The sequence below is a fragment of the Notechis scutatus genome, chromosome 1 (assembly GCF_049901735.1).
Source record: "Notechis scutatus isolate UNSWTSFEM ecotype Mainland chromosome 1, rNotScu1.2, whole genome shotgun sequence".
Lineage (NCBI taxonomy): Eukaryota > Metazoa > Chordata > Lepidosauria > Squamata > Elapidae > Notechis > Notechis scutatus.
Genome location: NC_142009.1, coordinates 213,517,889 through 213,644,010, shown reverse-complemented (window position 1 = coordinate 213,644,010; position 126,122 = coordinate 213,517,889). Strand labels below are relative to the sequence as shown.

The following is a 126,122-nucleotide window of genomic DNA, read 5'->3' as shown; positions in this document are numbered from 1 at the left end:
ATAGAATAGAATAGAATAGAATGGAATGGAATGGAATGGAATGGAATGGAATGGAATGGAATGGAACGGAACAGAATAGAATTCTTTATTGGCCAAGTGTGATTGGACACACAAAGAATTTGTCTTGGTGCAAATACTCCCAGTATACATAAAAGAAAAGATACATTCATCAAGAGTCAAGTCATAAGATACAATGCTTAATGATAGTCATAGGGTACAATAAGCAATCAAATCATACTAGGAAACAATCAATATACATATAAAACTTGCAGTGGCAGTTTGTAGATTTGACCTCGGTGGATATGAAAATGTGTTCTCCAGATTTTGAGAGATCTTCTCTTTATCTTGATCATGATGACCTGAAAAATACTTTTTTTTTAGGCAGTGGTTTACATTTCAGAGGAAAATACCACTGATTTGGCATTATGCCTTTCTGATTATATGGAACTATATACTGTATGTGCATGCCTTGTTTTAAAGGCAAAGAAGGAGACGGGGGATGGGCAATTTGGGGCCAGTTGACCAAAATTAGTCCTAGGTAACCGACAATATATGATAGCCAAAATTGGATGAATGATGTTTGATTGAACACAGCTGTGCAGTGGTGCAGATTCAATAGAACAAAACTTGTTTACTGCATATTGATTTATAATATTTATATCCTATTATCTCCTAAAGATAGGGAAAATTGATGTGTTATAACAAATGTGGCGGCAGCACAAGGATATCACTGGGAAGTATAAGGGCATTATTTTAGGGGGTTCTTAATTTTTTTCTACTTAAGCCTATCCAGGATTCAGTAAACCCACTAGACTTTGGGTTTTTTTAAAATTTTTTGATGATTTCCCATTGAAACTTGGCAGAATATTCATTGCAACATCTGCTAATATTTTCAGTGTTACATACAGTCTCGGTCCTTTAGTTGTTCATTATTAGTTTAGGATTTCTTCTTCTAGGGCAGGGGTGTCAAACTCAAGGCCCATGGAGCTACCCCGGAAACAGCAAAGGACCGGCCCATGGTGCCTTGGCCCAGACCGGGCCGACTGGGTGCTAATTTACAACCTGGTGATCTACAACCTGGTGAGCTCTGTCTTTGCTGCTTAGAGTGTTGGAGGAGGCCATCACAGCCAAAAATGGAGCTCCTGATGGTCTCCCATCCTATCGCTGAGGATCATTGGTTACAAAGCCAGGTCTTCTTGCGTGGAGAGGAAGTGGGCCTCCCTCTGACTCACACACACACTTTGCCCTCCTGCACACACCATGAGCAACCTGGCCAAGGAAAGCAAGCACAGCAGCAGCAGCATTGAGGAAGAGGTAGGCACACCAGGCACCCCCTCAGGGAAGTGGGGCTGGGCCGGGCTGTGAGGTCCCAGTGCCCTGGGAGCTCAAGGTTGGGTGCTTGCACTCTGCTGCCTAGGGCTCTGGACAGCCTGCGCCATCTGGGGGTCATCCATGTGATCTGAGAGGGACGGCGAGGCTCCTCTGGAGGACAATGGATTCGCCTTCTTCTGCTGGAGTCAATGGATCCCCCCCAGCCCTGCATGTCGGCGCCCCTAACATGGATGACATCAAGCTGGCCACAGACACCCTGGCCACACACATACCTCCAAGGTCAAACACAACCCTGATGCAGCTCTCAGTGAATCAAGTTTGACACCCTTAATCTAGTGGATCATCAGCTTTGACCCTAGTGATGTTTTGAACCTTTTGAACCTTTCTCTTCTTCCTTGCACATTAGAATTCTTCCCACTATATCACCTGGTCTTTCTTTTCTTCCATACTTGAAGTAAGTGATATACTGCACTTTATTAGCTAAAGTCTGCTGTTGATTGCAAAAGTCTAATCTTAAACCAAAATTTAATTAACTTAATTGCACCCCTGATTTGGGATTGTAGCAGCTTCAGCTACTTGTTTGTCCCCAAGGTTTGTTTTGATAATCTGAAATAAAACAAATCCATAGCTTCACTCTAGACTGGCATTTAAACATTTAGGTTTTATAGATTTTGAGACCACTGGGCCATCATTGACTTCAAGAACCAGGCATTCATTCAATAGTGGTTCAAACATTTAAGCATCCAAAACATGTTTTGCCATCTGGAATAAAACACAAATTGTAAACTGAATTTATTGCTTAAGGAAGAAGGAAAGAAGAGTCACGTATATGAGATGGCTATATAAGAGCAAGTTTATAGCTGAATGATGTCACTGGTGAAATACATTGCATATTCTCCTGCACCTAACATTGATGAAATAAATTTATCTACAGGACTGAAAACCACACAAAGGTAGAAGAAACCTCTGTCCCTTTTATCCAAAGATCCATCAGATAGATCTTCAATCAAAAAAAGAAGAGTATGAGCTCAATGAAACAAAGGGAAGCTTTGATTCTGGGAAACCGGTCTGGCAGAAGCCATCCACCCAGTTTCTGACCTGTAGCATGACTCCTGACTCTAATATTTAGACAGGGATGGGATTCTACCTGGTCGGACTGGTTCTATAGAACCAGTTGTTATGATTCTGTGCAGTTTGGAGAACCGGCAAATTGTGCCACTGGCTGGCCCCGCCCCACCTCTCACCATCCACTCACTCCTTACCTGGCATGCATGCCATCCAACTTGCCTGCCTTGTGCCTTCGCCTAATTTTTGGTAAGTTCCTATTTTTCCTTTCCCCCCCCGACTATCAGCTGTTCCAACTATCAGCTGTGCCGGGAGATTTAGATTAGCTAGAAAGCAGCAAATCGTTGGATTTCTTGCTTTCTAGCTAATCTAAAAGCAGAGCTGAACCTTCCTTAGGACTGAAGCTTCTATTTTTCAGTGCAGACTCAGGTAGCAGATTGCAGAATAGTAGATCTCTGAATGAATCTGTGATTCTGGGAGCAACTCAATCTGCCTGCCTGCTTTGCCTGATTTTGGGTAAAAGGTGTTCTTTTTTTTAATAAAAAATTTAATATTTACATATATGGTATGTTGTGAGTTAATTTTATGAGTTTGCTTGAAAGCAAATTTTATGTGACAGATTCAGGCAATAGATTGCAGAAAGATAGATCTCTGAGTGAATCTGTGATTCTGCAGAGCAACTCAATCTGCCTGCCTGCTTTGCCTGATTTTGGGTAAAAGTTGCTCTTTTTTAAATAAAATATTCAGTATTTACATAAATATTTATAATATTTACATACAAGCCATGCCCAGCCAGTCACATGACCAAGCCATGCCCACCCAGCACGCCACACCCACCCAGTCATATGACCACCAAGCCACACCCACAAATTAGGCCACGCCCACAGAACCAGTTGTTAAGAAATTTGAATCCCACCCCTGTATTTAGACTATGAGAGAAACCCAGCAATCACCTAGAAACAGAAAAGGCATAAAGGCAGAGAACTGGTAGGTTATTTGTATGAGGACCCTGGGATTAGGAAATAGCAATTTATTTAGGAATTGGTTATTACACTCAAATACCTTAGTACTTGCAACTAGGTAAGATCAATAACATCTGCACTTGAATGGGGGAGGGGTCCCAAGAGTTTCTGCTTAAATACTAGAATTATCTCCAAGAAGATTGATTGTATCTTCTGTGTTTGACTCCAAGCTTTGCCTGATTATTTGGGAAGTCCGACTTTTAGCTGGATCTGACAGAACACTACTGCTCACCCTCTGGATTTTGATAGTTGGTATAAACTATCTTTTAATCTTGGCTCAGATTGACTGTAACTGTACCCAATGATGCCTCTTCTTATGCCTCCCCCCCTCTCTGATGCTTCATTCTAAAGAGCTTTTAAATAAGGGATTGAGGTCGCTAGGATCATGGTTCAATCTGACACTTGAAGTGACTTGTTTCCCCCTGTTTAGTATAAGCTCAAAACCCATGGTTTCTTTTTTAGGATAAGTTTATATATGATGCTCAAATTTTCTTTATGCAAAGATATAAACACTGCTATTAGAAGGAACACGGCCGGACAATATTCGTAGATATATCGAAATAGCAATACGCTTAGTTCTTGACTTGTGACCACAATTGAGACTAGAATTTTGGTTGTTCAGTGAGTTGCTTTTTTGCCCTGGTTGTGAAGCAAATCACTTGCTGTTGTTATGTTAATAAGCATGTTAATAAGTTATGTTAATATGTTATTAAGCGAATCTAGCTCTCCCATTGACTTTCTTGTCAAAAGCTGGGATCACAAATGGCGATGATCCCAGGATGCTATAACTGTCGTGAATACATACTTGTTGCCAACTGCCTGAATTCGAATTAAATGACCATGGTATGCTGCGAGAGTTGTAAGAAGGAATACTAGTTATAAGTCGCTTTTTCAGTGCTGCTGTTAACTTTGAACAGTCGCTAAATAAACAGAGGCAAACTGTACATTGATGTAATTACTTTTTGATGCCCAATCTGGACATTTTATGGATTTCCAAATGACAATAAAAAAGTACTCTTTTTAAACCCAGGAAAACTACCTTCTTAGCATAAATGATCTGCATGGTGCTTTCCATAATTATTAAAGCAAATAACATTGACCGCAAAGCATAAAGACATTTATATAAAGCACATCCTGAACTAAGTTTTGTTTAATGTGTATGTAATCTGCTTTATAGAACCATAGCTTTGGTAGACTAAGTAGTTAATTGTTATTGATTGGCTCTGCCCACTGTTCCAATATCCATCATTATTGAAATCATCTCCATTCCCCTCATTAAGCATGCATCTGTTTCCATGGGAATGGATTTCTAAATAAGAGGTGCCATTTAAGTTTTATTGGCTTCCCTAGTCGTACAGGCACTCTGCAGTGTGGTTGCCCAATCTGTCATTGTTAATCAACTCTCATCTCTTAACACTGGCTGGAGTTATCAATGAGGTGAGGATTAATATTCTGGGCGAAACAGATGATAAATCATTTGAACATAATTAGTGTACAGCAAGGTTACAGCTGACATGAATTTTTATCTTAATTATGATAGAAATTTGTTCCATTAATTTAATTTAGTTTGCATGAATGGTTCAACACCTAACAAAGTTAATCTTACACCTGTCATTACAACAGTTAGAAAAAGTCTCTTTCTCAGCCCGTGAGCAGAGATAATGCCAACATATAGATATAATCTTGATCTCTTGGATTTGAAAACAGGATATTTAGAAAAATATAGAACTTCCTTTTTACTACAAAAGTCTCATTGAATTTTGGCCAAGAAAAATAAACTAGTGTTCAAGTAAGTTTTATAAAGGGCCATTCCTTTTCTTTGCCCCTCAGAATAAGTAGATATTTTCTGGATAAACAAAACATGATCTGCTGAATTAATAGGGTTATAATATAGGGCGTACCATCTACTATAGCATTAATCAGTGCAATCTCTTTCATGCAAGAATAGTATTAAAGAACAGAGCAGGGAAATAGGCACATATAAGATCTGATCCATTCACTAGCATTGGATTGAAGAAGAAAAAAAGGCAGGTCATATTGGTTAGAGATAGTCAAAAGTATTTAGAGAGTTTTAGAGACTCATGGATCATTCAGGTTTAAGATTGGTTAACAAAGATGGCTTTACACTATGTGATAGCATAGCAGATGTGTAGCGCACAAATGTACACACACCATGGTTGCCTTCTTTTTGCTGAATTACCTTCATACCATTTCAAAAACATATCTGACAGCAAATAAGCAGCTCGTGGGCATGCATTTCTAAAATCTAAAGTATGTTCAGTGTGGAGCGGTACGTAAATTTCTATTTATATGAAGGACGATGGATGAAAAAAGACATCCTGCAACATTCCCAAGCCACCTTTCTGTATGGGGAAGAATAACTCATAACTTGATCATCTCCACAAATAGTAATTATTCAAAGATTCCCAAAGGGTTTGGCATACCAAATGAACCTAAATCCTGTACTAATTATCCAAGCAATTATGAAGCTGGATAAATCATATGTGATAGATGGATAAGGTGGAACTGTTTGGCTTGTAAGATGGAGGATTATTTATTGATTTAACTAATATTAACTAAGACTGCACAAGGACTATTCACGTCATTTGTTGATTGCAGTTATTTTGATTTGGTAAATATGGTTGTTATATGTGCCTCTTTGTGTGTTCTCTCTATCTCTCCCTCTCTCCCTCTCTCTCTCTCTCTCTCCGCACAAATACGCATTGGCACACATGGAAATTAATGTAAAATGTTGTTTAAATCTAAATATTAAAATCAAACATTGGAAGAGTTGAATGGGAAAAAATACATTCTTCTGAAGCAGAAATCCAAAACTGTATTTGTAATTCTTATCACATTTATTTCACATTTTGTGATACAGAAATAATCCCAGAGAAAACAAGCTTTAATTGAATGGTATCCCAGATTAATGTTTTGTGATATTAGTTTGCAATTATTGCTTCATGATAGGGTCAAGAAATATATAGTTGGTTATTCACAAAGAAATGACTGATTCAAAAACAAAGACCTCTAATGGAATTCAATAGTGCTTCTTTCAGTCATTCCATTTGGCATCTCTATTACCTGAAATGATTCACAGTCCATTATGGGAGCTTCCATGCTAATAGAATGTCTATCTTCTGTAATACAGACACATCAGGGCACTAACAGAAAACCTGTCACAATGAATTTCATCTCGATTTCACTTCATTTCTTCATGGACTGTAAAATTTGCTCTTGTACAATGCCTAAATATAGTGTGGGTAGAAATTGAGAGAGATCTATAAGATGCAGCTGCTCTTAGCATGGAGGGGAGAGTTCATTTTGTATGCTTTGTCTCTAAATATATCTATATATATGAATGAATATGTGTGTACGTGTATTTAGTAAGAAGAAAAGATTCATAAACCCCCTTTTTTGGTGCACTGATTATATTTTGAAAGAGCTTTTGTTCCATATCTTTTTGGCGGCAAGAAAGCAAAAGGAGTTTAGAACTCCTTGTTTTCTCTTTTATTTGCAGAGATTTGTTTACATAAGAGTCACTGAAGTCACTAAATTTGGTTCCATTTCTTAATAAAAGCCTTTATACAACATGTCATGATTTTTGTGTGTGTGTACGTACGTACATACGTACGTACGTATGGTATCTTGATCATTTTATTGTGAGATCAGGAAATGTGAAGTGTGTTAATAAAATGTATTGCAAATTCTTGACTGTGGCTAAAAATCTGCACCACTAACCCCAAACTTACTATCTAAACTAGTGAAAATAAACAGCTTCTGGCCTTCCAGTCTCCCTCTTACTGCAACACCTATAAAGGCTAAGTCTGCAATTTTGTGTGTGTGCCTTCAAGTCAGTCTTGACTCCTGATGACTGCCTGGACAGGTCCCTGCAGTTTTCTTGGCAAGGTTTTGGAAGTGATTTGCCATTGCTGGATTCCTAGGGTGTGAGAGAGTGACTGGCTCAAGGTCGCCCAGCTAGCTTTGTTTCTAGACTAAAATTCAGACTCCCAATTGTAGCCTGATGCTTTAATCACTATGCAAAATTGGTTCTCTAGATCTGATGTGTGTGTGTGTGTGTGTGTGTACGCACAACTGTCAGAGTCAGTGGAGATACATTGCTTGCTTTATTTCTTCCCAACAGAAACTGAACAGAATTATTAGCTGCCCTTAGCAATCCCAGTATCCATTGGCCAATTAGAATAGTGCTATATTCTATAGCTTTCCCCCTTAAGCCACAAACTGAATAATAGTATCATGCTCCACTAGCAGCGAAGTGATCTCAGCCTTTACATTAGGAGAAAATCAGAATGGTATGACTGCAGTTCATTACTGAAATAGGTAACTGATGAACTGAAAAGACAAAGGGCATTGTTAAATGAAATGTCATTATTAGAGCCATTCATGTTTAACAAATGTACTGTAAGTTAATTCAGTGGTGTTTTCTATAAAGTTCTCTGCTGAATGTTCACTTTTTCACTTTCTTCACAGGCACAATTTATCTTTTTTAAAAATCTCTTTTGGTAAGGGGAGGGGAGAAACCTGGCAATTGGTTCTAAAATCCTTTGCTTCAATCCTTTGCTCTAGAACTAAGATGTGGAACACAGCCCAGGTTGTAAACTATAACCTGAAATGTGTGTTCTCCAAAATCACTCTATGAGTTTGAGTAGCAAATAAGAGACCTAACAATTAGAGCAGAATTAAATCAATATAAGGGATAGTTTGGATTGAGGGAATATAAAAAACTCTATTAATGTGATTTATAGACCTAAATATAGGAAATTGTCATCAGTGGAAGAGAAAAGACAAGGAACATCTGAGGAGAATTTGCCCCTATTTGCAAGCACAGTCTCTTCTTTCTGACCTAAGAAATGATCCTGCACTATGGGTCCAATTCTTATAGATCTCTTAATTTGCAACATCTATAAAGTATTAGCACTAGATAAATCAGAGTTCTTATATTGCTACCACAACAAGAGGATAGCCAGAGTGTGATAATTGTGTGAACAGAGGCAATGGAAAACTAAGATGAAATATTATCCCAGAACTCAATTTTTAAGACAGATTCTGTTTTAATCAACTTAAACCACTGGGCTGATTGCTTATTTGCATTTTTAAAATCTATTTCAGCATCTAAAATACTGGAACCTTCCTGGGAGACTGAATGGGGCACAAATGATGAAAGATTTATATACTCCAGGTGCCCCAATGTAAGTCCCGCTTCTTGGATTTGGCCCTTTGATTAAATGTTGTATTTGTGTTTTGTTTTTTTCCATTTATTGTTTCATACATTGGTGCACCAGTGTTCTGCAACATGGACCTCATATGCCCTTAGCCTGCCTTCTAGGGCCAAAGCCTGCAAATATGCTAGCAAACTTGAATAACCAAAGCTGCTGGTGGTGGCATGGAATGACAATATGTTTGAAGATAGAGCTGTCCCTCTGTCCACAGGAGTAGTGATGTTCTCCACTGACAAAACTGATGAAAGATTCAGCTGTTGGAATAATCAATTGCTGCGAGGAGTGAAAGACATATCATCTTGGACTTTTCCGTAGACAAAATAATTCAAAAGAGGAAAAGCCACATCTCTAGGGAACAGCTTTATTTGCAATGGATTTTAGGTTCAATTTCCTAGCATTTCTGGGTAGACCTAGAGACTATGAAAACCTCCGAATATGCCCACCAGAACTACCATTCTTGTACGATCCATTGATAATACAATATCTGTTGAGCATTTGTATTTTGATAGCATTTTATTTATATTGTCCATAGGTTTTATATAATTTTATCTTTTTCATATTGAAAACCGGCCAATATCCAAAATGGATGGCCAATACATTTAATAAATAAATAAATACTTTCTAGATCAATGATCTGACTCGCTATAAGATTGTTACCTACATTCATTAGATGACTAGTTCTATGTTCTATAAAACCAGGTAAAGCAGGATTTTAGCAAATTTGTAAGCTTGGAGTTTTATTTAAAAAATCATTCATCATCACTATTATCAGGCCTGTTTAATATAATTTTTCATGGAAAGCAGGCTAAACATGGATATATATAAATAAGCAGAAGCAAAGAAGTCAGACTTTAGATTCTGTATTTTAAAAAATTTCCTGTCAGGAGACATGGTTGGTGAACAGACTTTTTGGACTATGATGTTCCACATGCAGAATATAAAAATAGTCTTAACAGTATCTTTGGTAGTCAGTGAAGCTTTTCATTGACATTTATGAATTGACATAAGCTACATATTCTTTGATCTGCCCTTCAAATTTATTGGCAGATTTATTGGTGAGTCCCCATAACTAATCTAAGAAGCAGTTTGTATCCATGCATTGTATAAAGCATAGACTGATCGGCAGATTAAGGCATAATGCTTTATTTTACATTTGATAAATAGAAGAGGGTATAAATATTTGTCAGCATTGTTTGTATCTCTCTGGTTCCATGCTAAGAGGATGCTACCCTTCAGACATTCATCTGAACTAGAAGGGCTCAAATTCAAGATGAATAGATCTCTAAGCAAAATCTATCTTCAGCATTTGATGCTAATGCATTTTTGCAAACGGTTGTGATGCAATGAGGCATTTGCTGCTAGAGCTTCTCAGAATGACCTCAATGATTTGCTCTCAGTACTAGATCTGGGATTTCATAAAATCACTATCTTCCATAGATAAAGAAAATCATGGTAGCAATATTTCAATGATCCATATTTTTGCCTTGAAAGAAAGAACATTCCAAAACAGATCATTTATTTTGGATGTCATTTTGCATATAATCTCTGGGTTCAGCTTGGCAGTGGGCCCATTCGATTTTTAAGGTTGGAACTGCTTTGGTTGCATTCCATGTGCATATTTACAGAAGAAAATGACCCACCCAACACAGGATTGTGTGCAAACAGCTTTTTAACATGAGCTCAGTGGGCATAACCAACACCCAGCTATAGAATCATCCACCTGAGTCCATCAAACCCGCAGTTTGCCCATTTCCAAACTCAGACTTATGTCCAAGCCCAGGACATTATTATTTTATATTCAGATAAATATGTGTGAAATTCCCCTTGACATTCAGTGTGACAAGGCTAGGGAACTGAGCAGTCAGGCTGGTCCCTATTGTAGTTCTGCTGCATTCAGAAAACAAGTGACGAGGGCTTTAGAGATGTCTCAGGGGTCCTGTTTCTTTCTCTTTGCATGTTGCTGATCGGAAACAATTCTACGGAGCTTCACTACTGAATTCCTTCTCCTTGAGAACTTGGATTACTGAGATCCTTGCTGTCTGGTTCATGGCACTAAGGGGGACAGTATAATGCAAGGCATGCATTAGAGGAAGGTGTCTGTATCATTTTGAATTCATTGGTTGCGTTTATACATTAGTAGCACAAGTGTGTTGTTGTGCCGGTCTGTATGTTATCGGTAGCAATATTTGCAGGGACGCTGGAGGCACTGGTGTTTCCATAACATTCTTGCATTATCTGGCTATGTTACTTTGTCAGTCCCTCTTCTACTAATCATATACAGGGAATCCTCAATTTACAACAGTTCACTTAGTGACCATTCAAAGTTACAATGGCACCGGAAAAAAGTGACTTATGACCATTTTTCACACTTATGACCATCGCAGCATCCCCATGGTCATGTGATTTACATTCAGATGCTTGGTAACTGGTTCATATTTATGAAGGTTGGAGGGTCATGTGATCACCTTTTGTGACCTTCTGACAAGCAAGGTCAATGGGGAAGCCAGATTACACTTAACAACCGTGTTACTAATTTAACAATTTGCAGTGATTCACTTAAAAAATGTGGCAAGAAAAGTCATAAAATGGGGCAAAACTCACTTAACAAATGTCTCACTTAGTAACCTAAATTTCGGACTCAATTGTGGCCATAGGTTGAGGACTACCTGTATTGAATTAGACTTCATTTGATTGAGCAATAGTAATTTTATCTTCCTTTCTAATGTAATATGCTCAAACTCAGCTGTGTCCCAAGTGTTTAAAAATGCTTCTTTTTTTTAAACATGCACATGCAAGTTTGGCTTCTGGAAATGGATATTTTGTCCTACCTCATGAGAGTGAATTATAATTTGGCATTTGGGGCTTAAATTCCAACTAAATCATGCACCCACTTTAGAATTAGAATTCTTTTATTAGTCAAGTGTGATTGGACACACCAGGAATTTGTCTCGGTGCAAATGCTCTCAGTGTACATAAAAGAAAAGATACATTCATCAAGAGTCAAGAATCATAAGGTACAACACTTCGTAACAGTCATAGGGTACAATAAGCAGTCAAATCATACTAGAAAACAGTCAATATAAATCGTAAGGATACAAGCGACAAAGTTACAGTCATACAGTCACAAGTGGGTGGGGATGGGTGATAAGGAGTGATGAGAAGATTAATAGTAATAGGAGTGCAGACTTTGTAAATAGTTGAACAGTGTTGAGGGAATTATTTGTTTAGCAGAGTGATGGCATTCGGGGGAAAACTGTTCTTGTGTCTAGTTGTTCTGGTGTGCAGTGCTCTATAGTGTCGTTTTGAGGGAAGGAGTTGAAACAGTTTATGTCCGGGATGTGAGGGGTCTGTAAATATTTTCATAGCCCTCTTTTTGACTCATACAGGTCCTCGGTTGAAGGCAGGTTGGTAGTAATTGTTTTTTCTGCAGTCCTAATTTTCCTCTGAAGTCTTTGTCTGTCATACTTTCTTGGCCAAATGGTTTATCTTTGAGTCTTATGATATCAGAAGAGACAACTGGAGTTTCAAAAGAAAGCTTTTATATTTGGGATGCCAGAACCATTATCTCTGTCCTGCGCTTCTCTTTTAGGGTAATTCTATTTGCCTTGTGGAACATGGTTGCTTTTGTTTCATGATGACCACAGCCATTCTGTGAACAAACAAGCTTTGCTGGGAGCCATTTTGTGATCATTTTGTGACAGTACCCAGGAGACTCTCAAAATTTAAATTATGTCCACTAGGCCCGAAACAGTATTTAAAAATATCCAGATAGATGGATAAAGAATCTGAAAAGAAAATATATAATTTGGCATATTTGTAAGAGAGTTAATGAAATCATGAACTAATGCTGGAGCTTTAATTCTACTTAGAGCAATGCACTACCCTAATGAATAGCTTCCATTCATGTCAGAAATGATTAGAAGTGCATAATGAAGAACAATTACTATAAAATATGCCATTCTTCCTGCTACATTCCTGAGAGCCCGATCAAAGCATGTTGGGCTCAGTTAGAAACCCCTATTCTAATTCTTTGGAAAATACATTTAGAATATCTGGTAAATATCTCTGGTATAAACTGTGCATCATTGATTAAATGCATTGCAGATAGGAAAGAGAAAGGATGTAATTTCTTTTTAAGGCTCATGTACCAGCCATATTGTAATTAGTAACACTGAGATTAGGTTCATACATTGCACTAAGCAATAATGTGATTTTTCTTTTTGGTTTTTTGGCTTAGCATATTAGATTGTAAAGAAGTATTTATGGCTTAACATACTGTGTAAATCCAGCCAATATATGGATGACAATTAACTTCATTTGAAATGATTCATATCATATTTCTAAGACATATTTTAAGACATGGACTAAAATCAAGCCAACTCCCAAATTAGCATTTAAAATTAAACTAAAATATGAGGGAGGGGACAATTGGCAACCCCATGGCTGATTTTGGTCCCTGAATTTTATCAGGGGTGTTGTAAACTCATGTAAAAAATCACACAGTACCTTTCTTTCAGCCTTTAACCAGCATATACTAACAGCACAGAATTTAGAAAATTAAGTACAGGTAGTTTTTGATTTATGACCAAAAAATTTATGAGCCCAAAATTTGTTGCTAAGCAATACTGTTGTTAAGTGAGTTTTGCCTCATTTTACCTTTCTTGCCACAGTTAAGTGAATCACTGTAATTGTTAAATCAGTAACACAGTTGTAAAGTAAACCTGGCCTCCCCATTGACTTTGCTTGTTAGACATTCACAAAAAGTGATCATATAACCCTGAGGTATTGTAATCATCACAAATATGAGGCAGTTACCAAATTTCCAAATTTTGATCACGTGACCATGGAGATGCTGTAACAGTTATGTAAGTATAAAAAAGGTCATAAGTCACTTTTTTCAGTGCCATTATAACTTCAAACAGTCACTAAACGAAAGGCTAGGATTATCTGTGTAACACAAAAAATGGGCGTTGGTTCTTACCTGATACGCCCCTTCTCGGCGAGCCGCGAGGAGCATCCAGAGACTGGGATGTGCTTCTGAGTCCTCTTCTTGCAGGCTGAGCTTTAGATGAGGAAACGCTCCGCCCCCTCACGTGGTATCGCGCAGCGCCTCCCCAGTTTTTTGCGATAACGAGAAGAGAGGTTATTAATTCTATCTAATCTACTATTGGCTCCTTGGCTGAAGCAAGATTCCCCACCAGACGGAGAAATTAGGGTGGGGCTGGATGCTCTCGCGGCTCGCCGAGAAGGGGCGATCAGGTAAGAACCAACGCCCATTCTCCTCGAGCCGCTCGGAGCATCCAGAGACTGGGACATACCAAAGCTGGGCTGTCCACGGGTGGGACTCCGTCTGGCCCGAAGGCCCCTCCGGATCACTGATGACCCTCTGTAAGACCCGTCGGCCAAAAGAGGCCTCCGCTGAGGCGTACGTATCTATTTTATAATGTCTGATAAACGGGACGGAGAGGACCAGGTGGCTGCCCGACAAATGTCAGCGATGGGGGCTTGTGTGGCCCAGGCCGCCGAGGTGGCTGCACTTCTGGTGGAATGGGCGGTTATTCCACCCGGAGCGGGCAGAGAATGGGAAAGGTAGCACTCGCAATAGTAGCCCTGATCCAGCGACTGATGGTGGAAGGAGAAACCTTAAGCCCCAGTGACCTGGGTTGAAAGGATAGGAAGAGGGATTCCGACCTTCGCATGGATTGAGTGCGCTTAATATATATACGCAAGGCCCTTCTAACATCTAGGGTGTGCCAGAGGACCTCCCTGCCCCTGGAGGGCCTAGGGCAAAAATTTGGTAGAACCAGTTCCTGTGACCTATGGAAGGGAGAGTTAACTTTGGGTAGGAATGTAGGGTCAGGACGAAGGACCACCCGATCAGCGTGGAATACACATAGATCGCTCCTAACTGACAAAGCTGCTATTTCCGAAACTCGACGAGCAGAAGTAATAGCTACTAGAAAAACTACCTTAAAGGTGAGAAACTGAAGGGATGAATCCCTCAAAGGTTCGAACGGGAACGTGTGAGAGAAACGAGGACCTTGTTGAGGTCCCATGTGGGGAACCTGTGAACAGTGGGAGGGCACAGGTTGGTGGCACCCCTAAGGAAAGATCTAATTCGGGGTGATGAGAAAGGGAACCGTAGTTATCACAGGAGACCACGGTTGAGAGGGCAGAAACTTGTCGCCTCAGGGTGTTAGGTGCGAGCCCCTTACGAAGGCCTTCCTGAAGAAAATCTAGGATCTGAGCCACAGAGGGAGAGAGGGGATCAACCTGAGACCCGCTACACCACTTGCAGAACCCCTTCCAAGTGGCATCATAAATTGCGTGTAGTGGGAAGGTCGCCTAGCGGCCAAAATAGTGTCGATGACTTGACTCGAGAGATTCTCACTAGTCAGACGGATCCGCTCAACCTCCAGACGGCTAACTGGAGCCATTGAGGCCCGGATGCAGAAGGGGCCCCTGAGAGAGGGAGACCCTGTCCGGGGATCCTCCATGGGGCGCTACGATAAATTGCGGAGATCCGCAAACCACGGTCGCCTGGGCCAATAGGGAGCCACCAGGAGAAGGTCTGCCCTCTCCTGAAGAAGTTTCTGTATTACTCTGGGAACTAACGGGAGCGGAGGGAAGGCATATAGGAGCCCTGGGGGCCATGGGCAGCGCAGAGCATTGTGATTCTCCGACCGGTGAGATGGATACCGGGAGAAGAACCGTGGAAGCTGAGTGTTGGACGGGGAGGCGAAGAGATCCACCACCGGAAGGCCGAATATTCTGGACGCTTCCTCGAATAGGGATGGATGGAGACGCCATTCTGCCTGGTCCACCGTGGCCCTGCTCAGCCAGTCCGCCTGAGTATTGTCTACTCCGGAGATGTGTTCGGCTTTTAGTGATAGGAGGTTGGATTCTGCCCAGCGGCAAAGGCGCTCGGCTTCCCTCATTAGCTGGATGGACTGGGTGCCGCCTTGCCTGTTGATATGGGCCTTGGCCGTGACGTTGTCCGTGAGAACGAGGACGTGATGTTTGCGGATCTGAGGAAAACTGCGCAGGGCCAGATGGACAGCGTGAAGCTCTAGCCAATTGATGCTGCACCTTTGCTCGGACGGCGACCATCTGCCCTGTGCCGAGAGCGAGTCGAGATGAGCGCCCCAACCGGACAGGCTTGCGTCCGTAGTGACGGTGAGTCGTTGAGGTTCCGCGAAGAGGTGGCCTCTGTTGATGGCGGGATTGGTCCACCATAGAAGAGACGTGAGGACCCTTGGAGGGACCCTGACTCTGGCCTTCGAGTTGCTTCTTCCGGATCGTTGGAACGGGAGCAGGAACCACTGGAGGGATCTGCTGTGTAGACGGGCCCAGGGAATAATAGAGATGCATGACACCATTTTGCCCAACAATTTAGAGAGGTCCAGTAAGGCCACCCTCCTTGAACGCCTGATCTGTTTGACCAGGGCTTGAATGCTAAGGAATCTCTCCTGGGAGAGGAAAACTCTTTGAGAAACCGAATCAATTATGGCACCCAAGTGGTTGATTCGGGTGGAAGGGGTAAGTTGGCTCTTTTGCCAATTGACTAGAAACCCGTGTGCCTGTAAGGTGGAGAGGGTGACCCTGGTATCCCTGACTGCCTGGGATTTGGACGGGGATAGAATAAGGATATCGTCCAAGTAACAGTGGAGGCGGACGGGAACGCTCCTGAGATGAGCCGCCAGGGCCGCCAGGACCTTGGTGAAGGTCCGGGGGGCCGAGGCCAGTCCAAAGGGAAGGGCCACGTATTGATAATGAAGGCTATTATGACAGAACCTGAGGAATTTGAAATGGGAAGGCCTGATTGGAATATGGAGGTATGCCTCCGAAAGATCTATGGAAGATAACCAGTCTCCCCGCCTGGTGCCTAAAAGAATTGATTGCAAAGTGTGCATTTTGAATCTACGCTGGATAAGGTGACGGTTGAGCCGTTTCAAGTCCAGGATGGCTCTCCAACCCCCAGAGTGTTTGGGCACCACAAAGAGATGGGAGTAAAACCCCTTTCCTCTCTGATCCGGAGGAACAGGTTGAATGGCCTGGATGTCAAGAAGATGATGGATGGCTGCATCCATTAGTGCACGTTGGAGGGATCCCTTGAGGAGGGGAGGGGAAGAAAAATCAGGGGAGCGGACCTGAACTCCAGGGCGAGGCCAAACCTGATTGTGTCCCTAACCCATGCATCGGATGTGGATATGTCCCATTGGGCGGCGAAGTGGCTGAGGCGGCCGCCAATGGGGGGGGAGGAAGAGGCTCTACCTTCTGCGGTAGGGCCTTCCTCCCGATCCCCGAAAGGGTCTCTTGTAGCCGCCACCGCGTCTGGATCTGTCGCCCGGGTCCGTGCGGTCCTGGGATCGGAAGGAAGGGGGTCTAGGGTATCTGGGCGGGAAGGGGGGTTGGTAGAAGGGGCGTGGAAAGCTCCTCCGAAAGGGCTGAGAGCCCCTGGCCTCCGATCTTCGAAAAAGGGAGGGCAGATACTTTCTCTTACTGCGGCCCTCGACCAGCAGTGGTTCCAAAGCTGGGCCAAACAGTTTATCTCCCGTAATGGGAGCAGTGGCCAGCTTGACCTTATTCTTTACGTCCGCCTGCCAGTGTTTGAGCCATAGCATGCGTCTAGCCGTGACGTGCGACGTGATGGCCCTGGAAGAAAATTTTACCGACTGGTAAGTGGCGTCAGCCGAGAACTCGGCTGCAGCCACTAACTTCGCTATATCCTGGTGAGCTCTGAGATTGGAAGCAGGGATGTGGTCCTTGAGCTGACGTAGCCAGCGGATAGAGGACCTCGTGAAAAATGAGGCGGCCGTAGCTGATTTAATGGCCCAGGCGTCAGATAGGTGAGCCCTGCGTAGCGCCTGCTCCGCCCGCCTGTCCTCAGGTTTCAAGGCCTCTAGGGCCTCACTAGGGGTAGAGGAGGAGGCTAGACCCACAATGGGGTCATCAACCTCCGGGATATTCAGAAGGTTAGACAGAGCCGAATCGAGATTAAAGAATCTCTTGTCTTGGCTAGAGGGAGTGGGAGGGGTCCCTGAGGAGGTAAGTTGCTTCGCTACCAGATCTACGAAGATGGGAGGGGATGGGATGACCTCAGCTTCCACCACTGGTTGGGTGAAAATGGAGTCTTCCGGGCCCTCTGGGACAGGGGGGGTTTCTGCAGTGGACTGGGAAAGAAGGCCAGAGACATTCTTGGCCTTAAGGAGGAGGGACTTGAACATATGCGGTTTGAACAGCCCCCCAAAGGAGGGTTGGTCGGGGGAAGGGTCCTCGTCCTCCGACATCTCCCCCTCCATGATGTCAGCCTCTAAGAGGGGTTCACTGTAGCGGGAGGATCCCATCCGGGAATCCTCTTCCTCTTCCCTGAAATGCCCAAAGTCCCCTTCCTCCTCCACCTGGGCCCCAATCGGAGGAGGGCTGTCCCTCTGAGAGAGTACCTGATCAACTGGGGGGACCGGTTGTGGAAGGGATCTGATTGATATCGAGTCGTGCTCGGAGGCTCGCGGAGAGAAGCCTGATCTTGTCATGTGTTGTAGTCCCTCTGCTATGCCCTGGCGGATGGCTGATTCCATCCAAGCCCTGATGTGAGGTGGAACCTCGGAGGTAGAGGGTTCGTGTCGCAGACCAGCGGCTGTGGGTGTAAAGGTGGCTTCGGGGGTCCGTCTGGTCGGAGGTCCGGGGGTCGGAAGACCCTGAAGCGAACTGCGCCTAGGTAGGGAAGAGGGGTCTGAGGGGAGAGATTGAGCAGAGGTAGAAGGGTTTGGAGGAGGAGGTATTGACGGCTCCGAGCGGGACTCCCTTGAACGCCGGTCAAACTCTTTTTCCAACGCTTTGTGGCGCCTTAAGGCGTCACGTTGGGCGGCCTTGGAAGGTTCCTTGTCCTGTCTAGAGCCCTTAGGTTCCTTGTCCTGCCTGCGCAAGTAGTGGGACTTTGCCTTAGCCTTCAAAGAAGGACGTTTAGAGGGATTGTCGTCTGCCATGTTAGATACAAATACTAGCAAAGGCGGTTGGCTCGCCCAGATCAGGCCTGGATGAGGCCGGGTGAAGGTGAAGCTGGCCCTCTCCCCCTTTTGGAATTTGTTGTGTACAGAGATAACAGTAAGGTATCTAAGAAATATAGTATGTACAGAAAAATAGATACTCTAATTGTAATTCTTCCTTTTCGTTTTGATTGATTTTTTATCTTTATTATGCTTTTGTACCAAATGTATATACAGGTTATCCGTATATATTTATATATCTACGAAAAAATATTATTGTACAAGACAAAAATTATTATTATTATTATTATTATTATTATTATTATTATTATTATTATTATTATTATTATTGTTTTTTAATATATTCCTTTTGTATTTGTATTAAGTATATATATAGATAGATTTTTTTTTTTTTTTTTTTTAAACAGTAACCGTAACAGTGAGAACTTCGTATATCTCAGTACAGGCCAATCAGTCAAATAAACACCTGAGGCCTATGGTAGAAGAAAGAGCCTCTGGCAGCAGGCCTCCAGACAAGAAAAATAAAACCGGAGGGGGGGGGGCTGCAACTTCGCCCCGAAAAACGGGCTGCGGGAGGCCAACAAGTAATAAAAGAGCCAGCCAGGTGGAAGAAATGAGCAGCTAAGCTTTGACCCAAGGCCTGGGGCTCCAATTCACCGCAGCTAAAGAAATTCAAAATGGCGCCCGACCACGATGCGGAGCCAAAATGGCGGCCGCAAGCTGAACCGTCGGGACGCCTTCGGGACGGAAAGGGAGGGCTTTGCTGGTCAGCTCAGCGCCTAGGGCCCTAGGGGCGATGACCCTCCCGATCGGTGTTTAAGGTGGGGGGGAATCCAGCAGTAAAAGAAAAACGCGTGCCACGAGGCAACGCGGAGGCAGCGAAGCGATCTGATAAGGGTGGGGGGGGGGGTCGCGCTATCGCGCTGCGAGCCCGCAGCTTTGCCCCAAGGACGGGGAAAATTTTCCCTTAAGTCCAGACCCTTTGCGCAGGAGGAGGAAGGAAAGGCAAACCTTATCAAGACGAGAGGGTTGTAATAGGAAAGAAATGTGCGATCAGCCAAGGAGCTCTCTGAAAACACAGCCTGACTCTTCGAGGCTGAGCAAAAGACTGGGGAGACGCTGCGCGATACCACGTGAGGGGGCGGAGCGTTTCCTCATCTAAAGCTCAGCCTGCAAGAAGAGGACTCAGAAGCACATCCCAGTCTCTGGATGCTCCGAGCGGCTCGAGGGAGAACATGTAGGTGTAAAAAACTATAATCATGTAATAACTGATAAATGAGGAAGAGGTTACAAACTATTAAATGAACTATAAAGCCCCAACTCTCTCTGTGCTATCCATAGACATCCATGAAATCATATTTGGAAGAATGTTCTTTGATTTGCAGAATTTCCTACATTATTTGCTTTGTTGGTATCAGCTGACGGTGTTCCTTTGTTGTTTGACACCTTGAGCCAATTGGGAAAATCATCGCACAACCTTACATTGGTTCTATTTTTACTGATGGAATGAATCCAGCAGCTTTCGCTACTGTTGAAGTTTTCACCTTCAACAAATGGTAAGAAAATCAGGCAACATTTAGCCAGCCATCCTTGTGCAAATTGTTTGCACCTCCCTAATTGTTACGTGTTTTAGCTAATTGCTGAGCCTAAGTGGGTTTTATTGACTTAACGGTAGTGCTCCTTTTATGATTGCTGTTCTAACTTATTTTGCGAATCATTCGGGGAATAGATTTTATGGCATAGAGATTTCCTAAAGAAACAGATACCTGGTTAAATATGCTTGGTGGGCCGTTCCCAACAAATGACTGAAAGTTTAACATGTTCTGATATTTGATATATTCCTCTTTTTTATGACATTGGCTTATACTAGTTAGTGCATTTGTCATAGGTACAGGAGAGTCCAAATGTTGACTGTGAAAATACTACTCTCTCACCGGGTTTGATTTTTGGACTAGTGGCTGTTGAAGTAGCATGATATCCCACTTTCTTTTTAAATTGTTCATGAACATGTAATCCTACTTTTTCCAGTCCAGTCACTCTTCTACTTATTACAAGTCTCTCTTCTTTGCTACAGATATTTTAAGATGGATTTTTTAAAAAAGTCTGTGCTGCAGAAGTTTTTCTCCCTTATGCAGGCGTTGGGAGAAAACCCTGTCTGTTTACATTTCTAGTATCACTTCATGAACCATATATATTACACAGTTCTAAAGGAAACTCCAATCTATAGTATTAAGAGGAGGTAGCATATCACTGTGTATGTAGAAGGCTGCTTCACTTCATGCTGGCATACCATACAATACTTGGGGGCCGTGGTGGGATTCAAATTTGTTTACTACTGGTTCTGTGGGCGTGTCTTGGTGGGCATGGCAGGGGAAGGATACTGTAAAATCTCCAGTCAGAGGTGGTATTTGCTGGTTTTCCGAACTCCTCAAAATTTCCACTACCAGTTCTTCAGAACTGGTCAGAACCTGCTGAATACCACCGCTTTGGGGGCATCGTATCTTTGTAGTAATATTTTGTTAAACAGTATTTATGGATTTGATCAGGGCTCTTTAAACAAATTAAAATAATGCAGGCTCCTAAATGCTTCTAAAGGAAAAATAAAATTAACTTTTTCACTGTGAAAACAGCAGCAGTACCAAAAGTAGGAAAAAAGTTTCAACGAATCCTGGGTGAACTGCATGGGAACTAATAACGCACATTGATCATCAAAGAAGAGAAGCACTAGCAGAAAGGGTAAAGAAAGGACAAAGAAGCAAGCTCTTGGTGTTGTACTCATCATCCCCGCACTGGGAAAATGCAGATGCTGACATGAGGAAGTATCAAAATTTGATATAGCCTTCCTCAACCTAATGATGTTCTAAACCTAAATTACCAATAAAGAAGAATATTTGTAGTTCAGGGTTGAAATGAGGGGCCCTTCCTGCTCTCTGAGCTTGGTTGTTTTCTTGCAGACGTTTCATTCACCAAACTAGGTAATATAATCAGTGCTGATGATGTTACCTAGTTTGGTTAATGAAACATCTGCAAGAAAATAACCAAGGACACCCTCAAAACTAAATTAGATCTGATCTCAGCCATACACACATCCCAACAGCTTCAGTTCCTGTTATCTTTGGTCAATTGGGAGGAGATTTCTGAGCAGCAAGTGCAGGAGTTTCCATATATGCTGGGGATAATAGCATAAAAAGGAATTTAAGTTAAGATGTAAAAGAGAAAATTTATGTGCCTTTGTGTTTTGAGGCATGGCAGAGGATCATTGCAATCTGATGTGGCAATTGCCTTTTGCTCTGATGGCTTTCAAATAGAATCAGATAAATTCAGGGAGAACATAATAATTAAAAGGGGAACTAAACACTTCAAAACATGGTGGATGTTAATGCTTTTTCCATTATGCTGTGTTTAGGAACACTTCAAAGAAATGAGATTGATGAAAGAGTAAAACTAGGGTGCACAGGTAGTCTGATCCAGTAAATCAGCTCCCAACAGCATAGGGATATCCAAGCCTATGTAAGAGATGGATAGAAAAGTCTCAAGGCATTCCGGAGCTAATATTTAATATACTTTTTCTATGTGTGTAATTGGAAAAGAGAACGTACTTGCCTGCAAATAGCCATTCTGTATTTAGGATCAGGAAGTAATAGTTACATCTCAAGCAATAGGTGTTAAAATAAACAATACAGAATTAAGCAAGGGGAAAAAAAACTTTCTTAATTCCAGCTGTGTGGTTAGTTTAGACACTGGAAAATTTGGCTTTCAAATGCAAGGACAAATGTTATTAATATGCACCCAGAAGAGATTTTCCTTCAGCAAGCAGGCTGATGCCAAAGAGGCTGGCATGTTAAAGGCTCACTCATCTGCTTAACTTCAGCGCCATCTGTTGTGACTTCAGAGAAAATCCCTGCATATTGTGGAACAAAAAAAAACAAGGTAAAAGGAGAGGATGAAAAATTAATTTTAACTTTCCATCGTGAAAATAAATGATCAGAAAAGGAAAAAAATAGTATTCTCAAAAAAGAGAATCTACATTAAAATGATTAAAGTTGTTACCTTATTATATTGGTTGTGCTGGGGTTTTTAACAGTATTCTGAACCATGATCATTTGATGGAAAAAGAACCTTTTTCACAACCATGGCAATAAAATAATGATTTTATCATTTAGACTATTATGACCTGCAAAAGTAAAGATTTATGAGCAAGCCAGTTAAAAAAAAGTGCCAATTTTAGTGACATGACCTTTTCCGCTTATTCTTCTGCTCTTGCCATAGGTCCTAGTAAAATTAAGGATATGTGAACCTATCTAATCAATATTTTCCTTCTCTCTCGGTAGAGACATGTATTTAAAGAATGCCACTGTAGTCAGTCTGTCATACAATGACTGCTTTTCTTCAACTTAGCCCAGCATATTTCTGCGATGGTAATTAGGTGACTGAAAGAAAATGGAGACTGGGTTTGTTTTAACCATTGACTGCTGAACAAACATTATGCAATCTATGCCATAAGCCAGCTATAGACCATAAAGCCAGAACAAAATGAACCATATTATGATTTTGTATGATGAGTGAATTCAGCTACTGTCACTCTAGCAGCCACAGTTCTTTATATGGTCCAACATGTGTTCTGTTTTCTTCCATTTAACTAGAACTTTTCTATTTTTGACTCTGTTCACTCATTTAATCCATAGGTAGGATTCTCCATGTTATACTTAACTAGAAGCAAGATCTTCCTTGTCCAACACCAACAATGTATTACATTTTTTAAAAAGTCTTTTGGGAGTCTTGGAGATTGTGAACAATTTAGACAATGCGTCAGCTCTAACATTTCGGTTTCCTGTACAGTGTTGAATTCCTCTAGTTTTGGAAAGAGAATGTTTTATAGATGTACCACAACAATGAATGTTTAACCAGATTATGCTAAATACATGTTCGTAAGTATAGGCCTTGGCACACACTCCTACACTTTCTGATCAGTATTCCTAAGCAGAAGAGACCCAATGTGATATAGTGGTTAAGGCAACAAGGTAAAAATCAGGAAGCCATAAATTCGAGTCCTGTTGTGGGCCCAAAGCCAGCTTGGTAATCTTGGGCCTGTCACACTCTCTCAACCCTAGGAAGAAGGCAATGGCAAACAACTTCCAAAATCTTGCTAAGAAAAATCTGCAAGGCAGTTCAGTCCAGGCAGTTCTCATAAGTCAACAATGACTTGAAAGTATAAAAAAAGAAAATCACCAAAAACCCAGAAGATAGATTTACCTTAAAATGATTAAGGCACTTTGCAGCTGGGAGTTCCCTCCAGCTGCAAAACTGTCCCAGTAGTTTGTCACTGACCTTTGAAGCTAAGTATGAAATAATCCAGAATACAGTAGGATTTGCTTGGTAAACATGTGAAATACCAAATACATTGTACAATTATAAGCAAATGAACATATTAGGTCTTTCTAGTTCGCCACTGTAATAAGTGGTACTTTCTATTGAGATCAAGATAAGCATTTCTTTAATGTAAATTATAATATAAATAATGATGCCCTATATTTTGATTAGGCTAGTCAGCAGTAGTGGAAACATACTCCTATCTGCATCTGCAAGTAGATGTTTCTGAATACAATTAAATTTAATTTTTAAAATCTAATTTTCATAGAAAGTGAAACATTTTTATCTTTTCTGTATAATCAGTTATTTCACATAAAATGTAATTGCAGAGCGATTTTTGACATTTAATGCTAAGCTAAACAATCATAATTGTGGAAAATATCAGGGATGCTAAACTGAAGAATTGTACAAATGCACAAAGTGCATACTGTTCAGCTGGAAATAAGGAATATTATTCTGAAAGACACTTAAGAAAAGTTCTTTTATGTCTGACAGAAATTTTGGAGTATGATGAATTCTTCTCTTAAATAAGAGCACCTTGTATGATTAGGTATGAAACAAACAATGTAGTTTCTTTTAACATCCCTTCAACAATATACAGACATCAAACTTCTTGCAATATTTCATTATAATTTATTATAGTTTCATTTGCAAGAAAGCCAAAACAAACCAAAATAAAAAAGACCCAATGAAGATTAGTTAAAGAACATTTGTAAATTACTACTTTATTCATGAAATAGTGAATCAAAGATCCATAGCTAAATATAAAATAATTTATGCATCCTGTGAACATTCATAATCTTATTCCAATTTATTTCTATTGAACACAGCCAATTGTAAATTCCCATGTGCGGCATACCATGAATGTTTTGTCTGTGTACTTATCTATTAAAAGAGAAAATAAGGAATAATATCACCAAAATAATTCTCTTATAGCTGACAGCAACCATATTTACAGCAAGATGAGTCGCCATGGGCGAATAGGCGGCAATATAAATCAAATAAATAAATAAATAAGATAGTTTGACAATAATTTCAACTTATATTAGGTCTTTTTGAATTAGGGCTACTTGCAGTGTGATAAGTACTGTAGTGCCAGAAGTCAGCATTTGCATTAATGTTAACAAATACTCATTCTGAGATCAAAATAGCTGATGTTGCTGTTATCTCATAATTTTAATAGCTGAAGTTCCAACCCTCAGAGGTAAAACCATGTATGAGCAAGTCCTACATTTATTATCTGCTTTGTTTGGTGAGTCTGTTTTGCATTGAAATGTCGAGTATCACCTACTGGCAGATAAAAGATACTCAGTGGGGCTGGCACAGCAGCTGCTGCAACCTGTTTGGCTTTCTAACAAATAATTATTATTACAGAAAGGCACATAATTCAGCAGCATTGTAGACTGATATATTTTATCACACTTTCCCCATGCAGCAATAAGGAAATTGCCATCCTCCAACAATTTTCAAATCAGAATTACAGGTGCTGCTAATAACAGGTGTTGAGCTGGGAAGCAGCAAAAACATGACTTGATTTTCAGATACTGAGCTGAATTCTGTTACTGATGTAGTTAGAAATAATCTCATAAAATGAGCATATGTGAATATAAATCTTAGCTGTGCTGAAATGGCATTCAACTGCTGCTCAAGGTAGGTTTCTAAAACAAGTTAGTTGGTAGAGTGGCACAGAATATCAAGGGGCATTCTGATTGGATTTTCTTTAGAATCGAGAAATACTATTTATTTATTTAACGTATTTCCATACGGCAGTCAAAAAAGGCACCCAGCAGCTTACATGGAAAGGATGCAATTTGAAACATCTGTGGTAAAAACATAAACTATTAAAACAATTTAGAGGCATGTACTGTTCAATGTAAGATTATTGGTTTTTTTTAAGTTTAAGATGTCAACGTTTGCATCAGGGGACAGCTCTTTGAAAACACTTCACTTTTCAAGAGCTTCTCAAAGGCCATCATCAGACTGATCTCTCTGGGGAGGCTCCTCCATAACATTGACTATGAGATATATGTGCTGACACCATACTAAATGTATATCTTGTATGTTTTTACAAAGGAACATGTTCCCATGTGATCAGTAGGATTTATGGCCAAATAAATATGCATAGAAGTACAGCCCAATTTACCAGATCAACAGAAAAACTGGAGTTACAGTACCTGACACAATAGGTTATGTTAGGGATAACATTGTTTTACCCTAACTGTTTTGGGTAAAGATAATAAAATGATGAATCATGGTTTGTCAGATAAAGTGTATGTGACTTTAAGCTAAAGGAATGTAATTAAGGGTGCAGCTGTAAAAGTACTATATAAGCAGCAAGGCACTCTCTGGCTCTTACTAGCTGGCTTATTGAAGACTGCATTCTTGCTGGATCGGGGAGGAGAAGAAGTGTTGGATTACTTTGAAGATATTTCTCAACGGAGAGAAGATAAGTTTTGGACAGATTTATTATATGTGTACTGACACTGGCTATTCGACACGGACTTTGCAATTAGAGTATCCTCAACAAGACTTGACTGAATTTGGTATATGACTAATGGACTGTTTATAATGACTATGCTATAATTCTTAAATGGAATAAATTATAATTTTGATAGCACAAGCGTATCTGTATTTTTACTGCATGTTAACAAGAAGGCTTATCTCACACATTACCTGTCTTCCTATCTGACTTCGCTGTACATTCTGTTTAGTTTGTTTTCCTTAACACCCGTTGGGGAATCCAGGCTTAACACTGGTTATGGGCCCAGAGAGACTGCAAAGTCAGTTTAACTAGGATAAAAACAGGTTTATGTAAAAAGTGAGATTTTGTGTTGTTACACGTTACAGTAAACAGACACCTGTGTTTTATCAATTATAGTTTTATATCCATATAGTGAAACATGGCACAAGTCAGTCTACAAAGTTTGTCCCTTATATCCAAGCTGGATGGAACAAACTATGTTTCATGGTCTATGAAATGTAGTCTACTTCTACGAAGAGAAGGTCTGTGGAACATAATTGAAAATCCACCAAACGTAGAAGAATGGGATCCTGAAGATGAGGAAGATAGTAAAAAGATAGAAGAATTTAAAGAGAAAAATGAGCAAGCACTTTGCATCATAGGACTATCATTAACTGATCAGCAGCTTGTTCATATACGCGGAGAGCAAACAGCTGTTGGGTGTTGGCAAAAACTGAGGACGATTTATGTTCGAGATAACGTTGGTGCTCACATAAATCTAACACGGAAGCTTTTCCGCACGTATCTCCAAAAGAATGGTGATATGCTGAGTCATTTGAATACTATGAAAAGCATTTTCCAAGAACTTCATGAGAAGGAGTTAATTTTCTCTGAACTACACCAGGTCTACATAATTCTATCTTCATTAGACGAAAGTTTTGATGACTACGTAACTTCCCTTGAAATATTGCCTAAAGAAAGCCTAACTTTAACTGATATCACTGGCAGATTGATTGAAGAGGCCAGAAGAAGGCTTGAAAGAGATCAGTTAAGGAGGGAGCAACCTCAAAAGGAAAATAATGAATCTCCTACTGCATTCGCAATTAAAAAGTGTTTTAATTGTGGAGGGAGAGGACATTTTGCAAGATTTTGTAAGAAGCCAAAGCGCCAGAGTGCAAGCCAGAATACTGGAAGCCATCAAAGAAGAAATAAGAATTTTGAGTTAGCCATGTATAGTAATGGAGTTGTAAAAAAATAATTTATGGGTGGTTGACAGTGGTGCGTCCTACTGTATTACAAATGATAACAAAAAATTTGTAAAAATGTCCATGAGTTCACAGCATATCTCATTGGCAAACGGATGGAAACTGAAGGCAAAAGGTGAAGGTATAGCTCATTGTTCTTATATAAATGAGAACATAAAAATGTTATATGTACCTCAACTTAAATTTAATTTGCTTTCTGTTAGAATGTTGGTTAGATTAGGATACATAGTTACCTTTAGGGGAGATACTTGTTTAATTGAAAAAGAAGGTAAGAAAATTACTGCGTCTTTAAGAGGTGATTTATATGTGTTAAATCAGGGGTCCCCAACCGCCGGTCCGCGGACCGATACCGGTCCGCGGAACAACTCTTACCGGGCCGCTGGTTGCTGGCGCCGCCATCTTTTTTTGATGAAAAAGTGCTTCCGGTGAGCTTTTCCGGGTAGAAAGCTCACCGGAAGCACTTTTTCATCAAAAAGATGAGTGGCGCTAGCGCTTCCAGTGAGCTTTTCTGGGTAGAAAGCCATTTCTACCCGAAAAGCTCACCGGAGCGCTAGCGCCGCCATCTTTTGACGAAAAGTGCTTCCGGTGAGGTCACGGAAGCACTTTTCGTCAAAAAAGATGGCGGCGCCCAGTTGATGCCGGTACCGGGCCGCGGCGCCCAGCTGATGCCGGTACCGGGGCGCGGCGTCAAAAAGGTTGGGGATCCCTGTGTTAAATGATAATGGTTTAGAGTTGGCTAACACGGTCTATGATAATAAGAAACCTCATAATGAATGTATTCACTTGCTACACCGACGGCTAGGTCATTTAAATTTTAAAATGATTAAGAGAACTGTTCAGCTATCTAAAGGAATAAGTTTAAAACCTTGTAATAAGTATTTGCAATGTTCTGCTTGTAATCAAAACAAAGTTATACCGGCAAATAGAGTTGATGGATTTACTACCAAAGAGCCTTTAGAGGTAGTATTTGCCGATATAATAGGTCCTAAAAAGCCAAGTGTAGGTGGTGCTAGATACATATTAAGCATAATGGACCACTATTCTAGGTATGGTTTCTGTTTTTTAATGAAGAGAAAAACTGAAACGTATATAAATTTCTTTAATTGGTTAAAATTTGCAGAGAGAAAAACTAAAAAGAAATTAGTAACTCTTATAACAGATAATGGTGCGGAATTTACAAATAATAAATTCCAGAGTAGACTTAGAATGGCAGGTATTCAACATAAAAAGTCTGCACCATATAGGCCTCAACATAATGCCTTTATAGAGAGACGAGGCCAAACACTGCAATCAATGGGAAGAACAATGTTATCTGATTCTGGATTATCTGACAATTTGTGGGGAGAAGCTATAATGTGTGGGAATCACATATTAAACAATGTTGTTAATTCAACAACAGGTGAATTACCATTCACTCTGTGGCATGGTAGAAAACCTGATTTGAGTTATATTCACACATTTGGTGCACCAGCATGGGTGCATATCCCTACACAACTCAGGCACAAAGGACAACATAGAGCTAAAAGATTAATTTTTGTTGGATATCAAGCAAACCATAGATCTTATAGATTCTGGGAACCAGGTACATCTAGAGTATACTGCAGTGCTAGTGCACAATTCCTAGAACATATAGGATGGAATAGATTAGAGCAGGATTCAGATAATGATGTTATTATAGAACCTTTCAAGAGGCAGAAAGAAAAGACTAGTTATAAGAAAAGTCCAATTAAGGAAGAAGTCCATGAAGAGCAAATAGAATCAGATCAAGAGGAAATAATTGATCAAGAAGAGATAGATAGTCAAGAACAGGAAATAAAGGAAAGTCCACTTGTAAGTCCTGTTATACCTAGACGCACAAAGCGTATAACTAAACCACCTGAAAGATATCAGGCAAGTATTGTTTGCCAAGTAAATAAAGTTCCTACTAGTATAGATGAACTTAAGATGTATCCTGCTAAGGATCAGGAGAATTGGAAAAAGGCAATGGAAAAAGAGTTAAATTCTTTAAAGGAAATGAAGGTTTATGAAGAAACCAAATTACCTCCAGGAGAAAAATCCATTGGGTGCAAATGGATATTTAAAGTAAAGACTGGAAATAATGGGAAAGTAACTTATAAGGCAAGGTTAGTAGCACAAGGATTTAACCAAAATGTATTTGATTATGATGAGGTATTTGCACAAAATCTTAAGGCTACAACTTTAAGAGCAGCTTTAGTATGGGCAGCTAAGAATAATTATATTGTTAATCATTTAGACGTAGAAACTGCCTATCTACATGCACCATTGCAGCATACAATATATTTGAAAAAACCAGTTGGTATAAAAGATAATAAAGTAAATAGCAATGATTGTTGGAAACTCAAGAAGAGTTTATATGGATTGAAACAATCTGGCTATGAATGGAACCAATATATTGTGAAAGAATTAAACAATATAGGGTTTAAATCTGGTTTAGCAGATTCATGTATGTTTAAAAGAGAATATAATGGAACGGTGTCATTATTGTTATTATTTACAGATGATATTGCTTTGATTACTAAGACCAATAATGAAGCTACTGAGATTATTTCATTATTAGTCAAAAGGATAAAATTAAAGCATTTAGGTGAAATCAAAAAGTATCTAGTATTGACAATTAACAAAACCACAAAAAGATTTAAGATATCTCAAGAGGATAAAATTTGCCAATTAATTAAATTGTATAAAATGGAACTTTGTAAGCCTGCAAAGACTCCAATGAGTCAGGAAATTTGCAAAATGGATGCTCAAAGTCCCAAATTTGATAAGACCATATATCAATCTTTGATTGGTAGCTTATCATATATAAGCAATTGGTCTAGGCCAGATATAGCTTATAGTATTAATCAGCTGGCACGATATAATAATGATCCACATCAATGTCATTGGCAAGCATTAAAGAGAATTTTAAGATATCTTAAAGGAACAATGCACCATGCATTGTATCTAGAGCCAAAAGGTGATTTGAATCTTAGTGCCTATGCAGATGCAAGTTTTGCAACTGACATAAATACTAGAAAATCAACATCTGGGATGGCTATATTATTTGGTAAGACACTAATAGGGTGGAGGTCAATCAGACAACAGCATATTAGCTTGTCAACTATGGAAGCAGAATTTTCATGTCTGTCATTACTATGCACTGACTTAATTCTGTACAAACAGTTATTATTAGACATGGGTATAACTGTTAAAGATTCTATTATTGTATACGAGGACAACCAGGCAGCTATACAATTAGCTACTAATATTGCTGTAAAGACTAGATCAAAGCATACTGATTTAAGATACTTAAATGTTAGAGAATCTGTTAAAAATGGTCTAATTAAACTTGAGTACTGCATGACGGAAGAAAATATTGCAGACCAGTTTACAAAAGCACAAGGTGTTGTAAAATTTAAAGAGAGTTGTGACAATTATGATTTGAAAGTGTAAATGGATATATTATTGTAATATTTATTATTATTACCCAAAAGGGGAGAATGTTAGGGATAACATTGTTTTACCCTAACTGTTTTGGGTAAAGATAATAAAATGATGAATCATGGTTTGTCAGATAAAGTGTATGTGACTTTAAGCTAAAGGAATGTAATTAAGGGTGCAGCTGTAAAAGTACTATATAAGCAGCAAGGCACTCTCTGGCTCTTACTGGCTGGCTTATTGAAGACTGCATTCTTGCTGGATCGGGGAGGAGAAGAAGTGTTGGATTACTTTGAAGATATTTCTCAACGGAGAGAAGATAAGTTTTGGACAGATTTATTATATGTGTACTGACACTGGCTATTCGACACGGACTTTGCAATTAGAGTATCCTCGACAAGACTTGACTGAATTTGGTATATGACTAATGGACTATGCTATAATTCTTAAATTATATATAATGACTATGCTATAATTCTTAAATGGAATAAATTATAATTTTGATAGCACAAGCGTATCTGTATTTTTACTGCGTGTTAACAAGGCTTATCTCACACATTACCTGTCTTCCTATCTGACTTCGCTGTACATTCTGTTTAGTTTGTTTTCCTTAACATCCGTTGGGGAATCCAGGCTTAACAGGTTATAATGTGCTTTGCTTAAGTTTCACTTAGTATACCATACATATCATATGCATTTATGATTCCAACTAACTTCTGGTCATTCAGTGCTATGGGTGATGAATTCTAGTGTGTGTCCCAGGGTGGTAGAGTGTTTAGCATGTTCAACAGTCCATGAGGATATTGACTCTGTTTTGGGTGGTCCCCTCTCTTCTGGAGAACTTAAGGCTTGACATCCACTTACTGGTGAAGAATACGCTCAACATCTTATGCATAAAGCCCCTCAGATTTGGAATCTGGCCTTAGTGCATGATCTCTGGAGTTGACTGAAGTGCCTTTTAGCTGCATTATCTGGGCTGAATTTAATACTGTTAGCCTTGAGAAAATAGATAGGGTTCTTGGACTGAAAGTTCAGCGACTTCGGTGTTAGATTTATGTCCTTTGTGGCTACAAAGACTGCCCAGGAGCCAATCTGTGATTGGGTCTGGACAATGACGAATGCATTCTTGAAACATGTCTTAAGGGGACAGTGCTCTGCTCATCCTTAAGAAGCCATTCCAAGACGCAACTATTTTAGACACCTTCTGCCCTGTCTTCAGCTTTTTGTAGAGAAGACTGTTGAGAATATGATTGTTGTGTAGCTTCAGAAGGTGCTGGATGAAACAAATTATATGGACCTCTTCCGGTCAGGTTTGAGGCCAGGCTATGAGTCAGTTAAACCTGTGGGTGATCTTTGGAGAGAACAGGATGGGAGTAGTTTGTCCTTACTTGATCTTTTTGATTTCTCATTAGCCCATTAGCCTTAGATATCTTTGCCTATGATTAGGAGTTTGGGGCACAATACCATGCTAGTTCTTCTTCCTCCAGAGTGATTCCAGTTAGTATTAATGGTGACTCTATAGCTATTCTTATATGGAGTCTTGGGGATTGACTTTCTCCCTACTCCTACATGAAACTGCTGGGTAGGTCATTCAGCTACTTGGGTTATGGTGTCATCAATGTACTGATGATGCTCAGCTATGTATCTCCACCTCTACCCAGTCAAATGATTGGTTGGAGATTCTGCCTCAGTGCCTAAAGGCTGTGGGGATCTCGATGGGAATGATCAGGCTTCAAATCAATGCTAGCTTTGGCTGTAAGGACTCCCTGGATCTGGTGATTTTCCATCCTTAATTCTGGATGATGTTGCAGTATTCCAGACAGTACCAATGGACAATATTGGGTCCACTTTGCCTTCAAAGAGTAAGTGGCAGATGGGACTGGTGTGTGTGTGTGTTTGAACAACTTTGCATTGAGTACAGATTTTCCCCATTCCTAGATCAGAGGAACTGCACATAATCATTTATGCTTTGGTCACCTTCTAACCTCCTGAGTGGATACTGCAATATGTTCTACAAGGAACAGTCTTTGAAGAACATCTAGAAACTTCAGTTGATCGAGAAAGAAGCAATATGGGCTATTGTGGGTTTGCCTTGCTATACTTCTATTACACTTTTGCTATGCTAGTTGCACTGGTTTTCAATTTGCTTATGGGTGCAAATCAAGGTGGTTATTACCTATAAAGGCCTGGGACAAAGTACTTGAGGGAATCATCTTATTCTCCTTGTTTCTACTCATATCATTAAGCTGGGCAGAAGGATATGCTCTGGGGGCTTGTCTGTAGGTTACAACTGCCGTCTGGAACACCATATCATCTGAGATTAAGTTGGCTCTCCTGCTCACCTTTTGGAAAGCATTAAAGACTTGACAGTTTTCACAGGAAAAATATTTTTTTAAAATTTTTACATATTCATTCAGAATAATTATGCCCATTGTAGGTGTCCTCAGCAGCCACTTTGTATTATAATCATTTAAATTAAATTAATTTATATTGTATTTTTTGTGTTTGTCAGCCATCCAGAATTGCACTGTGAGATGTGAAGGCATTATTAATTGATTAAAATAAATAAATTTAAAGAAATAAATACATTCTTACTAAATACAGGCAGAAGATGGCTAAGCAAGCTCTTGTCAAAGCATGACAATGTTTTGCCATTTAGTAATTCACTCTGCTATAAATAACAGAAAAGCAGATCTCTCCATTGATCAAGTTCAGTCAGATGACAGCACCCTAGATGGCTCACCTCAAAAAACTAATTTAGGATAAACTGCTATTAAAATTAAATTCTTACGGAATTTCCTGATCACCTCACAAGTGGATTACTGCCTTCCTGTCAAACAGGCAACCAATAGTAAAAATAGGAAACACTCTAACAAACCCTGCACCAGTTATCAGCGGTGTCCCCCAAGGGAGCGTTCTAGGACCCACACTCTTTACACTCTATATAAATGACCTTTGTGATCACCTTATTAGCAACTGTGTCTTCTTTGCTGCTGATGTTAAACTATTCAACACCACCGTCAATGCTACCATCCTTCAAAAAGACCTTGATTATGTGTCTGAATGGTCTAACAGTATCTACTAACAAATGCTCTGTCCTACACATTGGTAAAAAAAAAAAATCTATATACCAAATACAAGCTAGGTGGGTATGACCTTGTTGATGGCCCTCACTCTGTCAAGGACCTTGGAGTTCTCATATCGAATGACCTAGGCGCCAAAGCTCACTGCAACAGTATTGCCAAAAAGGCTTTAAGAGTTGTAAATTTAATTTTACGAAGCTTCTCCTCTGGTAATACTGATTTGCAAACAAGGGCATTCAAAACCTTTGTTAGACCAATACTTGAATTCAGCTCTGCTGTCTGGAATCTGCACTGTATATCAGACAGAAATACAATTGAGCAAGTCCAGAAGTATTTTGCCAGAAGAGTACTACATTCCTCTGTTCACAACAGAATACCCTACAGCACCAGACTTGAGATTCTAGGCTTAGACAACCTTGAACTACGCTGGCTAAGATTGGACTTAAGCATAGTACATAAAAACATATGTTACAATATCTTACCAGTTAATATTTCAGCTTTAACCACAACAACACAAGAGCACACAACAGATATAAACTTAATGTAAACTACTCCAAACTTGATTGCAGAAAATACGATTTCAGCAACAGAGTGGTCAATGTCTGGAACTCACTACCTGATTCTGTTGTCACCTGCTCAAACCCCCACTCTTTTACCCTCAAACTAACCTCTATTGACCTCACCCCATTCCTAAGAGGCCTGTAAGGGGCGTGCATAAGCACACAATCGTGCCTACCGTCCCTGTCCTATTGTCCCCAATTATTCGTACCTATTCCTTACATTTAAACTTATGTTTATTTTTATTTCTATTATATTGTAAGCTTGACAAAATAAATAAAAATAATAATAAATAGATAGATTTGGTCAATACAGGTAATCCTCAAGTTATGACAATTGAACCCAAAATTTCTATTGTTAGAGACATTTGTTAAGTGAGTTTTGCCCCATTTTACAAATTTTCTTATCACAATTATTAAGTGACTCACTGCAGGTGTTAAGTTAGTAACACCAGTAAATCTGGCTTCCCCATTGACTTTGCTTGTCAAAAGGACGCAAAAGGTGATCACATGACTCTGGGACACTGCAGCTGTCATAAATATGAGTCAGTGGCCAAACGTCTGAATTTTGATCATGTGACCATGGGGATGCTGCAATGGTAGAAAGTAGTCATAAATCACTTTTTTTCACTAACAATTGTTGTTGTTAGGACAGGATTTCAAACGAGCCACCAAGAAACTGCAGGGTGTAAATTTTATAATTCTGCCAGAATACTTGCAAAGATGCAGTCATTACAAGTCAGCTCATCTCGACGGCATGTTTACAGCCGACGACGATCTATCTTTTCAAATGTGGGGCATTTTCACCAATTTTCATATTGAATAAGAAAACAGAAGGAATGAGACAGGAACAAGGGGCAGGCACTTCTTTACCAAAATCTGATTTCGGCCTTGGAGCATTCGCACAATCATCAACATGCCAGCCAACCTTCTGCGCTCCAAAGAGCAACTTGACCGCCTCCCGTTTTCGCCTTCCCCCTTTCTTTTTAAACAGAGTGGTACGGTCCGCGCTAAATCTGCGCGCTTGGGTGAGGAGTGCGGTCCAAACTAAGGGAAGAAGAGGGGGAGAGTAGGATTATGCGGAAGAAGGAGGAGCGCCACCCAAGCTTTCCCCACTTAAGTGGGCGAGTCTTTAGTCCGGCGTGAGCGGATGTGACAGAAGAGAAGGAAGCGGTGCAGCAGCTGTGGAGAAGGCGCGGATATGGGTACCCTTAAGGGGCAGGAGTATCAGCCTGCCCAGGAGGTAAAGGAAAGAGTCGTGGGATGGTTGGCTCCCTTGTTTATGCGAGCGAACCTTGCATGCATTGGTTTCTTTCCTGAATGTCACTCGGGAGTGGAGAATCCACGTCCCTTGGAGGAAGAAGAGGAGGAGGGAGGAAAAACGATTTGAGAATGAGCCGCTTTCTTTCCAAAGGAAGAAAAAAACAGTTTATTTCCGAGGTTTTTTATTTTTTTCAATGACCGGTTTTTCCACGGCCTGTGGACAATTCTGTACATCTGAGAACACGGGTGTCCGTGAAGTGTTACCTCGTTATGTATTACGTCTCGCATGAAGTGTTGCGTCTCTTAGGTTTGCCCCAAGTTTCTCTCTCACTCTTTTTTTTTCCTCCCCTTGAAATTGGATTGGGTAATGAAAGCGATTCTAATCACTTCGGCATATGATCAGGGCTTTCTTTTTAAAAATAAAAAAATAATAATAAAAATAAAAGAAATAATAAAAGAAAACTAAAATATGTACTTACTAGCATCGCTATGCCATTCCATTCCAGCCGATTCTATTATTGCAAATGTGGGAGATTACTACAGCCCAGAAAATGCTTCCAAGATGCCAAAGAGGTTTGGTATTGACCCTGAGAGTGCAGATTGGGGCTGCAACATTTTCAAAAGGCACTTGTGCCTGGTGGCTTATTTGTGGGGATAAAATGGCTTGTGCTTGGAATACCCTAGGGCCCACCTTTCAGAATAAGGAAGGGATTCTGCAATTAGGGAATGTATACAGTGTTTTTTTTTCCACTCTCCCTCTCTTCTCTACTGTTTTTTCCTCCCCCTTCCTTTGTTTTATTACTGCATATAAATAAAGCAAAACAGTTTAAAAATTAAAGCAACCTAAGTTTCTTTCCTAATTTTTTTCAGACATATATGGATGTTTCATAGAAAATTCTCATACAGAAAAACAGCTGTCCAGAATTATTGGAGATATGGCCCAGGTCTGATGCATAACCAAGAAATTCTCTAATGCAGTATTTCTCAACCATAGCAACTTGAAGACGTGTGGACTTCAACTCCCAGAATTTCCCAGTCAGTATGCTCCCACAATTCCTTTCCCATGCCGGTGTATGAATTCTGGGAGTTGAAGTTCACACCTTTTCAAGTTGCTGAGATTGAGAAACTGTTCTAGTGGAAGACCAAAACTAGATTTTCTTAAGTTTATGCTTCCTCTGGTAACCTTGCAGCTTTAACAGGTATCACACAGTCTGAGGTACTTTCCACAGTGCTATTCTCTCTTGTACATGTAGTCCTTGATTTACAACCATTTGTTTAGTGACTGAAGTTACAATAGCACCGAAAAGGAGACTTATGACTGTTTTTCACACAATCGTTGCAGCATCCCCATGGATATTTGGCAACTGGCATATGTTTATGATGATTGCAGTGTCCTGGGGTATTTGATCATCTTTCATGAACTTCTGATAAGCAAGGTCATTGGGGAAGCCAGATTCACTTAACAACTATGTTACTAACTTAACAACTGTGGCAAGGAAAATGATGCAAAACTCATTTAACAACTGCCTTGCTTAGCATTAGAAATTTATGGCTCAGTTGAGGTCATAAGTTAAGGACTACCTGTATTTCTGCCTCATTTTCTTGCAGATCGCTAACATGCTTCATTAAATGCTTAGTGGTTTATAGTATCCATTGGTGTTTCTACTTCTGTAGTCTCCATTGCACAAAACAATTACTTCATCCTTCTATAGTACAGTAGAACCTCTGGTCACGACCATAATTTGTTCTATAATTTTGGTCACAACCTGATTTGGTCGTGACCCAAACCTAATTTTGGAAATTTTGGTGCTTACAAAAACAAAAAATGCTGTGGAAAGAGAAATCGGCCGCGAAAAAAAAAAAAAAAGAATCTTTTGGTCAGAACCTGATTTGGTCGTGGTCAGAAGCATTCGTAGCTTGATAATGCCAATTAAAAGAAATATATCCTGTAGAACATAACAGTGAAACATAATGTGTTGTATGGAACACAGCTCACATAACATCTTCTTATACATTTAAAGAAAGTAATCTCATTTTGCAGCAGAGAAGAAAAATCTCTCTCTCCTTGGTTGCTGCTCTCAATTTCATCATTTCCCCCACTAGCACACCTCAAATTGTCACTCGCATGGCTGTCATCTTGAGGCATGGTTACAGGAACATGGTTGGGGCAGTGGTTCTCAAAACAACACATTTTCCATCCTTCCTGAGAACAAGGGGAAAACACATTGAGCTGTGCAGATGAGCCCTTTCTGGATTATTAAATATTTAGGTGTTTGCAGGAATCACACACTCCCCTACGTCTTCATTCCTAAGATCATTGAAGTTCACTTTTTATTATGAACTAGAACTTGTTATGGTTACCTACCTTTCTTTCTCTTCCCATTTTTATAGGGATATTTAAGAATTGTACCCCAAAATTTCTAAACCTATTTTTTATGTTGTATAATGGCGCTCATGACATAACCATAGCAGGTTTTCATAGGAACTTGCTGGTCAAGAAAGTTGTTGATAAAAAAAATATCTGATTTTTATGTGACTAAGATTAGGTTGAAATCAAGCGCAATCTTAGACAGTCATCACTGCATTCCCTAATTGCACATTTCTTTTGGGGTTGCTTATTAAAAAAAGTCATAGTTACGTAGACCCAAAAGTTGATAAGAGTTTTGAAATTTAGTTAGTTAAATGTTAGTTCTCCTACTGCTATTTGTACTGGCTTTTGTGAGTTTTTGTGAAGTAGTTTTCAGCCACTGATCCATTCTGAGAAACAAGCTGGCTGTTGGTTCCAGGAGAATGGCCTGAGGCTGCCATTGGACACTGGCCTGTGAATGTAGAGAGGCTACAGTGCAGTAGTCCAGGTGCTGGATCTCCACCAGTGATCACTTTTTAGAATGACTGATGAGATTTAGTGGTTTATTTTTAATTATTATTAGAGGTGTGTTTGCAGATGCCCATGGTTTTAAACTTGGAGTTTGTTGTCTTCACTTACATTCCTGTGTTGTGAAATGTAATTGGGATTGGTACAAATGCAAACCCATGGCAGTCATTTTTTATTGAATTGGCAGTATACAGATATAATAAAAATGCTCTTTTTTTCACAATTTTTGTATTCCCCATGTACTGTTAATCATAACTGAGGACTAGATACTTGAATTATATCATTACATTTAAGATTGTGGTATATTTTAGGTTTTACCAGCATTTTCAAAGAGATCTAAATAAATCCAAGAGTTGTAAACAGAGTTCTTTGAAGTCAGCTGGCATCAAAATGAATAAAATATATAAGCTGTTCTTAAGTATCTTTTCTCCATTTTGCAGCAGCATAAAACCCTGTCTCTTAAGTATTATTTCTGGTGAAAAGACAATATATTAATTTAATAAAAACATAATTATTTTCATCCAAAGTAGTAGTATTAAAATGAATAGTCACATAAAAGTAATAATTTGGCAATAAGCAATTTTTTAAGCTGCAAATCTTATACAGCCAGGGATGTCTCACATTTTATAATTATTGCTGAGAGAGGTACAGGACCATCCTTTGAAATGAAGACCCAACTTTTTTGAGTGTGCAGAACTGGTTATGGTAATATTGATTTATATCTTGAGGTAATTTGTAGAACACATATTATGACATATATATAATACACAGAAAAAATATTTAATGATTATTTTGATATTCATCATCCCACTCTATCTTGATAACTTTTATTAATATAGATCCCTCTAATTTTCTTTTTAGATTGAAACTCGAGAGGATGAAGAACAAAATATCAAGTTAAGTGAAATTTTAGAACTCTTGGTTGCTGCTGGATACTTCAGGGCAAGAATTAAAGGCCTGTCTCCTTTTGATAAGGTAAGACTGTATTCATATATCATTACTATAAATGTTGTGTGCAGGCTGCATGCTCTAAACATATTTAATAGTTTTTCATCATTTTTCTGATTTTAACCGATCACTACCTGTTTTAATTGAAGTACAGATTATAAAACAACTGTTTTGTTTTCTTAATTCTCTTATGTTTCTTAGTAAAAGGTAAAATAAGTAAGTAAAATAAGTATGGCTACTCTAAGAAACATCTTGCATTCAACAATAAATTCTGGGACTGCTACTAAGTTAAAAATTACATTACTAAGTTAAAGTGGATTACATTTTTATGTAATAATATGACATTAATTGGATTTTCCACTTCAGACAATTTAATGAATATGTTTATTTTGTTTTTAGGTGGTTGGTGGCATGACTTGGTGTATCACAACATGCAACTTTGACATTGATGTTGACTTGTTATTTCAGGAAAACTCAACAATTGGTCAAAAAATGTAAGTTGGTAGGGAAACTCTTGAAAACTAATTTCTTGGCATGCATGATGCTTTCAGCACAAATGTTGTTTATCTAGGAAAGTTGTGCAAGAATTTCCAATTATCTTGAATTATTTTATAGTAATTATGAAAGTAAGATTTTTACTTTGTTTTATTCATTATTCTCAAATCAGTTTTTAGGTAATGCCAAAATATTCACATGCTGTTTTCCTTGATCCAAGCAAGTGGGAATGGAGCATTATTATAGCCATAGCACTTAGACTTATATACTGCTTCATAGTGCTTTATAGCCCTCTCTAGGTAGTTTACAGAGTCAGTATATTGCCTCCAATAATCTGGGTCCTCATTTTACCAACCTCAGAAGGATGGAAGGCTGAGTCAACTTTGAGCCAATGAGAGTCAAACTGCTGGCAATAGCAAATCAGTAGAATTAGCCTGCAATACTGCATTTTAACCAGTGCGCCACCACAGCTCTTATACTCTGTTATGAGGATCACTTTATGAAAAAAAAAACCTCAGTCTGTTTACTGTATGTGTATGTTTTCTTAGTAAGAGGCAACTTAAAGATGACACATTATAATAGTTTTAAACATTTAAAAGTTTATCTCAGTTTTTTCTTCCAAAAGATAAGAGGCTATATGAGTCAAATGATTTATCATAGAAATTGGTAGACCTGTCTTAATATTGTTGAGTTCTTGTGTGCAACATTTTTTATGAGTCATTTAGTCTGCAATCCTATACCACTTATGTGAAAATTAAGATGAGATTTTTAAGCAAATTAATGGGATGTGTTGTTTACCAGCAGTTCAATTATATCCACAAGGAGGCTCTTTTAGAATGTTGTGTATATATAGTTGCACATGTCTCAATTGTCTCATATTTGCCTTTTTCCAGTGCCTTAACAGAGAAGATTGTATCAGTTTTACCTAGAATGAAATGCCCTCACCGCTTGGAGCCACATCAAATACAGGGATTGGATTTCATCCACATCTTTCCTGTTGTACAGGTACATGCATCTTAATATATAAAGATGGCGCTCTTATTTAGCTCTGCTGATTAAAAGAAGAGGTTCATTTCATCAATTTAATTCTTTTTGATAGATGTAACATATCCAGATCTTTTTTTTTTTCCTTCCCACACCTTTTTTCTTTCTTTTTCTTTGTTGCTCTTAGTGGCTTGTAAAACGTGCAATAGAAACCCGGGAAGAAATGGGAGATTACATCCGGTCGTATTCCATATCTCAGTTTCAAAAGATACACAGTTTACCAGAGGTAAACATTTTATTGCTATCTTCTGTGATTTGAAAACTGGCATTAAGAGTGATTCTCTTCAGCATCTTTAAATTGTACACGATTGAAGCAAAGCTTGCGCAGCTGTTTCAGCTCATAGACTTTTAGGCAGAAACTGATGTATCAAATGTCAGGAGCTGATACTGGAGAAAAACAAATGTCAGTACTCTTTCTTTAATGTTAAATATCCAGTTGTATTGCTAGCCATTAGGGAGCATTTCTAAAATCATCTGGAAAATTCTTATCAACAGCATTTTAAAGCAATATGCTTGTCCAGCACTGATAGACATATAACTATTTTTTATTACAAGTTTAATTTCTGTTGACAGTGGGATTTGATGTTTAATGTCCCATACTTATGAACATAGTACTGTAGAGTTCTATATGGTAGGTTTATCCTCTGTTCTTAAGAACATTATGTTCAGTTAGAAAACTCAAAATATGTCCAAGTTATTTGTCTCCAGTTCATTTATGGAAAGAAAATATAATTGTGAAGTTTTTATGTTTAAAAAATAGGTATGTGCAAAATATTTTGAATTTGAACTGTTTTGTATTGAAACATCCGGCTTCTGATTTGAAACAGTTGTATAAAAGATTTTGAAACCTTTGTTTTCTATTCAAAGCACATACATCTTAATAATTTTGGAAATATTTTATCTCAAAATACTGTCTCATAGCCCAAACACTTTTTAAAAGATAATCAAAGCAAACCATTTTAATTCTGTAACAACTAAATTAAAAACAATATTTTTTTAAAACCTGAAATGGGACATATTCAGAACAGTTAAATCCAAAAGTTCTTGCATGTTGTCATTAAAACTGATTACTTTTCAATATTCACATCCTATCTTCTGCTGGAAAACGATGCTTTAAATTTAAAAGCTTTGGTTTTAAGAACTATCATTAAGAGACTGAGATATCATTAAAACATTCAATACCAGAACAGGTATATCTAACTGGCTCTTATTATTTATAAGCTGGTAAGCATCTTTTTCTGTCTCCTTTGTGATAACTAATGTCAAAGCCTTTGCTTTTGATTAGACAAGTTAGTTTTCTAAAACCATAGTACAGTACATATTAGGATGTAAGCATAAATGGCATTGTTGTATCTGTGGCTATTTAGAAGTAAGTACTGATGAGTTTAATGACCCAGATAAGTACTTGTGCAATTGTATTTTCAGTGTGAAAGTGTCAGAATGACATAGCTTCCATTTTTGTACATTTGAGCATCACAGTATTTATGCAACAAGGTTTGCTGTCTTTGCTATTCCCGTAGAAACCAAAACTTTGTTGCTATTGTTTAAACTTATCTCAATTGCCTTGCAGGATGATGAATTCATGCAACGAAAAGAAAAAGCTATAAAAACTGTTAATGAGATCAGTGTAAGTGTAAAATGCAATGCACTTTAATTCAAAGATTTTTTTTCAAAATGAATATTTGATTTAAATGTGCCATGTTTTTTTTAAATTTTTACCTTATTTTTTTTCAAATAGACCCTATATATAAAATGCTTGCTTTTTTTAAGTTAGAAAACCTTGAATTATAACTACAGTAATAATACCTGTTGTATTTCTTATTAATGTTATGTTCTGGTACAAATTGCAAATTGCTTTGCAAAGAATATTATGATGAAAAGTTTCCATGTCATTAGCAATACCAGTATGGATTTGTGTATTGTGAATCATATCACGGTTCATTGTGGTGTAGCATGACAGAGGATGGGATGCAAGATTCCTAGTGGAAAACTGGCCAACTTCGACTGTCCATGTATTTTATAGTATACAGATGTTAAATTTATATTGCAAATTTATTCCTCTTCTTTATAGTGAGAGTTCTTGGAGACAATAAAAATAAAAGAGAGTTCTCTCTTATTTTTCAGATAGCACTACTAGGTTAATACTGGATTAATTTTGTGTGGCACGTAGAATCGTGATAAATTGAAATTCCATTTGTATGTTTTGAATATTAGCAATACATTTGGGTTTTTCTTCTGTCCTTGTAGGAAATGGTGTGTCAGTTTCAAATATCACATAAAAAGAAATACCAAATGCATAATTTGCATGGCTTACATTGCATTTCATCTGATGTAGTGTAGTTTAAAACAGATTTACCCACTTGTGTATCTGCCAACATTGATCAAAACATCGTGTGTGTGTGTGTGTGGGGGGGGGGTGTTAAAAAGCTCTTAACACGACTTTCTCTGGCAGAGCCAATGAAGGAGAAAAGCCAAATTGTAGAAACAATGATCATATTTGTCACTGTAGCTAAGAGAAAGTAAACTGCCTTTGTTGGTATAATATAAACAAAGGATATAATATCATCAAATAGAATTCATTTCAGACATTGCAATTCTAAAGCAGTTTTCTTTAGAAAGGCACTTCTTTTGTTTTCTTCATTTGTAAAAAAAATGCAGCACTAAACAAGAATGGGATGCAATGAAAGACATGTTTTGAGAATCCACTTTAATTTGCTTATTAACCTTTTTTTGCATGTTTCTATTCCTTCTTCCCTCATTCCCTGTGATTCTTGTGATTGCCAATTATATGGATCAATTATTTCAAATTAATGATGATCTCTAATCATATTTTAATGGCAGACTTTTATCCAGTGAAATAAATGATAGCTAAAAAATACTGGAATCCTGCATAAATGTTTAATGAAAATGGTCTATGTGGCCCAATTTAAGTGGATTACTCATAGGGTCATATATTGGTCATTCTTTGTTCAATTCACTTGTTTTACCTTAAATTTCAGTACATTGCCTTGTTTTATATCTTTTAATAGCTTATTATAGATGAAATGCATGTTTTTCATTTTTCCCGTCTTAATTATATTAAAATGATCCTTATATAGCTAGCTAAAGCAGCCATAATTAAGTCTCTGGTAATTAAGCATAATTATTCAAGACTAGAGATAGAATTAATGATCAATGATCTTCAGAGATTCAAAATTAAATCCTATTTAAGTATGTAAAATATTCCCTTTTTAAAGGACCGGCATTTCTTTTATTATTTTCAAGGATATTACAGATTTAAAAGTTGGCAAGTTTGCACCTATGTGTTTCTTTATTATTTTTTAAGTTTGCAACTATGCATGTTCTTATTGATTTTTTTTTTAAATGGACAGTCTGTTCAAAAGATGGCATAACCAAACAAATGTGAGTGATCAGAAATTTACTGAGGCTAGCCAATTGTATAACACTGAAAAATTATTCAATCAATTTTTAAACCTGTTTCTATGTATATAATGATTGAGGAATCTCATCAAAATCTGTTCATTAATTTTGGAATTAGCTGCAATGAACCATAAAAAAAGAAACAATATTTTCAGTGATGAAGAGTTGTTTCATGGAGCTAAGTTTCTCCCCTCCAGCCCAGGCTGAGATTTCCAGGCTGAGGAAGGATTTCCCTTCCCCGCTGTCTACTTGTGAAGAAATGCTTCACTGGGCTGGATCATAGCTCCATTCTTGCTACCCAGTGAAGGATTTTCTCTCTCCTCCATCCACTGAAATAGGAGAGGGGTCCGCTGAGTCCAACAAATAATTTCTTCTTGGTAGACGGAGGGGAGGGGAAATCTATCACTGGGCTGCAGGAATGGAGATAAAATCTTCAGGATTTTAACTCTGTTTCGGCAACCCAAGGAAGGATTTTCCCTCAGTGGATCTTGAAGATCTCAGATCTGTTCATGCAGTCCAATAAAGGATTCCCATCCTCCCCCATCCTAGTCTCTCCCCACACACATACCCACGTGTTGTGGTTCCGGGTCTGGATTCAGCTCCTGTGGAAGATCTGAGTTCAAGTGAGGAGGACATGGCAGAACTATATAAGCCGGCATTGCTCAGTGAGGGGAATAGTAACCAGGATGAGGAGATGGATGTGACAAAGGATGACAGACCTGACGTATTGGAATTGTCAGGACCTTTGACCTCCTCTGGTTCCTTATCTGATCATCAGCTGGGAATGGCTGACAGGGAAGTTTTGAGGGAGTCTTCCAGTGGAGATGAGAACTTGGAAGACTTATGGTTAAACGTCAGGAACAGACGACGTATGAGGAGGCAAATCCAGCTGGAACGAAGGAGAAGGGCGAGCCAGTAATTAAAGAAATTAGCTCGTTACCTCAATGACTATAAAAGGACACAGCTGGACTGTTACAATTTGCCAGGAACAAAGTGAATAATTGTGTGGAGAAGTTACAACCGGAGCTCTGAGGCTTGAGGATTTTAACCAGGACTGGTTTGCCGAACAGAGCAAAGTTTGTTGCTATGGACTATGATTTATGGCAGCCGTTATCTCGTGAGACTCCTTTGCGTTTGCTTTACTTTTGAAAACGGCTGCTTTCTGTGTTGCTCGCTTGCATTTTGAAGGGGAGTCATAACACCCACGTGTGGAAACAAGGGTGCTTACGAAGACTACTAGTATGGAGAAGTATAGCAAATGATGTTACTGTTGTAAATTACTTAAATTTAGCTCTATTTACTTTTCTTACTTCATGCCTTAATTTCTTTGTCTATGGAGATCCTCAGTCATCCAGGTCAGGGTTGTCCCAAAGCTGCTTTTTCAACTGGACTTTCTGCTTTTTCTTTGAAAATGTTTCGCTTCTCATCCAAGAAGCTTCAGAGAGCTGAAGAAGCTTCTGTGGATGAGAAGCGAAACATCTTCAAAGAAAAACCAGAAAGTCCAGTTGCCTCTTGAAAAAAAAAAAAAAAAAAGCATCCTTGGGACTTAATTTCTTTGGTTTAACTATGTCTTTCTCCCTTTCAATACTTTGCATAATTCTGAATAATGTGATGGGTATTTATTGTATTCCAGGAGGTTTACAAGCCACGGAGGAAATATCAAAGACGAATGGGAGCAGAGAAATTACTGGATGAGGATTCCAAAGTTCACGCTACCCTTCTGGAATATGGCAGGTACGTTAAGAGTGAATACATTCTGAGATTTTATAAGCTGTTAGAACTGTTGCAGTGCAGTGAAAACTGTATTGAAGTAGATCCCTGTGAAATACAGATGGTCCTCAGCTTATGACATTCTGATATAAGAGAATATTAACAGCCCAATCAGTAAACCACCAAGATAATTCCCACCAACACTGATAGCACAAGCCACTAATAAATAAAATGAGAACACACACACACACCCCACTCCTTAATAGCACAGATGATGTTAGTTAGTTTGGTAATGAAACCAAACTAGATAACATCTAGTATACAACTACTATGAAATATAAAAACAGTATATAAAAGTTAAAAAACCACAATTAAACATTAGTTAAAAAGGCAAAGGAACAGTCTCAGGGCACTAGTCAGCCCCATGGTTGCACACTTCTCTGGACTCCCTATGGAGGCTTTGGAACCATGGATTAACTCCTTTTCAGAAGGCCAGAGGATGGGGGCCTGTCACACCTCCAGGAGGGGGAGAATATTCCACAGTCCGAAGGCTAATTTTAGTGTCAGATTTACGGGTTTTTTACACATCGAGAAACATTTGTTAATTTTATCAGTTATGGCTTTTCCACTGCAGTCTTCGCTGTATTTTCAAATCTCCATCTCTTTTTGTTATCCCTCTTCTTAGTTTCACTGAGTATTTCTTGTGAGTATTTTCCTTTGTGTGTTTTTTTCTAATTGAATTTGCATTGTTCTCATTAATATGGCTGTACTTTTATTATTCAGTGGTGATATTTGATGAACATTCTTAGTTATTTATATGTTCAGAGTAAAATTTAGTTCTTTTTGGGGTGGGTGGGGGGAAAGAGGTATTAAATGAAAATGAACTTTTCCTTAACCCCAGCTATATCACATATTAAATGGTGCATTATCACAAACCCAAAGTGGTCTGGTTTCATTATTTAGCTTCACAGTGATTTAGGATTGATTTCACTCTCATTATTTCCTCCATGCCAAAATATATATTTCAAACAAATCAGAATATACAGCTGTTCGCATTTGTTTCAGAACCACATTTGGTGTGACATTGTTATACCCTTAATCTTGACTTGTGTTTTACTCAGCATGAATGATTAATAAAATATAACAGATTGGCTTGCTAAGCCTAAATACCAAATACCAGCCCAGCCCTCCCCCACAGTCACATGATTACACTTTGGGTACTCAGCCATATTTATGGCTGTTTGCAGCATCCCAAGGTCACACATCTGTGTTTTTCAGTGGTTTTACTGAACTTGCGGTTTTTAGCAAAACGGCACAATAGGTTCGTATTTACAACCACTTCACCACCACCACAAAAAAAGTCCTAGAATCAGGTCGGTCACATGCCCAACCTGTTTTATGAACATTACAACTTACGACCATAATAGGAAGACTATGTTATGGTTGTAAGTCGAGCATTGTAATCTTAAACAATCTCTTAAACAAATAAGGATTCTGTTATTTTCCATCCAGAGTTTCAGCTTCAAGCCTTTTCCATGCAAAGGAAAGATGTCAGGGACTGAACCTTTGTATGCTAAGCCTATGTTCCATCACCAACCTGTGGCCTCTCTCCTCTGCTGTGTTTTATAGCTTTGTTGGAATACATGTTAGAATGTATTTTGTATTGCAATAATTACAGAATCATTCAGCCAGTATATGGCAGTATTTAGTTTGCCAAACACTATGTTTATAATCCATGGTTCTTTTTGTTCTGAGGAGAGTTTAGAATAGAATAGAATAGAATAGAATAGAATAGAATAGAATAGAATAGAATAGAATAGAATAGAATAGAATAGAATTCTTTATTGGTCAAGTGTGATTGGACACATAAGGAATTTGTCTTGGTGCATATATTCTCTGTATATAAAATAAAAGATACATTTGTCAAGAATGGTACATAAAAGATACATTTGTCAAGAATCATAAGGTACAACACTTAATAATAGTCATAGGATACAATAAGCAATCAATTCATACTAGGAAACAGTCAATAAAAATCGTAAGGATACAAGTGACAAGTTACACTCATACAGCCACAAGTGGGAGCAGAGGGTGAAAGGAAGGATGGGAAGATTAATAGTAATAGTAATGCAGACTTAGTAAATAGTTTGATAGCGTTGAGGGAATTATTTGTTTAGCAGAGTGATGGCGTTTGGGAAAAAACTGTTCTTGTGTCTAGTTGTTCTGGTGTGCAGTGCTCTATAGCATCGTTTTGAGGGTAGGGTTTCTTGTGATAGTTGAGACAGTTAAAACCGTTAAGCTGCAAGGCCCATAGTGACTGTACCCTGTGCACTATTTTGATCTGTATGGCTATGAAACCATTCTCTGCTACAAATCTGTACAGCTATTTAATAATCCTCTGCTATAATTTCTATAGAATAAAATATAATTTCTGTAGAATAAAACAGAATTAACCAGCTTTGATAGCTGTTAGGGAAAGCTGAAATAGAGCTGCAGGTGAAAGAAATGTCCAAACTAGAAGTTCACTGGAGAGGGTATGTGTAAAAAAAAAATGTACAGCTTTAGGAAGAGTCTAACTTTGCAGGGCAACAGTTGAAATGCTCTTGGAATGAAGATAGTCCTTTATTCGGTATTCCAGCAACAAGAAGCACCAGAGTAGCAAAGCTGTGAGCAACTTTTTATGTATTTATTTTATTTTTAATCATCAGGATGGTGTGCTATTTTATTTATTTATTAAATTTGTTGGCTGCCCATCCTACGACAAGGTGACTTTGGGTGGCTTACAGTGATAAAAAAAAGAATAAAATAATACAAAAACATGTCTATAATAAGAATAGAATACTATAAAAATACAAATTATCAGCTATAACTAAAAGATAGGGAAGGAGGGAGTAGGATGAGCGGGGGAGGGAGGTGGGATCTGTTATTAATCTATCAACCACCTCCAACATCATGCTCTCCCATGGAAGCCTCAGCTGTTACATTAGTGTAGGCAGTTTTTGGGTTCAGGTGCCCTTCTCAACATCCAGGATTGAGCTGCTGAATTTTAATGGCAAAATTTTTAGAATATAGGTGACTTTTCTTTTTATTGAAATTAAGGTTGGGAAAGAGATCTGGAGGCCTCTGAAGGCAAATCGCTTCCTTCCCAAACTACTGAAAACCACTGAAAAATGACAAAATGGAACAATTCAAGAGTAGTAGATTCAGATTGCTTATAGGAAGATTGTGTTAAAGTTCTCCCAGTCTGCCAGAAAGGATTGAAAAGGATTTGCTTATTTCAATGAAGCCATGTCAATCACTTCCTTTAGTCTTTGAAAGGATTGGAGACCAAGTGGTAATCCCTCGCTGCTGATACATTTTACAGTATAGGGAATCGTCCGATTATCTTGGCTTGTTGCTGCATTGTTATAGAACTTTCCAGTGTTGGTGAAAGTCCAATTATTATAGATAAGATGCTTGTTCACCACTTTATTTTGAACTCACAACTAACCCAGAACTGCCACTTCTGATTTTTGTGTGGAGAGTGCCTTATGCATGGACAAAGTGACATTGTTTATTAAACTAAAAGGAAGCTGAAAAATCTTTTTGTTTTCTCTGTTTATGTATTACAGGAGATACGGGTTCAGCAAGCAAGGAAAAATTGAGAAGGTAAGATTGTTTCTTTCTCAATAAACACACCGCACACAGACCTCAACTAGACTTTTGGAGTGTGTCCTATCTGGGATTATCTAGAAACAGCGTTTGAAAGCTGCAGCTTGATTTCACTATTTGCTCATATAGCACAACTACAAGGGCAACACTAATTATTAGTTACCTCCAGTTGCAAGTTTGGTGGAATTTGTCATCTCTGAAGCCTTGCATGACTCAATATCCGGATATCAGCAGGACTGCATTGTCCCAAAGTTATCTCCCCTCCTAATAAGATCAAAGAAGGTGCAGTAGTTTTCATTCCAAATCTATCCAGCAGTCCCAAGATTGGCGATACTAGGGTGTATGGAAGAGGAGAGGAAATTAGTGTGCTTGCAAACCTGCCATCAGTATCCCAGCTTCCGCAGATTGGCAGAGGAATTCCAGTTATTCCTCTCTTATAAGTAAGCAGAAGCCTCTGCACCCATGGAAATCCTGCTTGTTGTGAATTTCTGTAAGGGCAGATGTCCAATGATCAGAAGTAGAACCTGTTGCACATTTTCCCATTTAGTTCAGGGATGCAAGGGTATTGAGGAAGGCAGAGGTGTAGCTCTATTTTCTTAATTGTTCTAGACAACATCTTAGGAATGACATGCAACAGAGGAAGAAATAGGCTGGGTTCAAACATCCTACAAAGCTACAACATTATGTGCTGGCTTTTTTTTTCTTGGTATACTATACTATTATGGTTTGTTAATATAAATTTGGTGGAGGTGGAGTTAAATGTGTTATCAGCTTAGAGTTATTAGGTTTACACAAGCAAAGTCCAACCCCTCCTGAATTCTGTTGATCCTTATCTGGCATCAGTTTAGTGTTGGACTTTAGTTGACTAGATTCTTGTATATAGGTTTGAATAAATCTTCTTTGCTGCAGCCTAGCGGATGGTTGTGACTTTTTTGTGCCTGACAGAATTATGCCTTTGAGTGTTTAGACCCATCCATCTGTGTTTGAGTCAGCGAACTGTGAATTTAGTATCATGTGTGAACAAAATTGTGCTTGTTTGGATTCAGCATTATTTCTTTAATAAATTTAGGCTGTACGTTGATGGCTCCTTTTGTCTTGTGTTTTCATCCATTTTTAATTTTAATCATACAAACATCCTTTCTTCTGTAATAGCCTGAAGACAAGAAAGTTGTACTGCCAGCTGGACTTGCATCATCAGGGAAAAATGATGCTTATACTGAGGATGACCTTCAAGCTGCTGAAGAGGTACCCATAATTGATATTTCTTGTCTAAAAACCTTGAGGTTTTCTTCAGAAACTAACTTTCTGATGTTGCCCCCTCTTCTTCTTTTAAATCAGCTTCGTATCAAAACTTTGATGACTGAGATGGCTGCAATGGGAACAGAAGAGGTAAATTAGTTCTATATTTAATGTCTTAAGAAAGAAGTTAATTATTTGCTTTTAATGTTTGTTATTTAATTGCACGTGGCAATTTAACAGGGGGACACAAGTGAAATAATTAAGTTCTTGAAACAATTTTCATTATATCCTTGATCTTCATAGAGAGATTTGTATGCCTTAAACCAACTTGAGCTATGCTTTCAGGGCAGATTGACGGCAAGCACCGTAGGCCAGATAGTTGGACTTCAGTCTGATGAGATCAAGCAGATTGTATCGGAATATGCTGAAAAGGTAGGATGTTCCCATTTGTAAACAAACTTTGATCTAAGGCTGTTTTGTTTTCAGCTTCCTATATGTCAACTTTTTAATTACAAACTTCTGCCCATTAGAATAATAATGATGGGGGTGAGCCAGTGCTAATTTTGAATTTTGTTTTCAGAAAATTATATCACCAACACAAAGGGAAAGTCTCAAAACCAATTATATAATTTATCGCCAATATTTATTTTTTGGGTTGGAAATAATACAGAACGAAGCAGTAATACCAAAAGTAATGTATTAAAATTAGAAAGAAATTGGACCATGTGCCTTGGTCCCGATTCCTAAGTCCTAAGGAAGAGCACATATGATCATGGCTCCAACTTTCTGTAGATATCCTGAGAAACTAGACTTTGTCAACATAAGGATTGTGGTTACTATTTATTAAATAATGCAACACGTGTTGATTAGGAAGGTGACCCTATCAAACAGTATACATCTGCCCTTTTGTAGAGATCCGTGTGTGAACTGCAGCCGAACTTGAACTTGAGAAGCTGGCAAAACCTTAAGTGACAACTTCTTTCTCTGTTCTTTTTTTGACACCCCACTTCTCCTCATCCCATCCAACCCCACACCCAGCAATCAGAACTTTCTTCCGAAGAACGCCCAGAGAGACTTGGAGCTGCCCAGCAGCATAAAAGGAAGGTGGCTTCCTTAAACAAACAGATTTTACAGAAAACCAAACACTTGGATGAGGTATGTGTTGACAAGGCTCTTCCCTATCTTTCACGAATCACTCAGATACACACTAAAGTCTTATCAAATTTGTGGTCAGCTGATTTCCTTTTGCTGTTTTTTCTTTTTTTCTCTGATAATAGTTGAACGCTAAATGTGCTGATCTGCAGGCAGGATGTGATGAGGCTAAAAAGACACTAAATGAGGTAAACTTTCTTTTCTCCATCCCTTCTTCCTGCTGTCTTTTCTCAGACCTGCCATAGAAATTGCAGAACATGAATGGAGCAATTTAAAATTGTGTGCATACACACCAGCAAATCAAAGGGGTAATTTGCAATGCTGAAACCTTTTCCATTGGGTAGCTCTCTGCTAGTTATCCAGATCTATTGCATTGCTTCCATAAAATGCAATTGTTATTTGCAATAGAAGAATTGTTGTCAAATTATTCCCCACCAAGATTGTTGGTTTTACAGTCTTGTTGAGCACATTTTTAATAATAATAATAATAACAGAATGAAACAATGAAACATCTTCCTGTCCCACATATTTGGGAAGGTGGATAAAAATGCCAATTCAAATCTAAACATCTGGCTGACTGTGTGACAAATCATCATCATCATCATCATCATTTAATTTTATATGCCACCCTCAATTCCCAGCAACTCTGTTGAAGTTCACAGAGATCTTCTGCCCTTCTTCAGTTCTAAGAACATGTCACTCCAAGCTATGTTTATTCTGAGGTTCAAGTAATTATTTTGGGCTTACTCTGAGGAACTGTAGCCTAATCTTTTACCTGCACATAATTAGGTACATGTATGCCTAATTATGGACAAAACAATTCAAGTTAAATTTTATTTGATGTAGGATATCTTAGTGCATCTGATCAGTACTGTAAGCTAGTGGAGGAATTGCATCAGATGTTCAAAGGATTCAGTCACCACTGGAAATGTTGAATGGATTAGTGAAATCAGCATACTTCACTTCATTCTTAGATTTCTGCAGAAATAAGTGTTATGTCTGCTTCGTGTTTCCTGTTTTCTAAATTTCAAAAAATCAAAGAGTGTAGCAATTGTGGTCAAACAATGAATGTGTAATATGTTTAATCGTGTGATCTGCTACCACTGTTTGTTTAGGGGAAACAATTATGTTTTTAGAAATCATCCTCATTATACAGTGAAAACGTTGCCAGATGTTGCCAAGAGTTCATAACAGAAACAGATAAAAATCTTAGAGAGTGTTTCTTGCTGATTAGATTGACTTCTTTTAACCATCTTTTGATCCTCAAAATATTTACACCATCTGTCATAAATTCTGATTTCATAGGTTAAATCGTATAGTGAAAATTTAGATAAGGAATTGGCAGCTTTGGAAGTGGTGGAATCCCAAGCAGATGCAAAGTACGTGCTACATCTATTCCCATTCTGCTTTATTCCTTTCGTAGTGGTGTCCTTTATTGTTTATGTTCCCCCCACAAAGTATTTAATAGCACAGCAGAAGCACTGAAATACTTCTGAGTTGAAAGGATATCACCATTGTCTGGGGGATGCCCAGTTGGGGAGGGGGGCTTTCATGTCTCCAACAGGAGCTGGAGCGAGGGATGGGAGCTCAACTCCTCCCCATGGCAGCATTTGGGTCTCGGACGTGGGCTTGCTAATCTACTCAACATCCTAACCATCTGGGCCACCGTGCTTCTTATATTTTGTAGCAAATAGAATCTTACATTCAGTAAGATTTACTCATCTGTTTCTGTTTTTTATTTTATGCAAAGCTAGAAAGAGCACGCACACAATAGAAATGCATATACTTTTTACATGTGTTTATTTGGTTCAAAGTTTTGTTTTCACTATGTACACAAAGTACATGGCTTGGAATTGCAGTGAATAAGAGACCCAGATGTTACATCCCAAAATTATAGGCCTTGGTTCATAGCCTCTGTTCTTCATTATTTACTACACTGAGTAGTAAAGGATTAGTAGGAAGGATTAGTAGTTTTAAAGGTACATGCAGCAAGCATTGGCATTTAGAAAGAATCAGAAAGTTTGGCAGTGGCTGGATACAAAATACTGATGACGATTTATTTTTAAATTACATCCTTGTTTTTCTCCCTGGAATTAAATGGGTCCCAGTTTAATTCTAATTTACCAAGTGTTAAGGCATTAGTTTCGCTAGAGCGTAAATGAATTTAAAAATTATTTTTGAAGCAGGGCTCTTTATATGTATTTTTTTAAAACAAGTTTTATTAATTTCAGAAACAAACAAATCATCATCAACCATTACATATTTGAACCTTTTTCCATTATAAATTTTACAAGTCAGATAAAACCTTATCTTATACAATACAATTCTATTTTAAACCATTTCCAAATGAGCATAAAAACATCTCTTGTCCTCTATTTCTTTCTGACTTGATTATCGTCATTCTCTTTCTGTGTTTCTAGAAGGTTTCACCAATACTTCTCAAAAACATAAACAGACACAAACAAACATATAAAAAATCTTTTAGTAAAGTAACTTGGCCCCGGTACCTCTCTTTATATGGGCTTTAATTATATTCATGCTCATCTTACAGATCATTACCTATTTTGTTTACCATTCTGTATCTTCTATATATACTTCTCCACACATTTCACTCTTCATAATTCTATCTTATTCAATCCATCTTAATTTAAATCATTATATTTGTATCTTTTGCCCATCCTTTATTATCCCTCTATCTCATTCCTTATAATGAAAAAAAAAAGAATTTCTCCTGAAATCTCTAATCAGAGTATGATGCCTTTCTATCCTCTCCCTAAATATTAGATTAACATTTAAAATGATACCTAATACCCAATCTGATTCTGCTTGGTACATTCTATCTATTAATTTTTACTTTTAATAACAATAAAAACAGAGTAATAAATCGAAAATGTTTAAATACATAGTATCCTCCTAGATACGTAGTTAAATAATAAATCTAAATAATAAATCTTATAGCATTCTCATTGCCTTTCCCTTCAATATTTTATTACATTTTAAAAATCAATCATTATTAAACATTTCAACATTTTAATTTCTTATTAACTCTTAAGCCATTCTAATTTTCTATTTCTAATACAAATATTACAATACCGTCTTATGTACCTTGCAAAATCTTTTTTAAGAAAATTTATACTTTACCCTTTATCCCTAAAAAAGATTCCTCTTTTCCCATCCAATTTTAAAACTTTGTGGCTTTTCTCTGCCTTTCCCCTTTCTTTCTTCCCCCACCAGATCTTCCTACCCCCCCTTCTTCTAACCTCTGTCTTGCTGGCATCCCTTCTCTGTTATATTCCCTTTTTCTCTTGTTTGCTATCGTATTTATTTTGCATCATATTTTTCTCTTTCTTAAATGTTTTTTTAGATCTTAAGTCCTTCATTTTCCTCGCTTTCTTCCTTCCTTCTTTCTTAGATAAATTTTGGGACTCATTAAAGATGGTGTCTTCGTCTTCTTCTTGTTGTTGTTCCATCTGTCGCATTGTCTGTTCATAGTTAACCAGCGCCATTTCTAAAAATAGAAAAGCTTTTTCCATACCATCTTTACAGGCTGCTTTTGTTTGCTCATATTCATCCCTCAGTTCCTCAAAGGAGAAAGCCATTATAAATCTTTTCTTTTCTTTTTTTCCCTCTTTCTTCTTACTCCAACCAAAATATTCCAAAAGAAAAGTAAGACAATCCCAAAGTCCACAATCCTCAATCAATCCAAGCCAAGCCAAAATTTCCTCTTTCTCTTCCAGGGGTAGTATCAGACAAAGGAAAAAAGAAAATCCAAATCTGTATTTTGAAGCCTTATTAAAATTTTATTTCTGTCTCCAAATCCTTAAGGCATCTCCTCCAACAAAATCCAACCAGATAAATATGTTTTTTGTCCTCTCCCTTCCGACTTATCCCATAAAGCTAGTTTTACCTGAAAAAAAAACAGGTTTCTCAATATCCGTTTGTTAATTCCGTCGGGAGGGAGAGTAAACTTTCCTTTCAGCACCTCAGAATTGCCGCTTACTTTCTCTTGTGGAAAGAATCATCTAAAAAGCCATCACTTCCAGGAATTAAATTAAATATATCTCAGAGTCCTGGATCGACCAAGAAGACTTTCACTTTTAAAAACTTTCTCCTCTTCCTCCTGCGCATACTTGCCCAGCTGCCGGCTTCTTTGTGGCGGCCATTACGGACCGCCGCTACGCCGTCTTGGTAAAAGGGGGTTCTGCCGGCCAGGGGGGGTCTGCAACACCCCAAACCCTTTTCCGGATCCCCCTACCTTCAGCTGCCCCTGCAGGGCAGCCTTGCTCCGCACCCTTCGGATCGGAGCCCCAAAAGCGGCTAGCGCGGCAGGGATCGCGCAGCTTCGCGAATCCCTACCGCTCGCAAAGCCGACAAACCGGAAATCTATATGTATTTTTTTAAAAGCAGAACTTGCAAATAACATTTGGTAATATTTAAGTGATCAGAAATTACTTTAATTTGATATGCATAAAAATTTAATATTGGTGAACTGATTTAGAGAATCTGTGCGTACACACGCATACAGAGAGAGAAGAAAGAAAGAAAGAAAGAGAAAGACAGACAGACAGACAGACAGACAGACAGACAGACAGACAGAAATATTGTCCATGTTGGAGGTCTTCCTATCCTTTGATTTGGGCTTGTATTTGTGTACCCATACATGTGTATACATGCAAATTCACATGTTTTTGTTCTTCTTGGATCTTTTCCAATCGGTAGCATAGTGATCCCAGGAAAAATGTGACATCTTTGAACTATTACCATCAGGTTCACCATGTTTACCCTTAATTACCCTTTTCCTCTTTAAATTTGGAACATTGTACTCTCTTAATTAGCATAACTTTTTAAGGTAGGTAATACTCACTAGTATTTTATTATTGCCAGGAAGACTTACAGGACAATTTTAGGGTGCATTCCAGAGGTAACAATATCTTTAAAGCTCTCTGTCTCTGTGTATGTTCAAAGAGAAAGGCCTCTTAAAAAGGGGTGATCTGGTTTTACTAATCTATGGCTTCAGAAAGGTCACAGCCATATTTTCTTGATCTCCAAGAGGATAAAAAGGAAACTTGCTACAAGTGTGCCAAATGAACCCTTGGTACCCAGTGAAGAAAACCAAAGCAACAGCTTTTCCCAAGTGTCTAAACACAGGAAACGGTGATTCCTCTAACTCAGTTTCTCTCCACCATAAAGATGCCTATATGGTGTTCAAGCACTTAAATACATATGGGTAGAACGGTAGGTTAGATGTCTTAATTTTTGGTCAATGGTGATTTGAATTCAGAGACTTTCCAAAATGGTCAAATCATGTCCAAACAAATTATAGATCAAAATGTTTTACAAATGTTCCCAATGAAACTTTTGATCCCTATTTTTACTGCATAATTTTTGAAAGAATACCATCAACAGGATGCAAATGCCATTCAGTTTTACTTGCTTGAACAGAATGTTAAGCATATTCCTTTTAGGAACTTCTGTCTGAACCTTACCTTTTAGACTTCTTTTATAAATACAGTAGGTTCAAAGTATAGTTCCTTTTCTGACTTTTTTTTTTTTTCAAAATTGCCATTTTAGAAATATATGTAAGAAGAAATGTAATTAGTAACTTAGTTGGTTGTTTTTCACAAAGTTTTGTTTTACTGAGCCTATTTGCCATCTTTCATTCTGTGGCATCAGCTTAGAGTGTTTCACATAATTAGAAGAAAAGGTTTTCTCTTCATCTAATGCTTACATTTGCTTGGAACAGATGTTCTAAATCCTCAGGTTTAATTCATACACATTATTATCCTAGTGTATTGCAGAAACTTCGAGCGCTGGTGGCAATGAATGAGAATCTTAAGGGTCAAGAACAAGAATTTAAAGCACATTGTAGAGTAAGTCTGAGAAAGTTATTTAGATCCATTTCTGTTGTTGTTTGTGTAATGCTGTATCAGAAGCTCTTTTAAGATCTTGTTACATATGTTCATTTTGCAGTATGGTATAGCAAAATAATTTCTCACCTCTGATCAAACCATGCTATATAGGTAGATTATGCAGGAATGAGCAGACTGTAAATTTGCAAAGGCTTTGTAATCCTGATTATTTTGTAATACTAAGAGCTGATTTCTTTAAAAAAAAAAAAACTAAATTAAGCCACTGAGATGAAGAAAGTTAAAATAATCAGCCATGGATTTGTTTGTTTGAAAAGATGGCTCTGGGACTGGAACACTTGGGTTCTGTGTTCTTTAGATCAGACTTATTTCCATCTAACAGTAGATTGTGGAGTTTGGTAAATAGCAAAGTTGAACTGAATAATCTTGCCTTGGCATTTGCTAATTTAGGTTAGCTAAGTTAAATATCAGTATGGTGTCACTGTTCTACTCTTCTAGTGGTCCCTGTCCAATTTCAGGCATCTTCAGGTACATCTGGTCAAAATAGACTTCATTGGATGGACTTGAGCTAAGTCATTCCTAAACAGATATATGTTTTCTAATTCCCAGAATTCTCAACTAAGAAAATTTCTAATTACATTCTTGGGTAAATGGATCATTTGTTTAACCTGGTATAAGGTTGCTTCCTATATTACTATGTCTGTAGTCTTAGGCTGTAATTAACGTTTGCATGAGTTTTTAATGTTAAATGGAGGCTAAAACAGCACCTTGTTAACAGAAATTTGTGGCATACTTTTTTGGTGTGCAATGGCATGCATTTTATTCTGAAAAGGCATTAGAATAAAAGTAGGAATCAAGATAGGAGAAATGAAATGTCATGAATTTTCAGCTCCAGTAGCTTAACACCTTTTAGGATAACAGTTACAGATTGCTAGGGAATTGTTTTTACCGAACTCATTTCAATGCCCTAAAATGTTGTGGCTTCAAAATCTCCTTTGATTTTTTTTTTTAAATGAAAGTTGTTTTGCAGGTACATGCTTCAACTGTTTTCTTGTAATCTTGATGGTGGATGCATTTTTAATCAATGTAGATATATTAACATTTTCAAGCCAGCATACATCTTTTATTTTCCGGTGCAAAAAATATTTCAGAAAAAAATTTATCTGTGTTTCTTTCCCGCCCCTGCCCCCAAAGTATGCAACTCTCAATTATAGAGCATCCTATTTATCAGTAAAAGAAGTTCTATCTTAAATAACAATGTTTTAATTTTATTTTGCCTGTAGTCCACGTGTAGCTTAACCTAATTTAAACACAACCTATGTTCTTGATTATTCAGTTTTTGGCTTTTTTTTTTTTTCATAAAGAGTACCGTGTTTGCTAAGGAAGATAAATTATTTCTATTTTTATCATTCTTTAAGGAAGAGATGGCACGCCTCCAACTAAACATTGAAAATTTAAAAGCAGAAGCGGCTGAAAATGGAGAGGAAAGGGTAAACAGCAAGTATTGGAACTTTCTATCCTTTGCTTCCTTGATAATTATCTTTGATTGAGAAAACCCTTGCAATTATCTGCTAGTTCTGGTTAGAAACTGACATGGTTTTGTGTTGTTGTTGTTGTTTTTGCCAATCTCTAGCTAGCAGGTCCTAGATCTATATGATGTAATTTACCTATAATCACTTTGAGATTAATACACTTCTTGATTTAATGTTTCTCCTGTCTCATCTATATTGAAAGCTGTTTCTTATTCAAAACCGGTAGTTGAATATATGGTAGATAATGCTTAGATGGCACATAGCTCTTTTCTTTTTAATATTTCTTTATTGAAGGCATTAAAAAAAATTTGGACAGTGATTGTGTGATTTAAGGTGAACCAAAAGATACATCTCTGTGAAATTAAAAAGGTAATAAAAGTATGTAAAAAGTATATAAAATTAAATGAAAAATTGTGTATGAATGCTATGTTAGTGATGTAATGGTCACAATGTTTCATAAATATTGTCATCCCACATTATTAATTAAATCACATTAATATTAAAACGCATTTAACATTAAAGTATTTTTAAAAAATCAGAAGTATTCAAAATCAAGCAGCGTATATAGATACACAAGAAAAATAATAACAGATCATCAGCAAATTAAAAATAATAGCTTAGAAAATTGATGGATTGAATGAATGAATACTATCATTCTGAAAGAGAGTCTCTTAAAGTAAGCAGAGTCTGAAATACCTCAATCCATTCATGGATAATTCAGGATATTACAAACGGGGAAAAAACATACCAAGAAGTTGAAATGCTAAAAGTTAATCAAATCGATACTAGATGGCCTAAATAGGTCAGGAGAGAGCAACAAAGCCTGGGAAACCCAAAGTCTGAGCAATGAATCGGGAGGAGGAAAGTTTCCCTCTCTTTCAGGTGAGTTTCTAAAAGGGGGAAGAGTGACCAAGTTTCATTGTTCCTTTGTTCTTAGACCTTCAATATCTGATTCTCTACCTTGGCTTCTGTCAAGGACGAAACATGCCCCAACCTGAAGAAGGGCTTCTGAATCAAAATATTAACTTTTTTGGCAAAGGGAGAATTAGGTATAAATTAGAACTGTATTATGTGTAGATGCTTGTGAGAAGAAGCTCCAGAATCCATAGATGTTCTTTTTTCTTTCTCTCATTACCTCTCAATTAGCTCCTAAACCTTAATCTACACCAATTAACCATTTGTATTCCTTTCTGAAATCAGTAACTTCATTCTGGCAAGCAGCAGGAATGATGTGTTTCATTTAATGTGGAACTAAATAGTGTATACAGGTAGTTCTCAAGTTATGACTAGAATTGAGCCCCAAATTTATGTTGCTAAGTAAAACATTTAAGTGAGTTTTGCCCCATTTTATGACCTTTCTTGCCACTGTTGTTAAGTGAATCACCTCAATTGTTAAGTTAGTAACATGATTGATAAGTGAATCTGGCTTCCCCATTGACTTTGCTTGTCAGAAGGTGGCAAGAGGGGATCACATGACCCCAGGACACTGCAACCAAGCATGTGAATTTTGATCATGTGACCATGGGGTGCTGCAACGGTCGTAAATGTGAAAAACAGTTATAAGTCACTTTTTTCAGCGCCGTTGTAACTTTGAACAGTTACTAAATCGAGGCCTACCTATATCGCTGTACACTGTTCGGCTGCTCAGATTGGTTTCAATAAAGCTTATGAATGGATATTATTTTTATTATGTCTTGAATATTAGGAACCTACTAAAATTATAGATCAACAATATAAAACGGAGAAAGAGAAACTGCAGAAGATCAGGCTGCTTCTAGTAAGTAAGATGTGGAAAACGTACTTATTAAATGTCTTCCTATCATGTTCGACATAATTTCTGGTTAATATATGAATGTTAATTTCTTAAAACAAATGTTTTATAATGTAAACATTGTTTCAACCAATTATTGTTTTTTTTTATTAAAAAAGCTGTTTTAACGAAGCGCTATCCCAGGGAAGCAGCTGCACTGTAGCACAGTCAATTCTGTTCTTTTGGGATATCGCTCCATTATTAAAAACTACTTAGTTTTTATATTTGTTTTCATTCCCTTCAGGCCCACCGAAATAGGGAAATAGCTATTCTGCAACGTAAGATTGATGAGGTGCCTAGCAGAGCAGAATTGACACAGTACCAGAAGAGATTTATTGAACTGTATGGTCAAGGTATGTATATTTCTCACTGCTAAATAGCATGAACTTATAGAGCATGATGATGCACCTCATTAAAACTAGCTTTGTTAGTTGCCTTTGGATAGTCACCTCCTGTGCCTCTAATCTCAGGTACTTTAATAATTGCCTGCAGGTTGAAGATTTGATACTTCTGTGATTTTGAGGGGTAAAGGGTAATAAGCGTGTATTTCAGCAGATGGCAGGATCTAATCCAGGGGTATCAATCTCAAGGCCCGCAGGCCTGATCTGGCCCGTGGGGGTGCTTAAATCTGCCCATGGGGTCAGCCTGGAATTAGCAAAGGTCCAGACCATTTTAGCCGGCAGAGTGCTGCAGGAACATCTATCTTCTCTCCCCCTCACACCCTGGCCAACAGAGAACTACAATGCTGATCCGGCCCTCAAACAAATCCAGTTTGACACCCCTGATCTAATCAATCTTGGCTGATCTCAGAAGCTATGTAGGCTTGGCCTTTGTTAGTATTTTTGGTGGGAATTCCAGAGCTGGAGACTAGATAGTAGTGGAGGTGATGATGAATACCTTTGAGTCAGTTATCTTCCTAGACAAGTCCCTGCAATTTTCTTGACAATATATTTGGAAGTCTGCCTTACCTGCTTCTTTGTGCTGAGAGAGTGACAAGTTCTCTCCCAGGTCACCCAGCTGGTTTTGTGCCTACGGTGGAACTGGAACTCACAGTCTCCTGATTTCTACCCTGGGGGGTCTCAAATCACCACTGCCCACCAAATTAGTTCTCTGTACAGCAAGATTAGGAAGTTGAAAACAACCAACCATGTCTATAACACTGCCAAGAAAACTGCATAAATGCAGGATTGCCTTCTTGGATAGAGTCATAAAATGTGAATGGTTCATACCTTCCATGAGCATCATGTTTCTCTACACGAGGGCATAGGACTGTGATGGTGAACCTATGGCACCCGTGCCACAAGTGGCACGCAGAACCATTTGTGTTGGCACGTGAGCTGCAAGCAAACTTACATCACTGCGCAGTCCCGCGCCTCACAGCTTATTTTTTTTCGGTTGGTTTGAGGCCTTTTTTGGCTTCCCAGAGGCTTGGAAAAAGCCTCCGCAAGCCTTCTCAGGCCAAATTATAGGCCCGTTTTGTCACTTCCTGTAATACCAGAAGTGACGAAACGGGCCTATCATTCGGCCTGAGAAGCCTTGCAGAGGCTTTTTCCAAGCCTCTAGGAGGCCAAAAAAGGCCTCAAACCAGCCGAAAAATCAGCTGTGAGGTGCAGTGCAGCTAAGGAGGTGGGGGTGGGCATGCGCAGGGGGCATGGGGAGAGGGGTGCACACATTGCATTCTGGGTGCTGGCACATGAGGACAGGCGTGCTGGCACGTGAGTGCGGGCGTGCTGGCGAGCTCGCGATTTTTGGCACAGGAACCCCAAAAGGTTAGCCACCACTGGCACAGGAAGTGTATCAGCAGAGAACTAGGCCCTGTTCATACAAATGGGCGGATGGACACAGGTGGACGATAGCCAGATCAAGATCACTTAGCACTTCCATACAGAATGCTGCTATCCATTCGCTAGTTAACAACAGGTAGTCCTCAACTTACTACCACAATTGAGCCCCAAATTTCTGTTGCTAAGCGAGACAGCTGTTAAGCGAGATTTGCCCCATTTTACAACCTTTCTTGCCACAGCTGTTAGGCGAATCACACTGTAGTTGTTAAGTGAACCTGGCTTCCCCATTGACTTTGCTTGTCAGAGGGTCACAAAAGAGGACCATATGACCCTGGGACACTGCAACTGTCATAAATATGAGTCAGTTGCCAAGCGTCTGAAGTTCTATCATGTGGTCGTGGGGAGGCTATAGTGGTCGTAAGTGTACTGTTGTAATGTCAAATGGTCACTAAACAAATGGTTGTAGATCGAGGACTACCTGTAGAGTGGGGAAAACTTAAATTCTAGAAGCTGTCAGGATGCAGGGTTGAATAAAGGTCCTTTTGGGTCTAATAACTCATTTTTTCTTAGCCTCATTTGCCTGTAGCACATCCAGAACAGAGGTGGGTATTCAGCAGGTTCTGACCAGTTCTGGAGAACCTGTAGTGGAAATTTTGAGTAGTTCGGAGAACCGGCAAATACCACCTCTGACTGGAGATTTTACAGTATCCTTCACCTGCCATGGCCACCAAGCCACACCCACAGAACCAGTAGTAAAAAAAATTGAATCCCATCACTAATCCAAAAGTTCCTTTTATTGGGAAACTCACTTATATATTAACTGCAAAAGTGACATTTATAACCCTATTTATGAAGATTGGGTAATAAATGCCAGAAGGGTTAGGTGTTTTAGAGTTCTGAGGTTTAAAGTCTGTTTACATTTGAAAAGTCCTTTGGATAAATACTAATGTTAGCAGCATTAAAACATGGTATCTGCTTCCCAATGTATGCATTTGCATGAGAAAATTCCTATTTCTTGCTGCAGGTAGTAGATGAATTGTAAAACTGGGAAACTAAGTGGAGAGCACAACTGTTTACCCTTTTCTGGGTTGTTTTCCTCCAGAAATGCAAGTATTGACAGATCCTTGCTTACAACCATAAGGTCTAGGAACTTTTTTAGACATTAACTCATGTTCCCCCTGTAGGCCAGTGTATTCCAAAATTGAATGTAGTTTGTGTCTCTCAGTTTTCTTAAACAGAAGTTGGACATTTGGTTTGGAGATGAGATTGACAGTATATATGTGTGTGTTGTGCTTTGTGAAAGCAGAATTTATTCTGTATATGTAATGTGACCAATACTAAGGTTATCCTGGTAGAAAATGACATTATCTCTGCACTGAATGGGTTCTTCCCATCACTGCTGCTGTACTGCCAGGCTGATGTTTTGCTAGTCGGCACTTGTCATTACTTATTCTTAAAAATTACTTTAAATAAAAGAAGTACATCAGCTTTCCTCAAAAGCTGTTGAGGCAATGAGTTAAAAATAGTGTTTGTGTGTGTGTATACATATAGACACGGAAGTAAAGAATGCGGGAAAATAGAACCACACATCAAGCAGTAAGAGACGGTAAAAATATAAGAGAGCAGATTGATCTGTTTGGTCCATTTGTGTGTGCATAGCCATGCATGCATATGATGGATCAGCAGGCACACCAAAATAATATATGAGTTTTACCATTATGCTTTTTCAAGCTCTCCAGTACCATTAATAGCCTTAAGAGTGTTTTGTGTCAGAATCTGCCTTATTTCTCTCTAGAACAGATGCTTTTTTCCCTCTTGGTTGTGCTTAATGTAGTGAATGGATGATTTAGGAGAATTCTACCTTTTGCCTGGCTGATAGATGCTTAAACGAGCATTACAAATCATTTAAAATAACCCTTTTTGCTTTACAAGCTGAAGTTCTGTCACTTCCAATAAATTTACGTGAGCTACAATTCACAGAATGTTGATTTTATGTTAAGATCTATTGCCTAGTGTTTTTAGACTGGCTGATTACTTACCAGCTTAGGCTTTTCTTTTTTTCAATACTTTTTATTCACAATGTTAAAATACAAACTCCAAGAAAGAAAAAAATACAATCATACATATATATATATACACACACACACACACACACACACACATATGTTTTCTTGAGTTTTTCTTGAGTTTTCGCGGGTACTTACATGTATGGTATTCAGCTTTGTTCGGGTATTTTCCCACGTCATTATAGTTGTGCTTTTAAAGTTGTAGCAACGTTTCGGCAGAATCTCATCTGCCATCATCAGGCTTCTGTACTGTGTTCATCTGTGAGTCAGACTTTCACAGCCATTTCAGTTTTAAATTTGGGGCTAGCCTACTGCTGTGCCAGAATGGTTTTTTCTTCATCCTGATTGGTTGGGAGTCTTGGTCTATGTTTATTGGTCTTGGAGTTTGCTGTGTTCTGCTTGATTGGTGTTTCTAATATCTTCTGTCTGTTTTGTAGCTTTTTTGTCTTGATTGGCTGGCAACATTGTGTTTCCTGTATTGGAGGCTTTTAGTGCAGCTTGGCTCCGAGTAAATGGATGGCTATCATTTATTAGGAAGCTAGGTTTCATCTGGGTGCCTGGTTGGGGTGTGTTTGAGCTGGTGGATCTGTTTGTGCCCAGGTGTTTGCCTGGCTTGTGGTGTGGAGATTTTTTGTTTGAGAGTGCAGGCTTCCAGATAATTGACAGTCCGGTGGAGTCATCTCTTCTATTAATGCTTTCAGGTCTTTTTTCAATCTCTATGGCTTCTCTGATAATTCTGTAGCTGGGGTTTTCTATAGTGGCTAGGGTTTTGGTGCCATTGAAGTCGATGCTATGACTTGTGGCTTTCATGTGTTGGACTAGTGAGGAAGTGTGTTCCAGCTTTTTCACTGCATTTTTGTGTTCATCCAGGCGGGTACTTATTCTTCTATTGGTCTGTCCAATGTATGTGGCAGGGCATGATGCCCAGGGGACTTCATATATGCCTTGGTTTTCCAGGTCAATTTTATCTTTGGGGTTTCTTAGGATGGCTGCTATTTTTCTGTCTGTTTTGAAGGCAGTCTTGATGTGGTGTCTGTATAGTATCTTACTAATTTTGTCTGTAGTGCCTCTTATGTAGGGCAGGACAGCTGTTCCATAGGTCTGTTCATCTTCTAGGTCTCCATTATGTCTCAGTGTGCTTTTGTGGATCAAGCAGTGATTTTGCTTTTGTGGAAGCCGTTGGCTGTCAGTACTGTAGTCAGGGTGCATAGTTCAGTCTTTATGTGGGTCTTGTCTGCCAGGCGTTTGGTTCTGACAATTAGTGTTTTGGCCATGGAGTTTATCCGTGCTGGGTGGTGGTGGGATTGGGCGTTGAGGTAGCGGTTGGTGTGTGTCTTCTTCTGGTATATGATGTGTCCTAGTGTGCCATCTGTTTTTTTGTAGATTAGTACATCTAGGAATGGTAGTTGTTTGTTTGTTTCCGTTTCCATGGTGAATTTGATTTTGGGGTATGTGCTGTTTAGGTGTGTTAGGAAATTGTTTAGGTTTTCTTTTCCATGGGGCCAAATAACAAATGTGTCATCGATGTATCTTAACCATAGTTTGGGTTTGTGGGTGGCATTGGCTAGGGTTCTGGATTCGAATTCTTCCATGAACAGGTTTGCAATGACGGGTGGCAGTGCTGATCCCATCGGGGCTCCTTCAATTTGCTTGTATCTTTGTCCTTTGTATATGAAATATGTGTTGGTTAAGCAGTGTTCTGCTAGTTCCATGAGGTGTTTGGGTGGTTGGTATTTATTTTTGATGATTTGTAGGGTTTCTTTTATCGGGACTTGAGTGAATAGTGAAACCACATCGAAACTTACAAGCAGATCTTCTTGTTCCACGTGTAGATCTTTGATCATTTCCAAGAGGTGGTATGAGTTTTGTACATGTGAAGGTGCTGCTTCAGCATGGGGTTGTAGCTGCTTTGCTAGGTATTTGGCTAGGTTTTGTAGTGGTGCTCCTCTGGAGCTGACTATGGGTCTGAGAGGTATTAAGAAAACATATATATATATAATAGTAAACAGATACAGCCAACTTCTTAGTCATTTCTTACCTTTTGATAACCTCTTGATAATTTAAAAGAGACTTGACTCAAAATAAGTCAGGGTTAGATATTTGAGGTTCTAATATAAATCCATTATAACCAGTATGGGTGGTTTTCATAACAGAAAAAAGTTCCGGCCACTGTCTGATGCTTAGTCCCAAATTGGGGTATTGGAATTGGAATTGTAAACATTTTTAGATGGTTGAAAATACTTGATTTTACTAGTGGGTTTGTTTAGTAATTTGATGAATATAGTATGACCTGCCTATAAAATTTAAATGATCTGCTTAAGATTGGGGAAATTGTAAAACCCATGGTGTAAGCTAGCATTCCCCAAACTTTCAGGGTTGGCAGCCCGGTGGGGGATGAAGGTGGGTGGGAAGAAAGGATGGCTTTGTGCGAGGATCAGGCATGGCTGCATGAGCATCCAGGTTCATTTGTGTGAGTGGGGCTGAGAACTCCGGGGCTCACACGAGTGGGCTGCTAATGCACTGGCCCACCACTCATGCGGCCCTCTTGCAAATAGGCCATGGCCCAGTAGTGGGCCATGACTCACAGGTTGGGGACACCTGGTGTAGATTAAGGATACAATTTAGTAATTCACTGTTTTGGAAACAGATCTATGTAGGAACAATTACATTAAAAATGGATGCACTTCTAAACCCAGGCACCCAGGGGAATGCCTGCTGAAATCAATAACCCATACAGTTGCTTTCTTAAATGGAATGTTTTATTAGATCCTTTCTGAACATTGAAATATAGAAGGGGTGCTTTATTATTTATTTATTTATTTATTTATTTATTTATTTATTTATTTATTTAGTTAGTTAGTTAGTTAGTTAGTTAGTTAGTTAGTTAGCTAGCAAGCATATGGCACATGTTAGCCAGGGAGCACCAAGGTGGCTGGCTGCCTCTGTGAAAGGAATTTTTTTTGGTGTTATTTTTACCCGCGGGACACCCGAATGCTGGAAGGCAATCGGGGGAGGCTCCGATCTTATCCCTACGCGGTTTATTCGCTCACGAGAATTGAGCTGTAAAGTAGAAAAGGTGCAACTTTAATGATATAAAAACACGAAGAGAACAGTGGTGAACTGTGAAAAGAAAACATCCTGAACGCATGATTGAAAAACCCCTTTAACATCATGGATCAAAACAGTACCAAGGTGAAAACAGACGTTCAGTCCTGATAATCATCATTTGGCATAAGGAAAAGAACTGGATAACTGGAAAAAAAATTATTTGTGCAAAATACTCTGCAATATCATTGGATTCACTGATGGCAGCCTAGTGAGGATTTCCTTTGAACAGATATGCTAGATACCTGGATTGTGACCTATTCTAAGTCAGTTAGATGTAGCAATAATTACCCATGCCTTGCCTTGTTATAGCACATCTCAACTACTATGGTACAGGTAGTTCTCAGTTTACGACTATTTGCTTAACAACCATTCAAAGTTACAGCAGACACCCCCCCCCCCCCAAAAAAAAGATTTTTTTTGCAGTGTCCTGAAATCACATGATAAGTAATTTACAATAAGTCTGCAAGAAAGTGGCATTTACTTCTACTTTCCAGCAAAAACAAAACAAAAAAGGCCATAGTGAACAATTTTGGCTGGACTTAATGTCCTCATTGTTCTCTTAGCAACCACTGTGTTGGCTTAACAACAGCTGCATTGGTCAAACATGATTTTTTCAAACTGCTTTATGATTGTCATGATTTACAACCATAATTGCCAGGTTCAATTACAGTCGTAAATCAGGGACTACTTGTAGGAGACTATCCTTAAAAGATATATGCTGGCTTGGGAATTCTGAGATTTGAAGTCCACTTATCTTAAAATTGTCGAAATAAGAACCCCTGATTTAGACATTTAAGTCTTAAATGATTTGGGAGCTATTTTACTTTTACTTTTAATCTGCATTTTGAAATTGTTTTCCTTGTGTTTTAATTTTTGTTTCAGCATCTTTGAATATTTGTTGGAGTTTGGGCTGTAAATTAAATAAATTAAATACAACCAGTTGTGGTCTGCTACCTTTTTAACTTGCTTTTCTGAATTCTTGGTTTTTCACAGTATCAGCAACGCACAAAGAAACAAAGCAGTTTTTTACTCTCTACAACACACTGGATGATAAAAAGGTGTATTTGGAAAAAGAGGTAAATAAGTTTCGCAGTAATTTGGGAAAACACAAAGACTATTTTTGAGCTGGATAATATGCAGTAACTCACCTAAGGCTGCAAATCCTACATCTGCTTATTTAGAACTAAAATATACTTTATGCTTGCTTAAAGTCTGCAGAGATTCTCAGTCATCCAGGTCATGGTTGTCCCAAAGGTGCTTTTTCAGAAAGCAACTGGACTTTTTTGTTCTTTCTTTTGAAGACATTTAGCTTCTCATCCAAGAAGCTTCTCCAGCTCTGACAGGATAGTAGAGAATGGAAGGATTTATGCTCCTTTGCATCCTTTTAAAGGGTCTTTGAAGCACTTGAAGTTTTATCTATGTCCTCAGTGTTATCTGAGTAGTGCTCCTGGTTCCTGTAGTCTGCATTTTTTTTTTCACTGGAAATCCATTCCTTTTCCAATCCATTCCAATCCATTTATACTTGCTTATTAACTAATTATATTGGGTACACTTGGAATTTGTAAAACAAACAACCCTTTGCTTAAAAATACTGTTCACGTTATGGATATAAAGATAGATTCAGCAGTGTTGTGTCTCAGTGAATCAATATGCGACTGATGTCCACGGAACAGGAGAATTTGCTACGGTCAACTTGCTGCGGCCAACTCACTGCTGCCAATTTGCCACGGCTAACTCATGGTGGCCAGCTCACTATGATCAACTCACCACAGGACAATTCGCTGCGGCCATTTCGCCACGGGACAGTTCAACAATTTTATTTAATTCATCATTTTAGTCATTGTCTATCCCACTGCAGGATGAACGCCTCTTCCGCATGTATCCAACCAATATGCTCCTGAGGTTTCTTTTGCCATTTGGGCCCGCAATACTTCTGATGTTGTTGATCCCTCTCGTGTTAGGTTTCTTTCGTGGATGCTTTTTATCAAGTGGAATACATTCTATGACTGCCTTGGTCCACCTGCCATCAGTTCTTCTGGCTTTGTGACCAGCCTATTTCCATTTCCATTTAATTATTTAAAATAATTTTAAAAATATGTTCACGTTTATCATTCACATCTCATTTTGTTCCTCCTTTTGCATCCTTTCTTTAATTCTTCTATTTCACAATTTCTTCAGTATTCTGTAACTTTTGTCCTGTGGCAACTTGGCTGTGGCATTATTGTCCAGTGGCAACTTGGCTGTGATGAGGTGTCCTAGACCCAATGACCACATGCTGATACAAGGAGGGATAAGAGGATACATCTAGATTATGCAATGTAATTGTACATCTTATGGTGCTGGGTAGGAATTCTATTTTTCCTCATAAGATTCTGTTTAATGTTGGTTCTTCAGCCTTGGAAGCAGGAAGATGGAATACTGCCAAACATAATTTATTTTATTTAGAATTTTTTCAATTTGGTCAGTTTTAGCCTGTTCCACTAACTAATTAGGAGCTTAATCCTCTTTCGGTGTGATTCTGTTCTGAGGATGACTCAGTGAATCTAGTATTTTTTATTTAGTATTTTATTATTTTTAAAACATTGCAGCCTTATTGTCAGAATTCATTTTATTTCTTTTTAGCTTGTACCCCTCTGGCTATATAGCTGTATATACTCCCACACCTATGAACCTTTTGACTTGGTTTTTGAATTTCTTCTAGGTTATTTGGGAAAATAAGTGAGAAATTGTAGTATGCTATAGTTATGTTTATCTAAATATGTTATGTTATGTTTATCTAAATATCTGTGCTAGCTTGAACAAAATACAATAAATATCTGGACATTTTAGACTGCGGTAATCTAAATTTCCTGCCAGCACACATTTTGTATAGTGCTGGAAATGTGATAGCTGGTAGCATTTACATTTAATATACCAAGGTAAACACAAGCTGGTTCATGGATAAATATTCTTGCCATAATAATTGCAGGTATGCATAAGCTATCAAGCATCACATCTCATTTTTTTACAAACCAGGATATGAAGAGTTCACATGCTCTTGTGCCAGTAACCATGTAATCAGTATTCTATTGTATAATATACCATCATATATAAATTGCTTTTTAGCAAGTCTATTGCTTGAATGACTTTACAAAACTTTTTACACTTTATATTTTGGCTTTTTCAGGTTAATTTGCTTAATTCTGTTCATGATAACTTCCAGCAGTAAGTAGACTGATCACATTTTTTCCCCTTTGGGCTTAGCATAGTTTCATGACTTCTTATGTTCAGTTTCAATTTAAGAAACACTGTTAAAGCCTTTACATATACAGGAGAGTATCTCATACTATGAATTATAAAACTCTACCCAATAGTTATAGTTGCTTGTGCAAAATATACTCCTGCTATTTTTCTCTGAGTTTTTAAACCGAATCAGTTCAGTGTAGCGGCTAACTAGATTAGTGCTGGCCTAGAAACCAGGAGACTGAATTTGAGTCTTGCTTAGGCACATAAAGGCAGCTGGGTGACCTTGGGCCAGTCACTCTCTCAGCCCACCCTACCTCACAGGGTTGTTGTCATGGGAAAAATAGGAGGGAGGAGTATTTGGTATGTTAGCCATCTTGAATATATAAATAACTCATTTATAAAGTAATCAAGGTAAAAAAAAATCTAATAAACAATACATATGCTATTTGTTGCATTCCAGGGAGAAATAGAAAATGGTCCTCTAAGTATTTGGTTTTTTTTGTTCTTGACTCCTGGCAGCTTGCAATCTCCCAGTTTCTAGCCTGGTGCCTTAACCACTATCCAAAACTGGCTTTCATGTATTTCTTGTGCTTTAGCAATATTCTTCTGAATCTAAGTTATTTATTTAGGGCACATAAGTAAAATTGCTTGTCCCCAGGCAGCATGGCTGGAACTAATAACCATGTCAGTTTTGTACATCATCCAAGAAACCATAAAAGGTTGGTTTGCAGTTATACCATTTAAAGAAATGAGTCCCTAGGCATGTTTGCAACTAAACCATAATTGGTCGTGGTTGTGTTTGCAAACACACAGAGACTTTCGTTGCGAACAAAGATTTCATGGGGTTCCTGAGAGTGTTTGCCTGCCAGATTGTCTTGTTTTAGTAAGAGCTCTTTATGCTCATTGAACATGATTTGGAGCACTTGTTAAACCGGGGTCTCAAACTTAAATCATCATGAGTGCCACAGTGAGAACTACTTCCATTAACTGGAAGATTGCCACACTAAAGCCTCCTCATATTCCTAAATTGATACAAAGGACTTGGACAAGCAAAAAATAAAGACAATGAAAAGTATCACAGCATACTGTTAATCATATAGTTATTAAATTAACAACAACAACAAAACCATTTCTGTGAAATAGAAACCTGATATCTGGGTGACCTGTCTTTCAACCCTAGACAAAGACAAACCACTTTTGAAAATGTTGCTAAGAAAACTTCAGGAACCCTGCAGGCAGTTGCCAGAATTCAAGGTGGATGGATGGATGGATGGATGGATTGATTGGGAAGGGAAGGGAAGGGAAGGGAAGGGAAGGAAGGAAGGAAAGGAAAGGAAAGGAAAGGAAAGGAAAGGAAAGGAAAGGAAGGAAGGGAAGGGAAGGGAAAGGAAAGGAAAGGAAAGGAAAGGAAAGGGAAGGGAAGGGAAGGGAAGGGAAGGAAGGAAGGGAAGGGAAGGGGGAAGGGAAGGGAAGGAAGGGAAGGAAGGGAAGGGAAGGAAGGAAAGGAAAGGAAAGGAAAGGAAAGGAAAGGAAAGGAAAGGAAAGGAAAGGAAAGGAAAGGAAAGGAAAGGAAAGGAAGGGAAGGGAAGGGAAGGGAAGGGAAGGGAAGGGAAGGGAAGGGAAGGGAAGGGAAGGGAAGGGAAGGGAAGGGAAGGGAAGGGAATAATCCTGTAGGAAAAGTATGCTTTTTTGGTCTTTTCTTGACTAGAGTGATAGTTTTGTCCCTTGGTTTCCTTTCTGTTCCCTCTCTTTGCTGGGCAGAAAAATCTTGCTTGCTTTTTGTCTTTCCAGTCCTTGCTCAAGACAGGGAGTAGTATGGAGGGATGGCCAGACTCCTCCTCCTCTTCAACTACCTCTCCTCGTGGCTGCCCTGGTCTCCTGCTTATCTTCCCTGACCAAATTTCACTTCCTCCTTGTCTATACCTGAAGGCATGACCTGCCATAGAGTCTGAGAACAGGAGATACTGGCCAGGATCAGCTTTGAGGTTATCACTGGGAGACCACTTAACCATACCCTCCTAAGCTGGGATAGCTATTGAATGGGACTGAGACAAGTTATGGGAACCAGACCACTCCTTACCCTGTAGCTCATCCTGGATATTCGGTACCTTTGCTTAGATATCATTTATCGGTAGGCGGTATCTCAATTTCTACAAAGAATTCTGGAGGGCTGCAATGATTTGAAGGTTACATTTGGCCATGATTTGTAGGTTTGAGAGCCTCGAACTTTCAGTACTGCTTTTCATAGATGCAAGATACTATTTCCAAATAATGTTTTAATGAAACAAAGTCTACTTCTTTCCTCTCATTCTATGATGATTTATTATCATCCTAGAATCCATAAGCTTACAATAACTCCATTGACTATGAAGACCCAGTTTGGTATAATGGTTAAGGCATCAAGCTAGAAACCATGATTCTAGGCTCGCCTTAGGCACAAAGCCAGTCACTCACTCTCAGCCCTAGGAAGCAAGCAAAGGCAAACCACTTCTGAAAACCTAGCCAAGAAAACTGCAGGGACTTATCAAAGGCTGGAAAATAAGACTATATAAAAAGAGTAGAATGAACATATATGTATGCTATCCTTCTTTAACTGTATATTGCTGTAGAAAAATAAACTGGGCAAAAGTATAGCTTTTTTCACTTTTCCAGTCTCAATCTTCCTGTCCACCATGTAAAACATTTTCTTTTCCTTTCAGAGCCATGGCTTCCCCTAGTGCTCGAGACCAATTTCTGCGACAAATGGAACAGATTGTAGAAGGAATTAAACAGAACCGAATGAAGGTTAGATAGCCTTTTTCAGATATTTGATATGTGTGCATGTTTCCTTTTTTCAAATGTCAGTAGAATTGTTTGCTGGTACCCTTTCACTTCCTCTAAATATGAGCATACCTCAATGTGCTACAGAGAATTGAATTAGAGCAAACATTTTCAGAGAAGCCAATGTCAGTGGAAGGGTTAAGAGCTGTTCAACCACAGAAAATATTGCCTTGATTGGGGTAGCTGAAGCTGGATAGGGCCTATCAAAACTTTGACATTGAGGTAGGGGAATTCACCTTGGCAAAGGAATTGTAGATTCTTTTGGATGAGATAAGGGCTGTTCAATATTGCCTGTACCCTATATTATTTGAAGATGATATCTTGCTGTAAATTAACAAACTGGATGATATTGCAAAACATTTAGTTTTACTTAATCAATTTTAACTGCCATAGTTCAAAGCAACCAATGCTCAAATCAAGCACAATCTGTTGTGCTTTTCTCTGGCTAAACTTCATTTGATCCATTGTGGATTCAGGTAGGACAGAAATTACCTGAGAGAATAACAAAAGTCCATTTGATCTATATTTTCATATGAATATGGACCATGAAAGTGGAGCCTCAGAGTTGTTCTAACTTCTGTTTTTTAAGCAGAAGGGGCAAGGAAAGTTACAACACAGGTAACAGAGTTAGGATATTGAGGAGTTTATAGAACTTTATTATATGATCTTTCAGGGTATGCCTGTTTTCCCCATTTCCCTGTTTAAAGATTTATAGATTAAGGTGCTGTGAAACAAGGTAATTTGTTTGTGGGGGGGGGGAGGGGAGTACAGAGAAAAATCCCTGAAAGTTTATTTGTGTGTGTGTGTGTGTGTGTACACGTATGTATATATATATGTGTGTGTGTGTATGTATATATAAATATATTTTTATATATTGCTTGATTTGGTGTAGTTACTGTGTATTGAATGGTGTTGCATAGTACCACCTGTCTTTTTTTTTTCTCCTTACAACAGTTGGAGAGAAAAAAACAAGAAAACAAAATGAGAAGGGACCAATTAAATGATGAATATTTGGAATTACTAGAGAAGCAGAGGCTTTACTTCAAAACAGTCAAAGAATTTAAAGAGGTAAAAGAGGGGTGTCGGTTATGGAACTGGTATAATTTATATTTTCTCTCCTAGAGTTCTAAGCAGCTTGCCACTCCAGATACTGTACCGGGTTTTAGAAAGGAAAGAACAATCAGCAATATGTGACAGCTGTGTAATAGACAATGCACAACCAAAACTTTATTCAAAGATCTCGGGTCATTCCTTAAACCAGGTTTCAATGGTTTTCACAATGGGTTAGGTTAATACGGTATGGTTATGCTACATGAAGGAACAGATATTGATTTACATATGATACATCATAGCTTGATAATATTTTAAAATAGGGTTGTTTTTCAGCAATGTTTTTTTTTGATATCACCATATATTCTTTATCATTTAATGTCACATAAAACAGTCTTATGTAATCAGTGGAATTTAATTTGGTTGTTAAAAGCTGAAAGCAGTGTATGGGATTGTTAGGGTCACACATTATGACAGACCAGAACTTAGAATATTATTAGTTTGTTTGTTTGATTGATTGATTTCTATAGCCAGCCATCTCAACAAGTGACTTTTGGGTGGTTTTATTTCTTATCACAGGAGTCCCCAACCTGTGGGGCCAACAGCCCAATACCGGGCTGCGGCCTATTCACAAGTGGGATGTATGAGTGCCTGGCTGTTGTCCATGCAGAGCCCCACTCATGCGAGTGTTGCGGGGGCTTGTGGCCTCACTTGGATAAGCATCACTAGTTCGTAGCCTCACTCATGCAAGTGTCGCAGGCGATCGCAAACCTACTTGGCCGATCGGTCACGGAGGCTTGTGGCCCTACTTGTGCAAAGGTCGACCCCACTCACACGAGTGTCAAGGGCGCTCTCGGTCCTACTCAAATGAGCACACATACATACACACCTACCTGTCCCACAAAACCATCCCCTTTTTCTCCCCTCCCCCCTCCAGGCCACCAACCCGGAAAGGTTGGGAACTCTGCCTTATCATATCAGCCTGAACCCAAACCACTCTGACTTACAGATCATAGTTCATTATTTAGTGTGTTGTTGACCTCTGTCATCTTGGCTACTTGACAGAAACATGGGTAGAAATCTACAGGTCTTGAGCATTTTTAGGACAGACACACCAATGCACACACACCAGAGTAGAAGACATAATGATGTCAAAGGAAAGGACAAATTTTTTTGACCCATTTCCCCCCCCTTGTTTCATATGTTTAGAAAGTGGAAGTGGGAGACCTCTGGGAAACAATGGATTCACTCCCACCCCTTTGAAAAGTGAAAAAAATGCAAACAAATGGGATGGGAAGGCTGTGTATAGTGAATGGGTTGCCTATACTGGTGAAAACTAACCTAGATAGCATTGTTATTTAGGGCTACTGTGATTTTTTAGAGAGTCTTTTACTTTTCAACATGATCAAAACAGGCCAAATTGATCCCCTTTCTATTCCTTCTACCTTTGACCTGTCAAATTCCCTTGCTTCAGGTTCTCATGTTTATGGAATTTGAATTCAAAGTAGACAGCTATCTTGAAACTATAACAGTCACTTTTGAGAAGGAGCTTCCATTAACATGGTGTGAATTACATCTTTCTAATAGTGCCTGGGATGGCAGGACTAGCATTGTTGTTTAGCCTAGATGTCTCTTTTAAGTTTTGAAGCATCCACCTGTCTCTTTTGCATCAACAGGAATGCCGGAAAAATGAAATGCTTTTGTCGAAGCTGAAGGCCAGGGGTCCCTGAAGAACTTCAGGCCGAAATTTTCTTTTTGTGCTGTGATCAAGTTCATTATTCCTCACACATTTTTCAGTATTATTCAAAAATGTAATCCTCTCTCGTTTTATCTTTGCACTAGTTAAGATTTCAGTTGCAATACACGGATCATGTTTGAAGCAGAGAATAAATCAGTAAAATGTAAAACAAAAACTTCTAACTTGTTTGGCCAACTTACCATATTGAAAAAAGGGTTTACAGTGCTCTGTTTTGCCCTCTTGTGTTCACAAGGAGCAAAACTGAACCTGGAAATAATCCACATGTAAAGCAATGATCAAAAAGGAATTTAAAGCTTATCCCTCGAGGCAACTGTTACCATATGCATATACATGTTTACTTCATAAAGTGGTAGTCAGGTTCCCTTTAGAGTCTGCCAGGCTCAAACAAGAACAATTTTATTTAGCCCAAATTGTAGCATTCAATTTTCATTCTGATGACATGTACAATAAATATCCTGTATTGGAAATGCCCTATAAGCTAGTAGAGGTCACTTTTGGTATCATACTGGGGAAAGGGAGAAGTCCTACTGTGAGGGAATCATTTGCACACCTTCAGACACACACATATGTACACATCTTCACTGTGCGATTAGGATTTAATATTCCTGTATTGTCAACTGCCTTTCAACATTGGAATTTTGTTTTAAACAGTGTCCATCGATCATCGTGGAAACTGGTTTTGGACAATGCAAATTATTTGAAGGTGGGAAATTGCTTTGATCAACTTGTTTCAATAGGGAAGGGAAGTCAAAAAGATAGGGAATAGGGAGGAAGGATTTTAGCACATATTCAACCCTGTGGACTTTTGTCCGTCTTCCATGTTTCACCTGTGTTTCAATCTATCCGATTTAAATTCTGTGCATTGCTTCTTGTGGCATTGTGGAAAGTCGTGAAGTTGCTTTTGGAGCAGTGGTGGGATTCAAAACTTTTTACTACCGATTTTGTGGGCGTGGCTTGGTGGGCGTAGCCATGTGACTGGGTAGGTGTGGCATTTTTTTTTCTTTTTGGTAGCCACTCCCCCCACCCGTTTTTGGGGCCTTCTGGGCCTCAGGCAAGCCTCCGGAGGTGTGCCTTTTTGCTCCCAGGAAGCTCCCCTGAGGCTCAGGAAGAAAGAAGATGGAGTCTGGAGCAGCACCCCCCTCCCCTTGCTCCTTTTTGGGGCCTTCTGGGCCTCAGGGGAGCCTCCTGGGGGCGTTTTTGCTCCCAGAGGCTCCCCTGGGGCTCAGGAAGGCAAAGAATGAAGGGGGGGGCTGCTCCCCTTCCTCCATTTTTTTGCCTTCCTGGGCCTCAGGGAATCATCCTGGGCGAAGCAGTAAGACAGCTAGGAGAATCTGGCATAGCTGATCATATGAACAGATGATCGTTGGGAGGGGGGGAAAAACCTGAAGGGGCGAGCGTCAGGAGGGCAAGGTAAGCGAGCATCGGGCGGGTGGGGCAAGCCAGCCAGCGGCAACTGGGCGACCGGGTCAGGGTTGTGACCAGCCAGAACATACTTCCGGTTCGGTGACCCACACCAAATCCTTGCTACTGGTTCACCTGAACCGATGCGAACTGGCTGAATACCACCACTGTTTTGGAAACTAGTGAAGATCTGCAGATTTTTAATATGTATTTATTTACTAAGCAAATGTATATCAATACTACGGGCAAAACATTCTACCACAGGCTGTATTACCTATATTCTTCAGTGAGAAAACTAATAAAACTGAAATCTCATTCAAATTGAGTTTGACTCTGAGTGACTCAGGTCCATGACAAAGAAGTAGTTTTCCAATGATTTTCTGAGATGTTTTTCCAGCTTTTCAACCTATTCCTAGCTCTGGGATTCTATGAAATATTAACCAGATGAGATCCTGTTTAAATTTTTAGAAGATCCAAGGTCCACCAGGTGTTGCCACTCTTGATATAGCTGAGAAATTAAAACAGAAAATCTATTAGCTGATTTCAATAAGCCTTATTTCTGCATTCAACTAAAATGATTTGAGGTATCACTTGTCAGTATAACAGTTACTCAAATGGAGTTGTAAAGTCTGTAACCCAAGCTTTCAGCTAAGGTCTGAAATACCAGAAAAATAATGCCAATTATAAGTATGATTTATGAATTGGTACAATGTTAAGTGCTTCATATGCTTCAAAAAGAACTCTGTAAATGCAAATTACAATTCCCTTATGAAATGTGGTTTCCTTTATTGGGTATTCAAGTTGCTCACAAAAATCCAGACATCCACTAGATGCTAATAGCTGAAAAAGCAATACTATACATGTTTGTTATTGAAATGGACTTCAAATGCAAAAAAGCAAGGGTGTCAGCTTTGCTTTACATTTCCCACTGTAGATAATGTAAAGTAAACTCCAACAATCATTCTTGGAGTCGCGTTGAATGGTGAAGCCAACCAGTCATCATTTATTTCTGCAGTCAGGCTTTTTATGGATTTATTTCTTTTTTTAAAAATGAATGTGAATGAACATGAAATGTGCTGAAGACTCGAGTTATGATGCTGAAGCAATAACTTTTCCAAACTGATTACCAAAGCATGGACATACTATTGCTTTTTAAATATTTAATCCCTCTAACTTGTAATGGTCTTCATTGCTTTTTGCCTAGGATACATACAGTTGTCGCTTATGAGCTTGGTTGTAATTCCCCAGTAAAATCTGAAAATGCTTGTACAGGTAGTCCTCAACTTACAACAGTTCATTTGGTGACCGTTCAAAGTTACAACGGCACTGAAAACAGTGACATGACCATTTTTCACAGTTACGACCTTTGCAGCATCCCCAGGAACATGTGATCAAAAGTCAGATGCTTGGAAACTGGTTCATACTTATGACCGTTGCTGTGTCCCAAGGTCATGTGACCACCATTTGCGACCTTCTGACGAGCGAAGTCAACAACTATGTTACTAACTTATTAACTGCAGTGATTCACTTAACAACAATGGCAAGAATTTAGAATTAGAATTCTTTTATTGGCCAAGTGTGATTGGACACACCAGGAATTTGTCTTGGTGCAAATGCTCTCAGTGTACATAAAAGAAAAGATACATTTGTCCAGAGTCAAGAATCATAAGGTAAAACACTTAATGATAGTCATAGGGTACAATAAGCAATGAAATCATACTAGGAAACAGTCAATATAAGTTGTAAGGATACAAGCGACAAAATTACAGTCCTACAGTCACAAGTGGGAGGGGATGGGTGATAAGGAGTGATGAGAAGATGAATAGTAGTTAGTGCAGACTTTGTAAATAGTTGAAAGGTGGTAAAAATGGGGCGAAACGCAGCCTCACTTAACAACAGAAATTTTGAGCTCCGTTTTGTGGTCGTAAGCCAAGGACTACCTGTACTTGGACAGCTTAAAGGAAGGTGGACTAAGTAGTCCTCAACTCACAACAGTTCATTTAGTGATCGTTCTAAATGACAACAGCACTAAAAAAAAAATGACTCGTTTTTCACACGATCATGGTCACATGATCAAAATTCAGACATTTGTCCACTGACTCGTATACATGATGGTTACAATGTCCTGGGGTCATGTGATAAGCCTTTGCGATCTTCTGACAAGCCAAGTCAATGGGGAAGCCAGATTCATTTAACAACCGTGTTACTAACTTAACAACTGCAGTCATTCACTTCACAATGGTGACAAGAAAGGTCGTAAAATGAGGCAAAACTCACTTAACAAATGTTTCACTTAGCAATGTAAATTTGGGGCCCAATTGTCATAACTTAAAGACTACCTGTATACCATTCTGATAGATTCTGTTCAGGATACCTGAAGCAAAGACTGAAGATCTGGATAGGTAATTGCTGCTCTATTAATTATATTTTAAGAAATAATCTTCACACCCATATATAAAATGCACATAATGACAATGTGTTTAGTTCTTATGACCAGACTAGGATATCCTGAACTGGTCAATTTTTTTTCAGGAAGAAGCTTTCACAATTCTGTTACTATTTGAATGGTAAACATGGAATGAACAAACCTAAATTTATTGGTGAATAGGCTTAGATAAAAAAAAAGTGTTGAAAATATTTCTGCAGATTTCTTTAGCAATAACTTAAGAGCTTAGCTTCTTAATAACGAAGAGAAAGCTCTCAGAAGTATTGGATATCCTTTGGAATGCTCTTCTCAATAGAAGTTTCACCAACTTCCAATAACTCAGATGCATTCAGTTATGAGCCCAAAATTCATTTTGTAGCTTCAGGATCAGAGGTGGTATTCAGCAGGTTCTGACCAGTTCTGGGGAACCGGTAGTGGAAATTTTGAGTAGTTCGGAGAACCGGCAAATACCACTTCTGACTGGCCCCGCCCCCATCTATTCTCTGCCTCCTGAGTCCCAGCTGATTAGCTGGGTCTTTTTTGGTTACCCTGCAAAGGAGAACGGAGCTGAAAAGCAGGTTAGTGGGGTGGGGAGGGAATGGGGATTTTACAGTAACCTTCCCCTGCCACGCTCACCAAGCCACAACATGCCCACCAAGCCACGCCCACAGAACTGGTAGTAATTTTTTTTGAATCCCACCACTGTTCAGGATGAGTGAGTTTTCCTCAAGCCGATATTCAGCACTTCGTGGCTCTCCTTGGGTTGATTTTTTTTCTTCAAAGAGTTTGTCTTTACCCTTTTGAAAATACATCTACACGCTCTCCAGGTTCAACACTGCATTTAGTGAGTCTTTCTTTTGGACACCAACGGATTTAGCACTAATAAAAAAATTGTCTATTTGAAAAACAGTAATGGTTTGATAAGATGGTCTTTAATATCTGTGAGAAAATTAGTGGAGCTGGGAAGGTGCAGAAAGGTGGCATTACCAGCAAAATGTTTGTGTCAGTTTCGGAGGGTGAGTGGACATGAGTGGACAGAAATAATTGTCATCAGTGAGGAAGGTTTTCACTAAGGGGTCATGGAGTTCCCTCATATCTTAAGCTGCCTTCTTTTTTCTTTTTTTACTTATCAAGTATTATTGCAATGTTTTTGGGGGGAGGGAGGGGGAAACTGCTTTTATTTTGTAGATAATCATGCTGCAATGATAACCTCTTAAGTTCCCTCATGGGCAAGCTATAATTTGGAGTAAAAGAAAACAGGCTTAGATTAAGCTAAATTCCCTTTAAATGGGAGTATAACAATCATTCAGAGATCTTACCTAGCAAGATTGTAAAAAACATGGGGAGGCTAATCATATTTCACATTTTAAGTTTGCAACTATTACTATGCATTGATTTTTTTTAAGCTTTTTTCTTCATGATGACTGCAGTTATGAGTGGAAACGTGCCACATCAGTTTCCTATCTTGTCCCAAGAAACTGAGTGCTTTGGCAACCAGTACAATCAACTCTTTAATTACCTTTTATCATTCCTTTTGTTTTTGAGTTAGAAGAAGAATCTGAATGCGGGAGAGCACAAAGCAAACATGAACATCACTTTGTTTCGAAACCGTGTTTGCTAAGATAAAGGCAGAATGCGTACAGGAGATAGCATCAGTGCACAGAAATGTTAAAAATGAGAATTTTCCTACAAAAATATGTTCGTGAGTGAGTTTATCAACAAAATGTGTTTGTGTGTGAGAGTGACTGAGCATAAAGCTTGTGTCAGAGAAGGCTACAGTGGTAGAAAATAAGATTATAGGTTGTTTAGAAACAAAATGTCTAAAATAATTAGCATGAGGGGGCAGGGTTTTTCCATCTGCAGTATAAAAGCAATTTTAGAGTGGTTATTCAGCTCTTTAATGATATGGGTGAGGAATATTTAAACATTTTTGGTTAAAACTATCTTGTTACAAATGTTGAGGCATTACGTACCACTTTACAGAAAACTGTAAAATATGTTTTCTTTCTTTCAGTGTATTGGTTAGCATTGACAGCGAAGCTTGGGAATAAAGTAGGCTGCAGAAGCACCACAAGCAAAACAATTTTGCTATTATTACAGCCTCTGATGAAAACATTCAGATCATCTATGTGCTGTAGTGGATGCCCTAGTTAATAAGGCTAATTTCATCTACAAACTGAAAGCTTTTCATTTTATAAGTAACCACTCTTTATGGCTGATTTACTCACTTACTCTATAGAGAAAGGTATCTCCCACACAATAATGGACTCTTTCTGTAGTTAAGAGTGCCAAAATTATTCCCTCCACACAGAAAATACATTTTAGATGCCGCAAATGATCTTCATAATTCTTTCCTTGTGCAATTTACTTATTTGAAAGTAAGGCAGATTATATAGCAGAACAACTCTAGTTGGTAGTTGTTTGTTCAGTTGCTATTATGAAACCAGCGTTATCTAATTTATGAAATCGTCACACCACTATGCAGTCAATATATTGTCTATCTGTACCATTTCATCTCGATTGCAATAGCTTTTTAATGCCTGCATGTGACATTTCTAGTGAGTAGGCTTGGATTGTACCAGATTATTTATCACTGTTGGGAGCCACAGTAAGGCAATTCTTGTTTTAAAAATTCCCACGTGATCCTATTTTGATCACCTGCTTTTAGCTGGCTTACAAAGTCCAATTTCATTGTCAAGGTTCTCTGAATGAGAGACAATTCCTCAAGAAACACAGGGTTAGTGTTCAAAGCATCTTTCATCTTTATGAGACAAGCCTTGAGCGTGGGATAGTATAGTCTATTAAGTAACCTTAAGATTGATAACAGGAAAAGTGCACAGGAAACTTTAGCTCTCCAGTTAATCTTTATCGTTTATAGGTTACTATAAAGCTAAAAGTAATGCACAGAAGACAAGTATCCTATTTGTACACTACTGTATACATTAGATCGGTGTTTCTTAACTTTGGCAACTTGAAGAAGTGTGGACTTCAACTCCCAGAATTCCCTGGCTGAAGATGTGAAATCTACACATCTTCAAGCTGCAGAGATTCACATTAATCCAGGTCTTTTTCTTGGATCAAAGAAAACACTTTACCACCTGCCCCACATCTACATACTACATCTACACAATCAGATGTGCCCTGCCTCCCAAAAAATCCACAGAACAGTGTATCCAGAAGCTGCCTCATTAAAATGGAAAATAGTGAACCTTTACATGAAGTTCTTAAATAGTAATAAAAAAATTCACAAACTGACTATAAGCAGTGTTATGATTGCCTGGCCGAAATTATTAGTTGGAAACTTTGGCAGAGGTTTGGATTTGAATGTAGTAAAAATTACTGGGACCATCGAGTTGAAAAGGTTTTGGAAAATGAGAGAGTTAAGATCTTATGGGACTTTTAAGATCCAAACACACAGGCATCTTGTTCATCATAATATGCCTGGTGTGGAGCAGTCACTGGAAAGCAGGAAAGCTGGTTCATTGATGTTGCTATACTGGGTGATGCTGGGATTGAAGACTGGAAATAGGAAAAAAAATATAAAATATCAGGACTTGAACGCTTTAAGAAAATGAAATATATCATTATACATTTGTGATTGGAGCCCTTGGAGTTATAGCTAAAGCCCTCCCTCAATATCTGAATTTATGTATCTCAATTTTGAATTTATTGAACATGAACATCCTAATTTGATACACACACACACCCAAAACCTGGCTTGAAACTGCCTCTGTTCTTAAGACACTATTTTAATAATTCTTAGGTCTTTGCTTAGGACTTGAATCATTTTGGTCACACAGTCTTAGTCTGTGAATCTAACTATATTACTACTACTACTACTACTACTACTAATAATAATAATAATAATAATAAATTAAACTGTTACTGTGCCAAATTCCCATGCATGACTCCCAGCTAAGCATGACTACCCGTGTTGTGCTATTGCAGCAATTTCAAAAGGCAAATTCTTCCAAACAAGTCAGCTATGTAAACAAGGCATAAATGCATTTGCAACAGAGGTGGAAGCTTGTATAAGAGATTTAAGAAAGCACCTGCAGATCAGAATTGGCAACTCTGAATGCATAGCCCACATGCTAATTCAACATCTGCTATCTTCCCGACTGTAACCATTTAACTCACACAAAGTACAAGCTTTCCCAATTTATTTATTTTATGACTTTCAAAGTATGACTTTATATAATTGCAAAATAATGGTCCTTTCTGCTTCAAACTTCCTTTACTAGTTACAAAAAGTCATTCTGAAGACATCACTAGATCTGAGAAGAGAAAACATTTCAGGTTTAAGTATAATCCTAGTAGCCAAACTTTGAGTTACAATTAAGATCATCCCAGTAAAAATCTTTACATCAGAAAATTATTATTTTTTAAACCCATACATAGTTTATAGTCAAATTCCAGAATATGCCCAATATTTCAAACAGCTTGTAGAAGAAAAGTAAAAAGAACCATATAATATACTATACACTGTGATCATGGGATGTGTTTTTGGAAGATTTCTAGGCAATCAGAAAGCTGATTACACTGGTACCTGCACTGTGAAGAAGCTACAAATTAGCTTATACCATCTGGAGTACAGGATCAGATCCCATTGTCTACAACTATTCATGGAACAGCTGGGGAGACAACATACAGGATTCTTCCATGTTAAGATAATGATTAGAATGGACTGGATCATGTTGAAATATTGAGCTTAAATTTAAAATCTGTGCATATAATTCTGTCCCCAAATGAATAAGATTGTACATTGGTTGAAAAGTAATACAGCCATTTCAGTCAACACGGAATAAAGCAATTCAGCGAGAAAACTGTCTGTTGTCAGATTTTTTCTTGTTAATATGCTTGAAGATTTTGGATTTCTGAACATTCTTTGCCTTCTGGTAGCCAAAGCCGCCTCCTCCGCCTCTTCTTTGCAGTCTCTTTCCATGGCTGCTGTTTACATCTGAAGATTATGTTAAGGAACGTAGGCTCAAAAAAAGTGCACTAAATAACAGCTAAAAGCATGGCACCAAAAGTGGAAGGTGTCCTAATTTCCGCAACAAATGTTTAGTTCGTTCCTAACTATAGATAGACTTGCCTGGTTATTATTGGTCTTAGCTTTTCCATTGGTTTTCCTACAGACAGCTAGCAAAGTTAATCCTCTTTTTTTGATACCATCATTAAATGTGGAAACGAGCTGTGGACCTGTAGAGCACGGGTGTCAAACTTGATTGCGTCATGTGAAGTATTGCAATGTTTTTTGCCTTTGTGGAGCTGGGTTGGGCATGGCCTGTACATGACACATCCGGCCTGTGGGCCGCCAGTTTGACAGTCCTGCTTTAGAGGCTGACATAAGTCTTTCACTTAAGCACAACATTAGTTTGCTGGCAACACATCAGTTAGCTCAAAAGAGGACAAAGTAGTAGTTGATTCAAGACCAGTTTTCCTTAACTATGGAACTTTCCAGATACATTGGATTTCTGCTCCCATCATTCACTGTCAGCTTATATCAAAGTTTGCTAGATATCTAAGCAGCTCCCTCCCCACAACAGGCACTGTACAAAAATAGTTAACATGTAAGATCACTACAATAACAGCATTCAAACTTCACAACAAATGAGATTATCTTACGACACAAACGAGCAAGCGTGCATCTAAAGTTTGTTCTTCCTCATATTTAATTTATCTTATAGTTTATTAGTATCTCACTAACTTTTAAATGATTTATTATCATCAACAATTGCCACCAACCAACTCAAGCAAGCACATTATTGGGTGAGGAGAAAAAAACAGGAAAAGAGAGAAAGAGGGAGGAAAAGTAATTTAACTTGTAGTGAAAGGATACTGAGATCAACAAATGGCGGGACCTTGAAGCCAAAGGACAAAGCAACTTTGAGCAAATCCAAGTTATGGACATTGTAGATCTGCTTCAAAGAGTGGGAATCATAAGCTCTTATATAGGCTTTGTATGCTTCTTGGGCTGATTTGTGGAGGAAGTAGTTCTTCTCAATCAATTTTTCCAGCTGAAATTTTATGAATAAAGAGGCACAAAGAATTGTATTTTTTTTTTTACTTCATTGTCACAAACTATTTATAGGTAGCTGACATTTATCCAAGCAGGGAACTATTTGTATCTTTGCATTGCACTCCACCCTGAAATTCATGATACTGAAACATACATTTTAGATTTAATGGGTATAGAATAATATTATTTTTGTTATTAGTTCAAATATTAGATTAGCTACTATACTACGATCATAGTTAGGAAAAGACCCCTGCTCAACCATAAAGTACTTGATTTGCACACGAGCAACTTCCAGATAGGTTAGCTGGAGAAATTCCTGCCTAAAATTCTGGAAAACACTCTTAAGGCATCACTGATAATTGTAAACATTGCACTATAAAGCAACTTACTTTAGTTGCTTGCATTGAAACATTCTCATCTAAAGCTTTCCTACTATCTAAAGCAGTCACAATTTATTGCCACAATTTGATTCTTCTCCATGGATACATGCAACATCCTAGAAGTGGACTTTCTTTTATATACTAAGAATTGGCCTTGCTCTCATTTTCTTTGCCATCTATCCCTCCTATACCCCAACTTCATCCAGAGAATCGTTCTAAAAAAAACTTTCTAAAAAAATCACAAATCCAAATGCTCATACATACATTCATCTGTACTCTGTTTAAGGCTCAGTTCTTATAACCAGAGTACATAATCTGGGTATCTTGTGCCGAAGCTGCACAGATAGCAAATGTTAGAAAAGTAGTCAAGTTAATTCTTAACTAGAAATGTTGTACTGCACCCGATTTAATCAGATGTTTGGATCTGTATTATCACAATTCACAAGAATATCAAAATAAAACCACTGTGAATCTTTTGTGGTTTTTTGCATCATTGAACTGTTTCTGAATACTTTATTAGCTATACAAATGAAAAAAGGTAAGTTTTTAAAATATTCATAGTATAGTTTATATTTACCTGAGATTGAATGTCAGAAATTTTAGACCAAGAAAATTCAAACTCACTTAATGGCACCTAAAATATAAAGATAAGTTCTCAACAAAAAAATCTACATAATGGAAACACAAAATATTAAGAATATAATACATTTCAACACACCTAAACTTAGATAATCTAACTCTGGAAATGTAAACATTGGCTGGATGTACACATTGCTAAGCTAGATTTTTTAAAAACTCCTAATCTATTGAAAAGCTCATGGCTTCTTTCTGCCGGCACACGAGCCATCGCCCCAGATCAGATCCACTGTGCATGCGTGCGCGCCTCCCGCCAGCCAGCTGATTGTCGGGTATCTGCCACACATGCATGGGGACGGGGCGCAGGCGGGAGACACGTGCATGTGCAGAGATGCACAGCATGTGGATGGAGGGGTCACGCATGCATGCGCGGGGGTGGTGGTGGTGTCGAGTGCGCATTGCATTATGGGTGCAGGCACACGCCCACACTTTCGGCATGTGAGGATGAAAAAGTTAGGCATCACTGTCCTAGGTACTAGCAACCATATGAAATCTGAATTCACCATCACAGCAACCAATTAGTACAACTACTTATTCTAAGGTAATTTGGATTAAAACTGCTCCCTTCTTTTATATTCCATATTACACAGTTCAGCTAGGCCAGCTGCCCTGCATTTCTAGTGAAGTTATATCATTAAACATTAAACATTAAGACACTCATATTACTGGAGAAAAAAAGACTGATCATCACGGTTACCAGCAACGGTGGTACCGATGCTACAGTACTCCATAGCAACTTACCCTGGCTTCCTTAAGGTAACACAGGAATCCCAGTTCTTCTGGCCGTAAAATGAGCAGGGCATGTCCCCTTCCATTGATTCCACGGGCTGTTCTCCCAACACGATGAATATATTCCTTTCATTAATGGGAAGTAATAAGAGTATAAACTGACATTTTGGTTTCATGTTGATAATCATGAAAGCATAGCATGGAAGGCCATGCAAATTTACCCAAAGTCCCCTATTTGTATTTGATATGCTTTACAAATTGCATACTAATAAAGCAAACAGCCTGGAGGTTTTAAATCAGCAGACTCTTTTTGAATGTATTTATTTTTGATTGTCAGCATCTGATTCAACAATAGCTAAATTCAGGATTCGGCTACTAAGGCATTCTAGCATCCCAGAGCCTATCACTAATATGAGTTCATTCTCTTGTTTTCCTCAAAGCCAGTGCCACTTATAAGCCAGTGCCTATCCAGGCACCCAACTGAAATGGCTTAACCCTTGGACTGACACTGAAGACATTTACAATGCTAAAACAGTGTATCCAAGATACAGACGGGATACAAAAGTAATAAATAAAATAAATAAATAAAAATAGGAACATATGAAATTCAGCTTTGCTGGAGTTAATTAAAAAGAAACTATCCCAGACTGCTTTAATTTCCTATTTTAATATTACACAGGTTAGGATTCCAGCAATTGCCCTAATGTCAACTCATAAAACATCCCTATGCCTGTTTTAGTAGTTGCCACACATACAATTCGCATTAATGCATATTTAAATTATATAATTTTCGAGGATGTGTGTATACCTTTGGGTCATCAGGTGGGTCATACTGAACTATCCAATCAACCTCTGGAATGTCCAGCCCACGAGCAGCTACATCTGTGCATAAGAGTATTCCAGAGTCTGCATTGCAGAACTGGAAAAATGTGGTTGTGCGTTTGGTTTGTTTCTGCTTGCCCTAGGGAAAAAAGACATACAAGATAAGGAACTGGTGAACAACTGAGAAAAAAGAACTAAAATTGCCATACCAACCAATGGCAACAGGAAAAGGTTGCTATTGAGATTTATTGGTTGCTTTAAGATGACATCTCCAGCTCCCATCATTCTGTTGTAGTAGTTTTGTACTTTTGTTTGTTTTAAAGCAAGGGGGGGAATAAACCCCAAATGTCTAAATTCTTGTCTGAGAAAAGGGCAAAACCACATTTTACATACCTCTAGGGTATATTAGCTGTCTCTCTTTTACTGTATTTGTAATTCCTTCCACAGAGTTAATACCCAGATTTCCATAAAAATGGCTTAGAGTATAATCCATTTATGAAACAAAAAAAAAAATTGTACTAACAAAAATCCATTTGTGTGTTTGTGTGTGTTAATACGTATAGAATAAATGGGTGTTTCCGTTCTTCTACACATGGTACAGTAGAAGCAAATGTCATATACCAACTGGAGCCACTTAAAATAGTTTGCTGACAGCAAACAACTGTTCTAACAAACAACTTCAACCTTGCTGACAGAACCCTGTTTTTCAGATAAGCACTTTAAAGACAGCTTTAAGAGAAAGATGCTCCAGATGGCATTTAAAGGTTAATTTATGACTCCGCTGCTGAAATCTTGCTGAGAAACTGACACTGTTGTTATGCACCCCAACCTTCATAAAGGCCACTTGCTATTTGCAATAACCTCAAAGCAGCCTGCATTATTCAAGCTTGAAAGACAGTTTGAGACACCCAACTAAGGCACAAAAGTGGATCTTCACTGCAACACAGAGCAGAAGGAAACTCTCTGGATTTACAATGCCCTACAACTCTCATAAATCTAAGAACAGAAAATCTGTTAACACGGACACTTAGCTGGTCAAAAATAAAATTGGTAAATTAGTTGACCAAAGAGGGTTAAAGTGCTTATAAAGTTACTACAGTGAAAGGGCTGGAGGTCATAAAGGTTTCCTGGAGAAGAAACAATCCTGCCCATCAGAAGATGGGGCTTTTGATTCAATGGAGGAGATTTATTTCAGTCACCCTCCTCAGCTATGCAATAACCTGAAAATCTATTCTGGAGAATGGGGAAAACCAGCATCAAGTGTCATATAAGAAATTAGGAAATAAAAGGTATCCTGGTGGTGTTAAAAGCTCTGAATTCAACCCAACATAAGACAGTATTTTAGAACTGAGAAGCTCTAGATTATAATCCAGATGCTGGATTACTGTAATATACAGTAGTGTGCAAAAGTCTTAAGCCACCATTAGATTTGTTGTCGTATCAAAGTTTTACTGACCACATCTGTAATTATTTTTCGGTCTTGAATATCATATCTTGAATATCCAGTTTGTTTGTTGATTTCTCTCCGAGAGTGGCCTTGCTAATGCGAAAGTATGACCGTAAGTCTGTCAAATTCTGCATTTTGACTGGGATGTGATTGAAAGTTGGTCTTATTAGCAAGCTTCCAATGAATTACACTCATACAACATGTGCACGTAGTGTATGTAATGGTCAAGCAGGTCTTGCACAAAACTGGTATCTGTCTGTCTATCATCTATCTATCTATCTATCTATCTATCTATCTATCTATCTATCTATCTATCTATCTATCTATCATCTATCTATCTATCTATCTATCTATCTATCTATCTATCATCATCAATCTATCTATCTATCATCTATCTATCTATCTATCATCTATCTATCTATCTATCTATCTATCTATCTATCTATCTATCTATCATCATCAATCTATCTATCTATCTATCTATCTATCATCAATCTATCTATCTATCATCTATCTATCTATCTATCTATCTATCTATCTATCTATCTATTATCTATCTATCTATCTATCTATCTATCTATCTATCTATCATCTATCTATCTATCATCTATCTATCTATCTATCTATCTATCTATCTATCTATCTATCTATCTATCATCAATCTATCTATCTATCATCTATCTATCTATCTATCTATCTATCTATCTATCTATCTATCTATCTATCTATCTATCTATGTATCTATCTATCATCTATCTATCTATCTATTATCTATCTATCTATCTACACGGCAGTCACTTTGGCATGAAATAGTAGGATACACAAGGTGTTAAACAATGACAGTACTGAGGGTTCCCCATTTCAGTTTACAGGACCCAGGTGTCGTTCAAGTGTATGAGGAAGTCACATTACATACAGATAGTCCTCGACATACAACCACAATTGAACCCAGAATTTATGTTGCTAAGTGAGAAATTTGTTAAGTGGGTTTCGTCTCGTTTTATGACTTTTCTTGCCACATTTGTTAAGTGAATCAGTGCAGTTGTTAAATTAGTCTCACTTAAGTGAATCTGGCTTCCCCATTGACTTGGCTTGTCAGAAGGTTGCAAAAAGGGGAATCACATAACCCCGAGACACTACGACCGTCATAAATGTGAACCAGTTGTCAAGCATCCGAATGTAAATCACATGACCAAGGAGATGATGCAATGGTTATAAGTATGAAAAATGGTCATAAGTCACTTTTTTCAGTGCCGTTATGACTTTGAGTAGTCGCTAAATGACCTGTTGTAACTCAAGGCCTATCTGTATTTGACACTTTGGCCCATAAAAGTCTTTTTTTGTTTTTCCTGTTTTTTGAATACTGCCTACAAATTTCCTGTATTTTCTGGTTGTATTCTAATAAGGAGACTGAGACATCATTATATGTATGGTCATTATACATTTGCTACTACAACAAATCTAATGGCAGCCTAAGACTTTTGCACAGTACTGTAGGTGTGATGACCTGGGGCGTGACACAAAAATAACCAAGTCACAAAAATAGAAGAAAGTCCCTTTAATGCCTCCAACTTGGCCCCAATGTCCAATTATCCTCAGCAGGATATCAAACTCTTATTAAAGAAAACAGTTTACGGAGGGAGTAAATACAGTCTGCACCCAAAGTAAAGTTAATTCGAAATAAAAAACCCAACACAAACCACACTGAAGGAATTACTATGGCAGGCAAGGATGATTAATTGCAAACTTCTACCAGATAATGCAGTAACCACAGTTGGGAGGAAACCAAACACAGATAAGCTCCGACAAGAATGGACACTTTGCTTCTAGCACCTTTGCCATGCGTAGTTTGTCCTTTTAACCAGTCCTCCCAGCTGCAGCCCATGAAGGGGATCAGGGCCCCTTCCTCCCCCGTAGACCACACCACTCACGTTTCTCCCTTATCCACTCCTCCCTGCGTGCCCTAGGATGAAGGGGGGATGGGCTGGATCTTCCTCTGAATGCCCATCCAGCCTGTGCCCTTCCCCAGTTTCCTCCACAACCACCGGAGCCATACTCCCACTCCCTGTCAGCTGTTCTATCTCTCCCTCAGAGTCAGACTCCAACAGGGGCATGACAGTAGGTGTGTGTACATCAATTCATCCAAATCATGAATACTTACATGAATAGCCAATACCGGCAGATCAATGTAGTTAAGAAGTTCATAGTGGTATTTCACGGACATACATGAGGAGAAGAACACCATTAACTTCTTCTTCCGATTCTTCTTTAAGAAAGTGAAGAGCAGGAGGAATCTCTTTTCTGAGGGGCATATTACATATCCCTGTAATTGTTTGAAAATGATTATTGACTTCCCAGACTGCTATTTCTAAGGACTTCGAAATGAGGATGCAAGTATACATTTTAATTTAATTACCTGTACAACAGGCAACAATGTATTGATGAAGGAATATGAAAATCCAGAAATGTCAGTATATAGTCAGCAGTTATCAATCAAGTCTGATAAAGAATTCATGAACATTTTGAAAGAGAAATTAATAGACTGTGAAGAGCTAGAATTAGAAACACAGGGAAAAAAGCATCCTTGTGCTTGGATACAAATCTCAAAATGAGAAAGAAAGGGCCCAGGAAGAGAATCCCAAAGAAAGAAGGGAATTAAGTGTTAAGAGCAGACACATAAGCAAAATACGATTTGCCACAATATCTGTGCTTAAATTACCTGTTCGAGACCTTCTACAGTTGCTGTCTCTTTATTGTCGTCAACCCCAACATATAATGGCTCCTTTTTTAGAGAAATCCTTGCCAGATCTTCAACTTTACGGGTTTGTGTAGCAGAGAACAACATGGTTTGTCTACGCTCTGGCAGGGAAAGGGATGAAATTAAACATACATGTTTTTTTTTCATACGTCAACAAGGTAACAAATTAGAAATATCCAGGTGGTACATGCCACTTGGAATCCCTTTAAAAACAAGTGTCTCACAAGCTTTTATAATAAAAAAATGAACTAATCATCACATTTAGAATAGAAACAAAATAGCAATGCTATACATAGCCACTCATCCATATCACGATGTTTTTTCGAGCCACCCTAATTTTTTTCAAGCCATCCTAAATTTGGATCATCCTAATTTTTTTCAAACGATTCTAAATTGGGAGTAATGTCCACTGAATAGAGAAGGATTTTCTTTAGTAAGTACGCACAATATAACACTATAAAAGGTATTAATCAACCAAACACTCAAGATCTACGTAACTTGTAGAGTGCTTGAAGTGAATTGTAGGCATTAGTACAGCCTATACAAGAATAGGATTTTCAAAGGTGGAAATAACTCAGGATTACTGCATAAACTTTTAAGTGTCACAAAATACAGATAGCATAAGTCTCTGACTTACTTGGTAGAAGCTTTATGATCTGTTTCATTTCTTCTTCAAACCCAACTTCTAAAATTCTATCAGCTTCGTCAATTATCAGACACTGCAGGTTCTTATACATAAACCCTGGAGTATTCTAAAACACATCCAACAACGGTGTCAACGACATACATGGACAAAAGAGAGGATGTACATGATGCAATACTATCTGTTTTACCTGCAGATGGTCCAGAAGCCTGCCTGGAGTTGCGACAATGATGTTTATGCCATTTCCAAGTTTTTGTACCTCGACTGATCTATTACTGCCCCCCATTATCAAGCCATAGGTGTGGACATGATGAGTCATCAGTTCTTTGAGAACACCGTAAGTCTGCATGGCAAGTTCTCGAGTTGGTGAGAGAATGAGAACACCTGTTCCTAAAAAGAAGAAGGGAAACAGAGATGTCTAGAGAGTTTCTAACTGATAATGGCAAACCTTATCTGTTTGCCTGTCTATCATCTTACTGCAATCTAAGCAATCTAAACTCTTGGCAGCAAAAAACAAAACAACCCCCCCCCTTCCCCCACACACAGAGAATACAGGTCGTCCTCAACTTGCAACAGTTCAGTTAGTGCCCGTTTGAAGTTACAACGGCACTGAAAAAAGTGAGCCATGACATTTCTTCACACTTATGACCATTTTAGCATGTGATGTTTACTTTGGATATGGTTCATATTTATGATTATTAAAGTGGTCATATGATCACTTTTTGCAACCTTCTGACAAGCAAAGACAATGGCGAAGCTGGATTTACTTAACAACCATGTCACTAATTTAACATCTTCAGTGATTCAGTTAACAAATGTGACAAGTCGTAAAATGGGGTAAAACTCACTTAACAAAATTTTCACTTAAACAACATAAATTTTGGGCTCAATTGAGGTTGTAAGTTGTGGACTATCTGTCATACAAACCCCAAATACTTTGTAAAGCCTGCTAACAACAGATGCTGTCACACACCAAATGTCCTTCAAGAGAGTTCCATTATCAATTTCTTCTGGAAAGTGGACAATGCCAGAGCCAACAGAACCTCCAATGGGAAGCCGCTCCAGAAGGCTAGACCTACTATGGAAGATCAACTCCCCTGGGATTCAGCCCAGCTAGTTGGTCAGAGTGGTAATTCTACAAGACAACACTTTACTCAAATAAATTAGGAGAAATGAGCTACTGGATGATAACCTTTTGACACAATAAGAGAGAATTACATAACTTTGCCTCATGTATTGCCACAGAGTTGGCCCAAACCTGGGCACATTAGCTGTGCTTAGTCAGATTCAGTCTTCATTACCTTCCACTTGTATTCTGGGCATTGCTTCTGCCACTTCGTCTCCCATCTTCCGTAAACCAAGGGATCATCCAGACTGGCCAACAGTCAGGAGAAATTTTGTCAGGGACCTGATACCCTGCTTTCTGATGGGTCAATCTCTCAACTCAACCTCTACTCATGTCAAGGAAACTGCCAAATACCTAGGAAAATCATTTGGCTCCATAAGGTGCCTAAGGTGGACCAAATGAATGGGTCAAGCCCCACAGAGGGAACAGGTGGCAGTCAACTGCATTTGGACCAGGACGCGACCTGACGATGACATATAAAAGACAGTAATACTGCATTCTCAACATCCTGATTGCTAACTGTCCAGAGATAAAAACAAGTTTTAACATGGGCCTTACCTACACATTTGGAGCTCAGATTTCCATGGATCACCAAAATTCATGGCTGCCACCATGTTGGCTATAAACTCTTAAGTCTACTAAAACCATCTCCTTCCAAAACCACTAGGTACAGAGGAAGATGATCAAGCTGGTGACTAGAGAGCCCAGTTCAGGGTCCCATTCAGCAAAGAGGACTGATACACCAAAAGGACTCCAACTTGTAACTGTGGTTCAACCTAACACATAGGAACTCATGCTCTGCCACCTCAGGAACAGTGATAAGAGATGCAATACTGCTGCCCTCACTCAGTCAAAGTAAACAATAGACATCAGAAACCCCTGCTCCTTTTAAACAAGATCCCACCAAGACAAGACAACCAAATTAGAAAAAGCAATTGCCATCAAGTTAGAGATCTTTTTTCCCACGGAAATGACTATTTGGCCCTTCTACACATTTATCAAGATTTTAAATGTTATTTCAAGAAAAAAAAATTCTCACCATTTCTAGGCATAAATTTTAACTTGTAGATAAGTTCTATGGCTGGAATGAGAAATGCAAGAGTTTTGCCACTGCCAGTTTTTGCAGCTGCTAAAATATCTCTGCATGTAGGATAATTACAAAAAGAAAAGAGAAAAAAGGAATGTGTAAGTTGGTTGGAAGTTAACATTTTTTCATTAATATGAACTTAAAATTAATTAATATTTAATAAATAAGGCTGATTAACTGAATAATCTAACTCCAAGACAACATTTTTAATCATTACTGCTTTCCGCCTGTCAATCATCTGTGACAGAAATTCATTTCCCTTTAAAAATGTTGTTTCTTACCTGCCTTCCAAAAGCGGCTTAATACTTTTATGTTGAATTTCTGTCATGTGTGTAAATCCCATGTCTGCTATCCCTTTCAACGTGTTCTCACTGACAAGATCATTAAGAGACTCAAAAGAAGTATCCTCAAAAGCACCTGAAGAGACAAGCAATGTCAGCCTGATTTAATTGCTCCTAATCAATCACTATAGATAAAAAAAGAAGTCAATTGTATTAAAATAGAACTCAGTTTAAGTTTGCTTAGTTTAAAACAACTGAGAGCCAATTTGGTGTAGTATTTAAGACATCAGACTGGAAACCATGGGTTCTATCCCCGCCTTAATCATGAAAGAGCATCCATCTGAGTGACTTTGGACTCTCTCTCAGTTCTACCCACCTCATATGATTGTTGTTGTAGGGAAAATAGGATCAGAAAGATTTGTTTCATATGTTTGCCACCTTGGCGTATTTGTAAATAAATAAACTTATACATTTACAAATAAACAAATAAATAAACATCAAGCAGGAAGATAAACATGGAAGGAAATATTAGGTCATTAAATCATTTAAGGCTGAGCCAAATTAAGCCACTCTATTTTGGAAAATTTGTACTATTTAGATTTAAATAATGCATTTCTATATATATATCACATTCCTCAAAAATATTTTCAACAAACACCCCTGCATTTATTTAAATTATCCTTGAAACCCATTGAGTTTATGTTTATTTATTTGGGTTACAGCTCTTCATCCATCAGAAGAAAGTACTCAATGCTGTTAATTACTACATTTTTTCTTAATGTAGTATCCTTTAATATTTTAATCACTAGGAATGGATCTTTTTGGTATACATTTTATGTTACCCACAAGCCAGTGCACTAACAATTAAAACAAATAAATATTTAACCAAGGCCAAAGGCTTGACCTCTAAGTTCAATAAAAAAGAGATTACAAGTTTAGTATGCTGCATGCCATTATTATATATTTTTAAATTACCTTGAGTTTGATAAGACGTATTCCATGCATTTATGGTTTAATGAGAATATATCAACATACAAGAAAGATCTGAGAAACAGCATTGAGGAAACTTGCCTGTTAAACCCAGAGGCAAGACAGGTCCATCAGCATCATCAGATGCCTCTTCTTCAGTCAGATCTTCAGCATTTTCTTCTACTTTGAGATTCCCAGGTAAACCCTCTTGTGTTTCAAGATCTTCTTCCTCAATTTTTGCTTTTTTACCACCTGCATATCACAAAACCAATTTTCATTATCAATAATTATCTGAAGATGAAGCAGTACTCTCTCCACTAAACATTAAACCTGCTCCAAATGCAGATTTATTTTTTTTATAGACATAAAGTTTTGTTTCCTTATATGCTCATTTGAAAAGAAGTAAAAATAAGAGCTATCATACCATTTTCTGCACAATTTTCAGTTTTCCTTTTCTTTTTCTTCTTCTTCTTCATCCCAGGTTGTTTACACTCACGTTCCTCAGCTTTTGTTACATCAGGGAATTCTCCCTCTGTCACTTTGTGGTCTTTTATTGCTGTTTCTGAAATGTTGCAAAATTCTTCTGAGACATTCTCCACTGCATTTTCTAAAGGCATAAACAAAAGAGTCAATCAATGCTGCGCTGAAATTAAGTGCTGAAATGTATCTGGAAATCTCATTCAGGCAACAAGGATCAATGAATATACCACACACTGTTTATACAAGAATATAAATTAAGCCCCTGTATTCTACCATACTTGCTAAAGCATTTATTGAACTGAATATTTATTATTTTACTTTGGGCCATCAAAAAAAAGATCTATTTCTAACTTCCTCGTTCTACCTCTTTTCCTTTTTTTTCTTTTCTTTTCTTTTTTTCTCTTCTTTCACATTTGTGTTTGTGTTGTTTGTTCATTTTAATTGTAAAATCCATAAAGTTTATTTTTAAAAAAAGACCTTGCTGGATCGCACTTGTGGCTCATCTGATCCAGCAAGCCGTTCTCAGTGGCCAGTCAAACTGGTAGCCAGCACCATGGTAGTAAATTCTTAGGCTGAGCAATATGTATATAAAAATACACCCTTCATTGGTCCTTATTCTTTTAAGATTCCATTTCATTGGGTCATCTCTGGTTTTAGTATTTTGGGAAGAGGAAAATAGCTTCCCTTTGTCCATTTTAACCTGTTCGTGCATCGTTTTGTATACTTCACTCCTTCGCCTCCTGTGTAGACTAAAAAGCCCTAATGTTGCAACTTTTTTTTCCCACAGGGAAACTGCTCCAGCTCCTTAATGGGTTCAACACAATTCAAATGTAAGAGATGAGTAGGCTGATCGCGAGGATGGGGGAAATGTGTCATCAGTTCGAAGTCGCTGCACTCCTTTAAGAGCCCCCAGTCCAGCCTCTGTTGAATCCCAAGGACCTTTATCTTGCACCAATTTGGCCTGACCCTCAGTAGATCAGATTCTTGTGCAATGATGGCATGAGGACCCAGGTTGTTGGGGTCAATGTGCGGACTCTATAAACCGCTTAGAGAGGGCTGTAAAGCACTGTGAAACGGTATATAAGTCTAAGTGCTATTGCTACGTAATCAACTTTTTGACATTTGAACTCAACTCCGGTTTCTGGTTACTTGCCCCTGACATCAAAACTCCATCAGACTATCCTTTCAGGGGTCATTTCTATAGTATTTAACTAGAGAAATGCACTCGAAAGTGATCAGCTGATCATACCTGCATGAGTTGGCCTTCCTTTTCCAAGCAAAAATATCCCCCAGGTTTCTTTATCTCATGCAAACCATACCACCCCCTCACCACATCTGGGCAACTTTTTTTTTTTTGCAAATGATTGATAGGGTTGGATGCATGTACACCGCTATGCTTGAGTTTGCTTCTTAACCGTGCGGTTTTGTGTCAAACGTTGTTGAGAAGTACCCTCAACCCAAGCTGCCTTAACTCCGACATTATAATCAACCCGCATTGCGGGAGCCCCTTTCTGCGCAAGAGGCAATCGAGTCTGCCCTGAAGAAACAATGCCGCTTCAATGATGCCACCGGCTTCCTTCCACACCCTGGCACTCGGAGAGAGAAAGAGATGATGATGATGATGCCCTCACCGAGCGTTCCTCCCGCAGGCGATGCCCCAGCGGCCAGGCTTTGGTCGGCGGCTCCTTGCCGGGCCAAATTGCGTTGACGGATCTTGCGGTTGCGCTTTTCCAGCTTCTTGCGCAGAAGCCGCATCGGAAGCTTCCCGGTATTCGCCGCCATCCTTCCGCAAGAGTTAAGACCGGAGAGCAGGGCTACGCACTGGACACGTGCGCCAGAAGGAAGGAAGGAAGGAAAGAGGGGAAAGAAAAGAGGAGGTAACCGGAAAATGACAGCCAACACGGCCCTCACGGCCCAAAGGCGCCCTTGCAGCGACTCTTACAGGCTTGGAGGTATGATGGATCCTCCAACCTTGGTCGAATTAAACAGGGAAACAAAAGTGCATCTCTTGCAATCTACGCGCGGTTTCTAAACACGTATTTCGGAAGGCTCGATCTTGAAATCAAGTACAAAATACAAGCATGGTGCAGAATACAACGGGCTTGTTAAGGGCGTTTGTACGAACCAATTACCTGTGTCTTCATTCAAGATGTCTGCCTGCCTGTCTGTCTGCTGTCTGAAAATATGTTTGGAGCCCAAAGCGGGGTTGGGAAAAGAAACGTCTCTATAAACAAAAGAGGCGTGTATATATTTCTATTTTGTTTATTTCTAGAACAAATGTTTAATCAACCAATCAATGTTTCTAAATAAATGTTTCAAAATTTGAAATTCAACCAAAGGATTTCCAACAGAGCACCATCTTGTTACATTTTAAGCTACTTTTTTTTGCCTCTCCTAATTCTGTTTCTACTAATTCTCTCTTTCTTTTGCATATACTTTCCTGTGTCCTACATATATAATTTGCTGTTTCTAACTTCCCACTGGCTGTATAATTCACGGTTCTCCCTGGTAAATTGAGGAGGAGGAATTAAATCCCTCTACTAAAGAGATTTTCTTTTTAGTTTATTTTTGTTTGTCGCACAGTCAGCCACATGTTTAGACTGGTTTTGGCATTTTGTTTTGTCCACCTATCTAAAAATTATTATTTTTATACTTTATTTTTTTTATTTTTATGGGATGATGGTCCTGTGTTTATTCCAAGCATGATTAAACTCAGTTACTGATGATTGACTCACTACCTTTGCTATAAATTGGTTCTAAGTTTCTTCTATTCTTTCTTTGAAGTAATAACTTTCTAACACTACTTTTGAACTTTCCCTCCTGTCAGTTTGAAGTTATGTCCTTGGGTTTTTGATTTTTGTGTAATTATTGAAAATACTGCCTTCTAGAACCTTATTCACATCCTTAATATATTTAAGGGTTACAAACTTGTCCCCCCCCCAATTTCCCTCCTATCCTCCAGGCTATACATACTCAGTTCGTCCAATCTCTGCTGATATGTTTTGGCCTTCAGACTTTGCACCATTTTTGTTGCCCCATCTCTGTACTCAATCTGTACTCAATCTTACCAATATTTTTTTTAAGTGAGGTCTTCAGTACCGAACACAATTCTGAATGGGGTCTGACTACAAACCTATAGAGGTAGTCCATGAGGTATGACCACAATTGAGCTCAAAATTTATGTTGCTAAGTGAAACATTTGTTAAGCAAGTTTATGATTTTTCTTGCCATGGTTGTTAAGTGAATCATTGCATTTGTTAAGTTAGTAACAGGGGATGTAAAGTGAATCTGGCTTCCCCATTGACTTTGCTTGTCAGAAGCTCGCAAAAGCTTATCACATGACTCCAGGACACGGCAACCGTCATAAATATGAACCAGTTGCCAAGCATCTGAATTTTGATCGTGTGACCATAGGGATGCTGCAACGGTCGTAAGTGAAAAATGAAACTACTACTATTACTATTAATCTTCTCATCACTCCTTATCGCCCATCCCCTCCCACTTGTGACTTAACTTTGTCGCTTGTATCCTTATGATCTATATTGACTGTTTCTTAGTATGATGTGATTGCTTATTGTACCCTATGACTATCATTAAGTGTTGTACCTGATGATTCTTGACTCTTGACGAATGTATCTTTTCTTTTATGTATACTGAGGGCATTTGCACCAAGACAAATTCCCTGTGTGTCCAGTCACACTTGGCCAATAAAAGAATTCTAATCTAATTCTAATGATCATAAGTCATTTTTTTCAGAGCTGTTGTAACTTTGAATGGTCACTAAATGAACTGTTGTAAGTCGAGGACTACCTGTACATCTGGATTAGGACCTCCTTTTCCCTGCTGTTTATCCCTCTAGTGACGCATCTCAGAATTTTGTTTGCCTTGTAAGTTGTAATTTTGTTTGCCTTGTAAGTTGTAATTTTGTTTGCCTTGTAACAGATGTGGTATTCAGCAGGTTCTGACCAGTTCTGGAGAACCGGTAGCGGAAATTTTGAGTAGTTTGGAGAACCAGCAAATAGCACCTCTGACTGGAGATTATACAGTATCCTTCCCCTGCCATGCCCACCAAGCCACACCCACAGAACCGGTAGTAAAAAAGTTTGAATCCCACCACTGAACTGTAAATTGCCTGGTGACACAATTTTGTTCATTTTGCAAGTGTTCATCTACTATGAGAACACTTGCATCTTTTTCTTCTGTTCTGTTGTTTCTTCTTCGCACTGGATAGGCAGGTTTAATCTTGCACTAACTAATGGAACAAGGTGCTACACTCTGTAACTACAGTCACCATAGAACCTTGATTTTAGAAAGCTATCCTTTAGATTGGCTTAATTTAATCATTTGTTTTCTTGGTTTTGCTCCTGATTCTTCCTTTGTAAGCAAAGTTATAAACCATTACATTTTTAAAAATCCTTTATCAACAGATTGGCCCCTTTTTCAGGTCTTTATTTTATTTTTCCCCCCAAGAAAATATGGCTATGGTATCTAACTATGTTTATGGGTCATCACCAACACTTTGAACTGGGCTTGGAAGCCTCTGTAACGAATACAATGGTGGCAAACAATAGTCTTTTCACGGCTATGTCTGTTTATTGGCTGAAGCAGATTTTAAATCTGGCCAGGTAACTTGATTATTTTTATTTTGCTTTTATGTTTTCTACTGATGCACTTCCACCCTTTTATTTTGGATTTAATGATTATCAATGGCCAATCACCTGATGCTTGGGGGAAGATGCCAGCCTATGTTTTTTCCTTTGTCTCACTGTTCCCTAAAAGATTTATAACACTGTCTGCCTGTTTGAAATACTTGATAAACTATTTATTTGCCTTGTCATTTGTTCTCCTGGTGAGCATAATGTGAACTTATTCGAGCTGTTAAAGGCAGGAAGTTTATCTAACTTCCTGGAAAGTTAGTTGTCCAGTTTCTCAAATCCAGGCAACTGAATTTTCCAGCATCCCTTTCAGCAGTGGGCAAAATGAACTTGCTTTATTTCAACGTCCCTGCAAAACACTTTGAACTGGGCTTGGAAGCCTCTATAACGAATACTGATTTACTGGCAACTATGTCCACATCTTTGTTTGGACAGTAGAGGGTGCAAGCAAAACAGTTTCATTTTCTACAATACGGTAGCAATGAAATTGGAACAATGTTTTATGACCCTTTATGATTAGGATCTTCATATAAGTATTTTTGTGTGTGTGTGCCACAAGTGGGTCGATTGTATATGGGAAGGAGGAAGAGATGCTCACGCTGAAATTCATTTTGCTTTTCTCCACACTTTGCAAATAATACAACAATGGTGGGACTCATCTCCGGGGGCGGGAGAGAGGATGAGTCTGCCTACTGAGATGAGGTGGACTGGTTGCTTCATGGTGTAGAAACAATAACTTGGTCCTCAACACCAATAAGACCAAGGAGCTTATAGTGGACTATAGAAGGAACAGATCAGACATCCAGCCCTTGCTTATCAACAGAGACCGAGTGGAGCAAGTGGCCAGTTTTAAGTTTCTGGGTGTTACCATAATAGAGGACCTGACCTGGGGTGCCCACATTGCAACCCTGGTCAAAAAGGCCCAGCAGAGATTATACTACCTGAGACTTCTCAGAAAACAACAACTGAATGAAAAACTGCTGCTGACTTTCTACTGCTGCACCATAGAGAGTAACTTAACTTACTATACCTCTTTATGGTTTGCAATTGCACAGTGGCAGATAGGAAAGCACTCCAAAGGGTTAACATCATTGCCCAGAAGATCATTGGTTGCCCTTTTCCCTCTCTGGAAGAGCTTTATAGTTCCCACTGCCTTGAGAAAGTTCAAAATATTCTCAAAGATCCATCTCATCCTGGGCACCCTTTTTTGAACTATTACCATCCGGCAGACGCTACAGGATAATAAAACAAGGACAAATAGGCTGAAAAACAGCTTCTATCCCAGGGCAGTGGCTCTAGAATTCAACTCTGTTGAATTCTACTGTATAGTGCAATATTAATGCAATATTAGGGGTTTTTGATTCAATGAATAGAATGTGCAGGATGTGTGTTTGTGTTTATTTTCATAGTCATAATGTACACTGAAGATGGTATTTAATTTCGTTGTACGAGGTGCAATGACAATCTAAACTAAACTAAACTTGCTGTTTGGCAGACCCCTTATAAAATGATTAGAAGCAAATTCATATCTGAAAATCTGATTTGTATTTTGAATGAGTTTGACTTTAGGAGATGACTTTTAGAAACAATCACCTTGAACGTTTCCTCTTGGATAAACTTTAAAAAAAGTCTGAAATGACAAGGATGTGTATGGACTCACCCCATTACAATTTTCTAAAGTGAGCCCCGGGAATGCATTTCAAGTTGTCACCGAAGCTAAAAAGCCTCTAATTGGGGTGGTGAATTCTTCACGCAGGCTTCATTCTACCTGGCTTAGAGAGATATTTCAAGCACCACTCATCACAATTTGTGATTCTAAATCTTGACAGTTTTCTGAAGCATCCTTTCCCGGAGGAGCACAGGAGGATGTCAACTAATTTAACCTTGCTTGTCTTCTCGCTGTGACTCACTCTATTTTTGGAGAAGTTTGTAAGCCCACCAGTCAATCTGGATGGCTTGAAGTAATGGATCTTCTACAGCATCTGACCCATAAGTGATTCTTCAAAACATGTGCAAAACCTCATGCAAATCTACGCTATGAATCGATGAATTCATCTCGAGTGGTAGAACCTGGCTTGCCACAGTTAGTTTGAAGGGGTTCTGTGTAGGATTGCTATGGTGAGGGCATTTCCATACTGCCCCATTTTCGCTCTTCCATCACATGAAAGCAGCTGAGCTGTGGTCATCCATCTTGAAAGGCTAAGAACAAGAAGCAAGCAATCTTATCAGATCTTACAGTAACAAAAATCCGCAAACATCTGGTGATAATAAAATAATTTGCTTCTGCACTGTCCTCTCATGTCCACCTCCTTGTTGCAAATCAAATCAGCTGACCTAAGATTTGATCTAAATTAGGTGGGTACTTCCAGATAAATGAGTCTTATTATTACGGATCAAAAGTCACGTTCCCGTCTTTACTTAACAGATTTTGGGTAGAAAGAAAAGTGACCAGAGAAGCAGCTGGAGTACCCTAGGGCCATAATGGCGAACCTATGGCACGCATGCTGGAAGTGGCATGCAGAGCCACTTTGCCGGCATGCGAGAGGTCGCCCGGAAGAGTCCCACTGCGCATGCGCGCGCACCACACACCCGACAGCAGATTGTCGGGTATCTGGTGTGCATGCGTGGGGGCAGGGGCACGGGAGATGCACGTGCATGCACAAGAGATACACAGGGCGCACGGGATTGCGCGCGCATGCGCAGAGACGCATGGTGTGGGGGAGCAGTGCGTATTGCCTTCTGGGTGCTGGCATGCAAGTGCGCACACACTATTTTCAGCACGGGAGCCGAAAAAGGTTAGCTACCACTGCCCTAGGGGTTAAAGTGAAAGCAGACATGCTTGGGGAACCTGACCCCTGCCTCCCAAAAGGTAAAGGGCTTTTGAATAGGATGATTTCATTCTGCCCAGAGATACTGGGATATAATCTCCCCCTTTTATTCTACCCGACTGGGAACAATCTATGGCGATTCTCAGTCATCTAGGACTAGGACATGTTTGTCCCAAAGGTGCTTTTTCAGCAGGCAACTGGACTTTCTTGTTGTTTCTTTGAAGACGTTTTGCTTCTCATGCAAGAAGCTTCTTCAGTTCTGCCTTCTGAAAAAGCACCTTTGGGACAAACATCACCTGAATGACTGAGAATCTCCATATATTTTTTACCTATGCACTTTGGGATGAACACCCTTCGAATGGTGTGGGAGTATGGATTTCCCAAAAAATAGAAGTGCAGACTACAGGAACCATTTGCATCATTCAGATGACCCTGATGACACCGATAAACCTCCAGGTGGCCTTAACAACTCGCTAAAAAGAATGCAAATGACCAGCTGTCTTCAAGGAATAGAAATCCTTTCATTCCCCCTCGTGCAGTCAGAGCTGAAGAAGCTTTTGGGATGAGAAGCAAAACGTTTAAAAACAAACAAACAAAAAAAAACACAAGTAAGTCCAGTTGCCTCCTGAAAAAGCACTTTTGGGACTGACTGGGAAAAGTAGTAGTGGAAGGCTGTCACTGATGAAAGGCACCAAGTTGGAAGAGGTGATTGAAGAAGTCAGGTTCACAATTTAAAAAATCCCTTCTCACCCGCCATAAGGTATTCTCCTCAATCTCAGGCCAGAGGCCTGGGAGTTTGAGGCAGGATCTTAATAGTTCCTAGCACTGCACTATTCTGGACAGAGAGCTCTGACATTGTTCTTGGGATCTGTTAGATCCAGTCTCCCAGTTTAGGAGTCACATTACCACTGAGACCATTTTAGCCTTTATTTTCCACATTCTTTCCAGTTCTTTCCAGTTTTACATCTTTATTTTCCACATTCTTTCCAGTTCTACATCTCCATCTCCTCATACTCCTTCCATATGTTGCTGTCACTTGGCACTGCTTCATCGAATCGCTTGGCATTAAATCATAGGCTTTCCATAATCAATCCAGACTATGCTCAGATTGGTCTGTTCAGACCTTGAGTCTTGAACAACTGCCTTATCTATGGGCAGCTGGTGTTTCGAGCCTCCGGTATAGTTCCCAATGCCCTTCTGAGCTGTGCTCATGTACTGGTCCACAGGATCCTGTAGCTCGGTAGCTGTTGTCAGGGCTCCAACATCACTCCCATTCAAATCACAAGTCTCTAGCCACATCTCTCAGAGTAAAAAAGATTGATTAGGAATTGAGATGTGAGTGTTTCCTGGTTGTAGCCGGCTCTGACACATCATTCATTTCACCCTTGACCCAGGTCTTCCCCCCACCCCCTGGATGTATATTCTCCAATGAGACACATCCATAGCCAAGAGTCATCAATCATGCTCTCCAGTAATAAACTTGCGTGCCAACAGCTTTGGCTGCCAAGGAGATTATCTGAGGCATTTGAGGAATGCACTGCTTTCCCCCACTCCCTTTCTGCTGGCAACTAAAAAGACCAAAGGAGTATTTTTTAGTTGACAGCTGTAATGCCTGATACAGTTTTTCATGTTCTGGTGAGGCAGATTATTGGCTACTGTGATAATGAATTATAGTCTGCTCTTTGCACTGGTGTTACATGTCTTCTCTTTCTCCAATATGTTCTTCTAGTACTGTTCAGTTTCTGCTGTGGATGGTTCTACTGTTCTTTAGTTGGGATAACACCTTGGATGGTTCTTTGGAAAACAGGGCATTTATCTTTTTGGTCTCTGCTTCTTTCTCTAGCCTGGTAGTCAGTGCTGTGAAAACCTTTGTTCAGTAGTCTTGAGGGCTTCAGAAGTCAGGTCCTTCTATCTATCTATCTATCTATCTATCTATCTATCTATCTATCTATCTATCTATCTATCTATCTATCTATCTCCATCTATTGGATAGATGGATAGAGCTCCTAGCCCTATCTGTTGATCTATCAATCTATCTAATCTATCCTAAAGATACATAACATAGTTCTTGCTTTGGGATGTTCATCAGAACCTGAGTAAAGGTGTCTTCTAAGTATTCCTTTTAGCAAACCTTTCTTGACACTCTAACAAACAAGAGAAATTCAACTCTCGTAAAGATTGCTTTAGGCCCTCTCCCTGTTATAATCATTGGAAACATTTTCAGAGCTATGGTTTCAATGTACTCCCTCCCACGCAGATAGGTAATTTACAGGCTTTTGAATTATTGGAACATCATTTATACTCTGAATCTTAGCTTATTTTAATACTTAAAACATTAAAGGTAAAAAGTGAGCGTAGAAATGTTAAACCAATGAAAAAGACAGAGTAATCGTGAAATGCATTACAATACCTAATCAGATAGCAATTTAGATTCCAGTCTAAAGGTTTCAGAACTAGACTCAAATTTTCCTTGCAACGGTGGCTACTGAATAGTATTTAAAAAAAACTCATGAATATTTCAGAAGAAATATTTATGGCACAATGTTGCTGAAAATGTGATCTGAGGACCCTTTCAGGGCTCTGCAGAATTCAAACCATTTGCCACCCTACTATAATGATACAATATTAAAATCCCATCAAAGAATCGTGAGAAGTGGAAGCAGTCACGAATGTGTCAATTTTATTTTTTTAATAGGGCAAATATTGATAACCATAACCCAAAGAAAGAAAAACTTTTGGGGGGAGGTTCTCCATATTTTTTTAAGTGGGGATGTCATGCCCCTGGTGGAGACTGACTCCGAGGGAGAGGAGGAAAAGGTGACAGGGAGTGGAAGTGTGGCTCCAGAGGTTGTGGAGGAGGCTGGGGAAGGGCAGAGGCTGGCTGGGCAGTCAGAGGAGGACCCAGGCCCATCCCCTCTCCATCTTCAGGTATGCAGGGAGGAGAGGATAAGGGAGAGATGTGGTCTACTCAGGAGGAACGGGCCTTGATCCTCTTCATGGGCTGCAGCTGTGACAACTGAATAAGAGGATGGGCAAATGCTGGGAAACAAAGCATGGTAATATTTCTAGCTTATGGTTCCTCTCTGTGTTTGGCGCCCTTCCCAGTGTGTGTTCTGTTATCTGTGGACGTCCTCCAGCCCTTATCTTGCCTGGTTTGTGTTGTTTTTTTCCCCTCCTTCTTGTAACTGCTTGTGTGGGAGGTTTTTTTTGTCTTCCGTCAAGGATATTTGGAGCTTAGAAGCAAGGTGAAGGAATAAAAGGGGCTTCACCAGGTTTTTGTGACTGTGTTTATTTTGTATTCCGCCCCATCATCACAGGGGAGGGGTCCCGAGAGAAAAAAATTCAAGAGGCATTGCACTATCAGAAAGCTTGTTTGTTTGTTTTTTAATGGTAAAATTAATAAAGTTTTTTTTAAAAAAAGAAAGCTTGCATTTCCTACAGCTAGTCCAAGCAGTTAATTAGCAGGGTTATTCTTAGAACTGATTATAGAAGAGACAACACGGCAAAAGATGAAAAACTGTCTCAGCTGATCCTTTGAGGATCGGTCTATAGTACAGGTAGGTAGTCTTTAACTTATGACCACAATTGGAACTGGAACGTCTGTTGCTAAACGAAGTTAAGTGACACACACTCAATTTTAGGATCTTTTTTTGCTACAGTCATTAAGCAAGTCACCATGGTCATTAAGTGAATTCAGCTCCCCCACCATTGACTTTGCTTCTCAAAAGCCAGCTGGGAAAGTCACAGGTGGTGATCATCTGATCAACAATATTATTATTATTATTATTATTATTATTATTATTATTATTATTATTATTATTATTATTATTATTATTATTATTATTATTATTATTTTCTTCTTCTTCTTCTTCTTCTTCTTCTTCTTCTTCTTCTTCTTCTTCTTCTCTCTTCTTCTTCCTCCTCCTCCTCCTCCTCCTCCTCCTCCTCCTCCTCCTCCTCCTCCTCCTCCTCCTCCTCCTCCTCCTCACACCACTTCAAGTGTCAAGGGAGATACAACTTCTGGTTCTTGCTCTTCTGACAGCCTCAGCCATTGTTAATTGATATTGTTGTAATGAACATGTGGTAAATACATGCCACTTGCCAAGTGCTTGAATCACAATGTGTGATAATGCCTACGCTGTGACGATTGTAAATGCGAGGATCAGTTGTAACTCACTTTTTTCAGCACATTGTAACTTTGATTGGCTGCTAAATGAACGGTCATAAGTCAAGAGCTATCTGTAGTCAGTAAAATGTTTCTTCTATGAATAAAAGAGGAACAACTGGATAGGATAAGTGATCCTCATAAACTATTTGTAAGAAAGAAGGGAGGGGGTGGTTAGCAGAGGTCGTATTAAGCAGGTTCTGACCAGTTCTGGAGAACTGGTAGCGGAAATTTTGAGTAGTTCAGAGAACCAGCAAATGCCACCTCTGACTGGAGATTTTACAGTATCCTTTCCCTGCTATGCCCACCAACCCATGCCCACAGAACTGGTAGTAAAAAAATTTGAATCCACCACTGGTGGTTAGACTATAATCTTTCTATAAATTAGAGTCAAGACGTCTTGCTTTATCTCCAGACTTACTTTCTTGGGCTCTTGTGGCAATCAGAAGAAATATAGGATCTATAATCCCAATATTTTGAAAGGAAATGAAGGCAGATGATTGGAAGCATCACATACTACTTTAGGGTTACATACCCTTCTTGCACTGTCTCTCTTTTTCCTTTTGCCTTTTTCCACCTCAGAATTAAAGTCTAGTTAAAGTTTGGAAGATTTCTGAAAGGTCTATTACTTTTCTAGCCATCATCAGTCCTTTTTTTGTTTATAAATTATTTTGTTTTTCTCTTTAATTTCTTTGTATTGTGGACATGTGACTGGGTGGACTATGGGAGAAATTAGAGGATGGCGCAGTCACTTCCATAGCATTTGAGGAAACACCATTTATTAAATGACATAACAGGGTCTATAGATACCTGCATTTAGTGTATAATTTGTGTATTAGGTACAGATGGTCAACATTTGTCTTCTCTGACACTAAATATTTTCTTAACTCTGTCTCTCTGACAGATGGTTTCCTAGGCCCCTGAGCCTTCCTCAGGCCTGTCTTTCCACCTACATGTTCTTCTCCCCTCAGTTTACTCCTCCATCTGGAATATAAATTAAGAGAAGATGTCCTGCATTACCACGCAAATTTCATTATCCAGTTAGCCCAGTTACCCATTAATAAACATCTCTGACATTATAATGCTGTAGTTGGGAGAAACAGGTGGTTTTAAAAAGGAAAGGGAATAACACAAGAATGCTTATTGACTGACACTATATTGGTTTAACTAACATAGAAAATATGTTCTAAAGGTGCCAGACCAAAAGACATGACAGAAAGAATCAACAATGAACACCAAAACCCTTTGAACAATGCAGAGGACACCACTTTCTTATCTGAAAGTGAAGAAAGATTAAGATGAGCCGCATTTTTATGAGCTTAAGGGAGATGTGATGGGGAAGATGTGAAGGGAGATGTGAATAGTTTTATAGGTGTGAAAGTGTTTTCTAAATTTATCACAGTTCTTGGGATTATGATTCAGGGTAGGCGTTATGGTATTAAACCCATTTACTTGATTTATTGCTAATAAGCATTAATGTTTCAAAGTAAGATTGAAAGAAAGCCTTGCTTACATCCTGCATTAGTTTCACTCCATGGGGGAAAATGCTGGTGTGTTGTTTTTTTTATTGGTGTGGATTTTGAAAGCAGCTCCATGTTGTTCGCAAAGGAGGGACTTGGAAGTGTTCCATCCTTTAGATTAGCCTTCCTCAACCCGATACTTTCCAGATGAATTGGACTTCCATTAGCTTCCAGCTATCATGGCCATCTGGAGGACTGTGGATAAGGAAAGGCAGGGACTTGACCTCCTCCAAAGTATGGATTAATCAAACCAGGTTTCATACCCACTGAATGTTTAAACAATATCCTGAAAGTTTGGCCTTCTTTCACTTAATGATCTAAATATCTTCATATTTGGACAATGTGTCTAATGCCTATTTGCAAACTGTACTGCAGCTGGGTCAAGTAACTAATGAGCGTATTAATCAAAAGCAGCAGAATCAGCCGCCAGCATATAATTCACATTCTTGGCAGGTATGCCATCCTTAACATTACAATTGTATTTGGGATTAAAAAAAAAAGCTTTCTTAGAGAGCCTTGCCTGTACTAATCTTTAAATACCCTAATTAAAGAATTATTGTACTTTATTACAACAAAACAGAACTGGTTTGGCCAATTTGTAATAATTATTCATCTACAGAAGGAAAAAAAAGCTGGCATTAATTGAAAAAAGTAGACGCACTGTAGGTTTGATCTATGCCATAGCTTTTGCCCTTTGCTTGAATTGTGAAAGTAGAGTGAAACTCTGTGTTAAGTTTTAGACATGAAGGTCCATTGTCTGCTCAACTGGAAAGGAGTCACCTGGAGCAATTTGTGTCATTTGTACAACAATGTAATTATGCAAATAACATTAAATCAGTGCAGAAAATTGGTCTGTTCCATACAAATTCTATTGAATTGCAGTCTGGTAAATTGAGATCTCTGTATGGTTTTTTGCAGTAGCAATATTTTCCCCCATGTTGCACAGAAAACTTAAAAAGGGAGTTAAATTCATGAACAACAGAGGAAGTATTATGTGCCTGAGTTTACATAATGTCTAAACCATTTTTTAAAAATCATTTTCAAAGTATGCCCAGTCCCACTAACCATAGCAATTTTGGCCTTAGTATCGTGACTAGATTTTGGATTAGTTTAGCTATTTTTTATTCTAGTTCATCCGTTATTGCTTTTTTTGCACAAGTGACTACAGAGAAAACATTTTGTCTTAATCATAATGAAGTCGTCTAAGACTATTTTTCCATCTGCAGATCTTTCATTGTTACTTAGGTAGCATCTTCCTTGCTTGAGCTTAGAGGGACAACGTTGGAATATATAGTTGCCTGTGCTATCAGTCTTGTACAAGATTAAGTGACTGTACTCTTCTATGTGATGGACACATTGCTATGTGATTCTTCATCAAACCAATGAATGCCATCTCTTGCTTGATTGTTGGTTAATACTTATATGATAAAAGGAAATATTGACGTGATCTGGCCTGTTCTCCCTTCTGCTTGAACTCAACCTCTAAATTATATTAAAGGATTTAAGCTGACATTGCTTATCAGGGATGTTCAAGTGAAATTTAATGGTGTTCATGGTGAAGGGATGGAATAACAGGAAGTTGGACTATATCAGCCTTCTCATCATCAAATTTGGTATATTGAATAACCCAAGACACATTTTCTCAACTGCCATGATCAGAGAGAGGTGGGGCTCAGCTTTTCATGGCCCTCTTTTTGTTCTTTGCTTGACTCATCTACAGAAAGGGGGGGCGGAATCTAGCGTTAACTGAAAAGCTAGACCACTGTAGGTTAGATCTATGCCATTGCTTTTGTCCTTTGCTTGAATTGTGAAAGTGAAACGCGGTGTTGAGTTTTAGATGTGAAGGTCCATTATTGACAAATGTCTGTTCAACTGGAAAGAACTCAGAAGGGGGGAGTCTATGCTCTTGTCTTAAAGGTTTACAAAACATGCACATTCCCCCCTCTCCTCAGAGTTTTGGGAGCTTTAAAAAGAACTACAGAAGAACTAAGCAACTTTTGCAAGATGCATCCATGCCTCTTAATTCTCTTGTCCAAACAAAACATTCAAAATCTTCAGCCTTGCCCATTTGTATGTGTGCAAATGGTATACTGAGGCTCTATGCAGCTCATGACCTGTTGGTCGTCCATCTTGAAGTTAGTCCAACACATCTAGTAAGCGCTTGCGATAAATGCTGCATCCACAGAAAGGGTCCAAGTTGGGGGGGGGGGGTGTATAAGTGATAAAATGTGTGTCACAATGTCATCTTGCAAAAATCTACCACTTTTGTACTTGTAAAATAACATTTCACACAAGCACAGTCAGATATTATCGATATTGTAGCACATGCTTTGTCTGTCTGGGTTATCATGCTCTGTTGCAGACCCATCAAGCTTTTCTAAATCCTCTTCCTTTTCCAGGATTCCAGAATGAATATCTCTGTGTGGTAACTTTCTTTCATAAACACAATTTAGCTCACGACCAAGAAAAGCTAAAACACTTTCATCCTCAGCAGTTCCTCCTCTATGTTCAAAGGAGTTAAACAGGATAGATAGTGCCAGACAGACATAAAAATAGACCACCAATAGTATGTTGTGCTGTCTTGAATTAGTTATCATTTACCCACTGATTACCTTAGTCTATCGGCTCCGATGTTTTTTTCACTGTCCATTCCCACTAAACAGATGTCAACTTCCTAAGGCAAGGACTATCAGCTGGCAAAACTGTAGGAGGTGGTATTCTAGGCAACGTCTTAGTCATAGATTCATTTAAAAAGACAACCAAATGAATAACTCTGTGTTATAACAATGATGTGTTGCTGTGTTGGCGACGGGGCATGTTTCCTTTGTAATTTGGCCTTTGTAACATGCCCTTTTTGTTAAGCTCTCTGCCCTCTGAATTAATTTTTTTTGTCTTTTACGTTGGTTAATGTTGCTGTTTAATAGCTTGCTTTTGACTCTTGCAGAAAATTCTCTCTTTCTTAAACTGCACAGAGCTCTGGCTTTAATAATGTTGCTTTAAAATTTAACCCACCTTGTGTAAGCCTGTGATGGTCTTTTCAGCTGCAATCTCATTTATGATCACGGGCAATTTCCCTACAAGTTCAAAGCACAATTGACTTTTATGATCAAGCACATTCATTAAATGCAGTGGCACTTCTTTCTTGACATCAGCTTTCTCAGTTTTGTGGCAAGCCAGAAGATGGCAGTGTTTTTTAACAGAAGAAAAGGCTTCTTGTTTAAAAATAAAGTGTTAAAGAATCCAGGACTGGGAGACAGCAGGTCTGGGAATATGATTTGAAGCTTTACTTTTTCAATAATTCCTGCTCTGGTGAATAAATTTAAAGGAATAACTGACATGGCAAAAGATGCACAAGACAAAATAAGCTAGCCAGAAATTAAATATTACAAATGCTATATTGGAAGGAAGCTCATGAAATGAAATTAGCTCATGCCACTGAAAAGGGTACCCTTCTTTACTGATCACCTATTTTACAGGTGTGATTGCAGGATTCAGAAAACTTGAAAGTGAATGTGTATGACAGCTCTAATTGGAAGAAAAATCTGAGTGGTGAAACGGTTGTTGCAACACAGGATAAACTGGTAATAGGATAAACTTGGTAAACTTTTCTTCATCCTGGAGAAGAGCAGAATGTCCTCAAATTGCCAGATGGGTGGCATATAAATTCGATAAATAAATAAAATAGTCATGAATCCAGTCATGAAGATAAAGTCCAAAGCAACAAAGATGATAAGAGGTCCCAAAGGCTAAGCCATATGATGAACAATTGAGGGAACTAGTATGTCTAGTCTAACAAAGAGAAGGTTTAGGCGTAATATGATAGCAGCTTTCCAGTACTTGAAGGGCTATCACAGAGAAGAAGGGGATCAACCTATTCTCCAAAGCACCTGAATGTAGGACAAGAATTAATGGATAGAAGATCATTAAAGAGATATCCAACCTAAGAACTAAGGAGAAATTTCCTGACAGTGAGAACAATTAATCAGTGGAATAACTTGCCTCCAGAAGTTGTGAAGATTTTTAAAGAAGAGACTGGACAGCCATTTGTTTAGAATGGTATAGGGTCTCCTGCTTGACCAGGGGATTGGACTAAAGGCCTCCAAGATCTCTTCCAATCCTATTCTATGTTCTTTGTTCTATGTTTTATTATATGGACCACTTTGAGCCAATTGATGACAGCAAGATGGCAATCTGTCCATCAAAAATTATAGGAACAGGAAGGGCCTTGAACATTCTCTTACTTTCAGTGTTTCCAGAGAATAATAGATCTCATTTTGATTAAAAAATAAATAAATAAACCCTTCATTTTGGCTTTAGATGTTTCCCCTCTAGGCCTCTCATTCTTGGGCCTCACATCCTTGCCCTAAAATTCCAGGAAGGCTATAAGTTCCTTATCAAGGAACTGGACAGCAGTGGATTCAGGGTTAACTTCCTTTTCTGTTGCAGATAAATTAGTGAGAAGGTTTTCCATGCTTAATTAACAGTCTTATCAGTCAGGGACAGAAGGCTGATAAGGACTGTGATATTTTAGTAATGAACCCAACTTCTGAGAGGGCTATCCTCTACTAGACATGTGAATGCTTCACTGCTTATTGCCTATTGCTTGCTGATGGTCATGTGCCTTGGTTTTCTACAAATGTATGAAAACTTTACTAATTTAGAGATTGGGAGCTCCTGAGCTTGGATAAAGCAAGTTTAAAAAAAACGTGTGGCGATAATGCATAGGCAAGGAGCATTATTGTGAGCTTAGAGTAAGTAATCTTATGAGATAGGCAGCCATATAAGTTCTATAAATAAATTAACAAACAAATAAAATTTTGGATATAGAGTGTTGCTAATGCCTACAAATGTTTCATTACAGTGATCCTTGATTAGGGATATGCAACTTTGGGAGGCTTGTGGGCTGGAAAGGATTTGTATAGCATGCCAGGATTCTCTGTTGTGGCCCACCAGTGGCCAGCGGAGCTGGAGGCAGACTCAGACAGTGAGAAGGTTGGGGAGGAACATGAGCCAGTCCTGGAGTCTCGGGAAGGCTCTGATGAGTGCTCTGCATCGGAGGCAGAGATGGAGCCAGGGCCATCTGACAGCTATCAGCTGCCTTCGGAGTCAGAGATCAGTGGGGCAGAAGAATAGCTGGAGCCTGTTCCCAGTGTATGCATGTGCAGAACTGCCAGGAGAAGGTAACAGTTAAGGAACAAGGGTTGACTCGGGAGTAAAGGCTCAGGTGGGTGGTGAATGGCCCCTTCTATAGGGAATAAAGAGGAGGGAAAGAGGAGGGGTGTTTACAGGAGACAATTAGTTCAGTTCATTAGAGGGAAGATCTGTTTCTGCCTTCTTGCCAAGTAATTGCTGCTACAGTGTGGTGTTTGGAAGATATCGGCCTGGCAACTCTCCAAGCCTGATAAAGGTCTGTAGTTGTGAAATCTCATGAAAGACTGTTTGCTGGGACTTTGCTGGAGAGGAATTCACTTTAATCTAAATAAAAAGGGTTTTATTGGGACAAGGAATCTGCTTCGTGATCTTGGGAAGCCTAGGTCAGAACATTCTCATCCTAAAAAATAGATATGGCCAAGCCAAAATCTAAATGAAATTGACTCTGCATTTAAATGTAATAATTAAACTAATTGAATACAATTCATACTCTGTATTTCCAAGTATTTTCTGAAATTCCTGTGTCACTGACTAATTTAGAATTTGTGGGATGGATACTGAAGAAGGAGATTAAAAGAAGTGCCAGGACCAAACCAAACAGGATGGTGCTTATTTAAATTGTTCCCATTAATTACTTACTGCACCTCAGTGAACCTGAGTAATCAGGATGATGTTTGCAATTTGACACACAAATGGGTGGGCGATTTAATTGTCCTGAAATCGGTTCCCCCCCAAATCCCCAGAATTGTTTATTTTAGGCATTGGAAAAAGATGGTTAGATCTTAATGAGGATTAAGCATCTGGGCCCCAGCTACCACAAAAGAAGGAAATAATTATCTGATTGCTGTTATAGCAAAATGTTTTTTTATCTCACAATTTGCAAGACTAAATATGTCTCTCTTCCAAGTGTTAATTGAAAGATGCAGTTCAATCACAGGACACCTATTTTATTTAATGACCCCCCCCCCCTGTTCTTCTGTGTTAAAAATTAGAGTGTCAACTCGTAAAGCATGCCTGTTTCTGAGTTGCCATAAACAGGGGTGGAGGGAAACCAAAGTACATTCCACACTTATCTTACAAAGATTGTAGCTAGCTACTGGATCTTCTGCCCACGAAAATCCTTCATTGGAGAGAGTGATTGATGACAACTAGCCCATGAATGTGCTTCGTTGGAGAATCTGATGTATGACACACCCAGGGGAGAAGGGGAAAAACAGGGTCACAGAATTAGGTGTGTCAGGATTGGCTTCAACTGAGATAATGCTGACATGTTGCTCTCAATAAATCTTTTGGATACTTTTGAAGCTTGGCTCAAGGCTCATGATTTAATTAGGGCAATCTCTGGAATCCTGACATGGAATTTTTTGACAATGTTTGAAGGGACTCTTGTAATGTTTCTTCCAAGGTTTTTAAGGGCCACGTGTAGCTCTGAATACTCTGACTGTGTATCCTGCCTTCACATGAGAAGATATATAACTACAATCAATAAATCTTTTGGATACTTTTGAAGCTTGGCTCAAGGCTCATGATTTAATTAGGGCAATCTCTGGAATCCTGACATGGAGTTTGTTGACAATGTTTGAAGGGACTCTTGTAATGTTTCTTCCAAGGTTTTTAAGGGCCATGTGTAGCTCTGAATACTCTGACTGTGTATCCTGCCTTCACATGAGAAGATATATAACTACAAGTAAGAGTTGATTCAGCCAGAACAGTTCAGTTTGTAAATATAGAAGTTTGAAGTGACTTTCTGTTGATGTGAGATTTTGATGTGGCCTTTCCAAACGACCATAAAGCAGCTGAACTGAAGGTTTAACCCAGGGGAATTCTGAAGCAGTGATTCAAGGCAAAGGGACCAACTTCCTCAATTGAAACCAATTTGAGAAAACATACACTCCACATTTTGTTTTTTTGTATTTGTTCTGATCAATGATCAGGATAAGGTTTGACATGATTGTTCTTAAAAAAATTGCATTGCTGACATGTTTACTTTTTGTCAGTCTCAGTCTAACCTATCTTTATCAAAAACATTGTTCTAAACCTGTACAGCCAATGAACACAATTCCACAATTCCAGTTCATCAGTAAGTTCACACGGAAGTGTGACAAAAGGATAATCACACTGTAGGAAGTTAGCACCCACCCCACTCCTAGAAAAATGAAATATACTGGGAAATATTAAAAAGGTAGAACATTTCCCCTAAAAAGAGTAGAAACTCAAGAGCAGAAATATCTCAGAAGCAGAAGCTCACTCCCACCTTTGTTAATGGGTGGGCCATTAAGGCCTGGGCCAGAATACTTTACATAACAAAGATCTCCAGGTAAAGGTATAGCAATTGCCCAAGAGCCCTTTCAGTGCATCATCATCCAGCAAGGCTCAACCAAGCCTGGAATTCAGGACAGCCTACAGAGTTGCCCCTGCATGGCCCCATGGGAGTCTGACAACCAATCAGAATACAAGCTCAAATTCAAATCCCAATAGAGGGTATAAAAGCCAGGCAATTTCAGCATCTCAGCTCTTCCTTCTTTAGACCTCTAAGTCATGTGGTCCTGTCCACCATTAAACCATCTTTCTAAACAGCCTCCATGTTTCCAGTGTCTTTTTCCCCACTTGGAATCTTCCAACCACACTACGTCACTTAAGCATACTGAATAAGGTCCAGACCTCAAATGTTTCTTCTTCTGTTTTAGCCCTAGAACCAAGCTATGTTTGAGAGCCATGTATACAGGTAGTCCTTGACTTAACAACCATAATTGAACCCAAAATTTCCATTGCTAAGTAAGGTAGTTAAGTGAGTGAGCACCATTTTTTTTTACCTTTTTGTCACAGTTGTAAGATAAATCATGAGGTTGTTAACTGAACCTGGCTTCCTCCATTGACTTGCTTGTCGGAAGCTGGTTGGGAAGGTAGTCACATGACCCCAGAACCATGCAAGTGTCCTAAATGCATGCCAGTTGCCAAGTACCCGAATTTTGATCACGGAGTGCGGGCAATGGTCATACGTGTGAAAACCAGGCCTATGTTATTTTTTTCAGTGCTGTTGTAACTTCAAACAGTCACTAAATGAATGGTTGTAAGTCAAGGACTACCTGTACTTTTGAGATGTTCTTTGATAAATAGGAAATAGCATGGAGAGGTGAAGTGGAGAAAGATGAGGGAAATTCAACTGAATTCAACCGAAATGGAAAGGAGCCTCTAGGAATAATATTTTAGAAAAATCACTGAAACCAGAAGCCAATTAAAGGGAAAGAGAAACCAGCTAAAAGCATAGACAAGTCCACTTAAGTGCATTAAAAATGTGAGCAATTCAGACATTCGTCTCCAAAGTTATGAAAGAAAAAGAATGACTTCCAAGTTAGTTTCCTGATCATTTATTCTGTCTGAAATATTTTTCTTTGCCCACATACATTTTCAGATCATCATGCAGAAATCTACTTACATGTCTTTTTACAGCTAATGAGACATCCAAAGCAATATATAATTTTAGTCTGCTAAGTTGTCTAACTTGTATTACACCTGTCAATCTGACTTGCTTCTGTACTGTATTTCATTAATACCTAAATGTTAATATGTAAATGCCAAGCTCAACTTACAGTAATATTAAAATTGCCAAATTCTATATTTCTGGAACAGCCACATGATGAGAGCAATATTCATCAGGACATTTGTGTATATGTATGTATATATGTCTCTCTCTCTCTCTGGGTGTTTATGCATAAATGTGTATGTGTGTGCATACATGCATTTATGTGTGTAAATGAGGAAAAAAAATAAATGTAGTTCTTTATTTCTCTCCGGCCCATATCACTGTTTTTCTATTTTGCTCTAACCCCATTTCATAGGAGTAAAATAATACCTGCAAGATGCTAAGATCAAAAGGAATCCTTGTTGTTTTTTTTAAATGCAGAAAGGGAGAAACTGTACTAAAAGCTGCATTCAGTGTATGATCATTGAACTAAAATGTACATATTGGGGGAAAAACGTTTTTTTTTTTTTTTTTTGAAAAAGGCTGCATTGGGGGCTCTGCCTGTCAGAGAACAAAAAGCAGAACAATATGCACTGAAAATAGTTTCTGTGTAATTTGCTTTAGCAACTAGCTGAATTAGTTGAAGAGGTACTAGGTGACATAACAAAAGTAAATGCCTGGATGCTTCAATTCCATGCCTCCCACTTTAAATCTATAAATATACCTGCCAGACTGGAGTATTGCTCTTCCTAACAGTAAGAGAGATCATCCCCAACTGATTATGCACCTGATTATGACATCGAACATGTAAACAAGCTAAATACATTACTAACATGGGCTGCATCCTGCCCATACCCTTTTATCTTTCTTGGCGATTTCAATCTACCTCATATTGACTGGACCCTAAATGATTGTACAACTGAAATCATACACACAACCTTCTACAATGCTATTACAAATCTGGGACTGGAACAACTAGTAACCAACAACACTAGACTAAACAACTGCCTCGATCTCATCTTCTGCAATAGTTTGAATTTAATTTACGGAATACAAACTAAAGAACCCTTTTCCAGCAGTGACCACAATATGATTGACTTTTGTCTCAACATACGCCCACACAAAAATCACCACAATGATGTAATCCCCAATTGTAACTTCAAAAAAGGCAACTATGATCTTATAGACAACGATCTCTCATCCCTTGATTGGCAATCTCTATTCACTGGATGCAATACTGTTGAAGACCATTACAACATATTTTTACTTGAAGTCAAAGGAGTCATCAAACTATATGTACCAACAACAACTCCCAAAACAAAACAAAAAAGCAGATTACCCATAACAATAAGGAAACTTCAATCCAAAAAGAGATCACTCTGGCGGAAAAACAAATCTGGTCACGTTGCCAATTTCAAAAGCCGATACAAAAATTTATGCCACCAGATAAAGACCGAATGCATCAATTATCACATTAAACAAGAGGAAAACCTTCTAAGCACCAATTCCACCCGTGCTTTTTACAATTTTGTAAACAACAACTAAAAGACTCAAGGTCTATCCCACCCTTGATAGGACCTGATGGTAAAGACTGCAACGACGACACCACTAAAGCCAACATCTTTAACACATTCTTCGGCTCAGTATTTGTAAACAGCAATGGATCATGCCCAGTATTTCCTAGCCGTACCACAGATAACAACAATGATCTAATACATATCGATTTTACAGAAGACAATGTTGAAAAAGCACTACGCAATCTAAAACCATCTCTATCTATTGGACCGGATGGAATATGTGCCTACTTCTTAAGAAAGCTATCCACTGCCATAGCCAAACCTCTAAGCATAATCTTTGAAAAATCTTTCAGGACCAGCTCCTTGCCTAACCTATGGTCACAAGCCACAGTCATCCCCATCTTCAAAAAGGGAGACCCAAGCCTAGTTGAAAATTACAGACCAATCTCCTTATGCTGCGTCACCTGTAAAGTCATGGAATCAATTATTAACCAATCCATCATCCTCCACTTAGAGACAAACAACCTACTCTCCAATAAACAATTTGGTTTCAGAAAAAAACTATCCTGTAATCTGCAACTCTTACACTGCAAAAACATATGGACGACACAACTCGACCAGGGCAAAGCAATAGACGCAATCTACATAGACTTCTGTAAAGCCTTTGATTCAGTGGTACACGACAAACTACTCCTAAAAATAAAATCCTATGGTATCTCTGGACAACTGAATAACTGGATAGAAGCATTCCTGGCAAACAGACAACAAATGGTCAAAATTGGGAGCGTCCTATCAAATTCTGTACCTGTCAATAATGGTGTCCCCCAAGGCAGTGTTCTAGGACCAACTTTCTTCATACTCTACATAAATGACCTCTGTGATCATATTAAGAGCAATTGCGTTCTTTTCGCTGATGATGTAAAGCTGTTCAATACCACAGACAATACTGCTACCCTACAAAAAGATCTTGACTATGTATCAGAATGGTCAAACAAATGGCAACTTCAAATCTCAACAAATAAATGCTCTGTCTTACATATTGGCAAAAAAAATCAGAAAATAAAATACAAGCTGAATAGTCAAGATCTTGTTGATGACCCAAGCTCTGTAAAGGACCTTGGAATACTCACCTCTAATGATCTAAGTGCTAGAGCCCACTGCAACTACATAGCCAAAAAGGCATTAAGAGTTGTTAACCTAATCCTACGTAGCTTTTTCTCTGGTAATATCACACTACTAACCAGAGCATACAAAACATTTGCTAGACCAATACTCGAATACAGTTCATCAGTCTGGAACCCACATTACGTATCTGATATTAGCACAATTGAGAAAGTCCAGAAATATTTCACTCCTCTACTCATTGTAGAATACCTTATGCCACCAGACTTGAAATTCTAGAACTAGAAAACCTTGAATTACGCCGTCTTCGGTCTGATTTAAGCATGGTATATAAAATCATACATTGCAATGTCCTACCTGTCAATGAATACTTCAGCTTCAACCATAACAACACAAGAGCATACAATAGATACAAACTCAAAGTTAACTGCACCAAACTTGATTGCAGGAAATACGACTTCAGCAATAGAGTGGTCAATGTCTGGAATACTCTGGGAGTTTCCGGTTTGTCGGCTTCGCGAGCGGTAGGGATTCGCGAAGCTGCGCGATCCCTGCCGCGCTAGCCATTTTGGGGCTCCGACCCGGATGGGTGCGGAGCAAGGCTGCCCTGCAGGGGTAGCTGAAGGTAAGGGGGATCCGGAGGAAGGGTCTGGGGGTGTTGCAGACCCCCTCCCTGGCCGGTAGAACCCCCTTTTACCAGGACGGTGCAGCGGCGGTCCGTAATGGCCGCCACAAAGAAGTCGGCAGCCGGGCAAGTATGCGCAGGAGGAAGAAGAGAAAGTTATTGAAAGTGAAAGTTCTTCTTGGTCGACCCAGGGCTTTGAGATTTATCTAATTTAATTCCTGGAAAAGATGGTTTTTTGATGATTTTTTCCACAAGAGAAAAAAAAAGCGGCTATTTTGAGGTGCTGAAAGGAAAGTTTACTCTCCCTCCCAACGGAATTAAGCCGGAAGGGAGAGGATAAAGAAAATATATAAATTTGGATCTTGTTGGAGGAGATGCCTTGAAGATTTGAGGACAGAAATATAATTTTAATAAGGCTTTAAAATATAGATTTGGACTCTTTTTTTTTTATTTGTTTGATACCACCCCTGGAAGAGGAAGGGGGAATTTTGGCTTGCTTGGATTTATTGAGGATTGTGGATTTTGGGATTGTTTTACCTTTCTCTCGGAATATTTGGTTGGTGTAAGAAGAAAGAGGAATAAAGAAAAGAAAAGATTTATTTATAATGGCTTTCCTTTTTGAAGACCTGAGGGATGAATATGAGCAAACAAAAGCAGCCTGCAAAGATGGCATGGAAAAAGCTTTTCTATTTCTAGAAATGGCGCTGGTCAATTACCAACAGACAATGGAACAGATGGAAACAGAAGAAGAACAACAAGGAAGAGACGAAGACGCCATCTTTATTGAATCCCGAAACTTATCTAAGGAAGAAGGAAGGAAGAGAGCAAGGAAAATGAAGGACTTAAGATCTAAAAAAACATTTGAGAAAGAGGAAAATATGATGCAAAGTAAATATAATGATAGCAAACAAGAGAAAAAGGGAACACAACAGAGAAGGGATCCCAGCAAGGCAGAGGTTAGAAGAAGAAGGGGGGGGGTAGGAAGATTTGGTGGGGGAAGAAAAGAAAGGGGAAAGGCGGAGAAAAGCCTCAAAGCTTTAAAATTGGATGGGAGAAGAGGGATTTTTTTTAGGGACAAAGGATGAAATATAAACTTCTGTAAGAAAGATTCTGCTAGGTACAGAAGATGGTATTGTAACATTTATATTTGAAATAGTAAATTAGAATGGTTTAAGATTTAATAAGAAATTAAAATGTTGAAGTTTTTAATAATGATTGATTTTTAAAATGTAATAAAATATTGAAGGAAAGGAGGATACAATGTATTTAAACATTTTTGGTGGATAGAATGTACCAAGCAGAACCAAATTGGGTATTTGTTATGTTGAATGTTAATTTTACTAACTTAGGGGGAGGATAGAAAGGCATCATACTCTGATTAGTGATTTCAGGAGAAATTCTTTTTATTATAAGAAGAGATAGAGGGATAATGAATGGGCAAAAGATACAAATTTAATGATTTAATTAAGATGGATTAAATAAGATAGAATTGTGAAGAGTGATATGCGCTGCCCATGCAAAGAGAGGTAACTGGGGCCAAGGTACTTTACTAAAAGTGTTTGTGTTTGTTTGTGTTTTATGAGAATATTGGGGAAATTTTTGTAGAAAGACAGGAAAGATTTAATATGTAATGATTTGTTTGTTGTTGAAACTTTTAATAAAACTTGTTTTTTTTTTAAAAAAAATGTCTGGAATACTCTACCCGACTCTGTAGTTTCTTCCCCAAACCCCAAAAACTTTAACCTTAGACTGTCTACTATTGACCTCACCCCTTTCCTAAGAGGTCTGTAGGGGGCGTGCATAAGCGCACCAACGTGCCTACCGTCCCTGTCCTATTGTTTCTCTTATTCTTCTTTTATTTTTCTTATATGTACCCATTTCATGTATTCACAACTATGTATACACTTATACTTATATCTTGTAAACAATTGGCAAATCAAATAAATAAATAAATAAATAAATAAATAAATAAACTTAGCTTTCAATTCCTTTTGGAAGAACATTTGAAAGTTTGTTTGGTACTATTGACAGCATTGGTAGTGAGCCACGGTGGCACAGCGGTTAGAATGCAGTAGAAGGCTACTTCTGCTGACTGCCAGCTGCCTGCAATTTGGCAGTTCAAATCTCGCCAGGCTCAAGGCTGTCTCAGCTTTCCATCCTTCCGAGGTGGGTAAAATGAGGAGCCAAAAATTGTTCGGGGCAATAGCTGATG

At 38.7% G+C, this 126,122-nt stretch overlaps 2 protein-coding genes and 1 pseudogene across 5 annotated transcripts; 2 read left to right on the top strand and 1 right to left on the bottom strand.

Moving 5' to 3' along the window:
* The first annotated feature begins 35,919 nt into the window (after positions 1-35,919).
* Positions 35,920-79,384, top strand: CCDC93 (CCC complex scaffolding subunit CCDC93). 3 transcript variants are annotated; one of them, XM_026665404.2, is made up of 24 exons: positions 35,950-36,083; positions 39,840-39,953; positions 40,326-40,420; positions 41,315-41,426; positions 41,593-41,691; positions 43,036-43,092; positions 46,519-46,619; positions 47,281-47,298; positions 50,207-50,243; positions 51,399-51,491; positions 51,585-51,635; positions 51,831-51,917; positions 52,524-52,640; positions 52,763-52,825; positions 53,943-54,016; positions 58,426-58,507; positions 59,923-59,994; positions 61,742-61,813; positions 62,091-62,199; positions 69,798-69,880; positions 71,971-72,008; positions 74,729-74,813; positions 75,804-75,917; positions 77,576-79,384. In XM_026665404.2, exons 1-24 carry the CDS (start codon positions 36,042-36,044, stop codon positions 77,627-77,629), a joined length of 1,869 nt encoding a protein of 622 aa, XP_026521189.1. In that variant the 5' UTR covers positions 35,950-36,041; the 3' UTR covers positions 77,630-79,384. The 3 variants fall into 3 exon arrangements, with proteins under 3 accessions (XP_026521190.1, XP_026521189.1, XP_087806271.1); XM_026665405.2 differs by lacking the exon at positions 47,281-47,298 and having other exon boundaries at positions 35,920-36,083; XM_087950145.1 differs by lacking the exons at positions 69,798-69,880; positions 71,971-72,008; positions 74,729-74,813; positions 75,804-75,917; positions 77,576-79,384 and adding an exon at positions 64,655-64,755.
* A 6,250-nt stretch (positions 79,385-85,634) lies between these two features.
* On the bottom strand, positions 85,635-100,716 carry DDX18 (DEAD-box helicase 18). 2 transcript variants are annotated; one of them, XM_026665403.2, is made up of 14 exons: positions 100,496-100,716; positions 98,809-98,991; positions 98,487-98,636; positions 97,416-97,551; positions 97,087-97,187; positions 95,112-95,311; positions 94,916-95,030; positions 94,240-94,379; positions 93,682-93,843; positions 90,060-90,212; positions 89,264-89,377; positions 88,464-88,520; positions 87,327-87,504; positions 85,635-86,444 (listed from the first exon to the last, which is right to left on the bottom strand). In XM_026665403.2, the coding sequence occupies exons 1-14, from the start codon at positions 100,644-100,646 to the stop codon at positions 86,299-86,301; spliced, it is 1,986 nt and encodes a 661-aa protein (XP_026521188.2). In that variant the 5' UTR covers positions 100,647-100,716; the 3' UTR covers positions 85,635-86,298. The 2 variants fall into 2 exon arrangements, with proteins under 2 accessions (XP_026521188.2, XP_087806270.1); XM_087950144.1 differs by having other exon boundaries at positions 98,809-98,946.
* On the top strand, positions 100,038-100,159 carry LOC113410871 (small nucleolar RNA U3; annotated as a pseudogene).
* Positions 100,717-126,122: the final 25,406 nt, after the last annotated feature.

Excerpts from the sequence above, each read along its gene's own strand:
- CCDC93 (XM_026665404.2), top strand. The coding sequence starts at position 36,042 with ATGGGTACCCTTAAGGGGCAGGAGTATCAGCCTGCCCAGGAG. Across the intron at positions 59,995-61,741 it reads CTGAAAATGGAGAGGAAAGG|GAACCTACTAAAATTATAGA; the intron begins GTAAACAGCAAG and ends CTTGAATATTAG. Across the intron at positions 75,918-77,575 it reads CAGTCAAAGAATTTAAAGAG|GAATGCCGGAAAAATGAAAT; the intron begins GTAAAAGAGGGG and ends TTGCATCAACAG.
- DDX18 (XM_026665403.2), bottom strand. The coding sequence starts at position 100,646 with ATGGCGGCGAATACCGGGAAGCTTCCGATGCGGCTTCTGCGCAAGAAG. Across the intron at positions 94,380-94,915 it reads GATCATAAAGCTTCTACCAA|AGCGTAGACAAACCATGTTG; the intron begins GTAAGTCAGAGA and ends TTTCCCTGCCAG. Across the intron at positions 88,521-89,263 it reads GTTACCTTAAGGAAGCCAGG|GTGCCATTAAGTGAGTTTGA; the intron begins GTAAGTTGCTAT and ends TTTATATTTTAG.